General features: G+C 33.6%; 1 long non-coding RNA gene across 4 annotated transcripts; it reads right to left on the reverse strand.

The window, feature by feature from the left end:
* Nucleotides 1–57,360: 57,360 nt before the first annotated feature.
* Nucleotides 57,361–120,270, reverse strand: LOC122137310. 4 transcript variants are annotated; one of them, XR_006154765.1, is made up of 8 exons: nucleotides 120,004–120,270; nucleotides 114,638–114,736; nucleotides 111,820–111,949; nucleotides 103,479–107,575; nucleotides 103,236–103,387; nucleotides 79,979–80,101; nucleotides 75,633–75,693; nucleotides 57,361–57,745 (listed from the first exon to the last, which is right to left on the reverse strand). It is a non-coding gene; the product is annotated as an uncharacterized LOC122137310 (long non-coding RNA). The 4 variants fall into 4 exon arrangements; XR_006154763.1 differs by having other exon boundaries at nucleotides 57,362–57,745; nucleotides 103,236–107,575; XR_006154764.1 differs by lacking the exon at nucleotides 79,979–80,101 and having other exon boundaries at nucleotides 57,362–57,745; nucleotides 103,236–107,575.
* Nucleotides 120,271–121,896: the final 1,626 nt, after the last annotated feature.

Below are 121,896 nucleotides of genomic sequence, written 5' to 3' on the forward strand. Positions count from 1 at the left end.
GACAATGAAGAGGATCTCCTCTAACAGTTATGAATTCTACTAGGCATTACTTAATTAGTATATATACTTATACTTAAATACTAGACAATTATTTAAATTGATTTTGAAAGCATAAATCAAGAAACAAATAATCACTGTTTATTATTACCAAAGGTTTTTTTTTTTTTTTTTTTTTTTTGCTGCTTTGTACAGTTGTCAAACTATCTAGCAGCTGGTTTTCTACAATGGAATAAAACATTAAAAGGGTATTCGTGTCTTTTTTATCACAGTTCTAATGTAACATTTCACAATTCTAAGGATTTTTTTCTCAGAATTGCAAAATCAATAAAAAATCAATAAAAAATAATAATTGTGAAATACAATATAAACTCAGAACTCATAATTGCGAGGAAAAAAAGGTCAGAATTACAAGATGTCCTTTTTTAAATTCCATGTCGAGAAAAAAAAAAATGTGTAAACTCAAACTCAAACAAAAAAGTCAACTTTGAGATGTAAACTCAGAATTCTAAGCCATATTTATTTTCTTATTTTGTGGCCAAAACAATCTTCTAGAATTCTAACTCTCAAACTAAAATCTGTATATTATCAAAATAATATATTAAGTCATGAGAAACAAATTAAAGAAATTCAGTGGACATTTTCCACTGAATTTCATTTCACTAACTCTGCACACAATGATCATGCTTTTTTTTAGGGAGGGTTCCAGTGTTGTTCTTATTTTGCAGAGATGTGCAGGCCTCTGGGCTGTGCTTATGTTGCTATCTGCAGATGAACTATGACAGGAGAGGTGTGTGCTAAATAAATAATTCTCCTTCTTGCCCAAAACAGCAGCTCTGAGTAGTGAAGCGACAGCGCCACAGGGCTACAGGAAGCACAAGCACAGAACACAAAACCATGAGCTGCCTAGCATGTGTGTGCGCGTGTAAACACATGAATGAATATGTGTGTGTTGCAGCCGGTAAAACAATAGCAGCTCTGGCATAATAACAAGAACGCATTACTAAATATTTGCTAGTCTGCTTGCTATGCATGGCGCCACAATACTAGGGTGCTTTGGTGGTTGCTTATTGGCCCAAGACAAAAGAGTCTGCCTCTATAATATGCTGGTCTCTATGACTTTAGTTCTTAATCTGTTTTATCACCCATAAGGCAGTATGTCTGTCTGATCACTTAGAAAAGCAAAAGCACATATCTCCTCAGTAATTTTAGGTATCATTCATGTCTGTAGCAGTTTAATATTTGAGGGTTGTTCAAATGCAAATGCCTTAGCAATTACCAATAAACAGAAAGATCATTTAGTCTGTGCTCAATACGATAGTAATCAATAAGCAATTATGGAATAAAAGCAGAAACAGAAGTCTGTATGTCGTTTCCGGATACCTCTAGCTTCCTATTTGACTTTTATTCAGCACTAAACTGTAGAGATAGAACATTATTCAGACACTTTCCAATCAACGGTTCATTTGTTTGAGTACTTATTTGTATACTCGGTGTGTATAATTCACACTAATTAGCTTTGAAATTGTTATGTTTATTAATTATCCAAATGAATTGAATTCTGTTCTTCTAATTGGCACATCTCTATTTCTTTCTATCTGTCTCTTTGTATATAAAATTGTATATTATATCATTTAATTTACTGGAAAGACATTACTGACTTTGAAATTCAAAAACACATAATGGGCGTCTCAGAGAGTTATGTTTAAATCATTTATTCGCTGATTGCATTCGTAGGCTTTATTCTTTCTTCACACGGGAGAAATGAGAGCTTTCAGCAGTTTTTGTTTCTGTGGCTTATTAAGTTCTGTTCAACACAAACATTTCATCAATTTGTTGCATAACTAATTGAGTATGAGGATGGTTATTAAGGCTCATTCTTCTTTCAAAATGATTCCAAAATGTGTGGGGTTTATGTTCAGTATTTTTTTAAACTTCTGCAAATTCTGCATCACAAATTAAAATGTCAGTAAGCGACATTATTTTAGGCCACCCAAATAAATGATGACTTACTAATGCTCCTCCTCACGGAGATTTACTATGGTATCATAGTTTCCACACCACAGTACTGTAAATAGTTGTTGTTCATGCAATATAACTATGAAAACTGGTATTGGTATTATTCGCCACTGTAACTGCTACATAAAAAAGATAGAAATTATTAGGCAACAGTAACTATGGCATTTTGTTAACTGTGGTTTCCATAGTACATTTTATGTGACAACCTAACAGGATCTCACATTCATTTCCATGACTTTTCATGACTAATGGATATTATTTCTTAGAAATCCCTTTATAGAGATTTTTCACAGAAAGCAATTTTCAGTCGGTTAAATAACTGAGCTACTACATAAAATAATATTGACTATAGAAATGTCCTTGATTTTTCTATTAAGAAGTCCCACTGGACATGCTTGACAATGCCAATTCACCAGCTAGACTAAAATGTAACCGGCAAATATAAGCCTGGAAATTAATGCTGGTTTAAATTGCTTTTTAATTTCTGTTTAATAATTTCTACTCCTCTTCCAGTTCTGGAAATTTGTCAGCTATGACCATTACATCTCTGTAATATCTTACAGTGCAATATACAAGTCTATTTCGTTGATGTAAATTAATTAATTGTTTCAGATGGTTCCCTGATAATTCTTAATGCCCTGTCTAAAAAATTTTTTTGGCTGCATTTTAACGTATATCCACAGTCTACAAAGTGAATTCATCTGTTCACCACATGACAAAAATGGCGAATTCTCCCAGCAGCCTAAATTTAGACTCACTATTCCATACGGAATCTGTATTTCACTCCTCTTGTGTTTGTGAATGCTCAGAAGTCCTGATGCGAGCAAGCATTAAGCTGAGTGAGCAGCATATTCTATTCTGAGTGAGTCGCTCACCCCAGCAGGCCTTGTTTTGGCCTGAGGCTAGTCTGCCAGGGCTGACCACTCCTACCTCAGGTAGCACTGAGCAGACACCTTCAAGAGCTCACAAATGAGGAGCAAGTAAAAAGGGGGTGCTTAGAGTGGCTCAGTGGTGTATAATATGTACTCTATGGAGCTGGAAGAATTGGTGTGAAGACGCAGCATTGGTACTGATTAAAATCAACAATGACTTCGAAATATAAGGCGAGCGGAACAGGATAGAAACATTTCAAACGATGCCAAATGTTAATGTCTGAGAAATTAAAGGTCATGCACATTAACTCATATAATATTGTCCAATCAACCTGAAATGGCAAAAGCTCCCACTTTCCTATTTTGCTCAATGGATTTAACATTTATAATATACAACTTAAATGAGGTTATGCACCAGAATTGAGCATTGTAAAAACATGCTCCATGTTGTAGATTTAAAACTGGCTATTCAAGTCAAACATATCTCCAACTTTAGATTCCGACTGGATAAATTAGATATTTTTTTTTGGCAGAAGAACTGTTTATTTAGATTTAATTTATAATAAAAACATAGTAACTGTTACTGTAATAAATAAGAAATTATATATATATATAATATATATATATATATATATTATATATATATATATATATATATATATATATATATATATATATTATATATATATATATATTTAGCAAAGGAAATATAATGCCCAAAACTGAGCTTTTGCGTGGTTAGGTTAATGAAGCTTAACACACAAGCTGACAGCTCCGATTTACAAACAGGTGAAGAGGAAAGTCAGTGGAGACTCAGAGGGTATCTCACATAACGGCTGTTATGACTGGCAGGACCCATAGTTCACCTCTTCCTTTGACACTGGGTGATAATGTCAGCTTAACAGCAAGTGTTAGCCTTTGTATTACAATGTGGACATAAAAACTAAAAGAAAAGGGCTATCAAAGGTACACATTTATATGACAGAAATTATCTGGATGTGGTAGACTGAATATGTTAAATTGCTGGTCGTTTTGGCAATTTGAAAAGGGCAGTGATTTGCATTTAATACTGAGAAGTAAGAACCTGGGCTATGGATGTGGAGATTGTTTAATGAAATATCTTGCATGTTCCATTACCAAATATAGACTACACTTGTTCTTAGTCTGTGCTTTTAGTCCCCCCATGGTTAATATATATCGCAGAGGTTTTAAAACTTAAAAGCGGCAAGCATGACATCATGAACCATTGTTTGCAAAATTAGGATAATTAGCTTTATATTGTCATTGTCAGATGTTATTAAACTTCCCATATTATTTAATTTGTCTTAGTGTAGAGATGCTTTTGATGCACAAAAGCATCATCGTTAATCATAATGGAAATATTCTGGAGTAAAACATTTGTTAAACCAGTCTTTAAAAAGTAGAATGAAACACTTTTCATTTTATATTTTACATTTTATACTTTTTTTTTTCTTTGCATTATGTAATTTGAAAATTACCTGTGTTTAAAAAGTGACTAATGCAACCAATTCCAAAAAAAAACTACTGTACATATTTGTAATTATTATTGGATTGATAATTTGACCTCAGATCATGTGGGTTGTTGTTTGAGGTGTTCTGTTGTGTTCTTTCTTGTTTTGTCTCAAAAGGGACACCAGTAATGTTTTTTGTAAGGCACAAAAAAAAAAAAAAAAAACTCAAATGTCCTAATTGAACTATGGCTTAATCCTGGCTTAGTCTAAGCCCTGTCTGTGAAACCAGGCCTTAACGTATTACATTTATTTACTCTTTTTGTCTTCTTCTTTTTTTATTTTTTATAATTATTTCTTTTTTTTTTTTTTTTTTTTTTTTTTAGTGGCAGACCGTTCTATCCAAAGTGACGTTGCATTCAAGGTACACATTGACATTTCAGTTCTTCCTTTATGTTCTTCGTGTTATGTTTGCGCTACAGAAAAGCCCATTTTTAAACTCGCATTATTACTAACTGACTTATCTTACAAAACAACTCTTGTTGTTTTTTTTTTCTTTTTTTTTCTTTATTTTTTTTTCATAGCATAACATTTAATAGCTCACTCCAAAATGAGCATGTCTTGGCAAATATGCTGTAGATTAGCAGCAAGGCAATCAATTTATTATGCGATAAACTGTCCTCACACAAAAGCAGTTTACTCAAGGTAATAAGGTATTTCCTCCATTGACTTCTAATCAGATAGACAGCCTCCAGTCTCCCTGTTAAGATCCCATCGTGTTACATGGTTTTAACTAGAGATTTGTCTCCCCTGAGAAAGGTTCTCTGATGTAATAAAGCACTGTTTACGCTCCACCTACAGAAATTACACCAGTAACTCAAATCCGGACGTTCTGCACAAGGAAAAATATTCCCACCTCTAAAGTACAATTAGACCTTTACACCCTGAATAACACACATTATTTTTTAAAGAATAGTTCATTTCCAGTACTTTAATAAAATCACAAATTTCACATATCTGCTTTTAAACCCGCCTGGTCTTCTTGCCTGGGTTTCATTGTAAGTGCATTAGTTTAAATGTGTTTTTGTGTTTGTTTACATGTTGAGAAACCAGTGTGAGTTATTGTCTGTGATAATCAACTGCATGCCATAAAAAGTGGCATATAAACATTTAATCTGCAAATGAATCCAGAATTATTTCTTTAAATATTGTAAAATGCTGTACTTTGCTGTATGTTCAATCATTTTTACACACCAGGGTCGCTAAAGTCTGTATTAATAAGAGAACTCGCACAGACATTGGTGTATTGGATCATTGCTGTCACAATGAAACCCTATTTTTCCTGTTATTTACTGGGGAATATTTCAGGAATATATCATTCTGGTTCCCTTGACAAAAACCCAATATAATTTGTCCACTGATTTTTTTTTTTTTTTGACACTTTTTAGCAGCCACATTTTTTAAGACAAGGAGAAGCTTTAAAGGGATAAAGCTGAAAATGTATTACTTTTCATTGCACAAGATGTTAATTGATGGACTGGAGTGGTGTGGGTTACTTGTGGATTATTGTGATGTTTTTATCAGCTGTTTGGACTCATTCTGACGGCACCCATTCACTGCAGAGAATCCACTGATGAGCAAGTGATGCTACATTCTTCCAAATCTGTTTCAGTGAAGAAACAAACTCATCTACTGTACATATTGGATGGCCTGAGGGTGCATCAATTTTCAATGCAAATTGACATTTTTGGTGAATTATTCCTTTGAAAGGGGGTTTTATTGATGTATTTTATGTTGTAGAATAAAATATGAAAATATATTGAAAATATAAAGAGGTATTCGAATGCCCATTTTCCACAAGTTGATATGATTCTTTAGGGTCTTAATGAAATGTCTGTAACATAGTTTGGTTAAAATTTCTCAATGGTAGTGTAAAAAAAAACACTTTTTTTTTTACCCTGTCAAAAATAGCTCTTTTCAGAGCAAGCCATTGTGTAGCATTTTCCTTTAAATGCAAATGAGCAATTGACCCCGCCCCTCTCTTCCTAGCTGCTCTCTGAGGGACTGTTTACTTTAGCCGTATTCATCGTGAATCTTGCTAATTAGCACATTATTAGGAAAGGCGATTTGTAAAGATTCATAAAAAAAACTGTTATACTCAGTTCTTCTGTATGTAAAGCTGGATCACGAATGATTCGCATGAACATAGACGCATTTAGGTAGATTGTGGGCGCATTCCCTTCAAAAACAAACATAATCCGCTGTGTCTTCAGCTGCTCAGATGTCGGGAGTAAATGACGACTGCTATGTTCATTATTACATCCAACAACAGAACACCTCGATCGCTTAGGAGTCCTTCTTGTCTACACCTGCTCCGGCAGTGAAACAATGGCGGACTGATGACAGCTCACTCAGGGCTGGTTTAAGGTTAGATGCCAGTCACGTCTGTGCTAGAACACTACTGTCAATCAAACGATCATGGGAGGGGGCCTGTTTTGATTTGAGAAAGGGGAAATGATTTAACGAGATTAAAAAAAAAAAAAAAAAGCACTGGGTGGGTGGATTTTTATCATTATAGGGTAGTAGTGTACACACACTGACAACACACATTTCATTTCAAACAACTTGTTAAAGTGCATGTAGGATCCGATGACCCCTTTAAACAGTCTTTATTATAGCCATAAAACAAATTAAAAAAACCTCACTGACTTCAGAATGATGGCCGGAAGTGCTAAAAAGCAAATTTATTTTCTGTGTTTTGGCCTACAAAAACATGTCATCCCTGCAGCACTCTCTCTCTCTCTCTATATATATATATATACACATGCATAGTGACAGTTCCATCAACTTTTCATGCACTTCTGTCCTTGTTGCCTGAAATAGTACTTAAAGTGATGACAGTGTATTCCCTTTCTTTTCTTCTCTGGCAAATTCAGTTACTCCCTCTCTACTCCTTTCCCCTCTGGAGATACAATATCTTGCCTCCAAGGACACTCCAGAATATGCATTATGTTTGAGCGAAAGTGTAAATATACCCTGATGACAACTTGTTGGTATTGTATTCGCGTGGAATCTGATGCGATACGCATTGTGGTAGGCCCTGTGCCCAGCAGGCTTTCGGTTGCCTTGTCACTACAGCTGAAACCTTGAGAGGGGAGCAGCTTTTAGCACGGGCCTTGGATACCCACTGGGGGAAATGAGATGTTGTGAGAGTTTGTCGATGTGCAGTGGCGAGTCTTTATGAGATATGGCGTTTTGTTGGAGTTAAAATCAGTAAATAAATTACTTCTGCTGAATCAGATTATTTTGTCGCTGTGGGATGAGTTGGATCAGCGGGTTCTCAGCTGGTGGGTCGTGACAACACTATTTACAACACTGTTCCAGAACAGTTCAACACAAATTTTCAGATGTGTGCAACACATTTTATGGAGGACGAGGATTGTTTCCTGAGAGAGTAGCCTACAATGCCGATGCTCTGACAAATAATGCTGACTCACAGCCTGTAAGTACGTTTTCATAATTAAAGGATTTGCCACTGACTATTCAAACGCGAGTTTTGAGGACTGTAGAGTAGCGCTTGTTGTTTGTCGTTTCTCCGTTCACAAATGCAGACATGGCTTTATATTTGCGCGAAGCAATGCAACCCATAACAAGACAGTATAAGTCGTTATAATCAGTAATTATGTACCCACTGGATGCTACAAATGGCTCGTTTGTAATGGGTTTTATTGGTTTTGTCTCGTCGCACCCGGACACAGCATTACAGTATAGTAAGGGGCGTAACATTTCCGTCACACGCTTGAGGTATTCGGCCAATCACAATGCACTGGATAACTGGCCAATCAGCGTACACCTCGCTTTTCAGAATGATGAGCTTTGTAAAAATTGATGTGTTTCAAAAAAGGCGGGGTATAGAGGAGAAACAATAATTTACAGTATGTGGAAAATAATGTGTTTTTTTGAACCTTAAACCACATAAACACATTGCATTACACCAAATACACCAAATAATGTTGTTTTTAGCAGCATCATATGACCACTTTGAGGATAAATATGGTTCATGCCGACCACAGTGTGTTTTGTGCAGTGAATGGCTGCCGAGAAAATTCAAAAGACATTTAGAAACCAAAGTAGTCCATTTTCCTATTCAGCCTATAATAATTGTGCACATTATTGGGCCCTCCATTCATCCTGTAATGTTACATCAAGCATTGTCAAGTTGTTATGTGGTATCTAAATGGGGTATATGTGAAATCTAAATGATGATTGATGATTTGCTAAGCCTACCTACTTTTTCCAACTTTATTTCTTTGTTAAATGCAATTTTTATACTTTTAAACAGCCTTTATAGATTTGTTGAAGATAAGGTGACCCGTATTTCAGAAATTAAAAATATGTTATTTATAATACTAAAGGCTAATGTCCTTTGGCTGATGATGATGTCTTTATTTATTAACTTTTCAGATCATTCCTACTCTCCTGCTGTGATTGTTTTCCACTTGATGGATAATCTGGATCCTGAAGGAAAACCAGTTGAGAATCATCAAGTTAGATGATAACGATTAGGACCTTTGTTGATAAATTTGCTTTTATATTCTCAGCCGACATTGTAAATGTCAAAATCTACATTGACGCATGCAGTCATCTTTGCTCCGCTAGAGTTAGTGTGACCTTGAGTGTCTCTAGAGCAGGCGATTCCACTTTTTTTTGCAGTTAAGAAGTTTATTTTGGCTCCAGTAGCCGTGGCTCCTATGGTCTCCCTGTAGTAATTATTCTTCTATTTACATTGTCCTGAAAAGCCGTTAGTTATAATCTTGTCAGACAGCACATGCTATTTACTCAACATTAAGCAATCAAACCTAACCCCAGAGGTAATCAACGGTGAAATCACTAGTCCTCATTGCACCTGCAAGATGGATGAGTGATCAAAAATGTTTGCAAAATGCTTTATAGAGGGGGCTCAAGAGAGAGACAGCCGCAAAGGCAAATGGCGTCTACTCATCCGCTACCATGAGATGGGCTGCTAATACACGGGCCTTATGTCCGTTGGATCATTTAGATTTATGCGTGTTATGGGAATAGTATTAAAATTTCATGGATGTGTGGATGGAAGGAAGGATAAGTAGATAGAGCAAAGAAATATCCGTGGTAGTGAGATATTGATGTTACAGGGGTTTTAAGAAAACCAATCCCCTCCACTGTGAAAATTAATATAGCTTAACATATGCTTGTGAATAGTGCTGGTCTGGTATTACCAATATGCAGATGTGTATTTGCCTGGTATAGTACAGTGTTGCTTGCATGTCTTCAATCCCCAACCCAAAAAAAATTTACAATAATTTCTTCTGCTGCCAAACATCCAGCAATAAAGTTATTACTCGGGTTTGTATTTTTAAAATTCTTAAATCAAAACATTTACTTGAACAGCAAGATGAAGTCTTGTTTTATGGGAACTTATGTATATGTATATATACATATGTATATGGGAGTTTATGCTTAAAACAAGAAAAATATCTGGCAATAGCGTAGAAGAATAAACTTAATTCAAAAGGAAAACAAGTGTATTAAAGGACTTGTTCATACAAGATGTTGATGAGTTTGTTTCTCATCAAATTTGGAGAAATGTAGCATTACATCGCTTGTTCACGAATGGGTGCCGTCAGAATGAGAGTCCAAACAGTTGATAAAAACCACAATAATCCACAAGTAATCCACACATCTTCAGTCCATAAATTAACAACTTGTGAAATGAAAAGCTGCATGTTTGTAAGAGACAAATTCATCATTAAGCGGTTTTAACTTTAAGTTGTCACTTTTCTTGTAAACAGTGCTTGATCTATGCATATTTCTCTCCTGATTAAGATGAGATGACCTTTTCACTGTAGAAAGCAATGGAAACAATGGTTTGAAGTGGATTTGCTTCTGATGGACCAGGATCATATGCACTGCTTGTGGATTAATGTGATATTTTTCATACTGATGGCACCCATTCTCCAAATCTTTTCCAATGAAGAAACAAACTCAACTACCTTGTGGATGGCTTTAGAGTGAGTATGATTTCCACAAATGTTCATTTTTGGGTGAACTATTACTTTAAACAATATGCCACTGTTATTTTATTTATTTATTTATTTATTTTTTAATGTATATAACCAGTAACTATTCTGTTGCTCTAAATGACAGCCCATTTAAGAGTGCTTTATTTAAAAAAAAAATACACTAACTATTAATCAGACTGAGCTGATGTAGAATGTTCCTAACCAGCCGCTTTTGAGTTTTCATTTCAGTCAGGATGATACCTACAGGTATGTAAGTCAACATGCTGATTTGAGAACAGAGCCTATATTTTGTGAAAATTGCATGACAATTTCATAGTTTAAAGTGTGTTTCAAAGATTCAAGTGAGACAGAAGGCACTGCAAAGCTCCACCTGTCAAACTCAGAAGCAGAGCAGTCATGAAAAGGGAGAAGACAGGTTTTGCAGATTTAGTAGCTTAGAAACTACAGCAAATTAAACAATTACCTCCACTGACTGAACCTCAGAGTGACAGTCAATTTGAAAACAAGTCACTCTATTTCAGCAGAGGAATGAGTCGGAGGGGATGAGTGTATTGTGGAGTGGGCCAACGTCCTTTTTAAAGGGACAATTTAGTCATCTTTGGAGATCCAGAGTAAGTGGTTTAGGCTCTGGTGCTAACCTTGCATCCGTGCAAAAAGGACCCAGATGTAGTAGACAAGCTTAAAGGAATAATTCAAGTGCATTTGACAGCAGAAAGAAATAAACATGACAAACAAATCTCTAAACGACTCCAAACAGCTCCCAATCACTTTAGAAATGATGTTTGGATGAATACGGGAAGCTGCCGTGATGTTGAACATTTCAGAGAAAGAAACAGTGTTCTAAAGTTTGAAGAACATGGTGTCAGTGCATTTATGCTACATGGGTTTAAATAAGATATGCATGCTGTGATTTACTCTTATTGGTTATTTTTATTGTTTGTTGTTTTCAAAATATTTTTGTGTTCCGCAACAGAGAAAGTCATTAAGGTTTGGAATAATTTTGTGAGTAAAATATTACATTTACAGGACCAAAAGTAAGAAACAGCCAAATGTTTTCTGAATTTTGTGAACTAATTTCTGAAACAATAACGGGGTCAATAAAATTGATCGATTGACTGATTGACTGATAAATTAATACTTTTTTTAATTAGCAAGGATGCATACAGTAGTGAAAATAAATAACAAAAAGAAGCAGAACTGTTTTCAACTATGATAGGATCATGTGACACTGAAGACTGGAGTAATGATGATGAAAATTCAGCTTTGCATCACAGGAACAAATTACATTTTAGAAATATATTAGAATAGAAATCAGTTATTTTAACTGTAACGATACCGTATTTCAGTAATATTAATATATTGTAATTTTTCAGTAATATTAATAGTTGTAATATGACTGCTTTTGCTGTATTTTTGATCAAAAATCTTATGCAGCCTGGATCAGCACCAGAGTCTTTTTTTCCAAAAACCATTAAAAAGCCTATGCCTGCCCTAAACATTTCAACGGTAAGTATGTCTGAGAAATGGTGATAGGCTGTGAAAGTTGTACCATGAAATGTAGAATCTGAGGAAGGACAATTTTACATTGTCTGCAAAGAGGAAATCACTGTAATATCATACACATAATAGTTGCATCGAAAATAATTGCAGTATTCAGCAAAATAATGGCAATTTCATGAGCAAAATACTGAATACTTCATAATGTGAAGTTTGAAGCCGAAAAGACTGAAAACTTGATAATGCCCAGCCATTTCGAGTCTACCATTACTGAAGCAACAGTGCAATCAATCGCTGCAGGATTACTGCATATTGAACATATATTTGTGACAGTATCATTACAGACATCTATTGCTTCATATCCTCTGTGTGACTCAATCAATTTCCTGTGCATTCGACCAGTTTTCGGCACCCGACAAAAGGCATCGCAAAATAGCCCTTTCTCTTTAGTTGAGCTAATAGCTTTCCTTTTATATTCCTGTTATGTGCTGAAAAAGCAAATGTATTATTAATGCGAAAGGATGACATACTATCTATGTGATAATGTGAAAAGTTCCATCAGAGATCATCATTTGTTGTGCTCTTTGTTGTCTTTCTGTCTTCGCAACAAAACGCCTGCCATTTAAAATTCAAATGTAATCACATTTATTGTTGTACAAACAGTTTGGTACATAACAGCTTGGATTACATATTCAAAAGGGTGGATTATGAATTCAATTCACTTTATAAAAGAAGAAAGTGCAATTACTGATGCACAATAGACCTCTGTTTGAAACTGGAAATGTTCTTAATGGCTAATCTGAGTGTAATCTAAAGCCCAGTGTCACTGTATGTCCAGACAGGTGGGTACCCTGGAAGGACATATGGTAGCACGGCTTTACCATCTGCGCTTTTCATCCATCCTGAGCTAATGATGGAGTGCATGTATTCTTGGCAGATCTTCTAGAATGATCTGTGGGCCGCGTAGAGTAAACTAGTTTCTCTCTCAGTCTGTCCTTTGTTGTTGCAAATAACCTGCCATCCATCAATATGATGCATCTTTAAGAGGGGCTGCAGTACCACCCTGCCAAGACAACAGTTGGAAACCTCACAGTTACTCAGTAACAGCCCTTTAACAGAAGACAAATGCTCTCCGTTCTGTGTTTCATCCCAAGGCGCTGCAGAGATCAGTAACAAAGGTTGGCGTAGTATTGTTTGCATTTGCCTTTCAAATTTACTTCACACAGCATTAAACAGAGAGCACTGGCATAACAACATAAACATGTTTTATGAGAACATTTCCTTAGTCCTCATAATTAAAATAGCTTTAAAAACATACTAAACAATGTTTTATTAAAATGCAGAAAGTTTTGAGTGAGGGGTAGGTTTAGGGGTAGGGCTAGTGTGGGGGGAAATAATATACAGTTTGTACATCCCCATAAAATGTGTGTTTGTGTAATATATATATATAAATATAGAGAGAGAGAGAGAGAGAGAGAGAGAGATTTTTTTCATCATAAAATTATATAATCAAATTCATATATTTATATATATCATTTGAGGGTTTTAAGATCATGAGCAACATCATTTCTGTCAAGCATATCTCTAAACTAGAACTACACTGTATGTGCAAATATTTATTTATTTATTTATTTATTTATTTATATTATTATTATTATTATTTTTTTTTGTTGTTGTTGTTTTTTTGCTGTCTATTAACTTGTCTAGTTGAATTTCTGGCCATATCTAGAACTTGTAGTTGTGAAGTGACCCAGCTGACACTGGGAAACGCCTCCACAAAATCATCACTATCACATCCTTTGAGTCATTTCCCAGCATGCTTTTTTAACTTCTCAAGTTTCCTTTCATCTGTCATTAAACATAATTCTTCCCAGTGGAGCACATACAGCAATTTTCATGCACATATGATCCGTTTTTAGTCTTTCTCTCATTTCTAAATTGTAATCATTATGTTTTAATTTTGTGCATTTGCTTGATTAGCTTTAGTCCTAAATAGGGTTTTCGTCTTACCCATCGATCCACATGTAATGAATTCGATAGCGGGGCCCTTACGCCCCCCATCACTGTCTAATCAAGATTATTTATGAGTATCTGAGTGCTATTACAGTAGATGTGGGCTGCTGAATAAGAGTGCAGATGTGTAAGACCTCCTCAGGTAACACTGTCACATCACTCTGATGTTGGAATCAATCCCGCAGTAATTGAGTCTATAGGAACTGTTGAAGCTTAAGCTTTTTTCGCAGGTGCTAATTAAGTCAAACAAGAGCATTTTTCTATTCTTAAAGGAATAGCAAAATCAAAAATGAAAATCCTGTCATGTTTGTTTCTCTTTTTGTTCTGTAGAGCACAAATGGAGTTCTTTATAGCAGAATGTCGAAAGCTGTGCTTTTCTATACAATGTAAATGAATGGTGCGTATGACTGGGAATCATGGATTGATGAGTGGAAGTGGTATGAAATGTTCATGCGTTATGCTTTTGGGTAACACTTTATTTTACACTGTCATTGTTACACGTTACAATAAAGTATTAAAAACGTTACATGCAACTAACCCTAAACCAAACCCTCATCCTAACCTTAACCCTATAGTAAGTACATATAATTAATTAATATTACTCAGTACTTACTTTTGTGGTGTTTTTAACTAGTCTGGCTGCTTAGAAAACTATAAAAATGTAGGCTTACACTACCAGTCAAAAGTTTGGAATAATAATGTTTTGAAAAAAGTCTCTTGTGCTCACCAAGACATTTACTTGCTAAAAATCAAATAAAACATTAATATTGTGAAATATTTTTACTATAAAAAACCCTTTTTATTTTATTATTATTATTATTATTATTATTATTATTTGAAATTACTTCTGTGATGCATACAGTTGCTGTGATCGCAATTCCTGTGATGCATAGCTGAATTTTAAACTCCCATCATTCCAGTCTTCAGTGTCATGATCTCATTGTAATAAATTTTCACAATATTATTATTTTACTTCATTTTATCAAATTAATGCATCCTTGGTAAGCATGAGAGATTTTTTGACCGGTAAGCAAAATTATTGCTCAAACTAATAGCCACACTTAATATGAACATGAGTGCCAGGTAGTTGACATAAATAATTAATTAGTTGACATAAAATAAAGCTATGTACATTTTGCTCATTCTTTTAAAATCATTATCCATGCAGTGTTTTTTTTTTTTTTTCTTCTTTACTTAACCTGTTAACCCACACCTGGAGGCAGACATACTGAATGCTCTTTGTTTGCAAGTTATTAATTGGGGGGAAAAATGACATGGAGTATTTGTAATGGAAATTCCTTTGTCACGCTGCAAGACCAATTCAAATTAATTAGAAAATGCAAAAAGCTGATTAAAAATAGTGAAAAACATATATATTGAGGCCAGTTACAGAACCTAAGATATGTATTTAATATAGTTTGTGTATGTACGATTTAGAGGGCATGTTTAATTGTGCTTTCCATTGATTATTATTATTTTTGTTGTTGTTGTTGTTGTTGTTGTTTAATAAAACACTCAGTAATACTTTAGAATAAGGTTCCATTAGTTAATGTTAGTTGATGTATTAATTAACATGAACAAACATTGAACAATACATTTATTACTGTATTTATTAATCTTTGTTAATAATGGTTAATGAAAATACAGTTATTCGTTGTTAGTTCATGCTAATTCACAGTGCATTAACTAATGTTAACAAGCACAACTTTTGATTTGAATAATGCATTAGTAAATGTTGAAATTAACATTAACTAAGATCAATAAATGCTGTAGAAGGATTGTTCTTGCTTAGTTCATCTTAACTAAAGTAGTTAACTAACATTAACTAATGGAACCTTATTCTAAAGTGTTAATGTAATGTGTTAAATCTTGATGTAAATGTTCACAATTTGAGCCGTAACTGTCAGACATGCCATTAAGTGCTAATTTCCTAAAATATTTAGTTTAATACCCACTGCAGAACAGAATTTCCAATTATAATTAATAATTCACTGTCCCCTCCTACACCACTTTAGAAAGGCTCAGTGAAGTCATAAATGACGACCAAATGATGAAGTCATAATCATGATCATATTTTTGTAGATAGCTGCAGAATAGGCTCTTTCCAGAGTAAACACAAAAATGTTTCCTGCCGAGCAATTAGGTGCCCGTGACTGTATATACATTGCTTTCAATTGCCTGTTTTTGTCACTTTCGGTTGCCATTCAACCCACAGGACTTTAACAGCCCTGTTTGCTTCCGCAGACATTAATATTGAACTGCAGTCCGGATCCCCTTGAGTGGAATTTTAACCTCCAAATATTGTGAGAGTCTTACTTTATCAAGTACCATAAAGAAATGTCGAGACTTTCATCTCGCTGAGTCGACTTTTAATCTCTTCTGGGAGTTGTATGATATAAAATAAACACCGGACTGCTGTACACACAAAATCAAAGCTGTGCTGACCTGCACCTCTTTGGGGTTTCGGACAGCAATATAAGCCTGTGTTTTAGATTCCTAGAGAAGCAGATAGCTAGAATGAGGGATAATGTTGCATAAGTACAGGTACCTATTCGCGCCATCATTGTGCTGCATCCTGACTGGCGACTGTTGGCAATGCAGCCGCACTATTGAAAAGCCAGCAGTCGTGACTGCAGTAAAGATAACTGGGTCAGAGATATTTTCCATTGAAGGTATCTACCGCGGCCATTGCTACAATATGCCCTAGTGCCATCATTCAGGAATCCATTCACTGCAGTCTTGCTGAAGGTTAAACAGCATCAGAACTAGGTCCAAAAGATTTAGAGATTGTTTCTACCCCTAGGCAGCATATTGATTTGTTAATCATATGCGTGATCATTTACTGGCATGCTGATTATGCTATATTGTGTGCAGTACTATTGTATTGTAGTGCCTACTGGTGTAAAATATATTCTTTATCGTATTGAAGTTAAGTTTAGTGGGGATAAATTGAAGACCTTGACATTTTTATTTATTTATAAATTGTAATGTAGTTTATACTAGATATTGTGTAATATAAATATCTTTGCTTGTAATGTTCCTCATTTGTAAGTCGTGCTGGATAAAAGCATCCGCTAAAGGAATAAGTATTATGTAATGCTACTTGCTGTTGGTAATCAAATAAGGAATGTTCTCATTTGAGAGCATTTTATTGGACAGATTCTATAGAGCTCTGAGTATGGGAGGTATCATGAATTACTTTAAGTCAATGTGTATCTGTTTGTTTTGACATTTTTATAGAGGAGTACACTAACAAACCCTTGTGAAAAAGAAGTGTGCTTAAATGTACACTTGTAGCATACTTCAAATAAGTGTATTTTTTTTAACTGTATTTGCAGTTAATAAAATATTAATGAAATAAAATGCAATTTAAAGGGATAGTTTTGTGATTATTTATTCACCTTCTGAACACAAAAGAAGATATTTTTAAGAATGTTGGTAACCAAATAGATGCCAGATTCCATTGTATTTTTCCCTACCAGCAAGAAAGAAATTCATACAGGTTTGGAACAACATGGGGGTGAGTATGTAGCAACAAAAATTAAATTTTTGTGTTTAAGAGAGACTTTCATTACTATGTTTCTTAACACACTTAAGTACACTTAAAGTGATCATATGATGCGGTTTCAATTTTTTCCTTTCTCTTTGGAGTGTTACAAGCTCTTGGTGCATACAGAAGATCTGTAAAGTTGCAAAGACTAAAGTCTCAAATATCCAAAGAGATATTCTTTATAAAAGTTAAGAGTCAACCACACCCCCCTAAAACTGCTCATTCTAACACGCCCCCATGTTTATGTCACAATGTGGGAAGATTTGCATAACGCTGCCCAAATGTTCACGCAAAGAAAGAAGGCGTAACTTTTATTCTCTCTGTTGCCGCCGGCGCCATGTTGTGGAGACGCTGTGTGTTTCATTGTGAAAGTGAAACTACTTTGTTTGGCCTTCCAAAAGAGGACACAACTAGAAATCAGTGGTTAAGTTGTATTTCAACACTGTTCCAGAAACAGTTCAACCCAAATATTCAGACGTATGCAACGCATTTTATGGAGGATGAGGACTGTTTCCTGAACTAGCATACAACAATTCTTCTGCACAAAAAATGCTTCTAAAAAAAAGTGCAGCACCAACAACTCAACAACAACATTCCGCCTCTTATTAACAACATCCAATAATTATTTTTTATAATAAAATAAAATAATCCACCACTGATTATTGAAATGCGAGTTTTGAGCAGTGTAATGCAGACATCGTTTTATGGTTACACACGGCACTGGATAGCTGGCAAATCAGCGTATACCCACTTTTTTAGAATGATAAACTTTATAAAAATTGATGCGTTTCAGAAAGGCGTGGCTAAAAAGAGCAATAATAATATACATTATATGGAAAATAATGTGTTTTTTTGAACCTTAAACTGCATAAACACATTGCATTACACCAAATACACAAAATAATGTTATTTTTAGTAATGTCATATGACCCCTTTAAAAAAAAATAACTTTGTAATAATGTTAAAATAAAAAATTACTTTAAAGTAATTTTAAATATTTTATTTATTTATTTATTTTTCATTTTTTTATCATTTGGTAATCTCTTGTCATGCTTTAAATTGACTAACACACTTAAGCATGTAGTTTTGCCTGTAGGTATGTTATTCAGTATTACATTAAATAACTATATTAACATATATATTAATAATTAATATATTTGAAATGCACTAAATTGCAACTTCATCATTACATATGTGAAACTACTAAAATATTTAAATGTATAACATACAAGTAAAAAAAAAAAAAAAAGACATTCAATTTTAGTTTACCATAAATGCTTGTCAGTACATTCGGCAGTAGTTTTTAACCATAATTCAAAGACAATAGAAGTAGTTATGAAATTACACATACAGTATAGACCTACTAAAATAAATTAAGGCCTATTTGAGTGGCCCAAAAAAGCACTTAATTTTCATTGCATTTAATATAAATTTAAACTATATTTCATTTTTATTTAATTGCAAATAATGTGCAAATTAAGTGACAGAAAACAGTACATTCAGTTCACACTTAAGTATATTCTTGAAAAGTATATTATTTTCATAAACGTTTAAACTCTTATTAAAGGTGTACTAAATTGTACTCCTTTTTCATAAGGGTATAGATGGTATACATGTTTTAGTCAACAGCATGGAGTAAGAGTGCTCTTGTAGTTAGCAGTAGTGGTCTGGCATGAGCTGTGCTGCTTATGTGGGTGACGCAAGTTCACGCAAGTATGGCTTGTCATTTCCTGATCCTGTTCTCCCCTTTGTATTTCCTGCACTTTCTCCACTGCCCTGTCAATAAAAAGTGTCAATAAGGCCAAAAAATGCTATAATAGATTCCAACAGAGCATGAAAATTTAACTCCAATGATTTTTTACTTCCCAGACAAGGTACTGTGTTGGCTTCTTATGATGAGTGTTAGCTACTAGTTAGCCCCCAGCAGCAAAACTAATGCATTAGCTAGTTTCAATGCATACTTGTACTTAAAAGCATTTCCAACATGAGCCTAATTTTCCAGCAGAGACAAATCGGCATGCATTTAGTAGTGTTTTAGTGAATTTAAAATGTTTTTAAACATCCTATCTACTTTGTAGCATCTTGGTCTTGCAAACAAGCTACATCACCAGCTGGTCATACTAGCTCATGACAGCTTTTTTTTTTTTTTTTTTTTTTAAGAACTTTCATATACTGTATAAAAAAATAAAATAAAATAAAATAAAAAAGAAGAAGAAGTTGTCAATACAAAGATTGCTGGAGTACATTTTGCAAGAAAATACTACTTCAGCCATTTTTCATTTCATTTTATTTTACTTTTTTGTGTAATTGTGAAATCTACTAGCAATTTCTGAGTGAAATTTGAACTTCTGACATTAAGTGAAAGACTATGACTGCAAGAAATAGCATTTTACAGTCTTTAAGCATCAAATTGATTGGTTCCTTATATAGCCTACCAATCCCACATTTCAAAGGATTCATGGAAGGCCTTTTTTTTATAATTGTATGTTTCCTGGGGTGCACTTATAATCTTAGGAAGGTTTTTGTTGTTGTTGTTGTTTTTCATCAAAACAGCCATAATTTATATATAAATAATAATTTTCTACCCTGATTTTAGCACTCTGATTTGAACGCTCCACTGGAAAGGGTGTGTCATCTGTGAGCCTTCAATGTAAATGCCCACTGTTCTGATTGGCTGACATCTTAGCATATGAAATGAGCATTACTTTTGGATCTCTTGGAACTTGTTTATTACATACAATAATGACACATTAAGGGATGTATCAAGTGGAAATTGGGACATCGCTTTCAAATCTGGGCATTTCAGAAGGGCAGAAAGGAAAAATTCATAATTTAAACTGGGAGTTAGTTTTGAGTTCTGAAACTTAGTATGTTTTATTGTAGAGCAACCTCTTATACTGTAGGCTATGTGTAACAAGAACACTTTGATCTTCCATTTCATGACCCCTTTGAAAGAAAAAAAAAAGCTACCAATAATGTACTAATTCTTCACCTTTCACAGACCTCAGAAGAAATTTGTCACATTACTGTTCTCTTTAGATCTACTGGGCCGTGGAGGGTGCAATAAAGTGTGCACAATGTTTATGACATTTAATTACCCTGAAAAAAGACTCGCCGGCAGAGATTTGGCACCCTCAAACTTTTTCATTAAGAATGAAATCATAAAACCTCACGTGTTCCCTTCCACTCACTGCTTTTCCTTTCCAGACATGCATTTCAGCAGACCTCATGTTTATCATCAGATGTTTCTAAACAGCGCAGACACACTTTGAGATACAAAGCCAAGGCTAGTGTCATTCTTTCACTTTTCCAGACAGGCATTTCTGCAGCAGACAGCCTGTGCTCACAAGCCCTTAGTGGAGACAAGTAGCCTGAACAACCCAGAAGTAGCTTCAAAGACCTTTGAATCTATTCAGCAGAATCTTGGCAGACGTCTGAAGGTAGAGATCTGACCTCGGATTCTTCAGTTTCACAACTCCTTAATTGAGTTATAAGCCTTATTTCTGGTACAGGCTTTTGTGGTGAGTGCACATTTGAGCGATTATAAGAAATGTCTGATGTTTTTTATAATAAAGACGCAGGGTAGCAAAGTAATTCAGACTGATATTCTGATATAAAAGATATGAAGGAGTTAAATGCTTAATGCAGTCGTTTTATCTCAAAAACAGACACGACTGAAAATACCTATTGAGTGCATTCACAAACTCAAAGTCGTCTGCTGTCTGGTAACTTTTCTATTTTAAAAGCTTGTCTGTATAGCGTCTACTTTTGCAGCACAGCGTAGCCTCCAACTTAGGTCAGTGAGGTTCGTCAAGCATATCCCTGCAGAATAATGACATTTTGATTCCCCTGGATCCCCTTGGCGGTGTAAAAAAGTCAGGTTTGATTAAAGGAGCAGCAAGCAAACTCAGGGGTAAAGCGACAGCCCCCTGACTATGAATGCTCATGCAATGCGTTTTTATTCTCTGAATCTTCCGTGATGGATGTTATCGAATATCAAAAGTCACTGGCAGTAATGATTCATGTACCATGGCCTGTAATGGAGGTGTTGCAATATCACTGTTGTTAATACTGTATATTCCTGTGGCTTTGAAGCACAATCACTCTCTCGTGTTGCCCTGGGTTGGCATTGTGCAGATGTTATTTATTTTTCCCACATATTTCATGTTTGTTCCGACGGTAGAGGGAAACAGAATTATTTTTGACACCATATTGTTCAAAACATTTCTCGCGGTCCGCTGAGGGCTGCACAGCATGTGGCAGCGGATGGCAGTAGCTCTGAAAGTGAAGGACATTACCCTTGCTTTTGAAATTATTTTCAGATTTATGCTCTTAGCAAAAAAGAGATTTCATCTTAAAGCTGAAGTATTGTATTTTTCTCGCACTAGCTGAACATGGAGAGACAACTGTAAGTAAAGCAAGTATGTTTCTGGCAACATGGCATGAATTTGGGGCAGAATTAGACATGTTTTGATCAATGGCAGAGAGAAGGAGCATTACCGTTTTATTATGAATGATTCATTAGTGCCAAAACCTTCTGAAATAACATATTTCCCTACTGTGCAGTGTCCGGCAGTTTATGCATTTGATTCCAATGATCCTGGCTTACAGCACCTTAAAATACTGTGTTTAAAATAATAATATAATGTGTTATTATAATGTGTGCTTATTATTTTACGGTATTTACAAATAAGGAGCTGTACATAGGATATATGCACTTATGTGTTTTCAATGCAGCTATCCTCGAACCACTTCATGTCATCTACCCGCTCATTAAACTATGACAGGTGAGTTACTGCAAAAAGATGGCTATTGCTACAATGTAAATGAAACTATGGCACCATGTGCTTTTTAAAACCATTTTCATAGGTTTCACATTATATTATCAGCTCAGAAAATACATTAATTTGACTAGAAACACAAAATATCGGAAATGTAAAGCATTGTTCTAGTAAAAATGAGTAGGTAGATCAAGGTATCTTGGAGAGGTGAGGTGTCCAAGTTGCAACGTCTAACTACAGGGGTGCCTCAGGGCTCAGTTCTTGGACTTTTTCTCTTTTCTGTCTACATGGCATCACTAGGTTCTGTCATTCAGAAACATGGCTTTTTTCATATCATTGCTGATGACACTCAACTCTAACTCTCATTCCATCCTGATGATCCGACGAGAGCTGCTTGCATCTCATCTCGTCTAACAGACATGTCTTGCTGGATGAAGGTCCATCACCTTCTACTTGACCTTGCCAAGACAGAACTGCTTGTGGTTTCATCAAACCCATCGTTCATTCACAATTTCACCATCCAATTAGGCACATCAACCATAACTGCTTCAAAAACAGCCAGAAACCTCTGAGTTATGATTGATGATCAGTTGACTTTCTCAGACCACATTGCTAAAACTACCCGGTCCAGCAAATTTGCCTGCAAAAATGCATGTCACACCTCTGTTTATCAGTTTGCACTGGCTACCAATACTGTAGCTGCTCGCATAAAATTCAGGGCATTGATGTTTGCCTACAAAACCACCACTGCCTCTGCACCCCTTTGCCTAAATTCATTACTTCAGACTTATATGCCTTCTAGAAGGTTGCATTCTGCAAGTGAACAGCACATTATTGTGCCATCCCAAAGAGGCACAAAATCACTTTCACAGACTTTTACATTAACTGAAACCCCCCCTTGGAATTACCTACCAAACACAATCCAAGCAGCTGAGTACTTATGGTGCGTTCAAGTCCTCCTGGGAATTTCGTACGTACGAGGAGGGAAGTCGTGCTGACGACGTGAGGTGCGTTCAAGTCAGTTTCGTCGGAGAAAGAAGGCGCTGTACCTTCTTTTAATGAATAGCAAGAAATTACAGCAAGGTTTAATAGCTCTGCTTATAGAAAATGAAGAACAAAGCATGCGCATCAGGTGTACACGTGTTTTTCTTTTTATGTTTTTAATTAACTTATGAAGCCATTTCTCGTCTAAAGGTGCACAAATGTTAGGATTTTTAGTTGTAATTCATTAACTTGCTGCTTATAACAAGATTAATGATGATCATGATAAATGACAGTTTATAGACTAGTAAACATTGAAATTCAATTAAAATTTACCGTCAACTACAGACGTTGCATCCATTAATTCCGCCATGTTAATCACTGACACGCCCCCAACTCGTACAGATCGGGGCTTAAAGAAAATCCCGAGCTCCCCACTGGTATTTACGATATTGTGGTGGCGTTCCTGTGCATTCAACTCGTAAATACGATTGATACGAGATGACTTGAACGCACCATTAGCCATCTTCAAGAATCGGCTAAAACACATCTCTTCCATCTTTATTTGACCCTCTATCTCTTGCACTCTCTCTCTCTCTCTCTTAGACGTGCACTCTATTCATTTACTAACTCCTTGTTTTCTTTATATATACAGTACATATATATATATATATATATATATATATATATATATATATATATATATATATATATATATATAAACTAACATTAGCTTCAGTACTTTTTGTATTCTATCTGTTTTCTTTTTATTATATAATAAAAAAAATAAATAAAAACTTGCTACATGTACTGCGTTAGGCTAACTGAGATTTATCATAGCACTTGTATATCATTGCTCTTTTGTTGATGTTGATTGCTTCCTTTGTCCTCATTTGTAAGTCGCTTTGGATAAAAGCGTCTGCTAAATGACTAAATGTAAAGTATGTTCCTTGCTGTGTTTTATTTAGATGTATTGTATGTTCATATGTTACAAATTAACAACTTTTCTTCTTCTTCTTCTTCTTCTTCTTCTTCTTCTTCTTCTTCTTCTTCTTCCTTAAATTTGAAATATGTGAATGTATTTTCTGAAATATATATATGGCAAAGTATATTTTTAAATGCTTTTAAGTATGCTGCATATCTTTTTTTAAAATATATTTTTAAAAATATACAAAAAGGGCCAAAACATTTATTCATCTTTGATGAATATAAAGCTCAAAAGAGTAAAAAAAGATCAAACAGCATTTATATGAAATATAATCTCCACAGCTTTGATGTCTGTCAATATAATACAAATAATATATTGGAAAAGTTTTTGTTTGAGGAAAAAGTATTATAGGAGAAGATAGGAAGATAACATCTGACCTGTCAGATATGCACTTAAGGAAGGCTTTGAAAACAACAAGAACCTTTTAAACTGAGTGGTATCCCAGGATTTGTTAAGTGCATATGCTAAAAGCATCAGGCGACTATGCTTTTCAGGTCAAAGGTGAGTCTCTGTGAGCTCAGTACAGGCACAGGATATTGGTCTTTACTCTGTATGAGCTTGTACTTAAATCCCTGACAGCCCTGTTTTAAGCAGTAGTCTATCAATAAGTAGTGTGTTTGTATATCGTTGGTGATTGCAGCAGGTACACAATGCAGTTTGACAGTGTTGCACAACTTGTAATGAATAAACTACTCGTCTATCGGCTCTGGTACATTGTAATGGATTAATTAGTTTGCTAACAAGCTTAAATCAGATTGTTAAACTACAGTTATAATGTGAGCATCTGGTGAATTAATTAGAATAAGCTTAGGTTTGGTTATTGTGTAATTGGTCATTCTGGGACATACCAGTGTGTTGTGAATCTATAGCAGCATTCAATTATAATTATCAGGGCTTTGGTTTCAATATGAGCCAGAAACTACAGCTATGTTCAGAATGTCATCCTCTTTATTATTTATGAAATATATAGTAGCAAATTTTCTGTAAGCGTTGAATACCTGGATGACTCGCTACATTTACGATAATTTACAATATACAAGAGGGTACACTGCGCACAACAGCTATTCCACAATGCAGTGAGTTTGTGTTAACTAGGAGTAATGCCAACCACTTCTGGTAGATGCTGCAACTACACCATATGAGTAAGAATCATGTTTTTTTTTTTTTTTTTTTTTTTTTTTAGACAGCCAATTAAAAATAATTATGTATTTTGAATTTGTGGTAAATATTTCATTATTAAAGACTTATTTATTTATTGTTATTTATACACACTGTAGGCATGTATTCCGACAATATTTATTTGTTTGTTTTCATTCAGACACACTGTACCTGTGTATTCCAACAAAAAAAAAAAAAAAATTATTTATTTGTTTGTTTGTTTGTTTGTTGTCATTCAAATACACTGCAGCTGTGTTTTCTGACTATATACACTATTATTATTTATTTTAATTTATTTCTTTTTATAATTTGAACATCGTAGATGTGTATTCTGAATAATAAAGTTATTGTTTTTGATTTTTTTTATTTCATTTACATTTATTATTTTTTGTATTCTGACAAAATTAACATTTTGTAAAATAAAAAATGGTGTAGAAAGAATTTTCATTCACAATTGCAAGTAACACATTCAATTACACATGACATTTTAAAGTAGAAAGACTGAAATACTACTCCTAATCTTTGTTTTTTATAACTTCAAATTTATATATATATATATATATATATATATATATATGTATATATGTATATATATATATATTCATAGAAATGCTTTTTGTATATTTATATTATTATTTAGACATTGAAGTAGATGACTGTATCACCACTGTTTAAAAGATTCACACATTCTGTTTAAAAGATTTCACATACTGTTTTTAATAACAGTAAGCTGTATGCAGTATACACAGGTAGTATGCCAGTATAGGATCCGAACACAGTCTCTCTTTCATAATTCCAGACTTCATATTTGCCTTGTCTTTTATACAAAAAGGAGTGAATGCACACATAAATTCATCTGTGCATGAATGAGTGCATCAGTGCAAGCATGCATACATTTCTGTCTTTCTATCTCTAGCTATCTGCAGCTGAAGTAAAACTATCTTTGCCAGCTATAGAGGGATGAGATGTGGATCAGTGATGCTAAATTAGGAAGGGTGTAAACCCGTACAGGAGGAAGAATACTCCAGGCATTTGGCTTCTGGTACTGTACATCACTTGGCCCAATTTCTTTACACCAGATGAGAACACGCTAACTTTACAGCTAAAGCGCTCACTGAATCATTACAGTAAGTTTAGCAAAACCAAGAATTTCACTAATTTTTGTGTATACATGATTTTAATAAGTGATTGAAATTGCTTATTTTATGATATTGTTACTGTTGTAATTACTATTATTATTATTATTATTATTATTATTATTATTATTATTAATGTTTAACTATATTTTGCCATTGCATGCCAGATTTAAACCCCACGTCAAAAGCATATTATTTCTAAAGGGGCAACTCAGATTTTATTATTATTATTATTATTATTATTATTATTATTATTATTATGTAATGCTACACAAATCATTAATATGTGTGTAGTATGAGACAAAATTATTGGATTCAATACAGATTATCATAGATTTTTGGTGCTTATTAACATTTTTATATATATTACAGTATACATTTTATATATATTACAGTAACTGTTACTGTAATAAATAAGAAATTATATATATATATATATATATATTATATATATATATATATATATATATATATATAGATATATATATATATTATTTTTTTTTTTTTTTTTTTTTTTTTTTTTTTTTTTTTTTTTAGGAGAAATTAATACCTCCATTCAGCAAGGATGCATGAAATTGACAGCAAAGATATTTAAAATGTTACAAAACATTTCTTTATCACATAAATGCTGTTCTATAGAATTTTCGATTCAAACAATCCTGTATCGTGGTTTCCGGAAAAAGATATAAAGCTGCACAACTGTTTTCAACATTAATAATAATAATGCATGTTTCTTAAGAAGCAAATCAGCATATTAGAATGAGAGAAATGATACTGAAAATTCAGCTTTGCATCACAGGAATAAATTACATTTTGAAATATATTTAAAAAGAAACCAATTATTTGAAATTGTAAAAATATTTCTCAAAATTGCTGTTTTTACTGATAAAATATATGCAGCATTTATTTGTTTTTATGCTCAAAAAAAAAAAAATCTTACTGACTACAAACTTTTCGACAGTACACACTAAAAAAAAAAACAAAAAAAAAAAAAAAAGGAATTTCTAGCACCATGTAATTCATATGTGTAAGTAACATATCCATGCAGCTAGCATTTGTTTTTATTCAGAGCAACTTAATACATTCAAGACGTATGCTACTCTGAACCCATGACCTTGGCATTGTTTAGCGCCGTGCTCTACCAGCTACAGGAACACGACCCTTGTTATTGACTACAGCAGCAGCAGCAGCAGCAGCGTTCTCTAGCTCACAGCTCTCCAACATGCACTTCTCCATACTCATTTGCAGCAGTATCACGCCCGTTCGCCATTCCGCTGCCATCCTCGTTGGAAATTATTTGCGACCATGTAGGTAACTTTTTACCATGCACCACATGTACAATCTTCCCTCAAGACAGCCAAAGATTAACACAAGCTAAAATGACATATTCTAACAATACTCAAACCATTGATACAGCTGCCACCACAACTCATTGCAATGGCCAACCCTGAAAATAATGGCATTATTTTGCAACATCATTGTTTTGGTAATATAGTTTTATTTATGTACATTTACAGCAGGACAATAAAGTCATGTGGTTGATCTGGTCAAACTGTAGTTACCAATTCTACTTTGGATAGAGTCTACTTTTACCAACATTCTTGGCAGCAAATCATGTAGGGCTTCAAGAACTTAAGTTTTACAATATCTTCTTCCCACTATTCCTTCAGTTTATTCAGTAAGAATCATCTCTTGTTATTGTTAAAGTCATTATTAAAGTATTATTAATAATACTAGGAAATCATTTACTCACCCTCAAGTCATTTCAAACTTGCATGACTTTCTTCTGCAGGGCACAAAAGAAAATATTTTAAATAATGACAGGTTGTTGTTGTTTTTTTAACTATAAAAGTCAATGAAACTCAAAACTGTTAAGCTCAAAAAGAAAATATAAAGAGGCCAAAAAAGGCTAAATAGTTGAAAATACATATGAAAAATAATAAGCAATAGGGGCCAGATTTAAACAGGGCAAATTGGCATTATAGAGCAATTCCATAAAAGCGCAATGGGAGGGGAAAATTCGGCAGGTGATTTATTAACAATGTGCACTTTATAGAACACAGGTGCAGCCAGATCATTTCCATAATGACCAGCACAATCTACAAAGAGCAGTGCAAATTACCGCCTGCTTTTGGTCGTTAAATAATGCCACAAATATCAGTAATTTGACAAGCCCAAACGTTAATATATAATTAATTTTAATACTCTCCTCCCATAAATTTTGCGTCTGAAAGGTTAACTCCAAATGCATATTCAATAAGGTCAGGTGCAAAAATAACCACATAATCTCCACACTTTTTCAGCACTAATTCCTTCCTGCGACAGTACTATTTTAACCAAAATCAAACCGAATCAAGATGTAAACTGTTATTTACACTCACAATTCAATCAAAACAAGTGAACAGAATTTAAACAATTTCTCTAATTTTTATCCATTAAGTGCTATTCCATTATTTTTTTTTTTTTTTTTTTTTTTTCATCATAAATAGCTTTGCACATGCAGAGTAATCACTATTGAGACCATACCTGCAGCATTTGGCTAACATTGTGAAGTCCAACATCAAAAACAACACAGAAGTGTGTTGCATCCAATGCTGGAGTCAAATTAAACCGATTACATCCTCACAGCAAACTGATTAATCGTGAGCCCAAGATTATGTTTCTGTTCTGTCTGATTATAAAGCTGTTTCTTGTCCTGCTTTGTATGTTTAGACTCCTGGCTAGTGAGCATAGCTGCTGTTTTGTGGTGGCACCGTGCCCACGTTCGGCCCTGGCAAGGAGGTGGCACTAACCTGAGGGCACTTGGCATGTCCACACAGTGACTGCTATCTACCCTAACGCCCTCCCGCCGCTCACCGCCACCGGTTCTTCGCTCTGCTTCCCAGCATTAATTAAACTTGGATGCAGCTGAAGCGCTGCGGTTAATACCCGCTGAAACCTCGGCACCTGCTACCCTCAAGAGACTCCCCCATGGTGAAGTCATGAATAAAATTCATGTTGGTGTTTGGGATTAGTCAACTTCTCATTTTTACACTTTAATAGACATTTGTTGACAGTGTGTGATTTCTACTTGCATTTCTCCAGCTTTCATTTTTTAACTGTCCTTGGTTATCAAAGGATAGAGTAGTCTGTTTTGTTTGATTGAGCTGTGATTTCATTTGCTTATAGCAACTGTTTCAGCTGAAAAAAAACTGTGCTCAGTAATGTGCAGTGTTGGGAAGTTTACTTTATACAGTATTTTATACATTAGGTTACTGTATATAAATTTTACAAGTTATCCTATTTAAAATGTAATAAGTAGTGCAACTATTTTGATTACTTTATTAATGTAATGTAACTGATTTCTTTTGATAATTTTTTTTTTATTACGTTTCTAAATTTCTATAATTTTAAAACATTTAAACCACACAGGTTAACCTTACAGTTGTACTCAACACTGACAACTGTCAGTGTTTTATAATGCACAGCCACCGCAAAATCAGACCTCTTTTTACTTTAAGATCATTCTGAGGTTAAATACAGATAACAAGAGATAATTTAATAGCTATGCTGCTGTTATTTTTTTTATTATTATTTATTTATTTATTTTAAATCAAATCTTTGCATAGCTATAACAGGAAACACTAGAAAAAATAGTCAATCTTAAAAAATGAAGCATATACATAAACCCAAATAGAAAATAAAACCATTATTGAATAAGCATATGTGTCATATTCTTTGTCTTGAACTCCTGAAACATTGGTGTCTCAAATTTTAGAGCAGTTTGCCTTTTGGGAAAGAAATCAATTAAGTGCGTATGTGGGTGAATTTATTCACATGTAGCCCCCTTTGTTACATTTGTAGCATTTTCAAAAGTAATTGTAATTTAATTACACATTTTTTCATAGTAACTGTAATTTATTACAGTAATTGATAACAACATTTCTTCCTCTACTATGCTCAATTATTATAATCAATTATTATAATTAATATTAAAATGTGATATTATTATTTTAAATTATTATACACTTCTTTTTATATGTTTGGGGTTGGTAAGATATTTAATGTTTTTGAAAGAAGTCTGTTATTCTCAACATAGCTGCATTTTTTTTATAAACACTGTAAAAACAGTAATGTTGTGAAATATTATTACAATTTAAAGGAGTCATCGCATGCCCATTTTCCACAAGTTGATATGATTCTTTAGGGTCTTAATGAAAAGTCTATAACATACGTTGGTCAAAATTTCTCAATGGTAATGTAAAAACCACCCTTTTACCCTGTCAAAAACAGCTCTGTTTTCAGCAAGCTGTTTTTGAGTCCATGTCGCTTTAAATGCTAATGAGCTCTGCTGACCCCGCCCCTCTCTTCCATGGACTGACAAGCAGACAGTAAACTTCAGCCACGAAACTGGCTAAGTAGCACACTATTTGGAAAGACGATTTGCAAAGATTCATTAAAAAAAAAAAAACCTTATACTTCCTCTATAGATTGAGCTGGTTTACGAATGATTTGCGCAAACTTACATGCATTTAGGCAGATCAGCGCATTCCCTTCAAAATGAAAGTAATGTCTTCAGTGGCTCAGATGTCGGGAGTAAATGACGACGACAGGGCGGGTCTTAGGTAAGGCGGCCTTGTCAATCAACCATCATGGGAGGGGCCTGTGCAGAACTACGTCATTCTGACAGGAATCTCAGAACAGCCTGATTTGAGAAAGGAGATTTTAAAATAGGGATTTAAAAAAAAACACTGGGTGGATTTTTAATCGTTATAGGGTGGATGTTGACACACACTTCCAACACACATTTATGTTCAAACAACAACAAAAGTGAATTTTGCATTCGATGACCCCTTTAAATAACTGTTCTCTATTTTAATATATGGTCAAATGTCATTTATATATGTGATGAAAGCTGAATTTTCAGCATCATACAGTCTTCGGTGTCACATGATCATTCTGAGATATTTCTATGCTGATTTGATGCTCAAGATATTAACCCTAAATTTTTTTTAATTAGTTGTAGTAGATATGACTTATGGGTTAGTTCTATAATTATAATCTTGGTAGATTTTATATATATATATATATATATATATTAATCCCTGCATTAGCGGCTGTACATCTCCAATCTTCTGGTGAGGCTTTCCAGTAGATGTTGGAAGATGTTAGAGCATCAGTGAGGTCAGGCGCCGATGGAATCTGACTCACCGTCAACTCAACACAACTGAGAAAATGAGAAAGCATCATCTCATTTAAACAATTCCTATTGAATCAGTAAGCTGCCAGTAGTGGCAAAAAGAGCCTCAATGTGGGATGCCAATCTGGGCAGGTTCACAAGCTCTCATCATGAGCATTATTCATATCAGATTTACAGTGAATCACAGAATACTGGTGCACAGGGGGCTTATAAAGGGGTAATACGAAGAAAACATACATCTGGGACTCGTCTTCCCATTTTAAGCATGCATTTATGCATGTGAACCGCTCTGAGCAATTAAACTGAGCTCTTCCTCTCCAGAGCTTCCCTGAAAACTCCCCCTGTTCCTTGTTTAGTTGAGGTAGAAACACGTAAAGCGATGGAAGAAAGGAAGGACTGGGATGAAAGTAGAAACAATGCGGGCGCTGTGCCACTCTCAGTCTTGTCTGAGCTCCAATCTCCAGAGTTTCCACTGAATCAATGTGCTGAAAGGGAGAAATGCAGGACAGCCTCGCCTGCACTGCCCCCTACTGCTCAGGAGTGGAGCTGCACTAGCAATTAACATGTTTCAGCTGCCACTTCCTCAGTGACTCATCATCCTGGCATGCTGTCACAATCTCCTGTTGTAATTTAGCTTTGTGTTTATCATCTGCAAGATTTAATTTTCTGTCTGTCGTAGTTAAAGATCCTCAACCTCATGTCGTTTCTAACCTGTATGACACAATAGGCAAACTTAGCATTAATATTTTCACATTTTGTAACTATTCCTTTAAAGAGACTAATTTTAATCAAGAAATCAGAAGATGCTTCACCCAACAATGAAAACCTCAACCTTGTTTCTTTCCAAACCTGTATGGCTTTCTTCTTTGGAACAAAATCATTGAATTTTAGAAGCAATTCTCATTAAGAATAAAAGATCAAATTGATTAAAATTATGACTTAATTGTCATTTTTTGGGTAATTATTTCTTTAAAGAGACTAATTTTAATTAAAAAGGTCCACTTAAAGAAAGAGTTCAGTATTAAGTATCCTCATGTCGTTCCAAACCTGTATGACAAAATAGGTTAATTTTACAAGTGTTTCTTATTGGATTTAAATGATGGATTTAAACGACCAAATTTTTTAATTTTTGGACAACCATTTCTTTAAAGAGACTAATTTTAATGAATAAATATTTGGTCTCCTTAAAGGGATAGGTCACCAAAGAATGAAAACCTTTACCTCGTGTCTTTCCGAACCTGTATAACATTCTTCCTTGAATTGTAAAACCATTTCTTATTGAAAAAAATGGGAGGGGGGGTCTAAAAGGTTTTAAATGATTACCAAATGGCCATTTTAAAGTGACACATTTTAATGAAAACATATAGAATCTAGTACACACAAGAATGAATATATATATATATATATATATATATATATATATATATATATATATATATATATATATATATATATATATATATATATAAACTCATGTCATCCCAAACTTGCATGACAAATAAGTGAATTTTAGAAACTTTTCTTATTGAGAATAAAGAATTAAATGGATATAAATTTGTCAGTTCTGTATAACTATTTATTTTAAAGTGACTATTTTTAATGAAAACATATTTGGTCTATTTAGTCAGAATTCACCTACGAATAAAAAAAAATTAAACCTCTTGTTGTTCCAAATCCGTATGGCTTTCTTCTGTGGAACAAAATATGTGACTCATTTCTCATTGAGAATAGATGATCAAAATTATTTAAACGGTGACCAAATTGTCATTGTTTGTGTAACTATTTCTTTAAAGAGATTAATTTTAATGAAGAAATATTTGGTCTACTCAAAGGGGCCGTTTACACGACAATGTTTTCAGCCAAAAATAGGAAACTATTTATGTGTTCTGACTGTTTGATTTACATGACAACGGCGTTTTGAAAATACGTATTTTTGAAAACGGATTTCAAAGTGCACGTTTTTCAAAACGGCACCGTTATCTATTTCATGTAAACACCCAATACGGGAATCTTTGAAAACGATGACATCATGCATAGTATGTAGACATGCACATTACGTGTCGTTTTTGAAGGCAAGCGCGAACAAACATACATAACAATGGTGGAGTATGCTCAAGACTTTGCCGTTGCTGTTGAAAATGTTGTCGTGTATAAGTGAAACTTTTTAAAAATGCAAGGGATAAACGTTTCCATTTTTGACTACATTGTTGCCATGTAAATGTAGCCAAAGAGAGAATTCAAGAAAGAAAGAAAGAAAAAATGTCAACCTTTTGTGTTAAAAAACCTGACTGACTAATATGGTACAAAATAGTAGAATTTTAGAAACATTTTTCATTGAGAATAAAGGATCGAATAGATTTCAATGATAACCAAAATGTCATTTTTAGTAAGTATTTCTTTAAAGAGACTCTCTTCTAGAGCTGTGTAAAAGAACTGTGAAAGCAGGGTTTGTTGGCTCTGTCATAGCTTGCTCAAGGCTTTCAGGCATTGATTTAGCACAAATGCATAAAGCCAAAGGTAGTTTAAGCCTCAGTGCATAAGCAAACGGAAGAGCATCTTTAACTCTGAAGAATAGGCCGTCTCATAAAGAGGGTGAAGGTCCGAGCACTTCTGCCATTTCAATGTGCTGGAGCGAAGCTGTCAGAAACGACACTGAGAAATCAATCACAGTCAAAGTCATGGCAACTGCGAAGGATACCATTCACAGTGAGTCGGTTTGACAAGCAGGTTATATAGCATAACATAACAGAGTGTCCAAAGCAGTCAGCCCAGCGGCCCAAGAGTAATGAAGCTAAATATGGGCACTTCAGGCCCACTTAAGTAAAGTCTATGATTCTTAATAACTGTGTGAGGAAAATAAGCTGCTCTTTAATGGATCATTATTACAGCATTTGCATGGTACATTATTCTTAAAATGTGACCTTTAAAGGGTTAGTTTACCCAAAAATTAACATTGTTATTGTTGAATCACCCTCATGTTTTCCCAAACCTGTTTTCTTTCTTCTTTCCATGGAATGCAATAAAGAGACAGTTTTTTATTCTGTTAAATTTCCATACAATTTAAGCAATAAGTGACCATGAGCTGTCAAGCTCCGAACAAGATGATTATCATTAACTCAAATTAAAACCATACAAAACTTATCATTACATAAAATAAAATTTAACTGAAGAAAATAAACATGAAACACTTAAATTTATTTTATTTCAGCTAGTTGCCAAGACAATTCTCATTTAGTCAAGTCGAGCTAAAAACTAAAGCTTAATGTATATAAAAATATATAGACATAAACAATTTTACAAAGTCGAATTTTTTTATTATATACTGTAATTATATTGTATATTTTATTTTGAATTAGCATTTATTTTCACATTTCAGTTTTAGTTTGTTTTAGTATTTTTATGTACTTTTTTTGTTGTTTTTGTTTTCTTAAAATATTTATTTTAAATATTTATTTTCCTAAATACTTATGGGTGATTTAAAACTTACGTATTTCGGGTGATATTTAAGCACGTTAGATGCGTTCCTAGGTCAACATATTTTGTTGACTCTGGAACAACATTGTAATCCAAAAATTTAGTCTTGACCATATCCCTACACCTAAACCTATCCTTAACCATGAGTTATCCCTAACATCAGAGAAAATGATAGATGAATGACACTGATGTACAAGAACCAAACACTGATTCTAAGCCTAAACTTCACAAAAACTATAAACTGGTTCTTCAAATCTGATTGGTTATGATAACTTCAAATTTAGCTACAAGGTTTCAGATACACAGTTTAAGACTGAAAAGGTTAAGATTTTGATCACTGATATGGTATGTGGTAGGGAAGAGTTTAAGTTTGAAATGGCTGTAAATCAGTTAGGCTTCTTTCATTCATTAATAACATGAAATGCAGATAATTCTTCCATTCTTTAGTATTTGTTGAAAAAAAAAGCCCTCAAATGAAGATCATCGAAAGACATTGATGTCTCAAATGAGCAAAACAGGCAAAAAGTGACTTTATATATCAATATATTTCCATTTAATATTGAGCAATATTTTGTAACTGTTGTTCTATGTAAACAAACAGCATAAACTAGTTTGAAATTGAAACAATGCATCTCAAAATGCCTGTTTTCTTCATTGTGTTGCTCCCCGTCAAGATGCTTTTGAACACAAGAATTCATCCTGTGTGTACGAACGGCTTCTTACAAATGTGCATTCAGAATCAGTAGCCTTAGGATCGTTTAATTTTACATCACCTGAATGTGGCTCTTGTGAATGTAAAAAGGTCACTGTTGTCTCTCTGATATCAGCAGCACGTTCTGTTGAGACAGCATCTTACATGAACACCAGAACAATCTCTTCTCGCACCGTCTTTCTTTTGTAATAGGAGTGCTGTAGGGTTGTGAATGTCCTACTTTCATTCTCACTTGTTCATTTTTTTCCCCTTACTTGTCTGTTGGTGGTAAAGAGAGGTAGTGGCATGTTTAAATATAGTATGGCACAGATGCTTGATTTTCTCTAGGGCCTGTAGGTGATATTAACAGATTCATGCTGAGCCGTGTTTAATGTGACCACTGCAAAAATATACAGCCTCTGCAAACTGGGCCCTCGTGGTTTAACCCGACATGTCAGTCTCAATCTCTGAGTGAAAATCTGCAGCACCTGAAATTGTTCTGTTCTTGTGTGGATTGTGTGATATTCACAGCAGCAGCACTTCACTATATTAGTGATAGAGGCATTAAAACACAGAACACTTATTTTAAGGCTGTTATAAGTGACGAATTTACCACGCATAAAATGTCTCTGCTAGCTGACAGATATCAGTGAAATAGGTGACCTGAGAATCACACCTGTCTTGTGTGACAGTCGTGGCACTTTTGAATCTGACTGCGGCCTGCACATGTCAGTCAAAAAACTTGGAGGAGGCTTTCTGCCAACCCATGACAGGAATAGTTCACTGTAAGAAAAACAAAACTCAGTGGAAAAACGGAAAAGGTACTGGTCATTTTCTGCCAGTATATTCCTGTTAAGTTTCCAGACACTTCTTTCAAAGTGGTGATGATATGAGAAATCAAAAATGTCTTTTTTTTTGGACATATAAGAGGTTTTTGCACCTCCTACAAGCTTCATAGCTTAAAATCTCCTCCTTAACAAAGGGTTTATTTAATCAAGCTCCAAAAACATCTGCTGACAACAGGACAAATGGAAGAGTACATTATTGTTGATGCATCCTGTTAAACAGCTTGTTTGTGTCTCTGTACAGACTCTAGCGTCAAAAACAAGAGGATGGTTTCTTTTTAATAGCACGCTGGACCTTATCAGAGAATTATTTGTTTGTTCGGAGCATTTGACTGCATATTGTTATATAATCAAAGCACAGTGTAATGAAGAGTTCGCAACCAACTGTATCAGATCTGACAGCAGCTGCAGTGCAAAATGTAAGTAAATATTTCATAATGCTCCATATGTAAATTACGGTTTTATATGGGTAATATTTTCAAAACACTTACTCACGTACAATAGCGGGGTGTTGATACTGTTTCAAATGCAATGGCATTAGCCAATCGTAACAGTGGCCATTTACTGACAAGCCTTAAAGGACCTGCTCCTTAACTCTTTCCTCACCATTAATGCAATTTTCTAGCAGTTGGTAGGAGGCGCTATTACACATCTTCTGAAAGAGTACAGAAACTCAGAGTCAAAACACAGGTGGTAAAGAATTAGAAAATAGCAACCGCATATGTAAGCAGATGCATATATAAAAGAACACAGTCATCAAACATTAAACGGCATATAAATAAAAACTGCCTAAAGTAACCAAATGAAATGTCGACCCAGGAAGTGGTTTAGGACTGTGGAAGCTTTGGGGGTGTTGATGGAAGCAATCTACTCCATCTATGTTTTGATCATCGTTCCCAATTCGATCTAGAAGTAGTCTTTGACAGAACATGATTTTCTCAGCCTTTAGGTCAAAATTATGCTTTTTTTAATGAAACATACCCACATTAAAATTTTTGATAAAAAAAAAAATAATGCATAAAGCTACAATAAAACTTTTCAACTTTTCAGCTTTTTCAAATAAAAATCATTTTATTTGAAAACAGCATATTACATTATTGACAGCTATCTTTTAAGTCTCTTATAACAAGTCTATTTTGCTGAACGACTGCATATTTGATGGAAATACAGTAAGAACAGTAATACTGTGAAATATTATTACCATTTAAATCTGAATATGATTAAGAATGTAAAACCTTCCTTTGATGCATAGCTAAATTTTCAGCAGCCATTACTCCAGTCTTCGGTGTCACGGATGTTAGTATATGATTTATGGTACAATAAACTATAAACAAACTTTTGTGCTTCTCTCATTGGTTAAATGAACCGGTTATGTGCCAAACTCTTCTTAGACCCATACAACTGTTTTACATAACAAATGAATCAATTCAAATGAAATAAATGGGAAATTACAGCAATTTATCATGAGTATGTCTTCAAAACTGCAGTGTGTGTGAACTGGTTGGTTTTGTTGGAAAAATGCAAAGGACTGAAGTCAAGGACACACGTCAACTGACTTCTGCTCAGTTTGTGGAACTAAAGATTTTTTGCATTGTTTGTTAACTGGACAAATGGACACATGCAAGTTAACTGAATATATAATGAACAGTTTTATGATTGCTGGACATTGTTTCACATTATTTCCAAGACTAGAAAAAAAAAATTGGACACACTTTATCTTTTTAATAAGTTTCAATTATTGTAATATCATAAATTCTACTCACACCTACTGATTTTGAGTAAATCTGATTCTATCAAATTAAATTTATAAACAACTGTTTAATTTTATACCTTTACAATTTGAAATCTGATTTCTTGAAAATCAACAAAATATCTGTAAATTACACAAATAATTACAAAGAAACAGTAAGTGACACATTGAATTAAATGTGAAAATTTGAAGTTGAAAGACTGAAGCAATATTTTTTAAATGTATTGCAATAATTTAGTTTTATTCACAACTTTTACAGTGTAGTCAAAGTTATTTTTACATTTTTAAATTAAATTCATTATTTTTTTCAATTAATTTAATTTTAATAGTAAATAATTCTAACTTTTTTCAATCTATTTAATAAAAAAAAAAAATGTTAATTCATGCTGTATTTCACCACAAACTACCGTTTTAAAAATAATGACAAATACTAATGAAAAATAAAAATAAAAATGTACTAATTTAATATTAGTTATCTGTAATTTCACACCTGCCATCTACACAAAGATATACTAGATAGATAGATTTCAATAAGGTAAATATATTTCCATAGCATATATTATAATATGATGGTTTGATGCTCAAGAAACATTAATTAATTTGTATATATAACTTGCTTAATAAACCACGATAAAATAGTTCCTTAATAAACCATGGTATGGTTTTAATTAAAATTTAATATAAGTTGTTGCCATTGCACACTTGGCATCTATAACTAGGCAGACCAATTTCAACAAGGTAAATATATTTCCAGTTCAAAGCATAACCTCTTCCTTTCCTGGCATTTCATTTGATATTTTTGAAGTGTTATATTATTCATTTCCACCAACGCAGGTCACTGAAAGAATCAGATCTTTTCTCGTCTAGCGTCTGCCATTTGCCACAATGGTTGCACAGGTATGGTAATGTGAGATCACATGTATGTAATAAGTTTTGTTCAGCATTATATTTCCTTGCATCATGACATCGATGCCCCTCCCCGTCCTCCTCCTGTTATCCTCATCTGCCCCATCTGATCTCTCTCTCTCTCTACTCTCCCACTGCTCTACCGCTACTTCCTGTTGTCCTCTTCATCCCTGTGCCAGATGTGTTGGCCACTGTTGCACCTGCAGCACTTCCTGTTTGCCTCTGCACCCCCCAGCATTACTGTCCTATTCCTCTTCTCTCCTAACCTTTTGGCCCATCACCTGCGGCACTCTTTCATCCTGACATCTCCTCTGAATTCGACTGTCCTTTGTGCTCCCACCCCGGTGAGAGACTGCCTCCAAAAACTGCAGTTGTTTTTCTCTCTAGGACTCAGGTTATAGGCCACATTCTCTGATCTTGTCTGTCTGTCGTTGATGTACTTTTTCAGTCTGATGGAGTTTGCAAATGGAGTTTTTAAAGAAAATGCTCTGTAAAGTTGTAATTACAACAAAGATTACTGGAGTATGTTTTAGAAGAAAATAGATTTCAGCCTTTGTGCTTAAAAAATGTAATGTTTCATTTAATGTGGCTCTTGTTGTTTATTTGTGAAATTTACTAGCAATTTCTGAGGGATTTTTCCTTATGTAAATGAATGTCATTGTATAAAATATCAAACCAAGTGGCATTTAAATAATATGGCAGAAATAAAAATTCACAAAAAGAAGTTAATTCAATTCAGTGATAGTCAGACATTTTTAAAGGTAATTAAACATTCATATTTTTTTAGTGTAACTGCATTGTCCATTAAGATTCGGGCTTAAAGAAATAGCTCACCCAAAAATTACAAACATGCAGCTTTTTACTTTATAATATGTTAAGTGATGTACTGAAGTCATGTAGATTATTGTGATGTTTTTATCAGCTATTAAGACACTCATTCTGACGGCACCCATTCACTGCAGAGGATCCATTGGTGAACAAGTGATGCAATGCTACATTCCTCCAAATCTGTTCCAATTAAGAAACATCTCATTTAAATTGTTGAGTAAAGTATTTCTTTAAGAGCTTGTCAAAACTGTGCATTCGACATTTATGGATGACCAATCTTAAAATAGGGTGCTGCAAACATAATTCTTCAAGAATAATTTACGCTACAGCTTTGGAAATATTCCCTGAAGTAATGAAGCAGGGAAGGTATTGATTTGTGTTTAAGGATTAACCGTGGTTTCTGTCCAAGCTCAACACCTAAACAGCATTCACTTCAGTCTTCTGCAGGAATATGATTTGGGAACTCACTGGAGTGCCTGACCGTCTGATTACTTATGTAATGATCTGAAGACTGAGACTGATGATCCAATTGCTATTCTCCATAAAGTCGGCATGATGAGCACATTTCATTTGCCCAGCACTGAAATTGTTATGCGGACACTTTCTACCAGAATCAATATGTTGGATATTATAACAGCATCATTTAAGTAGAAAACAAACTCATTGAGTGGAAATTGTTTTACTTTCTCTATCACAAAGCAATTTAATTCATGAAAACAATCCTTTAAAATGTTTTAAGCTATTAAATACTTGTTTCATGTTTTCAACATGATAGCAACAGCTTGAAAACAGCTGATAGACAACCATAGCTATAATAATCTATTGTTTTAGACTTAACCAAGTAAAATAATATAATATATCTATATATTATTAATTATATATATATATATATATATATTGGCACAATTTTCATGATCTTTTGATGAACAGAAAATTCAAAAGCATTTATCAAATTAATGGATCCTTGCTAAATAAAACTTCTAATTAAAAATTATTGAATTAATAAAAATATTGTTGACTCAGAATGCTTGATCAGTTTAAAAATCAGTCAGTCAAACAATCAGAAAGTCAGAAACCTAATTTCTGCACTGTAAGAAATGTTTTACGGAAACCTAAAAATTTTTTCCATCTGGTAACGTATACTACCGTGTACGTACATTAGTGTACATGCAACTGATTTCATTAAGTCATTCATATTAATTATTACAGAATCATCTAGATTATGTTCAGTTACACTAACATTCACGAGTCATTTTAAGGCTAATAGGCAGAAAAGGCAGGTATGTAGTCTACATTTAGTGCAATAAAAACAAATTGCATTGTTTCTGCCACCTTTCAATACAGCAAACTCATTTTTGCCTGTTACAGGAAAGATGGAGGCTACACTGGACCAAATTACACCATCTGAAACCAATCATATCCAATACAAGGTCAACAGCTTTCATCCTGGAAGACCTTGTCAGCTCATTTCAGATTTTTTTTTTTCCATTCTCACCCCTCTTCATTATGAAAAGGCAGCATGAGGAATGAAGACATGCTGTTGGGGACACTCATTTGTAATGCTGCCCGTGTACAACATTGAAAATCCCCCTGAGTTGTTTAACCAAAGAAACAGTGTGATGAAATCCCATCATAGATGGTGGACTGCCTGTGTGTTATAATGATGCCCTTCTGCGCACCCATTGAGATCCAGGCAGGCGCTCTTGATTAAATATTGACTCACAGTTCCCTTTGTGCTTCTTTTTATCTGATCAATAATTAATAATAGGTAAAATGGAATGGTGTGAACTGCAGTTTGTTTAACAACACCTTTGCACAAGATTTGTTTCATTCCCAACAATGTATAACAAATTGCTACGTACAGTTATCTGTTAAAGCACTGTGCTCCAAATTGTGCAGGACAGAGCAGTTTCTTTCTCATTACACCAAACCTAACAGCTTCTTTGAACACAATGGTCTCATATTGCTCAGTCACCGCAAGACAGAAGTAAAGAATCTAAGGTAACACAGTCCTTATTTTAGTCATAACCCTGCAGGTTCATTTCCACGTGGCGAGACGGGGTGTTTAAATCCGGTGCATGCGGGATGTGTCTATTATTCAGCGATCCAGATGGCTATTCATCCTTGGAGCGGTTTCAAGGTATGTTCACAAAAACATCAGACTAAAAATAAAGGCTTAAGCTTCAGAGCCGGTTTGCTGGATGATAGATGCTTGTCGGATAGAAGATTGAAAGCTGAAGGACCTTAAAAAGTACTCAGAGGGGTCATTACTCTTGACCTTTTGAATAAAAACATGCTGTAATTTTCAGAACTCAAAACATCATTCCCAGTCAGAAATGTAGGAAACTTGTTCAAAAACAACTTTTTGTGAACTCGCTCTGAACTGCAACTTTCTGAGAACTGGCAGATGAACGGATCGACATGTTTACATGTTAATGATGCTACTGTGTTCAGAAACTTGGCCCAGCTAGTCACGGTGAGGTAATACAGAGAAAGCCGGACTGGTATATTAAGAACTAATGATAAGAGTAAAATGCGTTGGGAAAATCAGCCAAACCTTGAGCTTTTTCTGGCTGTGTGGAGCACCTGGCACTATGCAGATCCTTCCAAAGGATCTTAACATTAAAATCGAAGGATTTGCTTTATTTTTAGCAGCATCCGGGATCATTTCAACCTCATCTTAATATTTTGAATGGGACATTTCAGCACAGATTGTGCGTAAACCTGTTACAGTGTAATGCAGAATTTTACAGAGAACTGATGTCAGAAAGCCTTTTAAATTAAATTTAAATTTTTCATTTTTCATTTAATATTTAAAGAAAAGGTTTTGAGTCAGTATGTTTTTTTTTTTTTATGAAATTAATACTTTTATTTAGTAAGAAGTAGTTTTCTATTCATTATTCATCAAGGAAAACGAAAGTATCGTGGTTTCCACAAACAATAAATAAATACTAAGCAGCCCAAGTGTTTTCAAAATTAGAAATATTTCCTGAGCAGCAATTCACATGAAACTGAGAAAAAATAAAAAAATGTTAGCTTGTATCACAGGTACAAATTACATTTAAAAATATATCAGAATAGAAATCAGTTACTTTAAATTGGAATAATATTTCACAGTATTGATTTTACTGTATTTTTGATCAACTAAATGCTGCCCTACAAAAGAATACATAATCACTCATTACACATTTTTTTTTCTGTAATTAATCATGATTAATTGCACATGAAATTCATTTGTTATTATATAAAACTGTGTTTTTAAATAGAAAAACAATGTTTGTCTTGACAACTGTAAGATGTTGGCTTGGCAGTCTTGAATGAAAGTTTAAAAAAAAAAGTTTTTTAAAAAAACCTTTAAGTGAGGGTTTATTCACCTTAAGATAGAACAAAGTCACTAAATCATAGATGATTTTATTATATAATAAAACTGTAGTAACATTTCAGAAATAATAAAAAAAAAAATCTATCCTATGACCCCTTCGATCTTAAATATGATTCAAGAGCAACTCTTTAGATTGTTATTTGTATACATGTCAAAATCTAGTCTTTTATGTGAAATCCAGCCGTGCAATCTGAATTGGCCGAGGAAAATCACAGATCATGTTTGAATTGTCCAGCAAAACGCACCTGTAAATCCATATCAACAGCTTTGTGTTCTGTTACATTATACGTCTTTCAAGCTATTATTACAACATAATCTGAACCGCCAATTCCCTCATGTGCATTTTTTATCATTTGTGAGGGGTCACTGTGAACCGAGCCGTTTACAAGTACATGACTCAATTGCATGATAATCACTAAAAGGTTACGATCCCCAACGGTTGCATAAAGTCTTAAAATGGAAAGCGGTTTGTCATACTGTAGTTGCGTGCAGACATGTTTCCACCCTGATAATGGAACACTTCTGAAAGGAAAAACTTTCCCCAATGGAAAAATCTCTGTCAGGTATTTGTACATTTTAATACCTTGTGTCAAAAGCACCCTCCCTAGAGAGGCCACTTGACGTTACAATACATTTTCTCATTATTCGGACTTTCTCTTCGCCTCTGCTTTTGACACCACAGGTTATTCTTTTCGTCTGGTCAGGACTCTGTGGAGACCCACTGGACTTCTTAATCATGTCACTGATGTTCCTCAAAAGATGCTGGGTAACCGGGTTTTGCTTCTGCTATGAAGGACTGTCACGTCAGACTGGAAAGTCTGGAAAGTTCCTCGATTTGACAGGTGTCAGTCAAGGAAAAAGACTACTGCATGAGGTTAGATGGAATGAATTGCAGCTCTGTGTCCAGTTTCATTAAAATTAACTTAAGAAAGAAGTTATGAAATGTCTAGGATTTTTTTTTTTAATTGTACTTAATTATTGTAATTAATTGTTTTGTTTTTTATTAACTTTCCCCACCAGCATTTTTGAAAAAAGTTGCCAGCCACCGCCAGCGATTTTGATGATTTTCACTAAAATTTGATGGCCTACAGTATATTTTGCTATATGAATATTTGAATATGCAATACATCAAAAGATCAAAGCAAAGGTAAGAATTTTTTTTTTTTTTAAACTACATAATAATCAAAGCATAAATCCAGTAAATCGCTTCCATCAACACCTCCAAAGCTTGCAAAGACATATACCACTTTCTGGATCAACGTTTTACTCTGTAACATTATGCAGTTTTCATTTATATGCTGTTTATTGCTGATGACTGCATTATTTATCATATGCATCTGTTTACATAAAAAAATCACAATTTTTTCTGTCCCGTTCACTGTTTTTTTTTTTATTCGGGAGGTTTTTTGCACTTCAGAAGATGTGTAATAGTGCCCCCGAGTGTATAACAGTGAAAACACGAAAAGCCGTAAAAAATCATCTTTGGCAGGGAAGCATTGTCTTCTAAATCAGTGGTTCCCAAACACGTTCCAGGAGGCCCCCCAACACTGCACATTTTCCATGTCTCCTTAATCTGACACCCATTTCTGGACTTGAAGTCTCAGCTAATGAGCTTATTATCTGAATCAGGTGTACTTGATTAAGGAGACATGCAAAATGTGCAGTGTTGGGGGGCCTCCAGGAATGTGGTTGGGAACCAATGTTCTAAATGACAAGAAAACTCATCAATGGTGGGGAAACCCTTAACAAAAAGTAGTATACTTCAATTTTATTTTATTAAGTATACTTAAGTAAAGTTTAAGTATATTTTTTAAGTATACTTTATGTAGCAAGTATACAAATATCAGTGTTCTAGTAGTATACTTGTAAGTGTACTCTTTCAGTACTCCTTGGGACTAAATTGGCCCACTTTCTAGTATATAAAAGTATACTTTTAAGTATACTTTAACTATAACAGTAGCAAACTTTGAGTACACAACTAGTTTACCTCTATGTTTGTAGTTTGTACTGCAATTATACTAAAAGTGAACTTACAGGTATACTGATAGTTTACCAATTAAATACTTTGTACACTTTGAAGTATAGTCTCAGTAAACTACTAGTTTAGTTGTTTTACACTGCAAGTATACTCATAAGTTTTCTTTAAGTGAACTTTACATCATACTTTATACTACTATGTCCCTATTTAGGTTTTAATTTGTATATAGTTTGTTATATGAATATGTAAACATACAAAACATACAAAGAAAGAACAGGGTATCTGCTCGAAAACAAAAACATTTTATTATAGCTTTATGCGTTCTTTTTTTAACACTTTAATGTGGGTAAGTTTCATAAACAAAATGCTGCAAAATTTTAACAAAAAGCTGAAAAAAGACTATGAATTGGATTCAGAATGATAATCAACACGTAGATGGAGTCGATCAACACCCTAGAGCTTGACTGTAATTATTACCTCTTCATCAGTCGACATTTTATTCCATAACGTTACAGTTTTGATGGTGTTTCATGTCAGATGATGTCAGATGATTAGTATTTATATTCATGTTTATTTTTCTTCTTCACTTGGGGTTTTTTTTTTTTTTTGGAAATTCTTTACAGAAGATGTGTACTAGTGCCCTCTACCGTATAACAATGAAAACACGGATTCTAGGAGCACACCTATAGTTAAAAATATTTAGACTTTTTGTAAGTATAAGTCAAGTATACTTAAATGCCATTTTAAGTATATTTCTGACAAGGACATAAAGCCCATTTCTGAGAAGTACATAAAAATAAACTAAAAGCATACTTTCCTATTTTTAGTTTAAAAGAAGAATACTAATAGCACACTTGAATAAACTTCTTTTTCGTAAGGGAAAAGTTTTAAAAGGTATCTTATCTGTTCTCATTAAGATGAAAATGACAGACTTAGGTTATTTGATTAATGGTAATTTTTGCCAAAGGCTTTCTGATCAACTTATAACAGTAATGATCAAAATAACTGTGCACACTATTTTAATTAAATTGGAGGTTATTAAGGTTATGTTGATTTTTTAACACTGTGTTCAGGAATTCAAATTCTTCTTATGCTTTCTCTTTAGAACAATCCAAAAAGTCGAGAACAATCTTAAGAAATGTTTTTAAGAACATAACATTTATTCTTAAAGGAACAATTCACCCAAAAAAATAAAATTTGCTTAAAAATTATTCACACTCAGGCCATCTGAGATATTGATGTTTGTTCATGAGAACAAATTTGGAGAAATTTATTATTACATGACTTGCTCACCAATGGATCCTCTGCAATAAATGGGTGCCGTCCGAATGACATTCCAAACAGCTGATAAAAACATCAAAATAATCCAGAAGTACAGGCAAAAACAATTCAAAACAAGTATGTTGGTGGATTTTAATGTGAGAGGATAACAAAAGATGGATTTTTTTTTCACCAGAGGAAGCATTATTGTGGATTATGAACTCATATTTTGGCCAAAAGCGACAATTTAAAATTAAAAATCTCAATTAATGACTTATTCATTACAAACAAAGATCTATCTCACAACAAGACATTAATTGATGGACTGGAGTGGGGTGGATTACTTGTGGATTATTGTGATGTTTGTACTCTCCTTCTGACGGCACCCATTCACTACAGAGGATTCATTGGTGAGCAAGTGATGTAATGCTACATTTTTCCAAATCTGTTAAGATGAAAAAACAATCTCATCTACATCTTGTATGGTCTGAGGGAGAGTAAACATTAAGCAAATTTTCATTCTAGGGTGAACTATTCCTTTATGTTAGAAATAAGAAGAAAAATAGCAGAATTGTATGTTTGCTGAATCTCACTTGTGTTGTTCAAGCAACTGTCGGGCAACTTCTATTGACACGATTACATCTATTAGCAATGTGCACCAGTGCATCACAGCAGCCATTCCCACTGCTTTCTTTTTCATTTGTGACAATGCACTATCTCTCTCAATACCCGTTTAGTATTCTGACCCATTCTGTTATTGTCAGCTCTGCAGTCTATTAGGGAGTGCTGTCCTATGCAACTGTCACTTAGCCTGAGAAAACTTTAAGCATGCCACTGCACAAGCATCTATTTGTCTCCACCTCAAACACTTCCTGTGGAGCAGAATACAAGATGTCTCATCTTTTGCAATAGGAACAGGGGCCGTGAAAGATGAATTATTTACTTTGCTGACTTGTGCGGCGCCTAGGGAAAGAGACTACAGTCGCTGAACGACAGGGGCACAAAAACCTCCTACCTGAAGCAACTCCAGCAACACTACATCTGCAGCCATCTGAACACAGCTACCCTTTACATCTGAGCTCTGCGTGTACACATTTGCCGATCGTATTGCTCCGCTCACTCTTGGGAGGTTAAAGAAAGTTCTGAGCAGCTGTTTTTGTATTGTTCGCGGGCTTTGAATACAATATAAATATTGAATCACAAAAGAAAGGCCTCATGCAGTTCTTCTATTCGAGGAACACTTTTCACTCGCTTGTTTGTTATGCATTTCCTAAAAGTTTTTTGCCAAAAGTTAAATTAACTGTCGAATATGAAATCTAAGACAATAAGTGATCCATATACGGAAATAAATTCAGTTTTGCTTGATTATTTTAATTGTTTTAAATTAAACGTTTTAAATTTTATTCTGTGGTATATTTTATTCTTTATATAGTATTACACTGTAAAATGTTGTGAAGTAAACAATCTGTAAATAATAATTTGTAAAAAATTATTAGAGTATGTTTTAGAAGAAAATACTATTTCAGTTTTTCTACTTCAAAATTTATGTTTAATTCAACATTTTACCTGTCAGCTCTTTTCATGTATTTTATTGAGATTAAGATTTATTGGAAAGTTCAAAGCAATGCATATTACTAATCAAAAATGAAGTTTTTATATATTTATGGTGGGAAATTTACAAAAAAATCTTAATGGAACATGATCTTTACTTAATATCTTGATGATTTTTGGCACGAAAGAAAAATCGATGATTTTGACCCATACAATGTATTGTTGGCTATTGCTACAAATATACCCGCATTAACTTATGATTGCTTTTGTGGTCGAGGGTCACAAATGTCAAATTTGCTAGCAATTTTGGAGTCAAAAAATGTTTCTATACCAATTTATTTTATTAATGTTAAAATTTTTAATAATTCTGTTATGTGCTTTTGTCATTTTATTCATTTTCGTATTTATCTCTATTAAGCTTATTAATTTTATTCTATTATACTTTATTTTACTTCAGTTTTAGTTGTAGTAATTGTAGTACATCAACTTAAATTTATGTTATTTTAGTTACTGGCCAAAGGCAACACTTCTAATTTTCATTTAAGATTTTTTTTTTTTTTGTAAGATATAAAAATGTAATATTTACATTTTATCTCAGCTTTATTTCATTAAACAAAAATAGTTTTAGTTACAATATCAATAAACTGACTGGATGTTTGTTTTTGACATACATTAAGGTATAGTATTAAGGTATAAGATGAATGTGGAAAACAGTTCAGATCATTTGAATAAATATGATGTGAAGTATTCATACCAACATCTCTAAACTGATTGCAAACTTTTGAAACTCTACAGGATTACTGTACTTTGTTTTCAGGGGAAAACATGCAATGCAAGAGTTTTGCTCATTTGCTCTCCATTCAATCTCGATGTCGTCTAGCAGAAATCTCATTTTGTATTTTTCTTTCCTATGGGAGGCATCATCATACACTAAACATGGAAGATCAAAAAATAACCATTTAATACTAAAAAACAACCTTTATTACTTAACAATGTCCCGCATAGGTTGATAGGCTACGCAATGCAAAGCCTTCCTGCCACTATAATATCGCCTGACTGAAAGTAGTCCCATAGGACACTGCAACCAACAGCTGGCAGATTTTTGTTTATAATCTCTCCCTTGGTTTGATCTATGCTCGGTATCAGCCGTCTGCCTGTGAGTTTAAAATGAACAATAAAGCAGGCAAAGATTTAGTCGTGCCGGTGACCTGAGATTCAGGCGAGGATTTTGTAAACAAAATTACTTCCTATTCCTGAAGGGCGCACGGTTCATTTTTTGAAATAATTTGTGTGTACTCCTACTTTGAATACATTTCCTGGGAGTGGAAGGATTCGCTCCCTGACAAATATGACCCAATTTATGCTGACTTTGAAGTGGTGCAGAGGCTGAAAGACATTCAAAGATCAAGTCAGGATTTAAAATTAGGGTCTATTGAGAAGCAATTATGTCTTCATACCAAAGCTGCATTTTCTGCATCAAATCAATGTTCCAAATCAAAAAGCGTCTTGATGTTGGCTGACATATTTTCCGTCCACTTAATTACATGCTTCTAATATGATAAGACGCTGAACATGTAATGTGTAATCTCCCACAGGACTGCCACACTTCCACAGAGAGCAAACCACTAGCCAATTACCTCTTCATACATCTTAAATCATTGCCATATGGCAATTTCTCTCAATCTGCTCCTCATTCTTAAGAGTAAAAAAAGATTATTCCCTAAGAGATTGATTATAGAAAATCAGCAACCATACCTGATTTTACAAAGCAGTGAATCTCAGTATTTCACCACAAAATCAAAAGGAACCATTTTTTGTGCTTTTGTGCATCACTTGTATTTTGACATCTTTCAATTAAGAGCATTATTTTATTTCCATTTTGGTGTTGCTCATTACTTTTTAGTTTTTACTGCAAGAGTCTGTTTTCTGCATTACAATAAAAATGCTAAAATAATTTTGTTTGCACTTTTTTTTTAGAGATGCACTTAAAAAACTCTGGTGTTTCTGTTTCTTTCTCATCTTGGTATGAATCATCATCACTCATTTAATAAGCTTATACAGTATGAAATTTGATGATTAAAGATAATTAACAACTTGTAGTCTCAGTGCACATTATATCAGTGAAGCACAGTTTCTAAAAGTGATATGAGGAAATTTGTTAACAGAATCCACCAAGATATTGTTAATATTTTTAACATATATTTATATTTAATCTTCTGGATTATTTACTCCTCTACACTGTATTTTGTACATCATGAATTCTGAATTCAGTGTGAATAGTGGAAGTGGAAGTTTCCATATTTAGAGGACTGTTTGATCGCTATAGAATTGGATAGAGCTTATTTTATTCACAATTTTTATTTCAGGAATGATGTCCATCTTATCTTTCCACATGCTTTCATGAAGCATACTGCAGTAGTCAGTCTGGAATCTACAAATGTTCTCTCCAGTCTGACCACTTACCAGACAAACAAACAGTCTGAGCTGAAGAACATCAGCTTACATAATTCATTTCTTCAGCTGCCTACAAAAGAGCAGCGTTGCATAAGTAAAAAATCCTGATCTGCAGTAATGCAATTGTTTGGTGACAGTAAGACATTACTCTTGTGCTTGCTTTGCAGGCTCGTGTTCTTCTGCGTTTCCTCTCCACGTCTGCAGTCTTCCTGTTTGCAAATGGTGGAAAGACTAAAAGGTGGAAAAAGGGAATAAATGCATCCATTTAGGGGCATAAATGAAATGTGTATAATGCATTTTTAAAGTCACTCTATGAATAATAGGTAAAGCACAGGCTGAAGGAGAAACAACAGGCAAAGGTGATGTGAGGTCAGCTTAGGAAATTTCCTTGGCTTCCTTGAGCACTTAAGTTCTTTTCTAATACATTAAGTTATACTTTTCTAATAAAATGTAAAAAAAAAAAAAAGGCACAGTTCATTTCTATTCAAGTGGCAGGCTTCATTAATCAGGTCACTGTTCTCCCAATTACAAGATACCACATATTTAAGAAATGATTGCATATGAAACTTGATCTGGACTTACAGTATTCTTTGTTTTCATCTTATTGTGAAATGCACCAAAAGACACCCCTGAGATGGTATTATAGCCTACAGTATATTTACTTATTTGTTTCTATTATTTTATTTTTATTATTTATTATTTTTCTATTTTGTATTTCCATTTTATTTTCCTTTTTTATTATTACTTAAATTGCTAGTTAGTTAGTTAGTTAGTTAATTAGTTAGTTAGTTAGTTAGTTAGTTAGTTAGTTAGTTAGTTAGTTAGTTAGTTAGTTAGTTAGTTAGTTACTGTACGTGATCTGGACATATTCTTGACGGATTTCATGAAATTAACCAAAAAGAGATGGCATTATTGACTTATTTGTTTGTATTGTTATTTTATAATTTAATGCATAATTATTTAATAATTTCATTATATTTTTCTATGTATTTGTAATATTTATTATATTACATTTATTATTATTATTATTATTAACATTATTATTACAGTGAAATATTATCAGTACTTGACAGGTTTCGTGAAAGTCACCAAAATACACCCCTATAATATTATTATAGAATATATTATTATTATTTTTAATATAATTTTATTTTATTACATAATTATTTTACTATTTTAGTTTTATTTTCTATTTATTTGTAATATTTATTATATGGCATATACATATATGCAGTGTGTGTGTGTGTGTCTCATTATGATATGAATTACTATTTAATAAGGTTATAAAAGACATGGTCAAAAGTGTTGTGAGGTCAGGTTTCTAGAGCCCTTAATAGTTGCAAGCTATTTTTCTAATAAAATGGAAAAAGTCCCCCTAAAGAAACAATTAAAAGTGCACAGTTTAACATGGCATAGTGAATTTTTTATTCAAGTGACATGCTTCATGAATCAGGTCAGTGGTTCTTTTGCCAATTACAAGATAAGCAGTGGTAGCATGTCTTTGATAAAGGACTCTTCATTACTGGTTCCAGCGCCCTCTGTTCTGTGTTGTATTAAAACTCTAGTAGTCAGTGTTAGACCCCCGATGCTTAAAGCAGCACAGCTGTGCTCACACAGGAATATAAATGATGAGAATCTGGGCTGAATGGAGATCCAGGTCACACCGTCTGAATTTAGGCACATCGAGGCCACAGTCTGTCTCAGGCTACTCTCTTTTTCGCTATTCACTTTGAATATATTAGGTTAATGAAAGAGAGTGAGAGGCAGTGAAAAGATGGCTATGTCCCAAGCTACCTATCAATACATCATAATGTACTGTAGATGCACTCCAATCAATCCAAAAATGCACCATGACATCCATCTAGAAATTTTAACCCAGATTTACATCGGACAGTACAAGAACTGTTCAGTCGGCAAAAGTAAATGTCATTAAAATAAACAACAACAGTTATTAATGGTAGCACTTTACAATAAGGTTTCATTTGTTAACATTAGTTAAATGTAGGATAGGTGATTTCAAAAAAAGGCTAGACATAGCTTTGAAAGCATAAGATCACACCTTCCCTGCAAATCACTCTCCAAAGCCACGCCTCCTCCAAACCACATGAATGCACACAGGCAGCACACCAGAGCCAATCAGCAGCTAAATGCAACGCTGTCATATTAACTCATGTCTTATTCACCAGTGAGAAAACATTACAGTACAAAAAGCATTATATTACAATAATAACGCCTTCTACTTCGCTCAGTCTGCAACAGTGTAATGGACCGCACTGATGGCATATTATATCTGAGTGAACAGGGTGCACAGAGGTATGCAAAAACATACATTGACAGGCAGGTACGACAGCCTATCGTAGTCCTTATTTCCGTCCGTAGTACCAACAGCAGTTCACAGTAGAATTTCTTTATGTAGGCCATATGCCGTGGTAAAGAACCAAAAAAAAAACTTAGAAAGAGACTCAAAATGGTCGCCCTAATTATGTCATATATTCAAAATTCATGTACTAGATTCTGTTCTTCCTGTTTCCTAAAAAAGTTTAAATTAATATAAAGATACAGCTTAATATAAGTTACTTACATACACAACACTGTTTTTACATACTGGTAAAAGTTTAGCCTGAATGCACTGTAAGTCACTTTGGATAAAAGCGTCTGCTAAATGCATAAATGTAAATGTACACAACAAGCACATTCTGAAATAGGCCCCGGTCATTTCATTCCAACGATTGGAAATACGAAATACCACAGCATACAGATACAAGTCCTTTCAACAGTTGGCCTGCATCGTCATCAATTTTGCGCTTTCCTTTTTTTATTTGTACATCAAAGGTGACGGGGAACCGTGAAAGAAATATACAGCCCACTTTACATACAAATAAAAAGCCAATGACAACAAATAAGGCATGAGAAAATAACACTGAAAAGAATGGACAAACAGCAACAGAGCAAATGAAAACACAAATAGTTGACTTTGGCTGCATTATGCATGTGCATTATGAAGAGATGCAAGCTAAAGTACAGCAGTGAAAGCCATGCACTTTCAGAAAAAAAAGAGCCAGTGCCTTTTCAAAAGGTAGCCTACTAATGTGTTAGGTTATATGTAAATATTAAGTAGCATTAGTATTAAGGATACAAAATCGATTAATCAATTAAAATCATGTTTTAAAATATATTCATGTATTTGTGTGTATTTATGTATACATATACATATGCAAATATACACAGCACACACACACATATATTATTTAAACACAGTTTTATTTTAATAGCGATTAATCACGATTAATGGATTTTACAGCCCTACTTATAGTAGGATGAGGGGGCATTTATGCAACCCCATTTTCAACTAAAAATGGAAACCTTTGTGTTTTGGCCGTTCATTTACATGACTGGTGTTTTGGAGGCCTGGAAATGCAAACTTATGAAAACTGGTTTCAAGGTGCACATTTTTTAAAATGATGACACTATCATCTCTGTGTAAATTATAAAAATGTGAATTGCCAACTACTCGGCTGACATGAATAATACTGCAGTTTTAGTCATTTTTGCAGATCTGTGTGAAAAGGGATTCTGTGTGTTTTGACAGAATTGTCTTACATATACAAAACTTTTCAAAAATGCAAAGGAATAACCTTTCTGTTTTTAGTGCATCGTTGTCATGTAAATGTACCCTAAGTGTGTAAAAGAAAGTGGAAACGCTGATAAAAAAGGCAGATAAAAAAAATGGCACATTTGATATACAATACAATCTAACTGGAAGGCAGACTTGGAACTAACTTTTTATTTAACAATTTGAAAATTTGCTTGAACATCACAGAAAGTAGATATATCAAGCTTATTTCTAATTAAGCCCTTATATTTCCAGTCCAGGTCCTGACTTATGAAAGCAGCAGGTCACCGTGAACACAAGTGCTACAATGAAAACTCCTGCCAACTTGTAATGACTCACGTCTGCATGGAAGACCAGTTGGTTCCTAAAACCCAGATACGGCATGACATATGAATGTCTGGTCTCACACCGCTGGAATGTCTGCTGCTGACTGACAACCATGCTGTTTTAGTGTCTCAGATGCTTTCTGTGCTCCAAATGCATCTACTGTACTTCTGTTACTGTATCTTGACCAACCTCTTCTGTCATCATCTTTGATGATGAATCTATACCCAAATCAGCTGATGCCGTACAGTTTCCGTCTCTTTTTAGCCTATCGATAATTAAGCAACCATAATTTACTTGTTCTGGTCTGTACAGTGGCAATTAATATCTGTAATGAGTTGGTGATTAGAATTGGCTCTCTAATTAACCTGATCGTCTGGAGGGGATTATCTCCATATGCAATAACCAGCATACCAGTCCTATAGCACTGATTAGGAGCTCAATCTAGGCACTGAGATAAGAAGAATTAGAATAAGAAGTTCCCTTAATGAAGCACGAAGCAACAGACTCGTTTTCTCAATTAACAAAATACCCCAAAGCCAAAAGAATGGAATAAATTTACACGGTGCCAAAAAGAAGCTGTCGTGTTCTTACAGATGCAGAAAACATCTAAATTGTTAAATGTGCAATCTTGTTCCTTATAAAATCTGTTTGATAGTAAAGTGTATAACTATTTATGTCGTTATTATGCTGTCAATTAGTTTGACATAGTATTATAATTAAGCTGAAAGGAAAAATGTATTTAAAAAGCAGTCACAGTGATGTTTGTTTAAAAAAATGGCAATCAAACATTAGCATTGATAATTATGTATTTGTTATTTAAATACAACAATAAAGAGATTCAAATCATTCTAAATTCTAAAAGTTAATTTGGCATATGTAGACTGTACCAAGTGTGATTCAATAAAAAAGGCAACGTACCACGAAATAATAGCAAGAATTGTCGGCTTGGGAGCTGCACCCTAAGTGTCCACTGGTAATTAATCTTTGAGTCGGTTCTTTTTTAGTGAATCAAAAACATACCGTGACCATTATGGTCCAAATCCCAAAACAAGTGACTTCTATGACAAGTTTGTTTTAGTGAATCTTAAACTTTACAGTGTGACTAGTGCGGGTGGATTCACAAACGAATGACTCTTATGAACAGGTTCTTTTTAGTGAATCAGCATACATCGGGGCTAGTGCGGGCGAATTCAGGATCTAATGACTCTTATGAGCTGGATCTTTTAATGCATCAAAAACAGCATGACAAGTATAGTCCGAATCACAAACAGCAGGATGTGACAACTGTGGGCGGATTCACAAACAAATGACTCTTATGGTGTATTCACACCAAACGCATATTTAATTATTCATATTTAACACACATTACGAACCGGTTCTATTTAGTGAATAGAAACATATTGCATTACCAGCATAGTTTAATTCCCAAAAGGCTGACTGTATGAGTCGGGTCGTTCTTGTAATGTCTGTTTATAAAAGTTACCTTTTTGATAGTCTGACAAATCCTTCACTGAACAGAGCGGTTAATGAATCAACATTTGACTCGCTGACGGAACTGCAAGTTATGGTTATTTTCAGTGAGGTTCGGGTGTACCTTACCAGCAGGACTAGGCCTTAACTGCCCACTACTAACCAGTCACCCCCTGTTTGACCCCATACATCCTTCACTCTCATATACAAATCTGTCACTGGAGCAGTAGGCCTACTCTTTATAATATGTAACATTTAGATACTAATATGTACAGTTTCTTCAAGGCACTAACATGCACATATTAGGGGTAAATAAGAGGGGTCTCCTACCTTTTGAAAGGGTACTGCACAGGAATAGGTTTTATACTTATTTTTCTCTCCCACTAAGGCAATCATATGCACACTTGTTTACTTCTGAATGAAACATGCTTCATCACTTACAAGACATGTGCCATGTATTAAAGTGCAGAGAGCACTCATCCCAGGACTTTAAAAAAATTAGCAAAAGAAGATAATGACTTTCCATGTACCAGAAATCCTCTTCCTGGTAAAAATAATAATAATAATAATATCCTAATCCTTGGACACAGTTTGCTTTATCTCCATGTCTGTATTAGTGATTGGCAGATGCTGTGATTTTCAGAATCCCCGCTGCTTTTTATTATTATTAGCTGTTACTATTCGTTGTACTTTCCCCTCTGGAGCTTTTAGTAGTCTGCAGGGAACATTCATCCGAGTTTCTTTGTTAGACTGTGAGAGAGTCCATAATGATCTTCCACAGGACTAAACCGCTGAATATTCCTTTACAACATGCTTTTGAGATTTAATTTATTTAATTGATTTTTATTTTTCTCTTGTTTTATTCAGTGGGAATAAAATACGACTCTAGTATATGGTTTTCATTCACATTCATTTCAGTAATTTGAATAATCTGACCCACTGACACTGGAAAACCACAAAATGTGGGTATTTATTGAAAGCATCCGTTCTCAATCGCAGTGCACGTGAACCATTTCCTGTCCACTTCACTGAGATGTTTTTATCGCATTCTCAATAGAGACAGACCTTGCCTGCATGGTTTTGCATAAAGGGAAAGTTTTGGTCAAGGGCATTTTTTATTTATTTATTTTTTTGTAAACTTGAGGAAGGCCAGCAACAACCAGGTTTGAGGAAAATATCACAAGAATGCATTTTTATTTACTGTTTACAACAAGACCACAACATTACATCGAGGGGAGGAAAGGCAAGGCGTGCTGCCTCAGATACAGAGAATTTTTCTCTTCAGAAAACGAGGTCACCTTGTGAACCTCTGGGCAATGCTGGTTGGAAAATTACTTGCAAAAACTAAATTGTGGACATATGTCAGAACTCTCTGGCCTTGAAATAAAAATAAATAAATAAATAAAAATCAATAGATGCTGTGTCATTTTTAGTGTAGATACTGTAGTTCCAGGCAATGCATTGCATGGAGAGATTTCTCTCATCGCCATGTGCTTCCTTTCCTCTTATGAGCAAACCTGCAAAACATTAGCAAATAGATATTTTGTGGAAACTGTGCATATTGTGCAAATTTTGCATTCAGGTTGCATTGTATAAAATGTTCTAAAAGAATCATTCACCCTAAAATTAATACCCTGTAATCACTTTTATGTCACTTCAAACCTGTATGTCAAACTGTACTGTACGTAAATTGCTGTATTTGAATGTTCCCCATCCCTATACAACAAACAAATGTCTCCCCACAAAATGTTTCTCATATGTACGATCTCTCTGCATTTGTGAATTAAGTTTCAGAAGCAATACTAGAGGGATCAATAGCAAACAACCGCTATTGCTCAAAAGCATAGGGGAGGTAAAGGAGACAGAAGGAGGTTTTGTAAAAGAAAAGTTATAAAATGCATTTAGCATTTGCACAGACTCAACGATGTTAAATGCATCATATAAAAAGTTTTAAGATTTTAAAAATTTTAAAAGTCTCTTATGTTCACAAAGTCTGCATTTATGATTTAAAAATGCAGTAAAAAACGCAATAGTGTGAAATATTTTTACAATTTCAAATAACTTCTATTTGAATATATTTTAAAATGTAATTTATTCCTGTGATGCAAAGCTGAATTTTCATCACCATTAAACCGGTCTTCAGTGTCACATGATCCTTCAGAAATCATTCTAATATGCTGATTTGGCGCTTAAAGGGAAAGAAGGAAGGAAGGAAGGAAGAGAGGGAGGGAGGGAGGAAAGAAAGAAAAAAGAAAGAAAAATACTTTTAAAACTGGAAAGGAAGTTTTGAGTTATGCAAAAGTTACAGTAGAATTTTAATTCTTTATTTATACAATATTGCAAAATATTGGCATATTGCTGCAATTGATCAATTGATAATACAGTAGATGAGAAAAATAAGATTATATTAAATACATTAAATAAATTAATACATTAAATACAATAATGTTTTAATATTTAATTAAATGTTTTATTAAATATTTATTTAATAAATATCTAATAAAAATAATTTTATTTAATCTTTTTCCTTAAAGGTTGAGAAAAATATTTATATTTTAACGTATGGTTCCATTGTAAGCTTTACAGATGCTATATTTCTTAATTCTTAAAACATATATATGGATATATAAATTGCTCTAGAGAGTTTGTCCTGTTGAAGACAAAGGGCCATGTACACCAGAGGGATTCATAGCCAGTGCTCAGGACTTTTATGTGCTGCTGTAATACATAAGCCTTTGACTATGAAAAATGGTGTGCATGAAAGATTTGATTTCATAATATAGAAAAATCTGTGTCAAAAGACACTTAAAGTGCATTCCATCTATAATCATAAAAAAGTGCAAGGTTAAAGTATGTCTACAGGCTGGAAAGTGATATATAGCCTTCTGAAATAATAGGATAAGCTTTGTATGAGAAACGCAATGAAATTTAAGTCACTATTGGCTGAAAATCTTCCACTTTACAGTAGTTCCCAAATTTTAGATACTAATGTTGCATGTCATATATTTGGTCTTTCAGAGGACAAACCCTCCAGAGCAATATATAAATTCTAAGAATAATAAATGTAGTATCTGAATAGCTTACCAATGAACCACAAAAGGTTAAAGTATTTTTCAAGATTAAATAAAGATTGTATAAAATAAATGTCTAATAAAACATTTATATATGCTTTCTAACAAACAAAAATAAATGTAATTCCCTTCATCCACTGTATCTATTTATGATTCAGAGCAATATGCCAATAAATGCCTGACAAATGTTGCTTAAATTCAATCACAGGTCAAAATATATATATTTTTTTTTTTTTTTTTTTTTTGGTTAAATATATAAAGCACACTTATCAAACACATATCTAATCTGTTGGCTTTGAGTTTCATTTTTCCACACCAGGAATAAATTCACCCATATAAAACCACCTTGACAGAACTGCATATCTGAAAAGATTCAAATTTCACACATGGAATGGTTTATTCGCACCATTGGTCACAATGTCAAATATGGGGGCATATCAAGAGAGCGTCTGAAATTCAAATTATCAGCTGCTGATCTGATCCACATGATATCTGCATGTCCTGGAGGGCTTGAGAAGGGAGCAAATCACTCGCTGCCATATTGAGGTTCCTGTCTGTCTGTGTCTTTGTTTGTATTCCACGTTTAAGACTCCTCCAAGGCTTGAATTGGGAATTGAAACCCCTTTAGCGTGCTAACGGGAAGCTGTGTTGAAGTACTGTAGATTTATTTTAAAAAATACCATGGGTCCTATTACAGAGTAGACCTTAACCCTCATCAAATCCCAGGCTGAAAGAAAATTCAATATTCTAATTGTAACCAGCAGCTGTAATTATAATCACAGATGTCAGAACCATGCCAATATTCATATGATTTTAAACCCTTAAAAGCTGGTTTGTCACTTCTGTTGTTAGTTCACCACTTTTTTTTTAATAGTTGATTAGTTTGAATACTTTAGCGTCATCAGCGCAGTTGTTTAACTCAAATTGACAAAATAAATAAATAAATAAATAATCTAAATTTAAGATTTATGTATTTAAATTGCATACAGAATTCCCATCCATTTAGATTATAGTTACAAACTAATAAACTTGATGTCATTCAAAATAAGAAAAAAATATATACACAAAAAAATGGTGTAGAAACTATTTATAAATTTCACAATTACAAAAAAAAGACAAGCAACACATAAAATTCTGAAGTAGATAGACTGAAATATTATTTTCTTGTAAAAAATAATAATGATAATTGTTTTTTCCAGTGTATTTTATTCTATTTTAAATCATGAAATCTTACCTGTTTCATTCATGACTGAAAAAAGGGTGGAAATTGTATATGCAATTCAAATACATACTGTGAATCTCAAATCTTTAAATATTTCAAGAGTGTTGGCTTCATATTGCCCTCAACGTGTGCATTCTTCATGACTGACATTGATGCCAATGGAAATGAGTCTTAATTTTTCTGTTCCTCTTCTTTTATTCTCTCATTCACTGTATCTAATGAGTGGATCTCCATTAACTAATCTCATTTAGCCAGTAATAAAGCTAGACTAAGGCAAGTGCACTGCCCAGGGTGACTGTCTCATTGACAAACTCATTCCAGTGCACTAAAACATTCTCAGTGAAACAGTTATCTTCAGCTGCTCATGTTCACTTGCAGAAACACTGTCATCTTATTTAGCCTCCTAATGTCGCGATTTATTTGCGCAAGTCGCGTCTGGTGTGAACGCACAGTTAAGTCTTCAGAAATGGAGGAGGAGCATCTCAACTTTGTCTACAAATATATATATATATATATATATATATATAAACATTTATCTGACCAGTTAACATTGTTGTTGTTTACATTAACAATATATAATTTAATTTCAAATATATGATACAGTGTGCTGAGCTGTTGATGTTTAAATATTAATTCCTCTCCCACAGCAGCAAAAACAGCATGAGTTCAGTGCAAAATGAGACAGGAGGGCATCTATTGCAGGATTTCCCGAGTTATGAAATTGCTTCATGAATTGAATTTATCACCTGAATTTACTGAATTGAAATGACACAACCTTGTCACTCCATTCATCATCTCTTTTTCACACATTCTATATTTTTTCCTTTCTTACCCACCCTTATACTGATATTTCTGCTTGTTTTGCCACTTAAAATGCAGGATTTTGCATAAGCCCAAGAGTGCCAGAATAATACATTTATTTTGCGCAGATATTTTCTCCCCTTTTTTGTACAGGTGTTTACTCAAGTGTTGGAATTGCAAAAAATCCACGCTACTGCGTCAGCTCAATGTTAGCAAAAACAACTGGAAACTGTAATATTGCAGTGTTCTGTACTGCATTTAAGCAATGTCTCATAAAACATTAAAAAAAAATAATAATAATAATAACTAAAAATATAATGGCATTTATTTGTCCATTACAATGTTTCAAAGGAAAATTAACATAATCAGTTCTTTAACCAAGTTTGGTCCAACATGCAAGAAACAAAAAGATCAAGACTTGTTTTTAAAAATCTTATATTTAAAAGTACAGATACATTCTGAATCTGCAATCACAATATTTATTATCTGTAGGACTAATTATGTAAAACCTTAAATAACTGCTTCATGCAACAACAGTTCATTAAGGTACAATATTGTTCAAAAGTTTGTAAGATCTTTTTTTATGCCAACCTGCATTTATTTGATCAAAAATACAGTTCAAAATAATAAATCAATACATTTAAATATTACTATTTTCAGCATCATTACTCAAATATTCAGTGTCACATGATCCCACAGAAAACATTCTAATATGCTGAATTGCTGCTCAAGAAATATTTCTGGTTATTATCAATATTTTTTTATAAACTGTGATACATTTTTGCAGGGTTCTTTAATGAATAGAAACTTCAAAAGAATAGCATTTGTTTTAAATGTAAATCTTCTGTAACAATGTAAAAGTAATTACTGTCACTTTTGATGAATTGAATGAGTCCTTGGTGAACAAAAGTATTCACTTCTTTCAAAAAAAAAAAAAAAACACCTCCAAAGTATTGTTGTCTTATTGATTATTTGCAAAGTATCCAAATAACTTAATGAAATGAATGAAGTGCAATGATTTACTTTAGTGCTTCTGATACTAGTTATTGGTCCATGTACACATAACAAACTCTTGTGTGCAATTGTGTGTTGTGCAAATTATTAAGAATGGTATTCCATGTTTATTTCGCTTTGTATAATATTGCCTGAATAATGCAAAAGAGGGATGCAGAAAAATGTAATTATGCATGTTAAAATCCAGAGTTACAAGAGACAGACATGTATTTGGCTAACGTATGGTCTAAAATGTGTTTAATAATGACAGTAATCACAGATAAATCTCACGGCAAACAACACATTGTGTCGTGACAGTGGAGAGCACAATAGTGCAGCCCTGTGATTTCAGGTTCAGCAGTCAATATGATATATTGATTGCTCTTCCTAATGCAATTGCACTTTTATTGCTTCTCACACAGGAAAATTATTCCCCTTCAGAAAGGCAAATGAAAAATCCTGATGCCGAAGATGAAAAGACTCGCGCTGTCCAACTGAGTTTGCAGAGTGAGATATGGCCAAATGAGAAGAGAGTGATCGTATTGACTGTCCTGCTGCTAATATAAACTTGCCCTATAATAAAACTTGAATTGAGCCTGACTTCTCAACTCTTTACCAACGCACTTCAGCTTCATGGGATTATGACTGCAGTTGGAAGTATCGGAAAGAACCTGAGATAAAGTAGGAAAAGAAAGTTTTACAGACAGTTAACTTAAAAGGTCTGATTGTACCTGCAGTGTTTCAGATTTTCAATGAGCTTCTGCCATTCCGTACTGAAATGAAACCTCAAAAGTGATAGAATTGGAGCACTTTACATAGGCAGAGACTCTGTACATCATACAAATTGCATTCCTCACACAAAGTGCAATATACCTTAGTCAGGGTAGTCCCATTTTTAATTTTTGACAGGAATAAAAACAAGGCTGAGAGAGATAGAAGTACAGTGCATTCAATGGATTCTGTTTTTTAACATCATACTGATTGTTTAGCTGAGGAAACGACTAAAAAAAAAAAAAAACTTTCACTACACAGACACTGCAATAATTATCCATAAGCATAGAGTAAAAGTTAAGTTTACCATAGTAAAAACTTACAAAAAGTTACGTGTGCCATTGTAAATACTGTAAATTTATCCCTCAAAGCCTCGTTTACATCCATGTTAAATTCAATATGGTGTCTAACCTCACAGGTCCATAGAGTGATAAATTAAAAAAAAAAATTATAATAATAATAAAATAAAAAATAAAATTTGCTGTTGAAAAGCCTACACAAATTGTCAAATTTTTATTTGGATATGATTACATTTTTGACAGATAATTTATGTGCAAAGCTATGGAAGTCTGTTTCTGCCATGGGATAAAAAAATTTAATTGTGACTTTAAATCTCAAAACTCTGTTTTCTTTATTCTCAAATTCTTCAAAATTGAGAATAATAAGAAACCTCAGAATTGCAAGATATAAATGTCAGAAATGACAACGATTAAAAAAAAGTCATAATTGTGAGGTCAAAACTAAGAATTCTAAGAAAAAAGTCAGAATCACAAGAGATATAGTAAGCTCAAAATTGTGAGAACTGCAAGATGTAAACTCAGAATTCTGACAAAAAAAGTCTGAATATAAATGTATTATTTACTTACATTGCACGTATCTGTGTAATAAGCAGGAAAATGTATAACAAGCTGGTTGTTATCACAAAATATTTTTATTTCATAATTATTTTGCAATCGACTGGATGTACATTATCCCTTTTTCTGCCATCTCAGTCTGCCATCAGTTCTCCAGAAATGACGGCTTGTTCTCACTAGTTTACAGTACAGGGCCAATGTCAAAGACATTTATCATGAGCATTTGAACCTTTTTTTCTTTATTAAAGACATTAGACCACCACAAAATACAACAACTGATCAATGTCATAACTGTAACCTAACAACAACAAACCCTAATCTGCAATGTCAAAAACGTCACAAATCACAGCAAGTGATCAATGTGTGAACTGGGACGGAACAAGCAGGATGCTTAATAGCAATACAGTGTTTTGTTTTGTATTATTATTATTATTATTATTATTATTATTATTATTATATTTATTAAAACTATTTAATATTTATTAAAAGCATTTGATTCAAAGAAATGTAGCAAACAAATCAAATGGAAACAAATAATTCTCCATAAGAAGTTCTCAAACCAAGACTTCCCAAATGGAATTGGGTCATCTAATAATGTAGTTAGTTAGCTTAGTTTTTAATTTAGTTCATATGCTGTGTAAAGCAGTAACACTGATTCCTGCTTATGTTACAATAATAAGAACTTAAATGTTTAAAACAAGTAGTAAAGAGGCAGGTTATCAAGCATCCATTAACCACTACAACACCTACCAGATCATTTTATTCATTACGAAGCATCCCTGTTGTCAAGGGGAATGATTTTCCTATAGATACCTATAGAAATGTTCAACTTCTTAAAGCAGCTCCTCTGTAACTCACACCAATGTCCATTTGATACACTTCAGGAACCTCCATATGAAAACCGTGGGGAATCTGAGGACATCGGAGAACAATGCATATGAAAGAGAGAAAATAAGTGCTTTTGAAACGGAATATAAACATTTTCATTCCTTTTGATAAATCGTTGTTTCCCAAGTGCTTCACTGTGATCTAATACTGCACAACAAACAAAGCCCAAGGATCTTCCTTTGCAGTGCTTTTGGCTTTGCATACATTTCTTTTATTCATTTTCAGTTTATTTTAGTATAATTTATATAGCCCATAGTTCAATAATATTTTGAATTAGCTTTCATTTTAAATGTTTAGCATTCATTTTAATTTTAGTTTAAGATTTGTTTAACATTTTAAGAAGTTTAACAAATGTATAATTATTATAAAATAAACTATTTAAGATATTTTCTAAGGCAACAGTTCAACATATCTAAAATTAACCATCTAATATTAAACTAAACTATACAATTAAGAGCTCATTTAAGTTTTGTTTCCACAATTAACAAAAAAACTTCTCTATTAAAACATGAACAACAAATAATATATAATCGTCTCTATGTAAAGCTGTGTTTCAATTAACAAAAACATATTTTAAAAGTTGTAGTTAACATGAACAACACAACGTAATTATTTACTTATGGAAGTGAAAGTGAAAGTGACGAATTATTTTTTGTCATGAGAGCTGAAACATTAACGCAGAACACATAAAGTAAATCCTTGGTAACTTTAATGCATGTACATACTGTAGCTCTTTGAATTGTCTAAAGAAACTAAATGTGTCCACTCAACTAGAAAATACTACAGAGAACAAAATGTTGAGTCAGCTGGGAAAATGTTGGAATCCAAAGGGTAACTGTTAAAAGTATTTTAATAGAAAAAGCACACATTGTGCGTGTGTGTGTGTGTGTGTGTGTGTGTGTGTGTGTGTGTGTGTGTGTGTGTGTGTGTGGCAACACTAAAGTGCAATTTGGAGAATCGCTCAGGCCAAGCATATGGAAGCTGATCCTCAGTTGGCTTGGAGTCCTTTGCTGCAGGAGAAGGTACAGACTGGCAGCGTGATATACAGCTGCACAGAAGAGTTCATCAAAAGGCGATGTTCTTTAGTTGAGACATCTGACATTTCTCATAAAGAATCGAGATGTTCACCCTGGTGTTCTGGCCAGTGGTTCTTGTTGGCCTTCCTCCACCTACTTAATCACATCATTTGTCTAGTCCTAGATGTGTGTTCCTATGGTATGCAGAAAAATCTGGGTGTCTAGACTTTGCAGCTACAATTTCTCATTGATTCGTTTATTTGAATGATGAATATGCTCTGTCAAATTACAGTATTCTCATGATTTACACTGTCTGCACCAGCCAACCATCACTCTTATTCACACCTTCTTAAAAATACCATCAGCTGATTGGATGTTCCTATTATGCAAAGTTGACACTGCTCGCTCTTAATGCAAGTTACAGCTAATAGATTGTAAACTATAAATGAGCTGCTCCTTAATATGATTTATGAGCTAAGCAGCCTTCAGATTTGTCAGAGAAAGTTTTAAATATTTTTTTTTAACTTTTTTTTAAACAAAAATGTTTAAATTAGCATAAAATCAAAACTTTCTCAACAGTGTTATTTTAGTTATAACAGTGGTATCAGATACTGTTACAGTTCTGGTTAGTATTTTGAATTATTGTTTTTTTTTCTGTTTTCACTTTATAATTTTAAAGTTTTAGTCTTTTGTTATTTTATTAGTTTGATTTTATTTGTTTCTATTTATTAGTTTAAGTTTAGTTTTTACTTTAATAATCTAATTTTATTAGATTGTGTTATATTTGTATTCATTTTTAATTTTATTAGTTTTTTATCTATTAGCTTTAGTTTAGTCAAAGTCCCTTTAAGACAAGTCATGTCACTCGGCGGTAGGGTTGGAAATCGTTAGAAAGTTTCTGGTTCCGGTTCCATTAAAATCATTAAATAACTATTAAAAAATAGTGGTAAGGAAAAATGCACAATACTCAACTACTCAATGCTCAATACTGTTTATTACTTACTATCAACTTAATTTAAAGGTTGGCAATGTCAAAATTCAACATATATTACAGTATACAGATCTTTGGGGGCAGCTGTGGCCTAATGGTTAGAGAGCTGGACTAGTTACCAGAAGGTTGCCGGTTTGAGTCTCGGTGCCAGCAGGAGTTGTAGGTGGGGGGAAGTGAAAGAACAGCGCTCTCTTCCACCCTCAATACCCATGGCTGAAGTGCCCTTGAGCAAGCCACTGAACCCCCAGTCGCTCCCCGGGTGCTGGATATATAGCTGCCCACTGCTCCGGGTGTGTGTTCACTTCTCATTGCTGTGTGTGTGCACTTGGATGGGTTAAATGCAGAGCACCAATTCCGAGTATGGGCTGCCATAATTGGCAAATGTCATGACTTTCACTTTCACTCCATAAGTAGGGTTGGGTATTGTTGGAAATTTTCAGATTCCGGTAATGTTGAGTAATGCTAGTCGATCAATCAGCATGTGCTTCAAAGTTGATGATTTTTACACTATCAATAACATTTTGCTTTTCAAGCAGGAATAAACTGGTTGGCCAAATAGTCCCTTGAGGGATAAGACACTTGTTATTTCCCTAAATTAATGAAATATAAACTGTTATACTTATAACCATGTATACACACACTCCATAAAGCCCCTATTTTACAAATAATAATGCAGTCAGAATATGGTGTGATGCAATGAGTGGTGTCCACATTTTTTAAACATTTAAACTGCATAAAAATAAATATTTTCTATCACTCTGTTTGTCACTCTTGAACTGACCTGTACACTAAATAATGTAACGCTCATACTTACATAACAATAGCAGTCTATTTATTTACTGGTCTAAGTTGAAGTCAGTATATATATTAATGAGAATATGGGACAAATATAATGTAATTTAGTGGCAGCAGGAGCTGCGCGCTGACGGTACATGTACAGTCATACAAAACGACGTGCACAGTTATCAAAGGCGCAAGTGCGCGTACAGTCGTGAGAAATATGTGTTCGGTAGTTAAAGACGCGGCGCATCTGTGGAGTGCGCGTCATTAGAAACAATGTGCTCAATAATTAAAGAGGTAGGGCGGCTGGCGTTTCTGTTGTTTAGTTTGTGACATCCTTTACGGGAAACGCCGAATCGTCAGAACACCAGCGCAAGGCTGCTCACAGCGCTTGATCACGTGTCACACCAAAACCGTTTTCGGAACCAAAACTTAGAAATTGCTTACTGTTCCGATTCTTTTCAAAGAACAGAACTGGTTCTCGGTTCCCAACTCTACTCGGCGAGTCGGCGGCCATCTTTGAAATACCTCTTGATTTTCCCAATCAAATCAATAAAAACAAGGAACTAAAACCTTTTTTTTTTCACTCAGTTATAGGAAAAACATCTCTTGCATTGCAAATTATTTGTGGCTAAAATCATAATCAGCTCTCCAAAAATCAAGAACGCTTGGCGACCCCCAGGTTAGGGAACACAGCGCCATCCTTTTCCTCCTGTAAACCTTTCCGGATCCAATTTGCTGTCTCTGTTATTGATAGAAGCTGTGCAATACTTTAATTCTGCCCTCATTTTAGCATATTAGCGCCTCCAAGCACAGCAGCTCATTAATCAGCGTGTGCAGATGCTCCTAGCAGCCCGCAGTACTACTGTTCTTACAGGGCCGAGTCAATGGATCTCTCTGTAGGAGGCCGAGAGAGAGTGAGTGCTCACTGTGAGGGCTCACTGTGAGAGAGAAGAGAAGGGGCATTGAAAATGGACTGGAGTGAGGAGCTAGCAGAATGATAAGAGGGCAAGGGGCTTCACATCGCCAAAGGAGACCAAGAGGGAACTCAGCTGCTCTGCACAGAAAGAACTGACAGTCCAGCACAGTTCAGCTCAGGGCAGAGAGAGAGACAGAGAGAGGGAAGAAGACAGAGAGAAAGAGAGAGAAAGGGTGATCCTTGCGCTTGATGCCATCTGGCCTCTCTCACTGATCCAGAACGTGATACTGACAGCTGGAGGAGAAATGAGAAAGAAACAAGGGATGAGCAGAGAGGTGAAGAGAGAGGAGAACCAGGAAGCATTTAGAAGGAATGTCCTTCGTTCGGCCAGAGTGTGGACAAGAGACAAGGCTTTTACTTAAAAGGTGAAGTGGGTAATTTTTACAATGTGAAAATACATTAGTTTTGTCATATTCTCTAAATTAACCGTTTACCACGAAATCATTCACTCACCCACATCACGTTCTAAATCTGTATGGCTTTATTCTGTGGAAGACAAAATTAGAATTTTTGTGTTCCTTGCAATTATTATATTATATTATATTATATTATATTATATTATATTATATTATATTATATTATATTATATTATATTATATTAGCATTACAATTCAAAAGTTATATATATATATATATATATATATATATATATATATATATATATATATATATATATATATATATATATATATATAATATTATATATATATTATATATATTATATATACATAAAATTTTATAAAATTTGAAATTTTTGTAAATACTTTTATTCAGCAAGGACAATTAAAAAAATACAGCGGTGCAAATAGCTTTTTTAATTCATAGAGTCACTGAGTGGGTTTAATTTACCACTGTTTGGCTAGCGGGCTAAAGGAAGTTTGTTTCTGCCACAAGATGGAGAAAAAAAAAAATAATAAAATAAAATAAAAAACCTTTTTATACAATTCAGACTTTTTTGCAATTCTAAATTTACAATTAAGAATTTTGACATTTTTCTAGATATAAACTGAGAATTGCAAGTAATAAACAAAGGAGAAATGTATGAGATGAAAAGTCAAAATTTTCAGATATAAACTCAAAATTGCAAAATTGCAAAAAAAAATTAAATTAAAAAAAAAGATATGCTCTCAGAATTTAAATTTTAAAATATATATATATATTTATATATATATATATATATATATATATATATATATATATATAAATACTTTTATTCAGCAAGGACAATTAAAATATATATATATATATTATTTTTAAAAAAATTAAAAAAAAAATTAAATACTTTTATTCAGCAAGGACAATTAAAATGATGCAAAAACAAAACAACAAAAAAAAAACATTTATAATTTATTTATAATAACATTTATAATGTGATAAAAACAATTAAATTTCAGATAAATGCTGTTCTTTTGAACTTTCTATTTCTAACTTTTTATATTTTTTAAATATACATTTGAATATATATTCAAATAGAAAACAGTTTTTATTGGAATAATATTTCACAATATTGCTGCTTTTTTAAATCAAATTTATTTTACTCTGCAAAACAGCTGAGCTATTGCAACACTTAAGAGAAATCTAGATGAGTTAAACTAGTGTTGGGGCTTTTGCATTACTTTTTCGCGCTACTCCCTAAAAAAGTAACTAATTATGTTACGTTAAGTTACTTTTTATGGAAAGTAATGTGTTACTTTGAGTTACGTTACTTTTGAGTATTTTTTTTAAATATGGACGGGACTTGCTTGTTTGTTTTTAAAAATGTAAAAGCCCTTTCATAACAAAAGTGAAATGAATATGCCTCAGGCTGAAGGAACTGTAAATTCATGTCTGTACTGTAGACAACCAAAATAATATGAAGGAAAATTTATAACCACGACAGATACATGTCAGATACAGTCTGATTCAAAGAGAGTAGTTTATTTCTAATGGTAATAAATGTGGCAATCATCTTAATATTTAAAATTTAAAATAACAGTCTGACTGATAATGTGAGAACACACACCTGTTCAGACAATACACGACTGCAAATTTCAGTCATTTTTCAATCTGGATGGACACAAATAACAGAAAAGGTGAGGAGAGTATCTCACAACTGAACTGAAAAACTATTTGGGACAAAGTGCCAATTATCATTGGTGGCCTTTTGAGCCGAGTAAATTACTTACCACACCTGAGGTGTTTGGAGTCACATTTTATGATCGATTTTAAACACATTTGACGTGTAACCTTTAATAATGCTGTTGTGTATTCTGTATTAGTTCATGCTAATTGGATTTTTGGCATTTGTAGCTGCTAAATGGTTCACTTACAGGGACCTCAGCAAGCATTCTCACACTGATGGTAATTTAATAGTTTCTGCCTGCTGAAATTCACCTCATGAACCGCAATTGTGTCATGTTGAGCCAGCAATCTTCTGGTTCCAAATCTCACTCGCTCTCATTTAAAGGGACATATCACCAGCTGTCTGAAAGATACAGCGGTGCAAATAGCTTTTTTAATTTATAGAGTCACTGAGTGGGTTTAATTTACCACTGTTTGGCTAGCGGGCTAAAGGAAGTTTGTTTCTGCCACAAAATGGAAAAAAAAATAAATAAGTTTTATACAATTTTTTTGCAATTCTAAATTTACATTTAACAATTGACATTTTTCTAGATATAAACTGAGAATTGCACGTAATAAACAGAGGAGAAAAGTATGAGATGAAAAGTCAAAATTGTCAGAAAAAAATTGCAAAAAAAAAAAAGATATGCTCTCAGAATTAAAATTTTAAGATATAAACTTGTTATTATTATAAAGATGCAAATGGGGGGTGGGGGGTGTTAGAATTGTAGATAAACAGTCACAAATATATTTTTTTCATTCCATGGTGGACACACACACAAAAACAAAAACAAACAAAAAATAATAAAAATAATAATAATGAAATTCTGCATCACAAATAATAATAACAATAAAGTAAAATGTAAAAAACATTGTGAAACGTAAACTCAAAATCCAGAAAACAAACTGAAGAATAAAGAAGTGCAAGATATAAACTGCAATTGTGAGATATACTGTATGCTCCTGGAAAAAGAAAAAGAAAATAAATCTCACAAAAAAATTCTGAGATGTAAACTCAAAATTCTGAGGGAAAAAAAAAATCTGAATCGCAAGATATAAACTCAGAATTGCAACTGTGAGATATAAATTTGTAATTCTGAGAAGAAAAGTCGGAACTGTAAGTAGGGCTGGACAATAATTCAATATCAATATGTATCGTGATTTTTTTTTTTTTCAGTAACGGTGATATGATTTTTAAGCACATTTATTTCGATATACATTAGCAGTATTTCCCATACATTGATTTATTTGTGGTGTTTGACTTCGTGAATAAACATGAGCACTGCACGTTTCAAAATCAAAACACGTCGCAGGCGTTTTATATGAATGTATATCCTAGGGGAACCGACTGTCTTCAGAAAAGTTTCCATGGCATTTTCATTTTATCTGATAAAGAAGCATTCATAAGCGGAGCTGCTTTGATTACAGCCGTTACTAGAGAAACCACTGGTTCCACTGCAGGAAGTTGTGGCCTAATGGCTAGAGAGTTTGACTCCTAACCCTAAGGTTGTGGGTTCAAGTCTCAGGCCAGCAATACTACGACTGAGGTTCCCTTGAGCAAGGCAACGAACCCCCAACTGCTCCCCGGGCGCCGCAGCATAAATGGCTGCCCACTGCTCTGTGTGTGTGTTCACTGCTGTGTGTGTGCACTTTGGATGGGTTCAAAGCTGAGATCAAAGCTGAATTTTCAGCATCATTACTCCAGTCTTAACAGGATTCTTTAACCAAAATAAAATTCAATAAATAATTGCCGATTATCAATATTTAAAACAGTTGAGTACATTTGATTTTTTTTTTCCTCAGGATTCTTTGATGAATAGAAAGATCCAAAGATCAGCATTTATCTGAAATAAAAAGCTTTTGTAACATTATACACTATTCCATTCAAAAGCTTTGAGTCAGTATGATTTCTTTCTTTCTTTCTTTCTTTCTTTCTTTCTTTCTTTCTTTCATTCTTTGGAAAGAAATTATAGAAATTTTTATTTAGTAAGGATGCTTTAAATTGATCAAAAGTGATTATAAAGACATTTATAATGTTACAATTTCTATTTCAGATAAATGCTGTTCTTCTGAACATTCAATTCATCAAATAAACCTGAAAAAATCTAATGAGCTGTTTTTAACATGATAATAAATTATTTTTTTGAGCAGCATCATGAATCAGAATATAAGAATGATTTCTGAAGGATCATGTGTCTGGAGTAATGACGCTAAAAATATAGCTTTGAAATCACAGGAATAAATTACATTCTAAAATATTTCCAAATATAAGTTATTTTAAATAGTAAAAATATTTCAAAATGTTACTGTTCTTGCTGTATTTTGGATCAAATAAATGTAGGCTTGGTGAGCAGAAGATATGCGTTAAAAACATAAAAAATCTTACTGTTCAAAAACTTTTGACTGGAAGTGTATATTAGCCTATAGTTTGAAGTTAAAGATATTAATATTAATTAGGAGCTGTTGAGTCTGAGATGAATTATTTTTGACAGTGATTTCACATTTATTGTTTAAATGAAGGCTAAATACAACAACAACAACAACAACAAAAAAAGGTTTGAACATTAACTTATTTGTGCTGTTTTTTTTTTTTTTCTTCTAAAATATTATATGGTTTTAAATGAGGTGTCATAGACTTGGCAAATACATTTTTTATAAGTTTGTATGAACAGAGATCTGTTGTGGGCATTTTTGGTAGTTTTTTTACGAGGCTTTTTTTAATTGTTCATAAACGATTGATTGGAAGTTATATTGTATCGACCGAAATTAAGAAACCTTTTTTATTTTTCAAAACATTAAAAAAAAAAAAAAAATTAACTGTAAGATATAAATATGTAATTGCAAGAAAAAAAGTCAGAATTGTGAGATAAAAAGTTGCAATTACCTTTTTTATTTTTTATTCCATGGCAGAAAAGAAAAAAAAAAAGAAGAAAAAAAAACCTTTTTGCATCAAAGTGTAAACTAAAATGTCAGCAGAAAAAAAAATCATAATAGCAAAATGCAAACTTGGAATTGCAAGTACAAAGTCAGAACTCTGAGTTTATATCTCACAGTTCTGACTTTTTTCCTCACAATTCTAAAAATTAGAATCATGAGATAAAAAAAGTCCTTTTAATTTTAAAAAGTCAATTACTTTTTTACTTTTTATTCCTTAACAGAAATAACCTTCCATGTTAACAGAGTAAACTGACTTTTAAAAATAACATTAAATTATAGAAAATAGCCCATTTAATACCTCAGCATCTGTCTGTTGTTGTTTAGTTAATTTGAGAGACTCATAAAATCAAGTCTGCAAAATCAAACATCCCCTCCAGTCTTAGTTTTTAAATCTGAAGACTAATTAAGAAACTAAACATCAGGGGTCTGATTATACATCAGGTACACCTAGAGAGCTTGCAGCTCCTTCTTCATGATGCAATCCAGCTCTGACAGCATCAAAGCACACTGCTTATTTCCCCACCATACATCAGCGAGTGCGGCTCAGTGCTGAATACTTATGATTGCCAATTGTAGTCATTCAGGAACGATATGCAATCGTTTACACTACACTTCTCAAAAGTAGATGAGAAATGTGAGCTGTTTGAAGCGCCTATTATGAATGTAAGCCACTTATTGTTGCTAAACGTACTGCATGAGAAGTTGAATGCATGTACACACAAAAGAAAAGAATGGCTCAGAATAAAGCGCAACAGCAACTGACCATTCTTTTCCACATTGTTGGTTTCGGATCCATTTTTCCCATTCATTTTCTCAAAAGAGACTTCAGAAAGTATTAAAATAGACAAACCAAAAAATATTGACTTTATAAAATTCAGTTTTGTACATTTTGTGTGTGTGTGTATATATATATATTATATATATATATATATATAGAGAGAGAGAGAGCATATTTATATATATATATATATAATATATATATATATATATATATATATATATATATATATATATATACTGTACATTTAAATATATTGTTACAAAACAATATATTTCAAATAAATGCTGCTTTTTTACATATTCTTTGCATCAAAGAATTCTGAAAAAAGTTTCATGGTTTTAAAAAGAAAAATAATAATAGTAATAATAATAATAATTCTTATTCTTAATTTCTTGTAATAGTTGGAACAATTACATTAACAGTTTATTACAGTAGTACAGTTTTTTAATGTATTTTTATATATATATAGTTTTAATTTTTATTTATTTATTTATTTTAGGTTGACACATTATCATTACCACAAAACTAATCATAAACAATGCTCAGGTGCGGTTACTTGGCATTGACTTGGATTACTAAATGGATGTATTCTCTTTGCAACGTAAAAGTTTACTTTTTCTTGACTGAAACAACATTTGATTGAGGTGTCAAGCTTTTATTCCAGTGCTTGAGGCGAACGCTTTGAGTGCAAAGCAGATCTGAAGTTCCTTTTCTATGGGATCCACAAGAAAAGCGGTGGGCCCCGGGGGTGGGGGGGGGGTGGCTGGGGTGTGTGGAGGGTCATACAGAGAGAGGGGCATTTTTTGCACAGAGCCACAAATATCTCGAAGATGGCTAAAGATGATAGCATCAATCCCCACGCTGGCCTTTCCACTGATTTGAGGGTGGTGTCTGTAAACCAGCCCATATTCTTATCACCACACAAGGGTTTATAAAACTGGACACAGATCAAATCACAGCAAACAAAGTCAAAAATAGGTTGCGTACAGGGATGGAACTATCACTGAACCAATGCAATATGCTTTTCGAGAGCAGTTTGATTGATTCTCATAGTCTGCTTTATTTGTCAGCGTTGTTCTTATTGTATCGTATCTGTCATACATTATTTTAAGCATGTTGTGAGATGGATGAATGGATTTTCTGTTCAGTAATTGTATGGAGCATCTGCAACAAGCTGAATGAAGCACAAAAAAATAAGAACAAGAAGAAATTACACTTACTACAATTTCAGCAAGAAGTGTCAGTAAGGGTAAATCTCACCATAACCAGGTCAAATTTCACCTAAAAATAGAAAGGAAAGACAAAATAAAATTGGATTATTGAATTGTTTTCGTAACACATTTAAAACACATTTACTATTCACTATTTACTATATTTCAGCCAAAAATAAATAAATAAATAAATAAATAAATTTTAATAGATTATTTCAAATTCTTAATTCTGCATAAATTAGATGAAATAAAACAGTTTAAATATTACATAATGAGAAAATATCAGTGATATTATATTTAACTAAAATTATTTTAAAAATAACTAAAAATACATATATACTGTATATTGTTTATACTGTATATTTACTATGCATAAATACAAACATACAAACACATGTATGTATATATTTAAGAAAAATGTTATTTTATATACTAAATATATTTATATATAATATAAAGTATAATAATATAAATATATAAATGTATATACATGTAAATATTTTCAAATATATACTGTATTTGTAAAAACTATAACAGTACATCAGTGATACTAAAATAACACTGATATGTAGAAAATTTGGGGTCAATGTCACATTGAAAAAATCTGCAGCAATAGGCTTTATTTATTTTTATTTTATAATAAAATATATTTTATTATTTTCTCATGTTCTTTTGATTTTGGGTAACATTTATCCGCAAAGCACCTTAGCAGAGTCCACTAATAAGCACACTCAGAAAACTTCAAAGGCATGCTGTACTGCATTGGATCACCAGTCTGTGCCTGCTGGGGCAAAATTAGCTCAGTACTCGTGTTGGGAGTCAAATAATTGTTGCATACGTGTGGAAATGATCTTTTTATCCACACCATTTTTATATGGTATAGCTCTGAGAGACGGGCAACAGTGACTGGAGCAGCGACCTCCAGCTGTTTCAATTTACTCTCTCCTTTACAGTTTTAATTATCTTCTCTTTTCTTCTTGAACGTAAACATGCAGAACTAATAGAAGTTATTGGTGCATATAGCTCTTCTGATATTCATAATGGCAGTTTTGTCAAGGGAGCAAAAACAACAAGTTGCACGACATCTAGGCAGTTGAATATGCCAGGAGTTTGTATTTGTCTCAAAGACATGCACACAAGAAATATCAAATGATTGAAATGAATATCACACACACACACACACACACACACACACACACACACACACACACACACACACTTTTCTGGTTTTGTGCATGATTCACATTATTTAATCATCAAAATAATATTTTATATAACATCATTCATTCATTCTCAATATGAAATCAAATGTATTTTTCTTGGTCTTACTTTGCATGATTCATCAGTGCATGTTATTCCAAAAAAAAAAGGTTTAGTCCTCATAATATTTAATCATCAGAATGCACTATTTATATAATAAATATTATATTATTATTATATTAACAAAATCAAAATTATCCACCAATTGTCAATCAACTGCAAACACCCACTAATTATCAAATATGTATAATAATGACAATATAATAATAATATAATAACATATTTTAGAATATATAAATATTTTATATTTTTGTAATAAAAACACAAATATACTAGATAGATAGATAGATAGATAGATAGATAGATAGCAAAAGATAACAATAATATTAAATATTTATATATAATTTAATGTTATTGTATTATATTGTTATCATATAGTCATTATATTACATATTATATTAATCTAATATGAACAAAAAAAATCTGATAATTGTCAACAGTCAACTGCAAAAATCCACAAATAATTTATACCAATCAATCAAAGGCATCCATACATTTATCAAAATAAATGTAATTTTACATGAAAGCAAATTATTAAAAAAAATAAATAAATAAATAAAAAAAACATGAAGGTTTATTGAGAATGTTTCTCAAGTGAAGCATTTTTCAGGCGACACCTTTTGCATGTATTATAACCCAAAGAACTTCCACCTGGTCTGCAAAGTTAACATTCCAGTTGTGATTTCCAAGGTGCCTCCTCCTTTCCGCATTTTCAGATGTGCAGGTCCTTGTGTGTCTTTGACAGACAGCGGGGGACAATATGCCAGTCACGTACTGGAGTGAGACCAGCCCAAGCATGCATTAATTCCTACATTAAACACAGGCCCAGTCACACAGCTCTCATGCTGTTTGAAGCTCCCTCTTTGCTAGACCACAGTTCTTGTGCTGCCCTTCTCTCCCATGATTCCCTGCTGCAGCGGTTCAAGCCTGGCCTGCCATCATCTGTCACTCAAACCGAGTCCAATGTGAAGCAGCCTTGTAACTCTCAGGGGACAAGAGCAAATGGTAAGGCAGGAATCTAAATAATGCACAATAAGTAGCAGTCGGAGCCAAAACTCTCCAGTGACATCAACACAAGGAAGCAGGCATTTGTCTCTGAGTGGTGAGTTCAGAGGGATTTGTACACAAAAATACTAACAAAATATTAAGGTGCTTCACATTGAAGGTCAGAAACTCTTAGGAAACATTGTTGGAAATGGTTTCTGAACTCATCATAATATTTTGCTTATATTTTAAAGTATTATTTATTTTATGAAGTAGCAAGACTGAAATAGCATGTCTTCATTTCTTATTTACAACTATGAAAAGCATTTTAGATTTAAAATTAAATGCTGTTAACTTTCTACTCATCAAAGATTCTAGAAAATAATAAGTACCACAAAAATAAAAAGCAGCATAACTGTTTTCATAATTGATAATAAGAAATGTTTCTCAACATATTAGAATCATCATATTAGAATGATTTCTGAAAGATCATGTGACACTGAAGACTGGAGTAATGGAGATGAAAATTCAGCATTGTATCACAGACATGAATTATATCTTAGCATTTTTAAAAAAGAAAGCAGTTCTCTAATTTTTTTTTACAATATTTTATTATTAATAATAATTAATTAAATAAATGCAGAATAAAAAATGCAGAATCTGAAGAAAAAAAAAAACTGTTGTTCAACTTTAAAAATTTAATTGGGCAGATATTGCTTTTTGTGAATGTAATCAGTTTAAAATAATTTTAAAACATGTATAATCTGTATCTGCCTAATTATAGTTAACTAAAACTAAAAACATTTTCTTTACTAAAAAAAAAAACAAAAAAACAAAAAAACATTAAAAGTAGTTTAAAAAGTTGTTGTGGTCACTTTTTTTTCATTTTTGTTTAGTTTAAATTGAAGTACTGAAATAAGTTAAACTAAACAAACTAAAAAATATATAATAATAATAATCATAAAAACTATATGGACATTACAGCTGACAAAAGCACAAAAAAATTAAGGTGAAAACAGAAAATATAAAAATAAAATGTAATTCAAAATATTAGCCAAAACAATAAAATTATATTAATAATACTAAAGTAACTGATTTGAACGACTGGAAAAGTCATGGAAAAATCACACAAATCTCCTCTGACCTATGACCCAGCCCTAGTTTGTTTTTGTTTTTGTTTTGTTGGTTTTTTCCCGCGTGAAGCACTTCAACTTCCCGGCTCCACACAAGTGCCATTTCCACAGCCAAATTATCCTTTCGCAATGCGAACAAGTCAGTGCTGTATATAATTTAACCATCACGACCAGCCCTGTGTCTTTTGTCCCCTGGGGAGGTTCTGGGGTGATAACCATCTCTGCCTCTGAGCAATTTACAGCCATCAGATCCAGGAAGAACAACATTAGCCTGAAAATGATCTCCAATGGCTAGCCAATTCAAAGCAACTAAATTGAAGATGCACTTCGCTGCCGCCCCATCTATGAATCAGCGATAACCCCGCCACTGGGCTTAAATAAAAAACACCATTTTTGGAGATTACTTAAGACTTGTTGAATTACATCAGCTGTTTATTTTGAAAAGAGAGGTTGAAAAGGGAGAGAGGAGGCGCTCTGTCGAGTTAGAAGTCTGTTCCAGATCAGAAGTCAAGTGAAAATATCAAATTACATCCCTAAATCCACATGTTATCAGCGCAGTGGCACGAATGAGTTTACGAGCCAACTTTGAAGAGCTCTGCAAAGCCTTTTTTTTCGGGGATGCTGGTTCTTGTGAGATAGAATCTCCTGACAACTTTCTTTAAAAAGGCTTTTTTGCTGTGGCACTTGATCGCCTTTAAAAAGACGGGCAAAGAGAGAAATCAGGATGAGAGAAAAGAAAACAGAAATGGTTTAATGGTTTGAATCATCTCTGTCATGAACCGAACGCTTTCTCAGATGAAAACGCAAACATTTGAGTTCTTTGTTTGCCAATAAGGCTTAATTAGACTCAATGTCAGCTCTTTTATGTGAACGCAAATGCAGAGTTTCAGTCTCTGTAAAGGGAGCCAGATGACTCACCATGTGACTCGTGTGCTAGTCTTCTGAAGTATTGATCTTCTCCTTTGCAGTAGCTTTCACATCACAACTGCGTCTTTCACATGTCAGAACCATGTCAATGAAATCAAACCTGCCGCAATGCATCTAAAGGTAAAATAACACATGCACATGAGATTTGGCAGGGAAAGGTACAGATTATTAATGAAGCACAGCTTATATTTTGGTCTGTTCATCACACAAAGCTATTGTATAGCTTTAAAAGGCTTGGAATCATTTTAAAGGAAAAAGTTACTCCATTCCGGCATTTCAGTTTTTCTACTTATTGTCACTACCATTTCTTTGTAATTGATGAAATCTACAAGCAATTTCGTTTTATCCTTTAATAAAAAAAACAATTAAAAAACATGAAATAATGAAATATGAAATTATGTGTTGTATAAATGGATTAAATAAAATAACACACACACACATTATATATATATATACTTTAAAAGGAATTATCTATTATTAAAAAATTTTTTGCATACTGTATATATATATATATATATATATATATATATATATATATATATATATAAATATATATACCAAAAAAAAAATCACATCCATAATTAAATAAAAACTTTTTTCTCTTTTTTTTTTTCAGAAAAACAGTGATAATTAATAAAAACATAGCATCATTGCTAATATTGCTTGCTCCTTGGTGTTCACTTTCTTGCTTTGGACAAAAGCCTCTGCTTAATGAATACTGTAAAGGTATTTTCAGCAGCAATACTAATAGATAATAATAGATACAAAAGTTGTTCAAGTTTTATAAAGTTTTACTAGTTTCAAAGAGCAGTATGACAAAAAAAAATAAAAATAAAAAGACAGAAGAAGCCCTGGTCTAAACATGGTTACACTTGTGTTTCCTGCACCTCTCTCTCTCCTTTTATATTTTCTCTTTCTCCTGTTCTTTCTCTTTCCCAGAACCTACTATGGAATAATAACCACAACATATAAAATGGTGAAGCGAATCAATCAGAATAACTTTAAAATGCCAGAGGGCTTTTGGGAATATCAATGCACGGCGGGATAGAGGCAGAAGTCGATACAGTGACCTCAGCTGTCATTACCGGTGGCTCTGGTCAATCAGACATGGGGAAGCATCTTAAAGATGAGCCATATATATAATTAATGACACAGACTGCATAAAGTCGCCCTCTCACAGCATTCATTCCACTAGCTAGGCACTACTGCTTCACATACTGCTGAAATAACAACACTTTTGTGGATTATCCATTTATTTGTGAGGCTAAAAGTTGAGATTTAACAAATACCTAACACTAAATATTACATTTAATTGTTATTTGTCATGCACAATTAATTGTTTGCACTATTACAGTACATAACATTCACATTTAGCCATTATGGAGATGGAATTGCATATGAAGATGGGTCAAAATGGGTCAAAACTTTTATTTATTTTTTTCACCCTCATTTTACCCTCATTTTAAATATAAATTCCAATTATAATCTATTTTCATTTAATTGAAAACATGCAATTAAGTGTCCAAAAACATTACATTCAGTTCACACTTTTTGTAAATTTAGAAACTGCATGAAACAAGAAAGATAAATCAGAAAACCAGAAATCTTCCAGGTGATTGTAAGTATGAATACAGTGTAATTGGAGAGTTTGACGTGTACTGTAACCTCCACAAACATGTTTCTGTCCTCTGGTTGTTCACACATCACTTCGACTTCCCAACTAGAAACTTTCATTTTGTCTATTTGCGCTTACTCAACGCATTGGAGGGCCTATAACTCAGAAAAGAGATCATTCATCTTTCCCAGTGCACTATAATTTCTCTTTGACCATCAGCCTTCAAAGCAAACAAACACATGCACACATTATTCCTCTGTCTGGCCAGAGAGGAACCTGTTGTGAGTGTGAGTCGGCCATGATTGAAGAGCTCCCTGGAGAAAAGGCAATTTCACTATACTGCCTCACAAGCTTATGAAAAATATTAATTCATCTTTTCCTTTAGTCATATGGAGAGCTGTAACCCTAAAAATATTATTTCATGTGTCATGTGAATTTAGAAAAGAAAGAAATTTTTTACCCTTTTATTTTGTTTGATTTGAGTTTTATTTATTAAAAATAATAATAAAAAATTATACCATTTTTAATTGAGTAACAAATACAAACTGTTATATTTAATTTAAAAAGTATTTAAAATTATTATTATCTTTTTCTCATTAATATCATGGAAAAGAATACATTAAACTAAGTACAAATATATGTATACTTAAATTTTTATTCAGATTTTGGTTGCACTTTATTTTACAGTATGTGTACTTACATGTACTTACAGTGTACTTACAGTGTAGTTATCTAAGAAAGTTCTGGTAATTCAAGGTAACTACATGGGGTAGGATTAGGTTTAGTGGTAGGTACAGGGTTAGTACCTAGTTATTACATAGTTATTGTAATTACTATAATAAGTACATAGTATGTACATGAGGAACAGGACTGTAAAATAAAGTGCCACCCAGATTTTTAATAAAAAAAAAAAAAAACACACACAAATAAATACATTTTTGTTCACATTATTTTATTTTAGGAGAAAATGTATTTAATTGTCATAAACTTAAATCATGATTTAAACCAGTGTTTTTCTAGTATAAATTGTTTTAACTTATTTATATTTTTTATTTTACATTCTCCTTTTAATTTTTGTTGAAATCATTAGTCATATGTATTACATTTTTTTATTATGTCTATAGAGTTTTTGTTAATTTGTATTTCTCATTATTTTTAGTGCATCAAATTGAAATCAAGAAAAGTTTCTTATATATATATATATACATATATATATATATATATATATATATATATAATATATATATATACATACATACATATATACATATATATGAAACTTTTATATATATATATATATATATATATATATATATATATATATATATATATATATATATATATATATATATATATATAAATATATATAAATATATATATATATATATATTTTAAAATGGTTTTGATTTTTAATTATAGCTATAGTATATCTACAATTAATATTTTATTATATAATATATATATTATTATATTTTATTTTCAAAAATGGTTTTGAAACTGTATTATTATTATTATTATTATTATTTTGAAGGTAATGACCCAGACATTTCTTTGTGAGATTCACCTATTTGTTGTTTGGTACAAATCGATACGATATATAGTACCTATACATATTGATTTGTCCTGGAATTGGAATTAGACTCACATTGGTCAATAAATACAAATATGAAGTGGAATACTTCCCCAAAAGTCACCAGTACAGTGGTGGAGGTCAAGGATACGCGTGCAAGTGTGTAAGAAACAAGATTGGAAACTCATTAATGTGGACACACCGAAAGACAAACAATGTAGCCATAATTGATTGTTTTGTCTCCGTTTCATTAACTCAGCCAGGGAAGAAAAAAAAAAAGATTACATGACCTAAAGTGTATTAATTTTCCAGTTTTTAATCTACATGGAGGTGTGACACATTCATAATTCAGCACACCATCTACCTGGAAAGTTAAAACACTTGAAAGTGGCTCAGACCTCAGAGTTATTGATCATACATGTCTGAGAGAGCTGGGTCACTCCTTACAGCGATGGTCCCACTATTACACCTCATCTCACTTTCACAATTGCATGTCCTTGAACCTGGTTTGTCAAAAAGGGCTTTTTTTTTTCTTGAACAGTTCTTAAAGGAATAGTTCACCCAAAAATGAAAATGTACTCAGGCCATAAAAGATAAAGATGAGTTTGTTTCTTCATCAGAACAGATTCAAGAAATGTTGCATTATATAATCTGCTCACCAATGGATCCGCTGTAGTGAATGGGTGCCGTCAGAGAGAGAGAGCCCAAACATCTTATAAAAACATCACAATAATCCATAAGTATTCCAAACCACTCCAGTCCATCAATTTAAATATTGTGAAGTGGAAACCTTCATGTCTCAAAGAAACAAATCCATCATAACGGTGTTCTAACTTTAAAGCATTATTTCAGGCCAAAATCTGACTTCATAATGCATAATAATGTTTCCTCCAGTGAAAAAGTCCATCCTCTGTTGTCATCTCACATTAAAATCCATTTCGCTTTCATTGCTTGATCTGTGCATATTTCTCTCCTGAACCTGATGTAATGAATCTTTTATTATTAGTAGTAGTAGTATTATTAATTAATTAGTTTGATATTTTTAATCTGTCAAGAAAAGCTTAATGCACCAAAATATTGAGATAGCCCTAATTAAAACCTAGTCCAGACAGAGCATTCAGAACCTCAGACTGGGTAGAAGGCTCAACTTCAAACAGGACAATGATCCTTAACACACAGCAAGAGTCAATCATAGACAGTTCTGTGAATGTCCTTGAGTGGCCCAGCCACAGCCTGGGATTGAACACAATCAAATATTTCTGGAGAAACCTGAAAATGTGTGTCCGCCCCCATCCAACCTGACAGAGCTTGAGAAGTGAAGAGGTGAGGAGAAAAATGGCAGATAATTGGCAAATGCTGATGAGCAAAACTTGTCACATCAAACAATAAAGACTTGAGGCTGTAAAGGTGTTTTAGCTAAATATCAAGTTAAGGGTATTTATACCCTTAATTAAAATATCTATGGATGGATGGATAGATGGATGAAAACAACACACAACAAAATTAGTAAAACATTAAAACTGAAAATATTAAAATTTATTCAAAATATCAGTAAAATCTATAATGGTTATTATTATTATTATTTAATAGTATCATAATATTAATCTCTCAGTGACACTAAAATAAACACTGCTTTCACACCATGAGGCCAGTGCAGTCGAGTGCAGCTGAAAGTCTTGAAGCTATAGCATCTGCAGACCTTTCTAGTTTACATTTATTTCATTTCAGTATATTTGTGCATTTTTTTCACAATACATATTGTTCTGCAGCAGCTTTGCATAGAATCATGCCTTCAGGACCCTGGTGAGCAGCCTAACACAACAATGGTATGAAAAGCTCCCTGAGAACAGTTGTGAAATTAGTGGAGCGAGACAAAGATGCAGGAAAACAATACTCTCCGAGTTTCTACAAAAGGCGTTTGCTGGAATGGAGCTTCTCCCTGAGTAGGCGGTAGGTCCTTGAGTGCTTACCAAAGCACCAGCCACAGCAGCAGATGGAGCTCACAGAGCACAGACATGCCTTTGGCCACTTACAGTTCTGGTTGCTCCCATGTGGGGCCTATGGTGCCCAAGCAGATGATAGACCCAATTATTTAGGGAATTAAAGGGTTTGCTTTTTGTAGTGGTCTCTTATGCAGTATATTAAACTGGCATATAAGCTCGTATGTTAACATACAAAAAAAAAAAAAAAAAACACTTCACTCTTAAAGGGATAGTTCAACTTCTGTTTTCATGTAAAAACAACATTGGACCCTGTTAACACAGACAATCCAATATATAGATGAGTTTGTTTCTTCATCAGAATAGATTTAAAGCAATTTACTGTACATTACACCATTTGTTCGCCAATGGTTCCTCTGCAGTGAATGGGTGCCGTCAAAATGAGAATCCAAACAGCTGATAAAAACATCACAATAATCCAAAAGTTGCATGTTTATAAGAAACAAATTCATCAAGACATTTTTTACTTAAAAAAGGCTTCCACTAAAATAGGAGTCCTACATTCATAATATTGATTAAAAATATCAAATTAATTAATTAATCAATAATAGTAATAATAATAATAGAAGCATTACATCAGATTCAGGAGAGAAATATGCATGTGTGTCTAAAAGTACAGTGAACACAGCTGATGATGACATCTATTGTCATCAGCGTGCACTAGTGGTAAACAAAAAAAGCATAATAGATCACTTTAGCAGCTGTATTTTTTATGTGTGCTGAAAAAAGTGGAAGAAGCGAAAGAGGAAGAGATAAGAGCTTGAGGTAAGCAGTTTTATGTTATGTTAGTGCCATGTCGCGTTGATTTCATGTCACATTTTTATTAAACATGGATCATACCAGCAAACACACTGTGCCATGATCATGCTGCATCGTAGGCTATCTTTGGTCGCAATACCGTGACGACGACAATCTTTGAACATTTCTCACTGTACGACATAAGACCACAGATTAGGAGCCATGATGCCAATCTTTTGTCTGGCACAGCTGAAAATCATGCAGTGTGTTTAGGGCTTAAAGTCCATGTGAACCGGAAGTTGCTGCCGACTTTATTTCAGTGTGGTGACACATTTCCACCTGAAACAAAATATTGAGTAGAGCGCAGGATTTTACTTTCATTTACAGCAAACTAACGGTTAGAGGGGCGTGGTTAAGCAAATTCTGCCCAAGCCATCAAACTGACATCATCATAGCAGGAGTGCCATTCCGGAGCGGAAGCAAAAGAACAGATTTTGATTAAAGATTACCAAGACAATTTTCAGAGGATTAAACAAAACAAAATATAAATTGTACATTTTGATCTCATGCAGACTTTAGCTCCTCATATTTACTGTACACAAACACACATGCTAGAAAAGTTTCAATGATGTGTAAGAGATCTTTTATTTTTTTATTTTTTTATTTTTTTAAACACAAATTTAAAAGCAGTGTGTGATTTAGCCAAAGGATTAGTTTACTCACAAATGAAAATTATGTGAAGTGAAAATGCAAATCATTTAGTCACCTTCATGTCATTGTAAAATCATTTGAAAGAAGAGATCTTCAGCTGTAGGCTACTGGTCCTGGTCCCTCATTTCCATGCAGTTACATCGAACTCTAGGTGCGGTATTTGCTTCAAAAAGAACATAGAAGCGGTCCATTCAGTTTGCAAGCAATATTCCAAGTTTCATGTGACAGCTTTCTGTGACAAACAGACCAATATTTAAGTTGTTCTACACTGAACGTCTTGACACCCACCTAAGTAGATGTCAGAATTTCTCCTTTAGTGTTCCACAGAAGAAATAAAGTCCTGGGGTTTGGGAATGACATGAGGGTGAAGAGATGATGACAGAAATGACATTTTTGAGTGAACTATATCTTTAAGGATGGAGTTATGGGTGTCTGGCTCAATATCAGCACTTAGCTATACGCCTCAGGCTTGCCGCTGTTACAGATTGACTCAAATGCCTCTTCGCTGCTTGAATAAACTTCATGTACAACAGCCTGCAAAGAATGGCACAACACTTTCCCCGATAAGGTCGTCAATAACTCATGAAGAATATCTAATGTCACTGACATTGGAAAATTGATCTTTTGTAATACAATTCTGAAATGGCTTAACTCGCTTTCCAGGTGCTTGTTGATATCAGGAGAGGACACATTAGGATCCGGATAGAGAGCCCAGAGAGTCTGTAGCTAAAACAAAAGCTTTCTGCTCAAAAGCAGACACAACATTTGTGACCTTGCAGGAGAAATGAGCACAGAGGAATTTATTCATGTTAATGAACGCTCTCAGTCTGATGCGTGACGGCTCCGGATAGGATATGACTCAACCGCTCTGAACGAGGCACTCTAGTTCTCTCACCTGACAGCCATTTTAAAGCACTCAGCCTGGATTTCGACAGGAACTGATGCAGTTGTCTGCCTCCTGCCTGACAGTATGTAAATTCTTAAACAGGGTGCTGATGGGTGATGCTGTTTTTCTTACACAAATAAGAAATTGCACTTTATCCAATTTATTTTAATTTGCATTTCTTAGTGTGCGGGTGAAAAGCAACTACGGGATATTCAGATGCAACAGAATTTCATGCCATGAACCTTTAAACTCCTGGAAAATCCAGTGACTACTTCATCTCCCTCAGTGTAGCAGCCTGAGAACATGTAAACAAGAATTTAGTTTCCAGTGAACTGAAAAATGCACTCTTGACTCCTGAGAACTCTGTAAAGTCAACCCATCACATTGTCAGCTTATGAAAACTCTTGCCATTTTTGCATGCTCAGAGTACGATCAGTGTTGGGAAGGTTACTTTGGAAATGTAATAGGTTACAGATTACAAGTTACGCTATCTAAAATATAATAAGTAGTGTAACTATTTCAATTACTTTACTTAAGTAATATAACTGATTACATTTGATTACTTTTGATTAATTTTCTAAATTTCTAAGGTTTTCAACTGTTATCATTTTCAAACATATAAACCAGGCAGGGTTAATCTTCCAGTACTCAACACTGATTAGTCCTTCACTTGAATTAAGATTATAATAATTTAATTTTAAAGCACAGCTACCACAAAATAAGACTTACTTTGAGGCCATTCTGAGGTTAAGTACAGATTTAAAACCGTAACAGGAAACAGTTTAGTAACTATTATACTGTTTTTGAAATCAAATCTTTGCATACAGTAGTTATGCCTTGGAAAAAAACAGTTAATCTTAAAAAATAAAGCATATGCATGAATCCAAAGAGTAAATAAAACTGTTATCGACTAAGCATGTGTCCTAATCTGTGTCCTAAACTCCTGAAACATTGGTGTCTCATATTTTAGAGCAGTCAGTGCAATTTAGGAAAGGAATCAATTAAATCTGTATGTGTGTAAAAATATTAATATGTAACCAAAAAACATAAACAAACAATTTAAATATAAACACACAAACACTAACAGTAACTGTAACTGATTACACTTATATTTATTTTGTAATTAAATTATGTAATTTAACTATGTAACTAGTTACTTCCCAACACTGAGCAGGATACATACAAAAAAAAAAGAATTCCATTCATTTTCTCAATGGAAAACAACAACAACAACAACAACCTTTAACAGTAATATGTAAACCTTTCTACATTCACTCTCACTTATCTCTAAATTTAATTATATACTGCATTTGCACATTTCTGATTATTTAGCAATAAACTTATCAATAAATATTGTAAACACTGTGTGCAATTATTATATTATATTATATTATATTATATTATATTATATTATATTATATTATATTATATTATAATCATTGCATCATTTTTTATAATGCATCATTGCATCATTTTTTCTGAAGACTGGAGTAATGATTCTTCAGGTTTGTATCACAATACATTTTAAATGCATTTAAATATAAAACAGTTATTTTAAATTGTAATAATATTTTACAATGTAGCCATCTGAACATGTTATTTTTTTTTCAAACACACACACACACACACACACACACACACACACACACACACACACACACACACATATATATATATATATATTTAATCATTTATATTTTATGATTCATCTCAGAGGAGATTGCTTTGGTTCATGGCTTAGCATTTTTTACTGACAAAATGTGTATAATCTCCCAGGACAAAATTAATGGGAAAAATACTTCCGGAACCAAGGCCTCTGAAAACAAATAGGATACATAAACCATATTCAGGACAAGGATGTATGCAATTATTCATCAGTTATGCAAAAAAGGCAATCCCTTCAATATCTTCAATACCTTTCTTTTAAAATAGGAAATACCTCAGCACAGGAACAAAATAGGGTTTGCCAAACCATGTTATGCTGTTTTTAGAACTAAAATTGTAACATTTTCGAAGATGTCAGCTCACAACAGAATTTTAATGAAAGAAAAAGGAGTTCAAAGACTCACTACAGGACTACAATTAGAGTCACAGCTGGCCAATCTGACATTAAGAGAGATGGTCAGGCGGTGTTCTTCTTGAAGCTCAATTCATCAATCTGCCCTACAAAGTGTTCTCCCAATTATCGATCGCCATCTTTTTCATTTGCGCTTCTCTTTAAGTAAACTGTTTGAAACTCCAAAAGCCAATAACCGCTCGCAGAAAACATGAAAAACTGATGTTTCTAATTCAGCCCCAATTTGTCTTATTGAGTCAAGCTGTGGGAACAATTTGAATTATTAATCAGGGTTAAATGGGTTCTGTGGTCTGTCTGTTTCTGGATTCATGAGCAGACTCGTTTGTAAAGTTTAAAGAAAATTTTCTCTCAAAAGATAAAAAGTCAATGTACTCACCCACATGCTGTTCCAAACCCAAATGAGTCGTTCAGTAACTTGTGTGACAAACAGACACAGATTTCTTTGGATTAGTATCTATCTGGTACAAACACAAGAAACTCAATCAAACTCAACACTCTATATTTGAATCTAAAAATCGTAAACATTCGTTACAATTAAAAAAAAAAAAAAAAAAGTCAGAGAACATTATAGAGTGATGACTCAAATGATTTGGTGAATCAGTTTGTACTTGTTAGAGAAAACAGCTTTTGGAAATGCAATGCCATTTTTTGATGCTACTGGAAAATGTTTTCATTCAACAGTGTCACTCCTTTCACACATTTGCATCACACTGTGCAATTAGTAAGGAATAAGAATTATTTAAAAAAAAAAAAAATGCACACCGGAGGTGTCATGAAATGTGCAATGGGTAATGTGAAATGTTATCTTCTCAGAATACATTAGAGTCAATTATTCTGCTTATACTATGGTTACCTCAACTCACGTCTAATAACAGAGTTTTGAGACTTTAATAGCAGTTAGCAACTAATGCAGTTATTAATGTAGTTATTATTATAGAGAGAGAGAGAGAAAGAAAGAAAGAAAGAAAGAAAGAAAGAAAGAAAGAAAGAAAGAAAGAAAGAAAGAAAGAAAGAGAGAGAGGTGTGTTTGTGTTAATTGTGAATAAAATTTGTGCATCTCTCAACAGTTTTCAGCAGCAGCGTCTTTACTAATAACTGTAAATTTGTCTGCTTTAAGAACAGTGCTGTTATTACCTTACTAGTGAGAAATGTCATGTAGTTGCTAAACTATTTTACTGATAAAATTGTCAGAGGAGTGGTGACAACACATTTGTGTGTGTGTGTGTGTGCATTCCGTGTGTGTGTTGTGTGGGAGTGGAAGAAAGAGAATGTGTGTGTTCTTGAGGGTTTTGGTTCTTTTGTTGTTGCAGGCTGTAAGGACGTTTGGAATAACTGAAATTGTTTGGCAAAGTGATATGGACATGTAATGTGGACAAGACCTACCTCGAACTACTTTAGCCATGTATTTCCTTGAAAATAATTACATGCTTTAGTGCATTTGCCAACCAATCAAACTTAAGCATTCAACAGCCCCATATTATAGACCTTATGCATCCATCTTTGGAATTTTGTATTTGAACTTTTGTTTTTGCAGTAACTTTATAGCTTCACTGCTGAAGAGTAATTAACTGTAGTGGATTCTTTTATTGTAGCATTAACTAAAGTTATCATATTCATTGTAATGTTCAAAGTAGATGTCATAACAAATGTCAGTAGACCGGGAAGATTTTAAAACGAGCCGTTTCTTTCTTATTTATTTATTTTTTTTATTATTTTTTTATTATTATTTATTTATCTTATCATCATGCTGTGGAAATTCAAACCGAAAACAGAGGACAATGAGCGCAGTGCTGAAAACAGGAGAATATGGAAGGATATTCCAGACTATTTTCAAAAGGAATTGCAAATTGTATTTTTGCGTCTGCTTTTTCACGCTCTCTGTCGCACATGCCAAAACTCAAACTGAATCCAATTCCTTTAGCATTTAACTTTTTGTGAAAAGCATTTGGTTAATGGTGAATACTGACCTATTGTGCATACCATTCTGGCTCCCACTAGTAGCAGGGCATAGTTACTGCATTTGGGGTCAAAATTACGGAATTATTTATTGTGTAAGGTGCCAGGAATATAAGGAGACCCGGGTTGCACTACTGTCTGTTCATTCACATGCATCTATTGGATTGGCATCTACTTTTAGCGGTGCATTCACTGATCATCTGTGAGTGACATCACCTCCCAATATAAACATGCCCCATAGTATAGTCCCACCTTGACACTGATTGACAGGTTTCCATGTAAAGCATCAGAAGTTAAAATGTTAGAGCATAATTTCTGCATCCACATATTGAAAACGCAATTTAAAATACAATTTGCAATTCCTATTAAAAATGGTCTGGAATATCCTTCCATAGGCAGAGCTATAAGGTCTATAACTAACAATAATTAACTTAATTTTTCCTACTAAAGTGCTGGTTAAATGCAAACCACATTTGGCAGTTTGTTTGAAAATGTGCCCTAAAACTCAACCGTTGTGTTTGGTATTCAGCACAGGCACATGGCACAGAGCTCAAACTTTTTTTTGTCTGGCTGAATGACAGTGTTTCTACACGGTGGACACTTGGAGTGTACCATAGATGTCCAGGAATAGCTCAGGAGAACGACACCATTAAAACCGAGCAGGGGGTGGAGGATGCCAAATGACAGTTGTGGAAATGTGGAGAGCAAGAAATCTAAGTCATATTTCCAACCTGAGCTGCAGGTGGCTTACACATTTGACAACAGCCCCATAGTACAGATGTCTAGGATCCAGGAAAAAGGGGAATTGTGGGGAGCACAGAGACGTCAGGTCTGTTTTTAACAATGGGCCGCCCTTGACAGAAAGACAAGAGGACTGCAGTGATGATAAAAGGGGACAGAAAACAATCAATTTATGTTTAACATGTAGACGCGGTCGAGGAGCGATGCGTTTCGCCCCGCTGGCTTTTCTGACAGCTCAGCCGGTGTGTTTCTGCATGAGTGGGAGGCTCCAGGGGGCCTTTATCCTGGAAGTCAAGAGCAAAGAGTTACACATGTGCGATTATATACTGTGGACTATGAAAACTTGATTTCTGTGTTGGAGTTTGGGAATGGGAGTTTTGCTGGTTGTTTAAACTGGCTACTAGAGTGATGTGGGTGGTTGCTAAGCAGTTGCTTTAGTGTTCTGTATGAATTCTAAACATTATACATGGTTGCTTGGCAGTTGTTAAGGTGTTCTGATTGGTTGCCAAAGAATTGCTAGGGTAGATGCCTCATTAGCGACTGTTTCTATAGGTCGCGATACGTAAGCCATCCGCCATTTTTGGAACGGTCTGCGAACCTTTGAGCGCATTGATTGTGTGCATCTACAATAGCAAGTTATAAGCTTGTATATATTTTAATATTCATTGATTATTATGGTGAATGACGTCAAGTTGATCGTTCCAAGATAGCGGATGGCCGGACGCCTCAACGTATCTGAGGCAGTCAAATAGGGCATCTATACATATCGATGGTTTCTACTATGTTCTAGGTGATTGCCAAGATGGGTGTTCTGGGTGTTTGTTATTGTGTTGCTAGGCATTTCGGGTAGTTTCTATGAGGCTGTCAGGTCTCTCCACCACACTGCAAATTTTTAGGCATCAGTCTTATTTGGATATAGGTTGGGTATATGTGTTATTACCTCAGGCCAGGGGTTTATTCACATCACTAAAGCGAAGAATGAACAATAGTAATGGTGATGCTCGCATTAGCACAAACCATTAATTAATAAGCATGCCATGTCAGCTAATGATTATGCGTTTGATGATTTTAATTTGTCGGGGTAGGTCAGGATTCAAATCTTTTGCTGTGAGTGTTTGGATCTGTAATAGAGTAACACTGTTCAAAGCAACTAATTAAGGTGTTCTAGTTTCTCATATTCCATCTCATTATAGGAATAAAGTGGGAACAGAACACAGTAAACAAACCTGTGGAGGCACTGAGGTTCAACACGACGTTTGCTTTTGTTCTGCTTTTCAATGCCACAGAGCATGACACGATTCCTGGATGGATTCCTCTTCACTGGAATATCGGTCTTTGATGCGCATTTCTTCTCACGTCAAGATGTGAGCATGACAGTTCAATGGACTAAACAAAACAGTTTGTTCATACAACTTCACCACCTGTAATTATGATACTATGGAGTCCATGACAAAAATCTTCAGGATAATTCAAATATTCCTTTATGCTCTGCTCTTTTTAGAGGCATGCCTAACTATAATCTTGTCTCATTAAGTCACTGAGGGAATCTGACATGATGAACATTTGCTTTTGCATGATTGCACAGGAGTTCTCTCATTGTTCCATTCTTGAAAGCTCTTTCCATACAGTAGTGCAAACTCATGTCTTTCCAGCTTCAAAAAGGACAATAAACACCATTAAAAACATTATAAACAGTCAAACGTGAATTGTGCTTTATATCTCAAGTCTTCTGAAGTCGTATGATAGCTTTATATGTGGAATGAGTTCTTTAAATGGCATTTGGTGTCAATCTAGGCATTATCCATCAATCTAGCTTCGGCATCTGACACACTGACAGACATGTACAGGTAGATGCCACATTCGACTGCTCCAGAAAGGTCAACACATATGCCATCTTGAAACAATCTATATGCCATCACTTGAAATAAAAACCGACAAGTTTCAAGGTGCAACAACATTGCACAGCATCTGATTGTAAAAACAGCCAAAATTTTAATTCCTGAAGAAACTGGATAAAGTTTTGCATATTGCATAAAACATTTGCAAATAAGCACCATAGTTTCCATCCAGCGGGTCAAAGAGAACAAAAGCATCACTTCCTGATAAACTAGCACTAAATATCACTAAGAAAAGTTGAAGAAGCCACTGAACATAATAATTTTCATATATAAAAAAATTACTTGCACCTCAGAGTGAGCAAAATAAAAACAATAAATCAAAGACACCTCCTTCACACACAGTCACGTGACTTTTTTTATGCTCATTTATTTGCGCATATAACAGTTTTTTCGCACACATATAACCAATTTTGACCTCAAGCGAGCATGAACGAAATCAATCGAGCATAAAAAAGGGATAAGGGATTTATTTTGAAATTTGGAGTTTCCATCACTCGGATTAGAGAATTGGAGAGTCTTTCTAAAAAGACCAATAGATGCTGCAAGAATGAGTCCTAAAACCTCAAAGATTTTCACTTGCAGTTCCACTGTCCAAATGTCAATGGGGGTTTTGAGTTGTTTTTTTAGTAAAATGCCAGGGGCTGTGTATAACACAAGCTTGTGAAAGCATGTTTTATTCTACAACTGAAAATACATCATACCACACTTTTTTAGGCTTAAACTTGTCTGGTAAAAGCTGTTGCTAACATCTGGCAAAAATGGGAAAACAGAGGTTGTTGGGGACATTTAAAGTTATCACAGAGGACAGGTAAACTTATCTACTCATTAGTTTGCTTTAATTGTTTGTAATCACAATCTTGCAACTACTTTAACCCAGGCCTTGTAAACACTAATAAGTTTTGCATCTTTTTCTCTCCATTTTGGCCTATTGCTACAGATGTGTTACTTTGTACACTCTTCATATCACAGTCCTGCAAAGATGAAAGCAAATCTACTTGTGATCACTATTTGCGGCAAAACATGAGGACAGTTGCATCATAAATAAAACATAAAATTATATCAGACATACAACTGTGCGCGACAGCGAACCCTGCGAGAAAAAGAATGCACTAAAACAATAACTGCATGAAAACGTTTCATTTCAAAACTCTTGAAAAACATTGAGCTTTATTTAGGCTTTACACAAATTTAATGTTTTCTGATGTTTCAGTGTCAATGAGACACTTTTGGAAAACGCTTGAAAACTGGTAAATAAACGCTACTTGGAGGTAAATGAAAAAAAATGGCATATGTTTTAGCTTTTGGTAAAGGCAGGCATATCAAGGGTGCATTTTATTGATGGCATAATGCTAACTTCTGTGGTTGGCCTTGTTGTGCCAAAAATATGTTGCAGCATCACGGCCCCATGTTGCAAGGATCATCACTGCAGCACTCCAGTCATACAGTATAAGCAATATATATATATATATATATTTGAGGTTCATGCTTTTTGTAGCATGACAAATGTGGTCACTTAAATGTTTTTGTTCCTTTTAAATACACTAAACAATTTTGTCTGAACTGCCCCTTTAAAAATCAAGACAGGTTGAAGCCAAACAGAGAGAGAGAGAGAGAGAAAAAAAACTGGGAACAAACTCAGTGTCGTCTCATTCCAAAGAGAGAGAGAGAAAAAAAACTGGGAACAAACTCAGTGTCGTCTCATTCCAAGTGGACAATGCAGTTCTTATGGGTGCACAATCTCCTGGAATTCATACGTATCCGAGATCCTTCCAAACCACTTTGTTTTCTTTGAGAAGCATTCTCTCTCTCTGCTGCAGTCTCTAGAGGTTCACTTCATCTAACAACAAAGAAAGCCCCAATTTTGTGCCACTGTACTCAGCTCGGTGTGTCTGCATCAAAACACTCACAAACACACACACAAACATTCAGTATGAAGCCTGTTTAGAGATACAAGCAGTACTGAACGCTACCATTGGAAATGATACAGGAGCCTATTTTAATGTGCTTTATCTCAATACTGGCATGCAGAATATTTGTTGTGTTTACAGAGGATGCCATTTCTAAATAGAAATAATGTTTGCTGGGTGTTTTTTTTTTTTTTTTTTTTTTTGGTCTGCCATGCATTATACAGTGGGGAAAATATTTATTTGATCCCCTGTTGATTTTGTAAGTTTGCCCACTTAAAGAAATAAAGGGTCTGTAATTTTTGTGGTAGGTTTATTTTAACGTATCGAGACAGAATACCAACCAAAAAAAAAATCCAGAAAAAAACACATTATATAAAGATTAAAAATTGATTTACATTTTAGTATGGGAAATAAGTATTTGATCCCCAAGCAAAACATGGCTTAGTACTTGGTGCAGGAACCCTTGTTGGCAAGCACAGAGGTAAGACATTTTTTCTAGTTGGTCAGCAGGTTTGCACACATCTCAGGAGGGATTTTGATACACTCCTCTTTACAGATCCTCTCTAAATCCTTAAGGTTTCTTGGCTGTTGTTGGGAAGCTCGAAGTTTCAGCTCCCTCCACAGATTTTCTATAGGATTGAGATCTGGAGACTGGCTAGGCCACTCCATGTCCTTAATGTATTTCTTCTTGAGCCACTCCTTTGTTGCTTTGGTGGTATGTTCCAGATCATTGTCATGCTGGAAGACCCATCCATGACCCATCTTCAGTGTTCTGGCTGAGGGAAGGAGCTTCTTGTCCAAGATTTTACAGTACATGGCCCCGTCCATTTGCTCCTCAATGCGGTGGTCCTGTACCCTTAGCAGAAAAACAGCCACAAAGCATAATGTTTCCACCTCCGTGCTTGACTGTAGGGATGGTGTTCTTGGGGTCATAGTCATCATTTCTCTCCCTCCAAACACGGCGAGTCAAGTTAATGCCAGAGAGCTCAATTTTGGTCTTATCTGACCACAGCACTTTCTCCCAAGCCTTCTCTGAATCATTTATATGTTCTTTGGCAAACATTAAATGGGCCTGTACATGTCCCTTCTTGAGCAGGGGGACCTTGCAGGCACTGCAGGATTTCAGTCCATTGTTACCAATATTTTGTTTGGTGACTATGGACCCAACTGCCTTAAGATCATTAACAAGCTTCTCCCGTAGTTCGGGGCTGATCCCTCACCTTTCTCATGATCATCCTTACCCCATGAGGCGAGATCTTGCACGGAGCTCCAGACCAAGGCCGATTGATGGTTGTTTTGTATTTCTTCCATTTCCGAATAATCGCACCAACAGTTTTCTCCTTCTCACCAAGCTTCTTGCTGATGGCTTTGTAGCCCATTCCAGCCTTGTGCAGATCTACAATCTTGTCTCTGACATCCTCTGACAGCTCTTTTGGTCTTGCCCATGGTGGTGGGAGAGGTTGAAATGGAAGATACAGATTGTGTGGACAGGTGACTTATACACCTAACGAGCTGACATTAGGAGTAACTTCAGTTTAGTGGCAGGACTAATCTGTGTTCCACACGGGCACATAACCAATCTGTGGGAGACAGAATTCTTGCTGATTGGTAGGGGATCAAATACTTATTTCACTCACTGAAATGCAAATCAGTTTCTGACCTTTATATAATGTGTTTTTTCTGGATTTTTTGGTTGATATTCTGTCTCTATCCATTAAAACAAACTACCAAAACATTACAGACCCTTCATTTCTTTAAGTGGGCAAACTTACAAAATCAACAGGGGATCAAATAAAATATTTTCCCCACTGTATAATGCATGGCAGACAGAGGAAAAAAAAAAAAAGCCAAGCAAACATAATTTCTATTTAGAAATGGCATGGCAAAAATCATATTAACATTTTTATTTATTTACTTAATTTGAACTAAATTAATTAAACTTTTAGAGTTTCAACCAGACCAGTTTTTTTAAAAAATGAATTGAAATGAGTTGAACATCAACTCAGTTTTAAGTTGAATTTGGTGGAAAATTTTGTACTGTGTACTGTTATAAATTAATGTGATAATATCACTTACTTCTCTGTGCAAAATAAATGCATTTGAATGTTTTATGGTTAACTCTATTTTTGCTTTTTTAAACAAACTGTGCAGCAAGTCAAATTTATTTTCTGTGGTAATGAATAGCCTGTAAATGGTTGTCAAACAGAACTTTTGTTTACTATAATGGTAAAGGTTATAGTTGGTAAATGTTGATCACAGAATAGAACTTATACATCCAAGATATACAAGACATCCACAGAGCTGTTTAAAGAGCCAGGATTTTAATATCTAAGATGTTCAAAGAAAAATGTCTCACACGTCTAAAAGCTTCAAAGAGTTGGAAGAACATGTACCTTTATGTCATGATGCACTGCCTCAGCTTTTATATTAAGATCGTATCTGATGATGCATAATGATCAAATCATGCAATTTTATTTTAAACAATCAAAATTCAGTACTACTTTCCTTGATTGTTTGTTTTAAATATAAAAATACATATTCATTACTTTTTCTCATCTGGACTGGGCTTGATTGTTTATTTTAAATATAAAAAGTTATATTTTTAGTTAAAGTAAAAGCCCTTTCACACAAAAATGAAATGAATGAGCCTCAAGTTGAAGGAAATGTAAATTACAATAAAACACATTACCTATACTGTATACATCCTCATACAGAAAGACATAAAAATACAAAGGAATGGTTACTTTTCTTTCTCACTAATTGACTGCTTTCATTACATAAAGCAGCTACAGCTAATATTTGTCTGACCATAATAGAGTGCTTGCCAATGTCTAATACTTTTGCTAGCAAGGGGTCAAGTAATCAATGTTTTATTTCCAGACGCTGCGGATCTCATAACCATTAGAATTAAAACTTGTAAAAATAATGTACAATTTAAAATGGCCGGCATAATTGCAGTATTAAAAGTAAATTAGTAATTGTTTTGGGTAGTTCTTCTGGTTTAATGAGTTGCTCTGTAATTAGTTTCATCTGGGTAAACATCAAGAAATATAAAAACTGCTGTTGTAATGGTTGAAAGTGTCTCTGTTTTGTAGAAGATATATCTGGGTAATGTTCAGTCTTTTTTTTACACAGACAGACTAACGAAAAGGAACTCTGGTTCACTCATATCTACATGAATTGTTAACAGTTTCAGCTCTAGGCACATTTAGTCAGAGGAATCTAAAATGCCTGGTTATATATTAAAAATTGGATGAGATAAAAAAAAAGACATGATATAAAATGAATATGAACACATGAATATATTCCACAGTAAGCACAGCTAGCTATAGGACTCTGCTCTCAAAAGCATTGTTTTCTGTTAAATGCATAATGCGTGTAGAATTAATTTAATTTAAAGAATTAAACTGTACTGTATATGAAAAAAAAAAAAAACATTTTTGCATCAAATTTCTTTGCATCTGTGCTATTTTGTAAAACAGTACAATAACTATCAGAAAACTAAAAACAAAGTCAAATATTTAAGAAAAAAATAACCGTCCTCTCACTGAGTGTATATGATGAAACTATGTCTCAGCATTGTGTGCTGTGATTCTCTCCCACTGTCCAAATATAGATGCACACTGAGTGTATATTCTATGTAGGTGTCACACAGATTCATGGGGCATAACGGCTGTACAGTACATGATACTGACTCATTTTTCCTTAAAGAAAGACCTTCAGTAATCCTGAAAGAGGAATAGTTTCTTACAACTGCATGACCATTCAAAAAATTGAGGTCAGTTTAATTTTTATGAAAGAAGACTCTTATGTTCACCAAGGCTGCATTTATTTGATCAAAAAATACAGTAAAAAACAGCAATATGATGAAATATTATTGCAATTTGAAATAACTGTTTCTCACTGAATATATTTTAAAATGTAATTCATTCCTGTGATGCTAAGATGAATTTTCAGCATCATTACTCCAGTCTTCAGTGCCACATGATCCTTCATGAATAAATAAATAAATAAATAAATAAATAAATAAATAAATAAATAAAAATCTTACCCCAAATGCTTGAGCGGTTTAATATAAAAATATAAAGTTTCATAATTTAATTCATTAAATCATTTCTTTCTAACAGATTGAATAGCCTATATGAACTAACAATCTGTCAAACAAACAAACATGTAGATTGCAGTCAGCCATGGAAAACAGACAATTATTTGGTTTAGCATTTATTATGCAAATATTTCTGACACAATGCCACAATCAACCAATTAGAAACAAGCATTTCAGAGAGCTGTATTAATGTTTCCTATGTTATGCAAATGTTATTCTTATTACCCTAAAAGTCTATAAATACATTTAATGTTTCAACAATATTTGAGTTTTCTGTGCTACTAAACTAACATAACAGAAAATAGGCCCAACATCATACACTTCCATTCAATTCCATTCTCTATTTAAATAACTAGAGTGTGTTTTCATGTGCAGGAGACTGTTTCCCCAAATATTATATCGTAAATACCAAGTTCATGGTGTGTATGCAAAAACTAAATCTGCAAAGCACTCAGACCTCATACTTTTCTCTTAATAACAGGTCATACTGTAGATTAAATACGGACTTTTGTGTAGCAGGGCCACAGAGATGAATGGTGCTTGAGCCATAAGTGCTGGCTTTCTCAAACCTTTTCATATTTGAAAAGTAGGAAAATGGATTTGTTGACACTTATATTTTGCTCTCCTTGACCTTGGCAAGCAATTGACAAACCAGCATTAGTGACAAAGTGAAATCTTATTTTACCATAAAATTACACTCTGTATTAAGGAACCATAAATTCAATGAAAACATGTTAATTAATAATGAAAGGGAGAAAAAATAATAAAATAAACAAGAAAATAAATAAGAAAGAAAAAAAAATACATTAATTTATTTATAAATTTAATAGATAGATAGATAGATAGATAGATAGATAGATAGATAGATAGATAGATAGATAGATAGATGTCATTTATTTATTATATTTATTTATTTATAGATTTCATTTAAATGTAATGTTTCTAAAAGGACATTTGTAACAATATTTTGAATTAAAATTACACTCAATATTAAGAAACAATAATGATTCAACGAAAAAGCATGAATAATGCTAAAAATAAATAAATTTAATTCATTCATTCATAAATAACTTTAATTTAAATGTAATATGAGTTTTATTGCAATATTATGAACATCAGTGGTAGTCCAAAACGGAGTAGCTTTACTTCGTTACTGTACATAAGTACATTTTTCAAGTATCTGTACTTTACTGGAGTAGTTTTATTTTGAGAAACTTTAACTTTTACTTCACTACATTCCAAAGCAAAAGATCGTACTTTTTACTTCACTACATTTCATAAAACATATCGTTACTCCTTATACAGTAATATATCACGTGGTCTGACATGCAGAAGCGGTGTCTGATTCAAGAACGAACTGAGTCTTTTCAATGAACCTTTTAAATCGGATCACAAATCGCACCAGACGTTTTATTCACGAATTAGAATGACCAGATTGCAGCTGTTCTCGAGTCGACAACTCACTGATTCAAGATCTTGTGAGTACGCGCACGACTGATGCTGCTAAATGTAAGTTACTAATGTCGAATTTTAGGATTAATTATTGTAACTGAAAACCATATTTTGGTCAAAAATGTCAGTTGTTTGTGAACTAAATCTGCTGTAAAGGGTGATCTATTTAAGCCCACTGAAATGCTTTAATGCAGACACATCAAACAGTGTCTCTATGTTTTAGGTAAAAAAAGGAAACATTAAAATAACACAGATTACATAAAATTCCCTGGTGCTGTTACGTTAACAATTTTATTAAAACGCTACGGTTGATGTCTGTTTTTATATTGTTTGGATTACCTAGCCGAGTAGACAGATAGGCTATGAATGTTTCTTCATAACCATACTGAAAATTAAATATAGTTAGCTTATGCTAACTGTCTAGCTAACAAGCTTGCTGGTGATAAGTTGAGGTAATTTTTAGATATAAAGTCTAAACATTTTTATTCAACCACCTAGATCCCCCTTCCTTAAATCTTGCCCTGGAGGTCCAATGCGCTGCAGAGTTTAGCTCCAACCCTGATCAAAGTCCCCTGCCTGTGATTTTCTAATGATCCCAAAGACATTGATTGGCATTGATTAGCATGCTCAGGTGTGTTTGATTAGGGTTAGAGCTAAACCCTGCAGGAAAGTGGATCTCGGGGTCCAGATTTGAGGATCCCTGACCTAGATAGATTACATCTGGGGGAAAAAGAAAGGATGTGATGTTCAGAACATGGAAACTAAGTAATTATCAAAGTGGGAAGTGATGCCCTCTGGGGGCAATTGGCCAGGGGTGTTTTTTTTTTTTTTACACCACAGACAAGGTTTGAGAAGAAAAAAATCATTATGAAAATATAATTTTATTTTCCTTAAAATGTTCTTCCTAACCAAAGGCCTTATTCTCATGTCATATATAACTGTGATGTTCTGGAAAACAACAAACTTTAAAACACTTTTCTTCCTGGTGGTCAAATCTGTTTTCTCTCAGGTACATGGCAGTGTAAGCTTCACAGTGAACATTACTACATCACTCTCATCAAAGTAGTCCATATCAACAACAAAAATATATCTTGACTCCATGTATTGGTTATTTTGGGAAAATCCCAGGCATTTTGAGCAGTACAGGATTATAAAAAATATGTGCTAATATAAAATTAAATTAAGTAGCCTATATAAAATTGCAAAATAAATCTATCTATCGGTACTTTTTTATTCAAGTACATAAAAAAATTGAGTACTTTTGTACTTTCACTCGAGTAAAATTGAAAAAGGAGTACTTTTACTTTTACTGGAGTAATATTTTATTATACGTATCTGTACTTTTACTCAAGTACTTGATTTGTGTACTTCGTTCACCACTGATGAACATTTACATAATTTATAATGAATTTTGTTTTGCTCGTTGTTGTGAAGGCCTTGGGTTTTACTTCCTGGATATAATGATAATTTTTCAAGAAAATAATGTATGTGTTATTTTTCCTTTCCACTCTTAATTAATTTTAATAGTTAACTATAACCTAGAAGTCTTTTCTTTTAAATATTACATCACAGAAAGTTAGTCGAATAATCACCTAGTCATCCATTGGTGAGACAAGCAGACCGTCCCGCTGTAAACTTCTGCCATTGCTTGAGTTGATGTTGTTGTGTTGATCTGGTCAGGACTGCAAACTAATGCAGACTCAAACTTGTGGAAGCAAATAACATACAGTCGTCTCTGCATGAACTGATATAGAAGAAAGTATTTTATAAAATCACCTTTACCATATACTGATGAAACATTAAAAAGTGAGGAAGAAGAGAACGTCATGACTGACCTTTAAGACGCTGGTAATATCTCTGATATCAATAGGGAGTCTCTTGCTTTAACTACGGGTCACAGGAGTGGACCTCGCTCTGTGATCCTTCGCTTCCACGTTGCGAATGGTTGCGAAGCGATTCGGCCCTCAAACTGGGTCTCACTCCTGTCATCTTGTGCACAGTGAGAAATGGATGTGATTCATTTTGGAGCTTGTAATGTCTTCAGGGGTAACCGATCCCTGGTGGGGTGGGGGGGGGGGCACAAGCACGGTATTAAAACTGTCCATCCTCTCGATAGTCACGTCTACATCCCTTCCTGCCATCCTCAAGGGAGCGAATGATGGAGGAGGTGTAAAGAGAGACTAGGGTCAGAGGAAGGATGAGAGAGGATATTGCACAGCTGTCTGCTCATCTGCCTCTGAAGTCAGAGAGGAGCCGTGTGACGGGACACCAGAGAAATGGAAAAAATGGCTGGAATGGCAATTAGCATGAAACCGGGGCTTTGGAAACAAGTGGGACCTAAAGGTCTAGACGTTGTCTAATCAATAGATTACAACAATTTAACCATATGAGTTATGAATATTTTAATATTATAAAATGTATGATAATATAATAATATTTATTATTTAATAATAAAATAAATAAATACATTTCATTTGAATGTAATATGAGTTATGAATATTTTGATTATTTATGATAATATTTATTTATAAAATGTTGTTTTGACAACAACCATCAATCAATTACAACAAAGCTGAATGTTTCTAAAAGGAAATTTGTAACAATATTTTGCCATAAAGCCCTGTAGACTCAGTAATAAAATGTCATAAACTGAGTATGATAATATGGGTTATATTTTGATAATGAATATTTATGATAATATGCTGATAAATATAAATGGTATAATATGAATAAATAAAGACTGATTGTGTTGACAACCAATATTAGTTAATTACAACAAAGTGGTATGTTTCTAAAAGAACAATATACACTAACATACATTCATAACTATATATATTCTAACTATATACACCGAATATTAAGGATTCATAACACATTGAGTGAAAAATTATAAATACTGGTAAAAATCAATTAATCAGTTAGTTAGTTAGTCAGTTAGTTAGTTTGTTTGTTTATTCATTCATTTATCAATTCATTAATTTAATTTAAATGTATATGTAATATTTTAATATTATGAATATTTCTGATATTTCAGTTAATTTTGCTAAATGTAAAGCATAAATAAGGAAGGAAGGAAGAACCTCTATTAGTCAATTATGACAAAGCTGAATTATTCTAAAAGAAAATTTTGAATAACAGTTTGCCATAAAAACCCTTTACACTAAACATTAAGGAACCATAACATAATTAAATGAAAAGTATAACTACTGCTTAAAATATATATAGAATTCCAACAAATTAAATAATCATTACCAAATGCTGTATGATACATATGGTGTGATTTGAGAAATTAAAAAATAATAATAATAATAATAATAATTAAATAAAAAACTGATAGCAATAGAATGAACAGAGTAAACCTAAATAATGACACTTTCCAGTGAGCACACATCTCCATTTAAACCAAGTAAAGCCTGATATTTGAAGGCAGCAGTGGAGGATTTGGCTTTCAGAGCCGAAAAGCTCCCCTTTGAGGAGGACAACTTTTTTTCTCTCGTAGGAAACCGTTATTAGTCGACAACATTTGCCATCCAATGGTGGAAGAGACGCTAGCACACCTGTAGTCTCCGTCTCCATAAACACCATCAGAGATTTCAAAGACACATACAGTATTCAATAAGCAGACTGAGAAATAATCTGTCAAAACACTCAGATCTGGCAAAATGGGATAAAAGAGGATGAGGGATATCTAATCACGGGTGCGACACTGCTGGCTGTGCCGGGTTATGTAAACACAGACGATGAAACGTTCGCCTAGTGTCTCAAAGACAAACAAAACCAAACAGTGGAGGAAAGTAGAATTATCTCGCTAAACAGTATCAAAAAAGCTCTGTGAAAGCACCGCTGGCAGAGCAAATGATGTTTAAAAATTCATTATCAGGACAATTACAGGATTTCTCAAACTTTATAAAATGTTTTATTCTTCCCGTCAGAGCGGAAAGAGCGTAAATCATTGTAAGCACACAAGTCTTCAGTTGGGAACAAGCCAATCCCAGAATGCACTGAAACAAATTGAGTGTGGGGGGGGGTCCAAGATGGCAGAAAAAGTGAGAGAAATGCTTAAATTATTGAGAAATGCTTTAATTTTAATGCTTAAAATTCAATATTTAAAACATTTTTTTTCTTTTTACCTCAGATTTGTGTGTCCATTTGCTATTACATGTGCAATGCAGTGTCAGTGTAAACACCCACTGCTATGATTTCCTAACATCCTTTCATATTAAATGAGCATTACATGTTTACAGTATTTTTAATATAACAGCCTCCAGATGAACTAAACATGAAAAATGCGGATAACAGCATTAAATTTAGAGTGCAATGTAAATAAGAGACTCCTTTAGCAGCGTAACTGTGATTATAAATAGAATAATCTTAGTTTCTAAAGTTTGCAAGAAGGTTTTCTTTACCTAACAACATGCAGCAACACTCCTTGATAGGACAATGACATATGTTAAGTGACGTCACAATTGTCCCGATTTCAAATCCTGATGTTTAAGAAGTGTAGAAAATAATATATTTCAAACTGGAGAATTAGTTTTGAAACTTGCAGTATGTTTTTGTTGTAAAGTAACCTATTATGTATGTAAGTAACATAGCAGTTAGATATTAGTTTCATAACTCCTTTAAAACATTTAAAAACTAGACCTTTTGAACATTTAGTAATAATGTTTATAGATCTTTGCCGGCTATGTACAGCTTCACTAGCTGGGAAAGCTACTACTTGTGTGAGTTTCTGTCTTTGTAGAGTACTCCAAATGAGTCACTTATGAGGTTTTTCGTTAGGATGCTTCCTTAGAAGGCAGTAGAAAGAAAGGCAGCTCACTGAAATAGAGCTTAGTCTGCAATTTATTTCCAACTTAATGTTTATTGATATATAACCTAAAGGAAATACTGAGCACTGAGAACTATAAGTGAGATATTCAGCCAGGAGTGGAAAGTATTGATATAAAGGGGAAAAAAGATCTTTATAACTTTGAAGTTCTTGGCAAACTACAACAACTACCCACTTAAAAACCTCCATTTTAACCGATTCATCACTCCTTTGCTTCATTTCAGGCTTTGTTCTCGCAGCTCTTTGACTATAGCAAACGCTTTTTATTAACTTTACCAGAAGCTCCTGGCATGTCGTGATTGTGATTCAGTGCTTGCGTTGTGGAGATTTTGAGGTGTGTTTGCGGCAATCTTTCCATTGAGCAATATTATATACAATTCATCCATAACTGTAGCGAATGCCCCAAAAATGTCATCCCAGCACCACCCGTTTCTCCCCAGGGTCGGTTTTCTCTCTTCTTCTCTGTCTCTATCACTCTCTGCAGTGGCTCTACTCGTTTTATCCTTCACTATCTCGCCCACACTTTAGACTTCTGATGTTGCTGCCTGTTTGGTTCTTAAAACAAAGTATGATCAACCTCTGACAGCTTCTACCTGAGTGGCCTGAGGGAAAGAAGAGCATGATGGCTTATTTAAGTTGATGCATGGCTTTAAGATTATGGCTTTAAGAGTTTCAGATCAAACCTGAGAATACAATAATGAATCAATAAAGAATCCTTTCTGTCTGTCTCTTTCTTTCTCTCAATGCTTTTCTATTTAGTCCTCTTATATGAATGGTAACATTGCATCTCAAGACATTTTCAATTTAACTTGAAGAATAATGTGAATATTATTACTACTAATTATTGTGACCTTTAGTGGGGAAATATTGTTTAGTTTTACTATGTGTACATGAATAACAAAACAAAAAGTATCGCTTTCAATAATATTAACGTGGATGACTGAGCTAATATAAAGCTAATGAATCATTTGTGGTTTTCTTCTTGCAAATTATTTGTTAGATAAATGCTTAAATAAATCACATACCGGTGTAAAAGTGATCCATTTTTGCTTACCCATTTTTTCAATCAAAAAAGCTTTTACCAACCTCTCCAGGTCTGATCTGAAAAAAAAAAAAAAAAAAACCTTAAATGCAAATGCAGCAAATCATGTATCTGTTTCTAGCTAGGAAAAAAAATGAGTAAATTTGATGATGAACATGTACACTGAAAAAAAAAAAAAAGATTCATTGAATTTACTAAATTTTGTTATGTATGTAGCTAAAATAAGTTTTTTGCAACCACTTACCTTAAAAAATAAATTAAAAATCAGTATCATTTTTTTTCTCAGTGTAGATGAAAGAAAAAACATTTATCGTCCAACTTACCATCCAAACTCTTACCGTCCAATCAAATTAAAACAGTATTATAATTATTAGTATTATATATATGGTATTATATACATTTATTGATATTTTCAATTAGCTTTTATATTTTTATTTTCAGTTTAAATTAAAATTGTATTTATTTTTGTTTGATTGATTAATTTATTATTTTTATTTATTTATTTTATTGTTTTAGCTTTAATGGGTTCTATATAACTTTTTTTTTTTTTTTTTAAATTTTGTTTTACATTTTAGTCATGTTAGTACTTAAACTTAATTCAGTTAGTTCAGTCAAGGCACTTTTTTTAAGTTTTACATTCAATATTTACCTATATATTAATCTTTATACCAATTAAATTAAAATGTTTTTTTAGTTTAGTTTAATTAACATCAGCAACTCCGTCACCAAGAGCATGAAACTCAAACCCTCAAGTCCCTGGAAAGCAATTGGAAAGCAATTGTTCAGTGTTTCTGTACATTTTTGTTCAGTTTCGTATGCTAAACAATTTTGGCGCTGTGTTGGGTTGGGACTCCACTTGATGTGTAATGTCAAAAATGAAAAAAGAAATGATGAATATATGATGTATATGTTTTTTTTGTTTGTTTTTTTTTTTAATTCTGTCATGATTTATTCACTTTCATGATACATTCAGCTATAAATAACTTCCACTATGTTCCATGGAATACAGAAAACAAGGTTTGAAAGACATAGGGCATTTTTTCATTTTTGAGTGAACTATCCCATTAATAGCAAACTTGAGATGCTGTAAATGAGCTTTTGTGGTATACGCTTCAGAGACTCAGCGACTACAGTATTGATTACACAGCCGCACCAAGTATTTTGTGGTTTCTCCACATGGCAGTTCATTGTTACGGTGTGACACTTGCTAGAGCAGTTAGCCCTGCTCAGACTCGCTGAGCACCAAGACACCTCGTCAGCTTGTTTTTCAGCTACCCATGTCAGTCTTCCTCACTCTCCCTCCCTCTTTCTCTCCGTATTCTCTTTCATTAACTGCTGCTGTCAGTGGGGAAGACCACTTTTGTACGCCATCTAATTCCTGCGGCTGCTGCGGCACAGGGCTGGCAGGAGTTTCTCCAGCGCAGCACATAATCAGGTCTCCTCCTTAAACTCGGCAGGATTCTAACCAATTTGTCTCGCACAGCTAGAGATCATTTTTTCGATCTGCTCGACGGGGAACTAGTCAACCTCGGTTGAAATTTTCAGTTTGTGCCGATGTCACTCTTATGATTGGAGTCCTCGGTTTCACCAGATGGCCAATCATTGTCGAGCAAGCATGTCATGACATGTACAGAGAACTGCAATAGAGGTGGTTTGCATTTGCTGTTGTGTTAAACAGCATGACGAAAGGTTGATTAATGAACTGCTATTGTGTGAATGATATGTAATCATGTAATCAATAAAAATGAAACTTTAGTCTGATTACAAGTATTTTAAAATGTAATATAATCTAATTACAATTCCTTCATTTTTGTAATCTGATTACGTAATCCATATAACATGCAATCAGTTACCACCCAGCATCGGAAAAGTAGCTGTGGCAAATGAAGCTTTACCAAATTGTTGTTTGGCTTTATTTAGAAGACAGGAGTTTGTCAGTCATATTGCATGCTGCAGTTGCATAGTATTAGAAGTGCACTGTCGTTGGCTATACATCAAAGCAAAGGTTATTTTCTGATCCCATTTCTCTCTCTCTCTCTTCTACTGATACTTCCAGTATGTACTAAATGGTCCTAAACAAATAAGTGTCCAAAAATACATTTAGAATTAATTAAATGGTTTAACATCAACAACAAAGGCATTTTTTAGACTATTTTCAGACTACAGATCAGACTATTTTATTTAAAAAGTGGAATAACACCAATTAATCATTCAAAATAAGACATGTTGATTTCAATAGATACGTACTTTAAAAATAGAATTGCTGAATTAGCACTAAAATTAATGTTTTTCTGAAGAGTGTGATTAAAAAAAAGAAAAAAAATCACATGTAAAAAAAAAAGAGAGAGATTTGTGTGTACAGGGAATTAATGCCATGTCTGGTGATATTTGTAAGATTTTAATATGAAGGAGATGATGGTGGCTGAAAATGAAGGAATGTAATAAGACGGCCAGACCAAGCGGATCAGAATCAAACGTCTTCAACACGTGACATGATGAAGCAACATGGCATCTCTCGTTCCAGATTTGCGGAAGCAGCTCTTAAATCCCCACTTGAATGAATCTGGCAAAAGAAAGATTACGAGTGGGGAGTAAAGCAATCAATGTGAAGAAAAAAAACTTTAAGGGAACTTAAGTGGACATTGCGTTAAGCTCCTTACACTGCTTTGGTTAGCAGCTTAAAAGCTTTTGGGGCGGAAGTAGTTCTGAAACTGAGCATGAAGAATTCACAATAAAAGATATCTGATTCTTGGGCTTTTTTAATTGTTTTTTGTTTTTTTTTAATAAAGTGCTTGATTTTGGTTTATGGACAAAAAAAACTGTAATGTAAATTGCATTAAGTAAAGCATATGTTACAAGTATTGTAATTATAAAAGATTTAAATCCAAACATCTGGGTTATAAACTTAAAATTAAAATTATTCCTGAGGAAATTATTCACACTGTTCATGCTTATGGCCCGCTACACAATATGTGCCTCTGTAGGCAGTTTTTGCCGTGTGTTATTCACTGGGGAATTCACTAACAACTAATTGCATGCACTGTTTGCATTGTTTTACATTCACTTGTACTAATGCAAATCAGTTAAAGAAATAGTTCACCTAAAAATTAAAATTTGCTAAAAATTTAAGATGAAGACCATCTAAGATGAAGAGGAGATTGTTTTTCATCTAAACAGACTTGGAGAAATGTAGCATTACATCACTTTCTCACCAGTGGATCATCTGCAGTGAATGGGTGCCGTCAGAATGAAAGTCTAAACAGCTGTTAAAAACATCACAATAATCCACAATAAACGTCTTATGAAGCGAAAAGTTGCATGTTTGTAAAAAACAAATCCACCATTAAGACATTTTTAACTTCAAACCGTTGCTTCCATTGGTAAAATATAATAGAGTCCTCTGTCCATAATATTGCTTTCTCCAGTGAAAAAGTCATCTCATCTGAATCAGAAAAAAAAAAGATGCAGAGATAAAGCACAATTTACAAAGTAATGAAAGCAGTTGAAAACAAATATGTCTGCGGATTTTGATGTGAGAGGACAACAGGAGATTTTTACTGGAAGAAGAGTTATTATGGATTATGAACTCATATTTTTGCCACATGCAACCGTTTAAAGTTAAAACACCTTAACAATGGAGTTGTTTCTAACAAACACACATCCTTTGGTTTCACAAGATCTTGTGTGGAGAGTTTCACAAGAGTTGTGTGGATTATTGTGATGTATTTATCAGCTGTTTGGACTCTCATTCTGACGGCACCCATTCACTGCAGAGGATCCACTGGTGAGCAAGTGATGTAATTTTCTCCTGTTCCGAAGAAGAATAATATTCAGTGGTAATAGTGTGAAGTTAATTGTGGCTGAGTTAGGTGCAATCTATAATTAGTCTAATTTGCATAGGAAGGAGGCATGTCTGCACTGAAATGACAATTAACTGATTTTGCTATTTCAATGCATTTAGCGCCTGGTTTAACTAGAAATACTGAAAACAAAATTGGTTGGCACAACTGTTTAGTGAATCTGCTTCTGAGTGACAGTGTAATGCATTCAGCGTTAAAGAAGTCAGTGCTAAAGTATGCTTATGTATGTTGTTTTGAACAGCAGCAAGAGGGGGTGCATGTACTTGTTTTAATTCAGACACAATTACTGTCTGAATTAGTTCTGCTACATGTATCATAATCAACCAACTGTCAGTGTAATTGTGCTGATGCACTTGGTTTTGATATCATTAATTTGCCATCTGTTGAACAGAGAACAAGAACAGAGCTACTGTATACGAAGATGGTACACAAAATATACTCACCATTATCCAGAGGAATGACTTTCGATGAGTAATCAATAGTCAGAGAATGAGCTAGGCTATCAATTGCATGCCGATCGTTGGATGGGAATTACATTGCTTGGCTATAAAAACTGATTTCCATCTGATCCTCCTACATTGGGAAGAAAACACACACAAAAAAAAAATGAGATGCAGTTCTGCAGTGCCTTTTCAAATCTAAAACTTTTTATAAAATAAATATGCTTGTGTTGGCATTTAAAGTAGCATTTACTATATAAAAGGGTAGCAGACTTTTAGAAAGTTTTTCATTTTTTCTTCATGGAAGAAAGCAGTCAAAAGGGTTTGCTAGTGCGCATTACAAATAAAATGCAATATTATTATTATTATTTTTAGAATAAAATGAAGAATAGTAAATGTCAGAATTAAAATGCTTCCTTTGCATTAATGGTTTATAAACTGTCTAATAGAAAATCAGACAAACACATAAATTCAATAAAATATTAAAATAAAAAAGCGGTGAGCTGACACAGTCTGAGCTAGTCACAATTAAGAAACAACATCAAAGCTAAAATGTTGACATTTAGCTCTTTTTGGACCCCTGAAATAGTAGAAAACATTAGAGACACTCTTTTCTATGACAAATCCCCATCTCTTTAATGAGATGTATTAGCAGCATATTGGGCTTATCAGTGTGACCTAGAAAGATGAAATGGAGGAGTTAGAGAGTTGGGAGCTTGCTCTCCTATAATCCCTTGAGAGGAAAACATCCGTCTCTCTGTGGCCTTCATCCCCTGGGATGAAATTACTAGGGGAAATTTCCCGAATCCCACACCGCAATCTCTATTTAAACAATTCTGTATTTTCAAGGCTCTGGATTCTTTAAGACGCGAGGAGAATATACAGAAGTAAAACAAATTACATAAAAGTACATAAGAATGGCTGATGGACCAATTTCACGCTTTAAAGAGTACGCCAAATGATAATGGGGCACTGGTAAAACATTTACAATATTTTGAAATATTAGCAATTTATACAGTGCTTGCACTAAATGGCTGTCAATGAAGAAAGATGTTTGTTTGTTTGTTTGTTTGTTTGTTTTGTTTTGTTTTTTACCAGCGGGGGCCAACAAGGCCATGATAACCAGTCAAACCATCATCAGGAGTAGTCTTAAAATGAATTAAAATGAATAATTAATGTCATGCATCTAATCAGTCCATATACAGAGTATACAGATACATATATAGAGATATTATAATAACTGAATCATTTTAATGCATATATTAAAATGAATAATTATAATAAAAAATGTCAGTGTCATATCTATGTTTAAATATCAAATTTAGCATGTATAAAATAATCTATATAAATATAGATATATAAATGATGTTATTTTATTAAAATGAATGATTAAAATAATTAAAATGTTAAAACTAATTAATTAAAATACACATATTAATCTATGTATAAATAACCAATATAATGCACATACATTTATACTTAATTTTATTTATACAGAAATTTTAATTCAACAAACTGAACTTTCATGGTAAGCCATGCCCCATGCATTCTCAAATCCATCAACACTGCACAGAGCACATTTTAAGTGCACTCTGAGGCACATAAAAGTTTTCAAAATGAATAATGATAGCAATTTAAAATTACAGTCAGTGGCTACATATTTGCAGTGACCCTTTTAACAGAACATATTATACAAGTAAGCGTAACCTAATTAAACAAAGAAAGTGAATGAGGGCGTATATTCATCCTGTCCTGCCTACAGCTCTCGCTCATTTATTTACATACGGACGAGCTCGGCTCTGTCCACCTCCAGATAACGAGAGACAAGTGAGAGAGATGCAGCACATCAATTCTCCAAATGAAACCCATGCAACTCATTGAAACTGATGACTCATCAGGAGCAAAAACGACCTGGTTTAGCAAGAAGTAAGTTTTGTTAGCCATCATTCTGGCCAGCTATCTGCCTCCTACATTTTTGTAGCAGTTTCTCCCTGAGGATCACTTATAATGTTAGTCATGCACCGAAAACAGTCATAATTTGGCCATAATCTCCATTAATATGATTGTTTTGCTACTGTATTAAGAGTATATATAGATAGGTAAGACCATATCCAATTTACCAAAATGCAAGACATTACTATATATTTACTAAAGCATTTTAGTTTAGGATTACAATGATCTATTTATGGCTATTATTTTTGTAATACCTCAAGGAAATGTCACAAATGTCTCATAAAGCACAAGAAGGTATGTAATGAATCTGTCACTTAATAAAGATATATTTAGATGGTAAATATATGTTAGTGATGAATGATTGGTCTATCGGTATAATGTAGTAGAATCAGATGGGCGATTCTGTGATCCCATTGCCACTTAAACTCTGCCCTAAAATGTGATTGCAATCTAAATTGCATTGTATATTGGTGGTGACAGTCCAATAAAGCATCTCGGAGCATGTTGGCCTATAGGGACTATTTTCACTCATGCTGTCTGATGCTTTACACTGCGTATAAATGTTTCTGAACATCATAATACTTCGGAGGAGTTATAAGGCATGTTATTTCAAATTAGGCTTTCGGAGTTATAAGGCAGCTTTTCTGACTAGGAAATCCCCTATAGTCACCTCACTTATTCAGGGAATTTTCTGGCTTGCATTTATATCAATTTTAAAACAGAAACTGCTTTTAAAGCACGTTTTCCTGCAGCTCTCTATTAATAAGTTAAATCCCAAAAAGTCTGCCAAGCCTAGCATGCCGCTCTCAGCTCAGTGGCATTCACTGTCAAAACATTGTTAGCCCGAGGCATCACACCAATCACTGACCTCATGTTGCACCAAGAATGGGAAGAGCTGGTTGAAAACAGCAGCTCTGAAAATCTGATTGGCTGCTTTTACATCATGTCTGGGAATTTATCAGTGCACCTGGAAACAAAGTCATTTGAGTGTCATCAAATGGGACCCAAAGTTTAGTTTTAAAGTACTGTAAAGTTAATGACACTGATGGGGGGGGGGAATTAGGGCCAGATTTACTAAACAGGGCAAATTAGCGTGAGAGCGCAATTCCAAAATAGCGCCGATGTAAGGAGAAAATTCTCTGTGTGATTTACTGACAATGACAAGCGCAATCTACCAAGAGCTTTAATCTCCAATGCTTTAAGACATGCTTTTTTGGGCGTTAAATAACAGCACAAATACCATAATTTGATGAGCGCAAACATTAGTACATCGCATTGTGTGATTCATTTTAATACTCTCCTTCCATAAATTTAGCGTCTGAAAGGGAAACTCCTACAAATCCGTATTCGATAAGGTCAGGTGCAAGAATAACTGTGTCCATGCCTATTCAGCGCTAATTCTTTACTGTGCATCTTTAGTAATTCTGACAGTACTATTTTAATGCCAAAAGACAGTTTGCACTGGCGCAAGCTGTTAATAAATCTGGCCATTGAGTGAACAATTTTCCCTTAGAAATTGCTAGTAAATTTCACAAACAAACTGTATAGAAATGGCAAGTAACAGACAAATCAGAAATGGTATTTTCTTGTACTTTAATAATCTTGCTTTATTACCTTTGAAAAAAATGTTACAGTGTATCCAACCAATGCATTTTACATCAATGAAATAAACATATTGATTATGGATGGACAGAAATTCAGATTACTGTCTTACTGATTACACAATAGTGTAATATACACATAAACTATGTTTATGTCTGGATATGTAAACTGACTGATCAAACAGTCTTGTCTGGAATTTGTGCATGATAATAATGTAAACAGCCTAGGAAATGTAAAAAAATCCCATTACCAAACTTTTTCCAATGTGGACCCCATATATGTTAGAAACTATCAGTTTCAGCCAGTATCTTTCAACTAAAGATCAAGATTTCTCCTCCTTGCCTACTTCTACCACTATCAAGCAGTCATCAAAAACAGCCATCCTAATGCTGTCTTTGCGAATACTAATCAGCCATCACTTCACACATACAGTGCTTTAAGTGTAAATGGTTTAAATTTAAACCAAACTTTAACCAATGGGAGAGTGAGATTAAACTATTGAGCAAATCTTTAAAATTGTTAAGGACAAGAAAGCCCTTAATCTGATTTCACATTCTCATAAGTAAGCTATTTAAGATGTCCCTATGTTTTTTTTGTTATTTGTTTATTTGTTTGTTTGATGTCCATCTATGTATATAATTATTGGTTATGTTCAACCAGAGGCAGAGGATTTGTCATCTTTACTAATTGAATTACAGTATATGCTTTATTTTATTGTCATTTTATGAATCATTCATATATATATTTATCTTTATGTGTATATATATATATATATATATATATATATTGTGACGCGTGTAGGAAAGTATAGGACACAGAATATATATATTACATATTTACATATTTCATTAACTCAGTACTAATGCACATATTTGACATTTATCAAAATCATTTTCTTCTAAAGCTAAAAGTGGCTGAAGCCAGTATGCAACATAATATATATAGGAACATGATATCCCATGGCATAATGCCATTTTTCCGACAATATCAAATCCTGGTTTGAGAGCAGCAGGCTTCTCAAGCAATGCTGAGCAATTTTTTTCCACACCAGAAGCACCATTTCTGCAGTGGAAATGACCTCAGATTGGGCATCTGCACCCTGATGGTAGAAAGAGCGCTTTAGGTAAAGATTGAGTCCCTCCTTCAAATTATTATTATTATTATTCTTTTGTTTTTAATTTTTTTTTAATTTTAAATACCAGTAAAGTTCCAGCACACATCTCTTTAACAAGCAGCATGATTTTAGGTTTTATTCATATCCATAGAAGAAATGGTGAAGGACAAGCTACAAGTTTAATACTCAGTTTTAGCATTTGAACAAATCCATAATCCTAAATCTGAGCAGTGCTAACAGTGATGCTTGACTTGGTAAGCGCTACTAATTATTACACAAATCTCCAGATATTACAGGAACAGTCTTTCACTTTAGCTGTGATCTAGTTTATGGTGTCAGGACGTCTCTGGAGAGTAAGCTATTCACAGAAGACAGATTTGCACTTTTTTTTCCATATTCGATGCAGCATGTAATTACTACCCTCTAAAGGTGTGAGAGCACAAATGCCATACTGCAGGGAAAATGGCATCTCTCTTGAACACATTTAGTCTCATGAGAATGATTTTAAGATGAAAAACCATCTCAGTTTGTAATGATGTGAAAATGGAGTGATAGTTCTCTCTCTAGAGAAAGGACACTTGAAAAAAAGCTTCCTGACCAACACCTCTCTCATCCTTGATTTATTTTTACTCTGTATGCAACGACAACAACAAGAGCAACAACCACAGTCTAATGATGCAACATGATCTCATTAGCATATGTAGGAATGTGCACATAAAGTGTGGTCCTTACACGTTGTTCTGTGTATAAAAAAGCAAAAGATAAATAAAAAAAATAATAATAAAACACCTATTTACACTTTCTAAAGCACACACAATTTTATGCATGTAATTAAAACTTATATACTGTTAAATGTTATTACATGTAAATATTTTATTTTAATATTAATATTTAAAATCAATTCATATATTTTTTTTAAACAGAGTTAACCCTACTTTGCAATTGACACATTGACTGACTTCATATTAAGCTTGATATGTAAGTAATGTGTTAACTCTTCCACAGTAATATCTGACAGGTTAAACCTACTGCGGTTTAAACCATTAAATTTTATTTCCACTATAACGACATGAGATTCATCCACCTCTCTCCCATCTAACCTTGCTGCTTAGGCACCTAATGCATGATGTATGAGAGCAAAGATAGCTAAAGGCGAGGTTATCTCAAGTCAAGTGAAATATAAAGCTTCACCTCTTTCAACAATATTAAGGTTATGATAATGACTAGATCTATGTTGGTTCCCAAGCACGACTACATGTAAATATTTTGAAGTTAAAGCAAGGAGAATAAAATGTTGGTTCCCAAGCACGACGGATGCCAACGGAAGCAGCCTGAAGTTAAAGCAAGGAGAATAAACATGAGCCCAAAGGAAAGCAGATTCTTGTGTTTTGGTTTGTTCTGAGCCCATTTTCATTGGCTGCCAAAACGATGCTGTATGTTTTGACTGTGTGATTGAAAATGAGCTACAGTCATTATGCTAATGTGTTATGCACAAAGAGGAAATGAATAATGTCTTTCCTCGCACTCTCCCCAGGCTTTCAATTGGATGATGACCAAAGTCGAAAAAAACAATAACAAAATAAGAGAGAGAGGTGCCAAACGCGATCATACCTCATTCATTCATAATGTTCATTTTCAGTCTGCCAGAACAAAGCATGAAGCAGAGGCATTTGTCTTTGTTTATGTGTGCATTGGGGGTAATTTATGGCATGTTCACATGTGTTGCCATGTCTCTATGCATTATATATTTGGAGCTGTGTGCCGATATGATTCCTTGAAGAGGACAATAAGGCTAAATAAGAGATAATGTGCCATCAGCAGGTCATTATCGCAAAATAAACCCGACAGGGTGATCGGGACCCCGCCGTGAAGCAAACTATCACCCTGAAAAGGCTTATTTTGCCATAATAACCATCTGACTGCACATTATCCCACTTATTACACAGCTACTTAGCAAAAATAAATAAATAAATGGACATTAAATATTGATTTGAGTTGAAATTACTCTATTATGTGAGAATAAAGAGACTTTGAAGTGATAGCAGAGAGAATAAATGAACACAGCTATGTGGGAAACCAGTTGGCTGAGACAGTGATCATATATATAATTGTATTAAATTGTGTTGCTTGCAGCTGACCTATCGGAATCAAATATTCCAAAATAGACAAAAATATAATTTATAAAGATATCATTTTCTTCATTGATCAAGTTTATTGATCTGACTGCATATTATGCCTTTTGTAACTATACTGTTTACTTCATGTTATTTTTTTTATGCAGAATGGCAAGTTTGACCAATCAGAATCCAGAATTCCAGAGAACTATATAATAAACAAAAATAAATAAACAACAACATCAAAATGTTCACAGATATTTTTTAATTTTTTTGATGGTGTTAAAACTGTCAAGAAAATTATTACATAAAAATATTTTTACAGTTTAATGCCAAGTAGAAGCAAGTATTCATATAAAATAATTATATATTATTATTATTATTATTATTATTAATAATAATAATAATAATTATTATTAGTAGTAGTAGTAGTAGTATTAATAATTCTAATAATAATAATATTATTATATATATATATATAGTAGTAGTATATATATATATTAATATATATTATATATATATAATAAATAATAATATATATATATATATATATATATATATATATATATATAGATATATTATATATATATATATATATATATATTTAATGTAGAATGCCAAATTTGACCAATCTGAATCCAGAATTCCAGAAAGCATAATAAGCATAATAAATTAAATATATAAGATAAATAAAGGAACATTGTCCCTTTCGCATACTGTTTTCTTTATATTATATTGTATTATGTTATGTTATGTTATGTTGTTATGTTATGTTATGTTATATTATATTATATTTATGTTATGTTATATTATATTATATTATATTATATTATATTATATTATATTATATTATATTATATTATATTATTGGTACATATGAAAATGCATAATGCATTATGTAGGCAGACCTGGTAAATGCATGAATATATGTGATATAAAACCACCATCATGGAAATTTCATCATGCATTATGGCAGTGACAACAGCGCTAGCAGGAAGTGACGTCATCTGCTGTATTTCTCACCTGATTAATAAAGTTATCATCTTCTAAAGATCTAACATCGCTACAAGACACTTGCTGTGTGATACGGGACGCCGGTTGGGGTGCGGAGATTAAGTATCCATTCAAGCAGCTGCAGTTGATGAGGGAGGAGGGAAGTGAAAAGGCGAATTACAGCCTGCAGCAGTGCATAAGCGTAATGAAAGACTAAAGACTACATCACAGGTTAAATAGATGGGTTAGAATAAAGATGGCACAAGCTCTCATCTTTGATTATAATCATAAAACAGGATTAATGCGTCAAGATGAGATTCCCTCAAGAGCTTCAATCTAATGAGATCTGTTAATTGAAATCATACCGAAACTTCAATGTTGTATGCAGGACAGCACAAAACAGATACATACCTTATTCCGGTACGATTGCTCTGGTAACCAGCATCCTATTTGTGGTGTTTTAAATGTACAAATGTACTGTAAAACAGGGACAGCTCCAGTCAGGGACGGGACACCAAAAGCCAGAAAACAGGTACTGTACGTCTGGTCATCCCTACTGAAACAGTACATATGAAAAAACTATGTAAATCAGGGTTTCTGTTGGTCTTAAAAAAGTCTTAATTTGCCCTTCCACAAATTAAGGCCATAAAAGGTCTTAAATTAGAGCATGAAGTCTAACATTCATAAAATCAAATTTAAAAAAACCTAAAACAACGGAATAATTTATAGATACGAAAAAATATGAAACAATTTTCGACACACATATATAATGCCTTATTACCCTAAATTCAATACAATTTGCCTAATTACATATAATATCCCTTAGTTACAAAAAATTATGCATGCATTTTTTTGATAAATTTGCTCAGAAAAACACAAGGCTCTGTTGACTTTTTAAAGCACCACAGAGCATGTTTCATTTACAATAGACAACATGACTTTTTTATGCAGTGTGACCAGGAATTTATTAGACATTTGTAATGGAAAACAAATTAAAATAGAGGACGAGCATTACATTTTTATGCAGTGTGACCAGAAAGGTTTTTCTTTTTCTTTTTTTTTTTCTTAATTACTTAAAAAGTAATAGAGATTGGTTCCAAATTGTATTTTCAAACTTTTAATACAACACGTTGTGTTCTCATTAGACGTTTACATTGAGAACATATTGATGAGTTGTGTTCCTTTCAATTTACTCCTTAATTTATCTTTAATTGGTCTTAAATTAAATTCTTAGATTTACCTTAATAAAACTTGCAGAAACCCTAGTAAACGCAACAAAAACTCATTCCAAACATGCATTAAACCACCATTTACAAACATATTGCAAATGTTTTATAGAAAGTCTATTAAATGCAAATAATGAATGTCTACTACCATTAAACATGAAGTACATGTATAACGTTATTTTAAGGTCTATAGAAATTTCAAAAAGTTTCAAAACAGCTGACTCAATGCAGACTCATTTTCTCAAATTGCATGACTCACTGGTTCAAAACAAATGATTCACTAAGGTTTGAAGCTTCACAATGCAGTGTTTCAAAAGCGTCCATCACTACACAACACACGTCACAAGTGGCTCTTTTATCCAATCATAATACTATGTGACAGACAACTAGTCATCCTGCACAGTTCAATTCAAAGAGCAGGGGTTGGCCTTGAATAAGGCTGTGAGTCCTAAAATCTACAGGTGTAAATTTGGTTATAGGATGCGGTCCTCACTCCCATGAATAACTAAACTGTGTGTGAATATAACCGTATTAAGCAACATATTCTGTTACTGTTTGAACCTGGTCTAATGAAGGTCTGGAGCTAAACCAAGCCAAACCATGAGAGAGAAAAAGAAAAGAGTCGTAAACCTCAGTGCTCTTGTTTTTCTCAACACGTTGTGTTTTCGCTGTCCCAGTGTTTCCACAGCACACGCTCTGAATACAAAAGCCCAAATGCAGACACCAGGCGCCTCTGTTCCTGTGCCTACCTTGCTCCAACAGACTGATGGGAAGGTCAAGGAGGACTTGGGCAGGGACTGTTTGTGGAGTCCCGGCGAGAATTGAATCAGATCACCAGCACATTGGCAGCACAGCACAAATTAAGCTCCCCTGTTGCGCTGCTGAAGTATTTGTGAGTGAATTGATAAATGCCAAACACACACACACACACACACACACACACACACACATACACAAACTGCTGAATTATGTATAGTGTCTCCTTTCTTGCAGTGCGTTTTGTTTCTGCTTTACATGAAATCTGATTTATGAAAAAACAAAAAATCAAAAAAACCCAACTCAAAAAGAAACGCAATCA

This window comes from Cyprinus carpio, chromosome B5 (assembly GCF_018340385.1).
Source record: "Cyprinus carpio isolate SPL01 chromosome B5, ASM1834038v1, whole genome shotgun sequence".
Classification (NCBI taxonomy): domain Eukaryota; kingdom Metazoa; phylum Chordata; class Actinopteri; order Cypriniformes; family Cyprinidae; genus Cyprinus; species Cyprinus carpio.